The 121,896-nt window shown below is 36.6% G+C and overlaps 3 protein-coding genes across 4 annotated transcripts; 2 read left to right on the top strand and 1 right to left on the bottom strand.

Moving 5' to 3' along the window:
- Positions 1–1,035: 1,035 nt before the first annotated feature.
- LOC137399375 (RNA polymerase-associated protein LEO1-like) lies at positions 1,036–20,954 on the bottom strand. Of its 2 annotated transcripts, XM_068085454.1 has the most exons (12): positions 20,882–20,954; positions 17,865–17,995; positions 17,629–17,709; positions 15,547–16,125; positions 14,369–14,553; positions 13,277–13,506; positions 12,495–12,595; positions 11,782–11,917; positions 9,681–9,778; positions 4,521–4,702; positions 3,551–3,703; positions 1,036–1,636 (listed from the first exon to the last, which is right to left on the bottom strand). In XM_068085454.1, exons 2-12 carry the CDS (start codon positions 17,908–17,910, stop codon positions 1,574–1,576), a joined length of 1,854 nt encoding a protein of 617 aa, XP_067941555.1. In that variant the 5' UTR covers positions 17,911–17,995; positions 20,882–20,954; the 3' UTR covers positions 1,036–1,573. The 2 variants fall into 2 exon arrangements, with proteins under 2 accessions (XP_067941555.1, XP_067941556.1); XM_068085455.1 differs by lacking the exon at positions 20,882–20,954 and having other exon boundaries at positions 17,865–18,034.
- Positions 20,955–21,202: 248 nt separating this feature from the next.
- LOC137400792 (telomerase reverse transcriptase-like) lies at positions 21,203–84,928 on the top strand. The gene is made up of 21 exons (XM_068087130.1): positions 21,203–21,302; positions 34,206–34,333; positions 35,601–35,710; positions 37,042–37,130; positions 39,097–39,396; positions 40,257–40,368; positions 41,746–41,842; positions 43,238–43,420; positions 45,408–45,515; positions 47,415–47,624; positions 68,193–68,337; positions 72,177–72,271; positions 73,277–73,385; positions 74,237–74,322; positions 75,035–75,245; positions 75,479–75,658; positions 79,602–79,682; positions 80,035–80,147; positions 80,508–80,637; positions 81,745–81,844; positions 84,791–84,928. The coding sequence occupies exons 1-21, from the start codon at positions 21,278–21,280 to the stop codon at positions 84,897–84,899; spliced, it is 2,721 nt and encodes a 906-aa protein (XP_067943231.1). The 5' UTR covers positions 21,203–21,277; the 3' UTR covers positions 84,900–84,928.
- Positions 84,929–87,969: 3,041 nt separating this feature from the next.
- Positions 87,970–107,253, top strand: LOC137400338 (uncharacterized). The gene is made up of 11 exons (XM_068086669.1): positions 87,970–88,063; positions 88,498–88,606; positions 91,365–91,453; positions 92,235–92,317; positions 93,516–93,676; positions 95,893–96,016; positions 101,949–102,065; positions 103,183–103,371; positions 103,456–103,599; positions 103,910–104,070; positions 106,968–107,253. The coding sequence occupies exons 1-11, from the start codon at positions 87,987–87,989 to the stop codon at positions 107,187–107,189; spliced, it is 1,476 nt and encodes a 491-aa protein (XP_067942770.1). The 5' UTR covers positions 87,970–87,986; the 3' UTR covers positions 107,190–107,253.
- The last annotated feature ends 14,643 nt before the right edge of the window (positions 107,254–121,896 follow it).

The following is a 121,896-nucleotide window of genomic DNA, read 5'->3' as shown; positions in this document are numbered from 1 at the left end:
AGAACCTAGCCTAAATATTAGTTTAACTTTTTAACCTTAGCTCGAAGGAGCGCATATCATCCTCTGATAAACACGAGGAGCCTGTTGGTCACCTGTGATAGTCAAAAAAAGCTGCAAAAATTGTTTGGGCCATTTGGCAGGAAGAATGGGTCACATGATTAGACCAAGCTGAAACGAAACCGTAAAGTAGCGAGCATCTATATTTACGGGCTTTCCGAGAGAACCTGAAAGGTTTGTCATAAACTAGTGCTGCGAGACGTTTTATATTGAATTCTATTGGCCTTTTACTTCACGTGATAACTTCATGCGTCAAAACAATATTCCCGTCAAGTTGAGTATATCATCGAAATAAATGGATTCTAATCTATGGCGGTTTCGTGATGGCTGCGATTAACTGTTCGTTTTTGAGCTTTTAAGAGCGCGTAATTACATTTCCACATATTTTGCACCTACAACACAGCAGAGTAAGACATGGTGAACTTTTTGATACCAAATAACTGTAGTGTGAATTTTGTTGCAAATCCACCTTTAAGGGAGTTATTTACACATCATTTGCGAGATTCCCGTAAATGGTAGTACATACTGTAACACAGATGAGAATATAAGTGGTAGCAGTACTAAACATTTACCGGAAGACCTGTCTTCTTTTACCATTAATTTGTGGAATACTCTATAAGGAACTATAGGCTGGAGTATGTTGAGAAGATTACGTTGAAAGATTGCATACTCGCCAGTAAAGTACACCTCAAGCAGTCCAACACCTCACACTAAAATGATTTACAGGCTACATCCTAATAAATTCCCTTTCTATTGAATGGTTGCCTAGCAACACCGACCAAGTTTTGAAAAATTCTTGGTTTCCATTCTTTGTGTTATTTAAAGTGTTGTTTTTCAAGTACAAACTCCAACAAAGGAGCACTCTTTTAAGATACCATAAAATAACTTTTAATCCAAAAATATACGAAATTGTAAAATTTAGGGGACAAATGAACTACAAATGATAACTTTAGTTACTATTTCATTTCTCAGCCATCTTAATTCCTGCTGTCAAACAACAACACATCTACGAAGCTGAACATACGAAATGTGATTTATTACTGTTATATATACAACATTTCATTGTTTGTATATAGCTTATGTACAGCGTATGTACAGCTTAGGTTAACAGCGAATGAGAGGCAGGGATAATTAGCTTTAAGGCTAAATGAGAACAAGCTGATTACTGTTTACGCTCATCTTTTTAACCCAAATCATAGAGGGAGACAAAGATGGGTGGGCTGGTACAACTGACAGCCTCACCTGGCTTTAATTAATAAAGGAATGCAATTGATTCCAAAAATTGGAGGCATCCTGTGGCCATGATTCATCCCCGACAGAGAGGATGTATTGTCAGCTACGTGATGTATAACCTGTAACCGCTGTATGTGACAAACTTTATACAATTGAAAGTAGAGATGAGTGAGTCCACTGGTTAGTCATGTCTTTGATTACATCCATTCGTGGGCTGACTGAGCAGGTTGTAAGACTTATGCACAGTTTAGAAACTGCAGAGTGAGACAGGTGATAGTTTTTTTCAGTCACTTTCGCTACCGGACATAACTTTGGATTTCTTTTTTACAGTTTCTCCATCAGACACCTAGCGTAAAATATAAACATTGCATGAGCTTGACAAAGTCAAATGCAGTAGGAGCTAAACTAAGGTTACTACAGTAAGGTTACTATGCTTGAACAAAATTATACCTAAGTAGGTAAAGGCCGACTAGTGAGTTGTAAAACATCTTCAGAGTAGACGACTAACTAAAACTTTGTTCCTACTAGATTAATACATAATGGAACTCAGCTAGCTTGAGAGACCAAAGGAGATCTGTAAAACAAAGGGCGGCCATAACATATAGCCGTTCCAGACATCCCTTTATTGCTAGATGATGATGAATACAGAATATCCATGTTACAGGCAATACAATTTATTCAGAAAATGTAACCATTAAAATGTTTGGCTTACCTCTTGACCTGAACACAAATGATGGCAACGGTATGCTGTCTTCTAATCTAGTCCATTTGAAAAAACTAATATAATTTACTAGCCAAAATATCAAATACATTAATTCATTTTAGCAGAAAGTAAGTTTTCAACTGTGAGTAATAAATTTAAGTAAGTTAAAGCTTTCATCTGATGCTAATTAAAATGAGTGATGTCATAAAGACACGAGTACCAACTATCAGATTAACCATCAACAACTGTTATTGGCAAATACAGATAGCTCAAATATAGTCACACATAGGCACTCACCAAGCACAGATGTTTAGGCATTGAGAAAACGAAAATAGAAAAGACAACTCAGAGCAAAATCTAAAGGAAAGACAACTCTTTGCATAAACATCTCACAATAGGTAACAACTCTCTTAAACAGTAGGTTTATCACAGATACAAATTACAACTGTCAAGCAAGGTGCTAAAGACATTATTGGCAGACAGCATGGTAGAGTTCATTCTTATTGTAGAGTAATTGCCCCAGTCTTGGCTGGGGCAATTCAATATATATTGAATTATTTCAATATTCAAAATTGAAATAATAATCGTATTCAAAGTTTTGATGGATAGATTCTGCTGGAACAGTAAACCTTTTTATACACACACACTTCTATGCAAGAATTGTTATTATTAATTCAACATATTCAGTATTTTTATTCTGTTTTCTCAGTTCGTATTAATTGTATCATTACCATATCATCTTTTATTGCAAAACCGACTTAATTTAGCTATTACTTGCTAGCTATTTCACATTTACATTTAAACCCTTTTACAGTTGTTTAACATTTCCCTCATAACATGAAGTTTGGAAGTTACAGTTGTTTAACAAAGTTTGAAAACCTTTACAGTTGTTTTATTTTTTCTCTTAATTTATTTAAACTTCACAAAACACTTTTCTCATGATATGAAGTTTGAAAGTTAGAATGGTAACTGTTGTAATATGTTAAATAAGAATAAGTCTTTTGTCCAAAGACTTTTATTATCCGGGCAACACCGGGCATTCAGCTAGTACCGTATATAACGATTTCGCAAAACCTGATAACTGAATTTTTTAGTTGTCCTATTGAATAAAGCTAAATAATTTCTAATAATATCACACTTTCAAGGAGTTTGTAGTCTCCTAAAAGTAAAGAATTCTAGCTATGTGTGGGCAGAGTGTTTCGTTCAAGGTCAAATCTAGCATTAGTTTTGCTAAACATTGTCAGTGTCTACACACATGTTCTGCGAAAATATTCTACCCATTATGTGAGCAAAATATTTTTACTTCAGAAATAGATTGTGATAGCTTTAATCATTTAAAAACTCAGGCTCGCATTTTATAACCAATGACAGGAAATTCTTTATATACATCCTCAAATGATTGGTCAAGACCATTGTTGTGTTTTTACCCAAGGGCTAATATGCAAGCACATTTTAGCTAATACCCTAAACTGATGCTTCAAATGAAAGCATTTGAAGTGAAACGGGAGACAAAACTACCAAAAACTGCCACAAATTCCTCACAGAAGCACAGCTTACCTCATTATTGTCATCACTGTTGTCATCCGAGTCATCAAGCCTCTTCGCCTTTTGCAGCCTATTATGTCGAACGTCATCCTCTCCATCTGTCTCATACTCCTCATCAGCAGAGTCAGACAGCTCCTCATTTCTTGATTTAGCCCCAGTCCTCTTCTGCAAATGAGTAACTCTAGTACTAGGTTTGTCACACAATCATGAATAGAATACTAGAAAGTAAGAACTCAACACTTCCAAGACTTGTAAGTTAAAACTGTGACTGACAATTCTAATCTTTTATGTGTAGATGATTTTTACTAGGTCTTAATTGTTGATTAATTCATCTAATACAATGATCCAATTATTAAACCTTACTTCATCTACTTCATCTATCTGTTACAGTGATTCCTCCTTGTTTGACGAATTTCCCAAAAAAGTGAAAATCCGTGAAATAGAAAGTAATTTTGAAGTCACTAATTCGTTAATCGTAAGCATTTTCTTCTTTTTCTTAGGTTCATTAGATGATTTTGAGGGTCGTGGGAGTTTAAGAGGCATAATAAAGGGTGTCACAGGCACTTTGCGCTTTCACATTTCACAAAACCTCTGGAGATGCATGATGACTCTCGCAATGATGCTCACGGAGGGATTTCCCTTGGCCAGAGTATGAGAGAGATTTAAGTATTTTAGTTCAATGTTATTTATTTTCTTTAATTTTTATTACTTAATAAATATTTTTATTTCGCTAAGAACTGAACCCGTGAAAGCTGAACCTTTAAGTAGCAAAAGATTACTATATATGGAATCTCTAACTAGATGTATTACAGTGAAGTTCCCAAAAAATATTTTTTTACAATGATATCAACCTATTGCTTGATTTGTGCTTACTGATCAACATTTTATTTCTTAACACAAAAAGAAAAGAAATAGCATAAATATAAAAAAAATGTAACTGTACGCAAGCCTATTTGACAGGTAGCAGCTGGTGCTCTCTCACCTTGTAGGAACTCTTAATTGCGTTTATGCTGACTCCATCATCAAGCATAGACGCGTCTAGGCGCCCTCGTCCATAGCCCCTCTCCCTTGTTCTCCTTTGCTGATTTTCTCGTCTTACAGAAGCCCTCAATCGCTCTTCCTCTTTTTTGATGTTGTCAGTCTTTGACAGCTCTGGGTCCACTCCTGAAAAGATGATATGGTTGCGATGGTATATCAAAGCAGAAAAGAAAGATGTCACTTCTTTAAGTAACGGCAATCCTAGTGACTCGATGTAAACCAATCAAACAAATTTTTAATTTTCTCGCAGCTGTATTTTATACCGTAAGGTAGTAGGCATTCAAACTTCTTTCTAACTTCTCTATGTATTTTACACAGAATCTTGTGAGACATCAAAATTGTGACAAAACCAGAGAAGCTTTCATAACATTTCGGGTTAAAAAGACTCAATTCCAGTTTTGACATGAAAATTAAGTTTGAAAAATTAATATGTACATGACTAAAATGGTATTTACATTTTATAATCCAAATTTTTAAAGAATATTATTTTGTCACTTGTAGCGTAGAGCCCTCTCTGAAGAGCCTCAAGTTCAATTTCCAGTGCCACTGCTTATACACTATTCATTGCAGCTAGCATATCTAAGATATCTCGCAACAAAGCTTCAATCGACGCAATTGTGCCAATTACTATACTGGGACTGCCACAAAAAATAGTTACACGTATCTCTCTCTTTATACCCGACACAAGCATTTTAGTAGCAGTCACATGACATAGGCCAGCAGCAACACAATGCATGTAAGAGAAATGATTGTGACGCTTGGAAATTGAACTAATAGCCTTCTGCCTGCCTCAAAGCTGATATACTCCAACCTTGATTTATGATAAACTTTATGTACAAAATATCTGACAAGCTACATAAAATTTCAGCAGACTTTTGTCTCAACATATGAAGCAATTTTAAACTGGTGATACCAAAGAATTCTCGAAACATGACAGTTTTGTAAGCAAAAGTAAAAAAATTGGTAGAATTCTTTACTATAATAAGAGCTATGTCTGACTGTCTAAAGCCACGGTGAGAAGAATTTCCACATCGTATCATATTTGAACTCGGCGACATTCGGTTTACTAGCCAGACACTCTACCATCTTCGCTAACTTTTCACATCTCATTATTTTCAAATAGTGGTACATATATTGCCACACACGGAACTGCCACGGTACTACCTTCAAATAGTGGTACATATATTGCCACACACGGAACTGCCACGGTACTACCTTCAAATAGTGGTACATATATTGCCACACACGGAACTGCCACGGTACTACCTTCAAATAGTGGTACATATATTGCCACACACGGAACTGCCACGGTACTACCTTCAAATAGTGGTACATATATTGCCACACACGGAACTGCCACGGTACTACCTTCAAATAGTGGTACATATATTGCCACACACGGAACTGCCACGGTACTACCTTCAAATAGTGGTACATATATTGCCACACACGGAACTGCCACGGTACTACCTTCAAATAGTGGTACATATATTGCCACACACGGAACTGCCACGGTACTACCTTCAAATAGTGGTACATATATTGCCACACACGGAACTGCCACGGTACTACCTTCAAATAGTGGTACATATATTGCCACACACGGAACTGCCACGGTACTACCTTCAAATAGTGGTACATATATTGCCACACACGGAACTGCCACGGTACTACCTTCAAATAGTGGTACATATATTGCCACACACGGAACTGCCACGGTACTACCTTCAAATAGTGGTACATATATTGCCACACACGGAACTGCCACGGTACTAGCTAATAATAATATTTGAACGTAATAAAGTATATAAATTAAGTTTTATTAGAAGTTGAAGTTACCATTTATTTTCATTACTTACTATAGCATCAAACTTATGCATTGGTGAGCTTACTTACACTTCTAAATCAAGGCGGCAATAACAGCCTCCTTTTACTGATTTCATTATTGAACTACTAATTTAAATTGATTTTTACATTTAGTTTAAGCTTCTGCATTTAATCTTTTACATTTAGTTTAAGCTTCTGCATTTAATATTTTACAACGGTTTGTACAATGCATTTGTTTTAAGGTATATATGATTACTAGAAGTATTTATCTTTGTTTTAAGACTGTGGAATGTGTAAAGCAAAGTGCGATGTAGGCTTATAAAAATGTTTGCTGCAGCTTAAAACTATTTTGACATGCAAAGTAAATATTGGAACGAATTAACTTCGTTTATTCAACTTTGACTGCACTTGACTTCTGACCTAATGTCTTATCCAAAATCTATACCTGCACACATAATTCCGCTAGCACAGTGATAGTTTCCTAGTTTTTCCATACTGTCAGATACCTATATACTCTTAGCTCAGATGAATGTCTCCACGCATTGAGTCATACATAAACTAACAACAAGATGACGATGCCAGCCGATAGCGTTTGTCTAAACAGCAATCCAATGACATCATCAACAATGTATGGAGCTCTCCGAACATGCGATGTAAACGGATGGCAGCCATTTATTTCCATAGTAAAAGACATATGTGCCAGCACGTCCTGTATGTAATAATAACTGTCTCTTCACCTTATTACCACACAGACAGCCCGAGAGCATTTAACAAAACCATATTAAAAGAATAATTTCATTTTAGAACTAAAGAACAAGAAGTCAGTAAACATTTTATGCACTTCTACGGAGAATAAGTGAATCAATGTAAAAAATTTAATTACATAATTATTACTTACATAATTTTTTACATAATTTAAAATATAAAAAACTAGAAAAATGCTACTTGTAAAAATAATCTGGAACCAGCAATAAAATACTTGACAGATGGCTGCAATTATTAAAAACCTATTATGCTCAGGATGCACCCGTCATCCGCAGGACACACCCACCATGCTCAGGACGCACCCGTCATTCGCAGGACACACTCATCATGCGCAGGACACACCCATCATGCTCAGGACACACCCATCATGCACAGGACACACCCATCATTGGCAGGACACACCCATCATGCTCAGAACACACCCATCATGCACAGGACACACCCACCATGAGCAGGACATGCCCATCATACACAGGACACACCTATCGTGTGCATATCACATCTATCATGCATAGGACACACCCATCACGCTTAGGAGATGTCAATCATGCATAGGAAACACCAATCATACATAAGACACATCGATCAAGCACAATATGCACTCATCAGGTAGAGGACCCCTTTATAAGGCACACAAACTATGAACTGATCTGACATTTGAGAATTATCTGAATAAATTCATGATCTGTAGAGACTCACACTGATTGCAAAGACAAAACTAATAGTAACTAAACAAGCATGCTGGACTGCTGGACACAAGTACAGTATACGCCACTAAAATGTAACTATCTGTTACAGGGATGTTTATGTTATAGACATTTTACAAGGCACCAAGCCTAAAATACGTCTACATAGACTAATCGTTCCAAGATCTTTTTAAACTCACCTCTTTAGCCCTTCAGGAAAAAAATTAAAACGCTGCGAGACCCCGGCGATAATCTGGCGCAGCAAAACACTTGTAGCACTAGGCTGGAAAGATTATCTATCTTTATTTATATACCCTATAGGTAGCACAGGATGAAATTATTCGCGGCTGAACACATTCCCGAATAAATTAATCTGAAAGAAGCTAGCAATAGAGTAAAACCTTCGCGTGTGTACACCACGTGTTTAGGTTTCTATTTAGCTAAGAAATTTATGTCGATCATGCTAAACTATAAGTGTTTGACTGAATCCAGAAGTTTTCTTGAATATTTATTGATATGGAGGCCTTTGGAAAACCAACAAATTGTGGTAAGTTATGTGTTTTTTCAACGTAAAGAACTGCAAGAGGGATTTTTGTGATGATGACACCATGCCGAATTCTAAATAACTTGTCACAATCTTGAATAATTTTGTAACGAAGTGTGATGCATTGGCAATGGGTTTAACTCAAAGCCCCGATGATGATTCTAAAAAAGTTTGGAATTCAGCTACGTTTAATAACTCTGCCTAGCAGTAAGTTTTTAATTTGAGGTAGTAGTTTTCTTCCTTGTGTTGAAAAGTAAAGCTAATTATTCGCGGATTTTAATAATTCGCGAAATTGTCAGTACGCGAATTCGCGAATTACTAAATCCATTTCCAAATCCTAATTTCATCCTGTAGGGTATATATTTCTCAAAGTTTGTCTGTGAATCTGTCTGTGTATGTCCAGCTATAGCTATTAAAATCTTGGAATCTAAAAGTCCGCATTATGATGGCTTTGAACTAATGGAGATTGCGACCACAGTTTTTAAATCACCGCACTCTACCTCTCAGCTATTCAAGGTGTAGGGATCACAGGCACTATCATATACCGTATAGCATATGCACACGCTAAATGACGTATTATTTGAAACTCTATGCGTTCTATTAACTCTATGAAACACAATGATTTTTCGTGTTTTCTTGAACTTCTATTTTATATTTTTTATAAGGTTCAATTGCTATATCCGCAATCAAGGCCAATTATTTTGACCCAGAAAATTGTATTATTTCCGTAGGAAGAGCCTCGACATCTTGTCACCGATCGGTCAGACAAAGACAGTACGATATCTCATTTTTACAGTTGTACAACTATCGAGAGGTACCAGTATCGTCGTATTCAATGTTTTGATGAATAGCCACTGGTGGAACAGTAACCTTTTTTATACACACCCACTTCTATGCGAGAACTATTATTACTAATTCAACATATTCAGGATTGTTATGTTGTTTTCTCAGTTCGTATTAATTGTATCATTACCGAAACATCTTTTATTGTAATCGTAGCAAAACAGACTTAATTTAGCTATTACTTGCTAATTATTCCATATTCATCAACTTGTTTCTTAATTTATTTGATCGGCACACAACAACATTTTCTTCATGATATGACGTTTGAAAGTTAGAATAGTTACTGTTGTTATATGTAAAACAAAAATAGATATTTTGTGCAAAGACTTTTATTACCCGCCCAACGCCGGGTAGTACAGCTACATGTAGTATATATATATATGATATAAATGATATATGATGCTGTGAAGGACTTCAACTAACTACAAGATGCACCTACCAGCAATGGGCAGCACCTTTATCTTCACAGTTTTTGATGATCTGTCAGCTAAAGACATGGTCATCTTTCTATGGGTGAAAGAGTCAGTAGAATGAGGCCTACAACAGCACTCAAGTGATAAACGAAGCGCATACACCTATTATAGTACCATAGCATATAAAAGCGTATGTTATAACGATCGCGTGAGCAAGCATGGTATTTGCCTTCCCTAAATTGATTGATCTGCTTCTTTGTTTTGTGTTAACAGATTATTTACAATGCTTGTGATGAGGATTGCTTTTAGCAAATAAAGCAATGCTGGGCAAATGAAATGACTAGGTGAATGATATGACTAGGTAAATGATACGACTAGGTGAATGATATAACTAGGTAAATGATATAACTAAGTAAATGATATGACTAGGTAAATGATATGACTAAGTAAATGATATGACTAAGTAAACGATATGACTAGGTAAATGATATGACTAGGTAAATGATATGACTAGGTAAATGATACGACTAGGTGAATGATATAACTAGGTAAATGATATGACTAGGTGAATGATATGACTAGGTAAATGATACGACTGGGTAAATAATATGATTAGGTAAATCATACGACTAGGTAAATGATATGACTAGGTAAATGATATGACTAGGTAAATGATATGACTAGGTAAATGATACGACTGGGTAAATAATACGACTAGGTAAATAATATGATTAAGTAAATCATACGACTAGGTAAATGATATGACTAGGTAAATGATATGACTAGGTAAATGATATGACTAGGTAAATGATACGACTGGGTAAATAATACGACTAGGTAAATAATATGATTAGGTAAATCATACGACTAGGTAAATGATATGACTAAGTAAATAATATGATTAGGTAAATCATACGACTAGGTAAATGATATGACTAAGTAAATGATATGACTAAGTAAATAATATGACTAGGTAAATGATATGACTAGGTAAATGATACGACTGGGTAAATGATACGACTAGGTAAATGATATGACTAAGTAAATGATATGACTAGGTAAATGATATGACTAGGTAAATGATACGACTGGGTAAATGATACGACTATGTAAATGATATGACTAGGTAAATGATATGACTAGGTAAATGATATGACTAGGTAAATGATATGACTAGGTAAATGATATGACTAGGTGAATGATATAACTAGGTGAATGATATGACTAGGTAAATGATATTTCTAGGTAAATGATATGACTAGGTAAATGATATGACTAGGTAAATGATATGACTAGGTAAATGATACGACTAGGTGAATTATATGGCTAGGAGAATGATATGACTAGGTATATGATATGACTAGGTAAATGATATGACTAGGTAAATGATATGACTAGGTGCATTATATGGCTAGGTAAATGATATGGCTAGGTAAATGATATGACTAGGTAAATGATATGACTAGGATCGCTGAATCTCTAATTAATAGAAAATAACAGGTGAGAATGAGTTTAAGACTGGCATAATCAGAATCACACCTACCTGAGCAACAACGCTTGTGCATACACGCACACACGTATGCATACGCATACAAATATACGCATGCACACACATACAAGACCACATGCACACAAAAGCACACACACATACATACACGCATATGCAAGAGCATATGTGCGCACACATACATACATGTGCACACACAAACACCCATGTATATAAACACGCACGTTTATCCATGTATGTATGAACGTACACTCATGTATATACACACACATGTATGGCCATATATATACATACGCATGTACACATGAATACACAAGAAACAACACTTGTGCATACATGCACACACCTACACACATACAAATACATGCACACATACAAAAAACATGCACACAAAGTCACACATGCATACAAACACATATGCAAGAGCATATGTACGCACACATATACATACATGAGCACATACATGAGCACATACAAACACCCATGTATATACGCACACACGTTCATCCATGTATATACGCCCATGTATATACATTCGCACATACACGGGAATGCGCGCGCACACCGGCCGTACCACAACCCCACATAGTAACCTAAGGTCTATTGAAAATTTTTTTTACCGAAAGGAGAGTTTGTTCTTGAACATGGCCTGGCCCTGGAGACCAGTACCCTGACGAATATAAAGGTGGTTGTGGTCTTGCATAGGCATAGAGAAAACATCGAATATCTCTGTACCGAGATGTAGAGACATGCTTCCTGTAGAGAGAAAAGAAATGGGTCAACATGGCGTGGCTATAATGTCACAACAACCAACATCGGTGAATTTTACATGCTGCAATATGCAAATGAAAAAAATTCTTTTAATATTTTACGATTCTGTCCAAAACTTGTCATGATGAGCTCTACGTTTGCAGAATTGCAGAGCTTAAATGAGATCAAAAAAGCTTTTTTAAAAAACTTTAAAAACCGCATTAAATTATAAAACCTAAGCACAGTTTGCGAATGGATTGCGTAGTTATAAAGTGGCCAGAAAAACTAAATGAATAATGCAAATCTAGTGACCAACTACAAAATGCACCAAATAGTGAAACAATTCACTAATTACAAATTGATAATTTCTTTATATAAAACTTTGTGTCTGCTGCTTTCAACAAGACAAAGCATAGACTTTGTCCCATCCTGCATTTATTTTATAACTCTTTGAAGCGCATCAAACAATCTCTTAGCAAACATTAGATCTCATCTCCACAGATACACCGATAAACTCACCAATTGCTAGATTAGGTGACATAATTGTGAAAAAGAATGTTGAAGATATAGCCGAATAACTAACCATCAGACCACTTGACTACTTTAGAGTTGCTTTCCCTAATCTTATCTCCAAACTCATCGCTCATTGACTCTCCAGTGGTTGGATCTTTCACATACCTCCACCTAACCACACCAAAACACAACAAAATTTTGAAATTCTGATAGATGAGTGATGAATGATGTAACTAGATTGAAATGCTCACGAAATTTTGACCACAATTTAAAAAAGTGGTGTATTCGAAACCAATAGCTGTTCATCTGTGAGCTAGCAGTGATGTTGCGTCAATGGACCTGAGTGCAAAACCAACAATCATGACTTCTAAGGAAATGTCAGTCACAGAAACTGCATAACATCAGTTTGTGCTGCCAAATAGCATCCTCAAAATCGGAGACAAGCTTCAGCGCAATTTAAGAATTATTACAAACTATAGGTTTTGGAGTGAACGCGTTTTTCTCTGTTTGGTAATAATTTGTAAAATAAGACTAGTTTGGATAATTTCCTTTTAGTAATAGAGCAACTAATCAGCCTGCCAACACTTGTATAAATTAATCTTTGTATAAGTGGAGTATTTCTTGAGCATTCAAGTTCCACATCATGACATCCTACCTCATAAAAAGATGGAGTCATCCTACCTCATAAAAAGATGGAGTCATCCTACCTCATAAAAAGATGGAGTCATCCTACCTCATAAAAAGATGGAGTCATCCTACCTCATTACAAAAATGGAGTCATGCTATCAGATTCATTCTCAAAATGGAGTCCTAGTACTTCATACTAAATATGGAAACATGGATTCATCCTACCTTATGGTATTCTCAACTTTGAGTTTAAGCCTTGCTCGACCTTCCTCATCCATCACTTCGTCTTCGTCTATCTCATCCTCGTATGTCGAAGGGTCAAAAGGGCGAGTCTCAACCGATAGAAAGTTTGGCAACTTAGCGAAACTAAGACGGTCTCCCAAATCAGCGATCACACGAGGAATTTCAACTTCAATACGGGTCTCTGGGATAACCTCCTCTTTTTCCTCAGGTTCCTGGATGAGCAGAGGAACTCTAGATTACATACTTGCATATAACATAAAACTACTTATTGCGTATTGGAAATGCTTTCGACCAGTAGTGAATGACAGCGCACACACGTTTATGTTAGGAATACTATTGCGTGTCTATTAGAAGCCTTGCGATTATCTTTGAAAAACAATTTTTGCTAAAAATTAATGTGATGGCATTATTGTTTAAAAATGTTTTTGTTTATCACATTGAGTGAACACTGAGGAATCAAAGCAAGAACTTTGACATTCCTAATCTGTTACGACAGAGCCCATGCACTAAACAAACAACCATTTATCAGTAATAAAAGCGACAGATAAAAATTATCGCAATCATTTACTAGACGCAAACAAACAATAAATTTATCAATAATTCAAGAGGTGTTCACCGTTAACTGGTCAGCAGCCACACTATTTGCTCATGATATTACAGCCTCTTACTCAAAACTGACATCAGCCTGTCTTATAAGATAAAAACAGTAGCTCAGGCGCAATCGACACACTGATTTTCAATTGTTGTCTATAAAAACTAAACTTTGCATAGTAGATAGCTCTATAGATAACATAGTAGATAGCTCTATAGATAACATAAAAAGATAGCTCTATAATACATGTAGATAACATAGTAGATAGCTCTACAATAGATAACATAGTAGATAGTTCTATAGATAACATAGTAAATAGCGCTATAGATAACATAGTATATAGCTCTATTGTATTGCAGCAATTTTGAAAAGAGGCAATGACACTATAGCAGCATTCCACCCACTGATGTAACCTCTCAAAAGATACTGTATATGTATTACTGCTATAAAAACAAAGAGACGATGTTATACAGTGAGTGTACCTTATCCTTTTCTTCATCAGATATATCATCAGCTTCGCCAAATATGTCTTCGGCGGTTGCACGAACTGCTTCTGGGTCGCTGCCGCTATCGCTAGGCAGCCGCTGACGACGCTTAGCCTCCGCATCACTTCCTTGATCGCTGTCATCTGAAATTCGAGCTCTGCCTTTTCTAGGTATGTCACTATCTAGAAATAAAACATAACAGAGTGTATAAAGGCTCAATAGATAAATGTTATTATGGCTGTCGAACTCAGCTTTTGGAAAGGTAAAACAACTCGCAAGACCTCTTAGCTAAACCAGGACAGATGTTGATATTTCTATATAGCATGTGAAGGCTGACAACACTGGGCTCGTCAACAGCTTGAAAAATTGGGAAGTAGAATTTCACTAAACAGTTTCAACAACAGTAAAATGCAGGAGTGATACTAACGGATGTCGAGCTCATGACTTAACTTGAGTGATGCTAGAGCAAGCCTAATTAGGGGAGTACCGATGAATGGGTCATATCCGCAACTTGTTGATAATAATATAAATTCCATATATCCTCGTGTATAAGCCGAGATAGAAACGTAAATTTTTAAAAGTAATTTCAGTAAAGGGGTCGGCTTATATTTGCATAACTCTGATCGCACTTAAATAAAATGACAATATTCAAACTTAATTCTAACAACTACAGCTCGAACCCTACTAATCATGCAGCCTGTTACTTTCTTTTTGGCCTCTTGGCTACACTGTGGGTGATGAGTTAAAAGCATTCAGAGTCAGATGATTCATCACTATTACTCTAGCTTGCTGCATTATTATTACTATTAAAAATAAATAATCACCATCACTATTACTATCGCCCAACAAATAATCATCAAGAGCCCATTGATCAACAATCAGTGTTGTCTCCGTATAAATAGCGTTATAAATGTATCATATGTAAGCGTAAATGTACAAACCTGTAAGACTTGGGAAAAATGTTACTGGGGACTGATGCATACCTCTCAATATGCAAACTGCTGTTTTAAAAATAAAACATGGTTGTAAGTCTGATAATATCCTAGTGAAAGAAAGTGCCATCTACATGTACAATAGTTGAAGTTAGTTAAATATTTTCAGCTAAGCTTGTATAGGCTGACCAGTACCTCGCCACAAGCCTTAACTTCCTTTAAACCTCGGAGTAAAATCAATACCTGAACCAGAATCTTCTTGCTGGCGTGTAGGTGATGGCTGGGAGGCATATGATTGGTTAGGAGAATTCTGAGCGCTATCTGAATGCTTAGGAGAGTGCTTGGAACCCTCTGATTGGTTAGGAGACTTGTGGTCATCATCTGATTGGCTAGGGAATCCAGCTGGAGATTTTGACGCTGACCTAGCATGAGAAGGAGATCGGGACCTTGAAGCAGACCTCGAGTGAGCAGGCGATGCTGGCGCTGAGTCGGACGGAGCGGGTGAACCAATAGGAGTAATGGATTTGGCAGGCGAAGCGGGTGACCCTGAACGACTTGAGCCAGCATTAGATGCAGACTCTGAGCCAGAATCTGACTGTGCAGGAGAAGCTGGAGAAGAATCCTTGCCTGATGCAGGAGAAGCTGGAGAAGAATCCTTGCCTGATGCAGGGGAAGCTGGAGCAGAATCCCTGCCTGATGCAGGGGAAGCTGGAGCAGAATCCCTGCCTGATGCAGGGGAAGCTGGAGCAGAATCCCTGCCTGATGCAGAAGAGGCAGCAGAGTGCCGACTGCCAGCTGGAGATGCTGAACCAGCTGCACTGCCTGGAACACATGCATTTCATAACTTTAGTAGAAGTCTTCCAGACAATTACCAGCCAATCTATAGGTAGGATTAAACCTTGAAATACTAAACTAACCCGTAATACTTGCTTTTGTTGTATGTTATAGTTAATATACATATATATTTCTCAAAGTATGTCTGTCGTATGTGTGTAGGTTTTCCGGCTATAGCTATTATTAGAACAGCCGAGCTGGACAACAATGCAGACGCAAAGTCATGGCTTACCATCATTGGAAGCCTGACCTTATTAACTAGCTTAGTGGAATTTTCCATTGGCAATATGCCAGGCTACTAGCTTGAAAGATACAGTTGCTTGACAAAGTTTCAAAACCTTTACAATTATTTTTATTTTTCTCTTAATTTATTTCAACTACCGACACACTTCTCTCATGATATGTAGTTTGAAAGTTAGAATGGGAGATGTTGTTATATGTTAAATACAAATCAATTTTCTGTCCAAAGACTCTTCTATGACACGGGCAACGCCGGGTTGCACAGCTAGTTTTCTCATGAAAACACTTTGCATTTTGTTAAATCTCAGTTAGAGTAAAAAACACAAATACTTCAAATAAATAGCATTAAATAGTAGCATTAAAATAAGTGCATCAAATAAAACTACAAAACAAACTAGAAGTAACAACTTAAACTAAAAACGTTCAAAAAGTAAAAGCAGGCTTTTATTATTAGGTTACTTTATTGACACATCAAAGTTTAGACTCGGGTTAGGTGATAGTGATAGAAACATGCAACACAACTTACAAACTTACTTCAACTTATAGTTAAATAACCTAATGTATGTTTTTACATTTTGCCCTTAATTTAAACTAACTCTTTTACAGCAGTCTATTGTTATGAGTAATTTCTGACACTGTATGTTAGAAATTATTTTATATGTCTGCAACAACTATTTGCTCTGATTATATCATATGTCAAGAAATTGGTAGGCACAGGTGATCATGCGTCGAGGTTTGACTGTATTTCATTGTTTCTCAAAAAGCAAATGAACACGTTTATACCAAAGCATATAAGTCACACTGTATTTTTACAATAATACACTATTTTTAATGTGGATAGTGTATGAGCATACAACAGTCAATGCTCCCAAATAAATAAATGTGAAGTTACCATCAGTTCATATTGAGCAAAGCAATTGAAACATCTCTATATAATATTGATATCTCAGCAATATTAGTGTCCAATTTCAAATGATAATTATAAAGTACGTATGTATATCGGCAATATAAGTAATATATACTGAATACCAAATATTTTAAAGGTGGTTAATCATTATTAAGATGACTTGGTGGCAATTCCTAACACTGCCCTATTAGCCAACTCATTCTCATAAATCGAAGGCTAACTCTTACAACAGTCATGTTTGTTCGTAGTTTCCCAACATACTTATCGAACTACTATTGTTGTGGTTTTAAAGGTAAAAAGCTTTTACGGATAAAATGCAACAACGTGTAAACTTAACTGCTTACCACTACCACTACTGGATGAGCCACTGTCGGAACTCGCAGATGGAGATTCACTACCACTCCTACCTCTGTCTTTGCTCGGTCCTGATAATCAGGAATATGCATGCAAAATGGAACCACGACTGTATAAGAATAGCGACAGTTACATTTTTCGATATGGTTAGTTAGCAAATTAAGTTCACAGATAATGTGAATATGGGGTCGAGCAAGAGAACTTTTCAACACAACTTCCCACTTACCTTCATCTTCTGAATCACTACCAAAGAGTTGCTCCATATCACTCATCTCGCTACTACTTGAAGTAATCTAGTACAGCCTTGAAGAATAGCTAAATGAGTTGTTGGCTTTTACGAGAAGTTGAATTTCTAACCTGCTTTAAAAATGAATCATGTGAAACTTTCCCTAAGATCCTATGTTAGCCAGTTGTCTACTCTGCTTTAAACAATGAACCACTAGTCAACTCACCATTGGCAATCTGTCCAAGTGTACCTCATGAATATTTATTTTGAGTCAATCGAATTGACAGAAACATTGAGGTTAAAATGAGTGAGCTCTTCAGAGACTCATTCTACTCACAGTGAGCCGAGCCTTATTTTTGTAATAAATAATAAACGATAGCTTAAAAACTTGTGAGAGTTTTGAAAGTCAATTTACAGAAGTAAAACTTCCAAGAAATTACACGATTGGCTTCTCTATGTTCCTCTGTTAGTCTTTTGCATTGCCACAATTCTGTAATCAGTAGGGGAGGTTAATGAGAGCAATGATATACAGTCCCCCAAGGATAGGCGACGGCTATCATATGTGCGGGGTTTAATGAACGTGCTCTGTTAGGATTGTGCTAGCCTAGGTTTCGGAGCTAACACAATTCTCGCGGGGCAGTCGCGTTGCCTTGTTAGGTTTTGGAAAACACGACTCGCTGTTGTGTCAATAGCTCATTTAGTCAATAGGCCCCGCAATTCACAACAGCAAATCTTGAATTTCTACAATGTAGGGGTAACACCTAACTAAAAAAATGGATCCATAGAAAATAAAACATTTCAAATTATCTACATTTACTAATTTTGAAATTGGTAAGTGTCGTAGTACACGCTTAAAGTTAAATATACTTTACCAAAAATCACCCAAACAACGGCCTTTTTTTCTAAATTTTTATTAATATTTTGCCACCCCTAATATAAAATGACAAAGTCTTTCATCCTTGTCACACTGTTTTACCTGGCCAATAAGATGGGAGGGACAGCAGGCAAAGCTGTGGAGTGTAGTTTTCATACTCAAAATCTAAATATAAAACCGAATTTGGGCTATTTTATGATTGCGACTATTAATATCGTGAATGCTTGTAAATGGCAACTGACTGATCATAACGGTGACAATATTGGGCAACTATATTTATTTGACAACAAAATGAAACCAACAGGTCAGTAAAATAACCACTATTGTTCATGTTTGAAAATTTACAAGGGGCTTCATTCAGCATATTTGTTTGTTCGGGTGCCGTGTTCTGGTTCATCCCAACAGAGCTCAATCATTAAGCCCCGCCCACATGATGCCCGTCGCCTATCCTTCTGGGGCTGTATATCATTGGTGAGAGTTGGGTCAGTGGTGGAGTTGGGTAGTATTAGTTTATAGGCGACAAGCAAGTATAATTGGAGAGTTGATGAGGCCGACAGTCGAAAGACATGATGATATCCCTTCTTGCTGGTTTCAATAACTCAATCAGAAAAGATGGGTGAACTATGAACAAAATCTTCGAAAAAGATGATTTTTCCAAACTTTTTAAGAATAAACACATTTTGCAGAAGATTTTTGATTTTCAGGCCCATATGCCATACATAGTGCCTTTTACAAATAGATTTAACAACTTGAGATTGAATTGAGATGAATATGAAGGGAGTACAATCTTGTTTGTTTTTTAGTCCGTATGAGGAGACAGTGGGATTATTGGGCATTGTGAGAGTTAGGTTACTGACTGGACTCTCACACTTTTAAAAGTCAGCTGACAGAAAATGTCTATAAACCTAAAATATTAATTTTAAATTAGACATAGGAAAAAAATATCAAAAAGAAGTAGGCTACAAGTACAGTACAGCCAAGCAAGTAGAAAGAGGGAAGTGTTCCATTATATATAATGTGCCAGCTTCACTCTACAATGATATATGAAATGTGCAATAGACCAAAATGACTTTGGGTACTTTAATTATAGACCAGTTAACATAGTTTTTTCCAGCTGAGGTGAAGGAAATGTTAGAATATGATGTAAAGATTTAGACAACAGTTGCCATGATTATTTAAAAATGTGGCCTAAGCATTTTTGTGGCCCTACTTTTTCATATAATGACCCAACTCTCTCTCATCATGAAACAACTCTCACCGCATTAAGGGAGGGTTGAATCAAAATCAGTTTTATTGTTAAATTTATAAATGAAATATCGCAAAAAAATTTGTTGCAGCACTACATGTTTTACGCGATGTAGGTTAAAATTCGTCGTAGCATAATTCCTCCACACTGGCCATCTAAAAACAAAACGCATGAAAACAGCACAGGAGTAATGTTAACTAACCAACACTTGCTAACCTCCCCTTATTAGCAAATCGTAAGCTATTGGCAGCAATTAGTGAATATTAAACCCTTTCGCTTAAAAAAATACATTCTGAGCATGCATTAGACAAAGTTTCATATAGATCACAAAATAAACAGTAGTTCATTAAGTAAACTTTAACGTGCAAAGCGGTGTAGTAAAACTAACAGAATCTTAGAACACTTGATTTAGCAGCAAGTACACGCTCTGACATCTGTGCTTCAAACCCTCTATAATAATATCTGGCACCTATGCAGTTATATTTTACCACTTAAACTCTTGACAGCCTCAATACAAATTATCATTCAAGAATGAAAACATAAACAAGATTACTACAAAAACCGTACTTACAGGAATGCATTAACACTCATTGACGGCAAAATATTTGACTACCAAAACTGATATACTTCAATGATAGGCGAAAACGGCTAATAGTGAAGTACTAAACTAAAACTGTTTTACAAATGAACTGAACAAGATAAATAAAAATGTAAATTAGTATATTAAAACACATTTCCACATTTTATCTATCCAAATTATTGTCACGCCAGTAAACATACGCACAAATGCCTTCCTGATAGAAACTAAAATCTATGAAAAACATAACCGCTAAAGAGCTAACGTCTGTGAAAGTATACATATAAGTTGAACAAGTTAGTTAACAAAACGTTCATTACTTCATCGATGCATAGCCGCGCTGTCAAACAACGGCAAACTAGTTATTTTAATCAATGTGAATTTTTCATTATTGCCGATTACACTGACATTACGAAAAGCACAAAACTTGCCTCGCGATAGTTTTCAAGGGTTTACACTTTTCCTACTAAGCATATAAACTAAACCTCGCACCTTGTCCCAACCTTATACATGTACATGTATTACGTAAGACGTACATGTATTGCAGCTGCAGCCAGTTCGTCCAATTCCTTCGAAAGTCGGAAGCCTAACCTTATGGAACGTTAGGTTTTTATGAACTCCAGCAATGGGTTTCTTGCGCGAAAACTGAAAATACATCGCACTGGTGGAAAACTGTTAATGTTTAAAATCATTCAAAACGTGACAACTTTCAAAGTATGGATATTCTCATCAAAAATTTAGGTTAGTTGAATGTCAAATAAAATTTAAGAGATTCAACAGCAACTAAAATACGAGACGCTAACTAAGCGTGGACGAAATAAATCAAACATTTAGCAGTCACATACGTGATACAAGTTAATTGTTCACACTTTTGCTTCAGCTCTATTGTTAGATAAATTTTGTCAGCCCTTTCTTTTGTTTAATAATTTTAGATGTAAAAGCCACTTAAGGTAATGATTGCAAAGGAACGATCGTTGACAATACTGTTGTTATGTGTGTTTAGTGAGAAATAAGGCATGTTATGCTGTCATGAGTGGTTATGGAGGATTATGTTGTTGTGTAGAAATACTGCGAAAACAATATACCAATAGGGAATGTGTTGTGTATTCACTCACCACAAGTTCACTCTCGTGTAGCAAGAGGAAGAACAATGCCTCTTATACACCCTTCTCCGTATCTAGTCAGCCATTCCTTAGCTTTATCAATACACTGAGAAAGCTACATAATCCTGCAAGCCTGTGTGAGAGGCTTTGTCTCTCAAAACCTATCTGGCTTTTTTAGCCCAAGTTCCTGTAACATAGTCAGACGCACAAGAGACATCTGCATATACGACATGCCCTTTTTTTCTTTGAAGCCTGAACATAGCACCTGTAACTGATGGGGTTCAAACATAGGTTTAACCACCAATCATGTTGGGAGGCAACAAGCTTTATGTCTGACATGCATGTATACTATCCTCTGGTACTCTAATAGAGCCTGCATCATCATGAGCTCGCCAATGTGTTACACGGGAGCTTAGCAATTGTACATGAGTATGAGAGTGGCCTGTGAACCAGATGTTAACCAATACTAAATCAAAAGTGGCCTTACCTGTATGGGTGGAGTCCATCCTCTCCCATACTTACTCCCCGAGCCATAGTGGCTCTTGCAAGTCTAACCTATCACCTTCAGCTCTAACCTGCAAGTCCTGAGCACATACCTGTTCCTGTTTTCACCTGCTCCCATGTCGTGACTAGGTATCGGGGTCACCTTCTTTAACTGACATCATCGGGTCATCTGAATCACATATAGGGTATTTCCCAAACTCCTCTTCAGTGGCTGACATACCCTCCATCAGGGCCTCTGCCTCATCGACCGCTTTAACCCCAGAAGACTTTCCCTGGGTTACCATGCCCCCTGTTTTGGCATGGCTAGCCTCTTGGCTGGTACAGGTTACTGTCGAGACAGGAACTTCTACACCTCCCCGTTTCGAGGTGTGGGGAGCCAAGTGGGCCTCCCCGCTGACAGACAGCTAGTTGCCTGTAGGTGGTTTTGACTGAGCCTTAATAGCCTTTTGGCTAGAACTGGTTACTGACAAAGCAGTCCCTTCTGCACCTCCCTGATGGGAAGTGTGGGGAGCCAAGTGGGCCTTCCCCCCACAGACAGCTGGTTGTCTGTAGGTGGCTTTACCTTAGCCTGGGAAGCAGACAGTCTAGCGTCCTTCAGAACCTCGTCTTTCAGGGTAGCCAAGTTTTTCAAGGCAGCCTTGGACTCCTGTTCATTCTCGATTTCCGGCTGGAACTGGTGATCGTCAACTTCTACGGCCGCAATAGCCGTCCTGTACTCCTCCTCTATCCTGGACTTGCGCTCAGCAAGGGCATGTTTATGCTGTAGGATAACCTCACGCGACATAAAACCAGACTGAACTTCATGAAGGAAGCTGCTCACCTGATTCAGGGAAGGTTGCAGCTTACTCTGAGCTGTCTCTGCATAGCTGGTGCTACGACCATGCACCTTTGTTTGGGGAACAGCTTTTTCTGAGCTGGTACCATCCCTCATGGATAACTTTCCTGGTTGACCTTGCTTCTTGTCTTTCCCGTCTCTGGGACCTTTATATTTTCTATCAGACCTATTTGTAAAGTTTGGCAACTTGCCATCATCTGAAAGATGCCAACGTGCACCAGCAGTAACCGGTCTAGGAGGCAACTGTGTAACTGGCTTAAAACCTTTTGTACACAATGCATTTACAACAGCTAATAATTTCAGCTGCTATATATATATATATATATATATATATATATATATATATAGCTTCACAGTTTATCTTCAAATCAGACTAGTTGGAATTGTCGTAAAAAGAAGAACAGGTTAGTGAATTACACCTTATGTTTCTGTCAATTTTGAAGAATGAACTATTTGTTTTATTACTGCTTTGTTTTTTTGCTTGTTATATAACTATTCAAATATGGATTATGTCACAAAGTGGTGATGCAATGTGACAGGTTCGAGATATATATCTGGTGTTGTGATTGTATCCTGATGTCTGCACAAGGCTAAGAGTTAAGACGTCCGGGTGTAATACTGCGGCTAACTATGTATAAGTAATATAGTGTCTATATAATAATATGCCGAGGATTGCTGTGAGAGTATAAAATAATCCTGTATTGCTGACTTGTAGACATGTATAATGTGAACTGAATTTTTTTTGAACTGCTGCAGTCAGGCTATTTATACCTCCTTACAATTATTCTAGAAACTTCCAGAAAATCCATTCAGGAAAAATCTAGTAATAGAACAATGCTTCTAAATTTATGATCATGACTCATCAGCGTATTGCGCAATAGCTATTGTCATGCTATAACTTTGTTTATGATACTATATACAGCACTCAGAATCTGTGACAGATTATATCTAATTAGTACTATGCAATTGCAGGCTTCACGGTACTAGATAATGCCTTACTTATTGCTAATAAATCAGTTATGAGGCAACCTTCCAGATCAGTAAAGTCTCCTTAATTACGCAATTCCAAATAACAACCCGAGTTTTCGGTTTTTTTTACAAAACCCTACAATGAACCTGAGTGACCATAGATCTGTGTCTACTTTTCAACTGAACATCTGCTTTGCCTACTACCTTTAACTTGGAACCATCTACTGCAGTCAAAACAGTTGATGGCGCTTTTAACTTTAAGCCTAACCTGTTGGCTGCTTTTTCGGTGACTGTTGAAACCTCGGCCTTTGTATCAAGCACAAAATCAACCTCCATATCATTTACCTTTAAAGTTCTGACTATCTTATCATCTAGCCATTTAGGACTAGAGGAAGAAAACCTCACTCATACTAAGATGATGGGAACGTGTGTAGTCCCTGTCTCTACCTGAACCTCTGTCCATATTCCTGTCACTTTCACTACTGCTACTCCTATCATAGCGATACCTGTTAAAATCCTGTTTCTGAGAGTCTTCAGAACCATTCCTAGCACATTCAATACTAGTATGGCCTTTCCTATTGCAAGTAAAGCACTTAGCATCTGGACAACTGCGAAGCCGGTGCTGCCGACTACGACAGTTGTAACATTTATCACTTTTAGGTGAAAGTTCACTCTCACACCTAGTGCGCCAATTATGTCTATCAGCACTAAAATACTTAGAAAATCTAATAGAGTTTCTATGTTGGCTTCTACATTCATTTCTAATAGACTCATGACCTGAAGTTCCACATCCAGCCTTTGAGTACCTGTTTTTAGACCTATTATCATAATAGTCCTCACACTCCTTCCGAGAAGTTCTATGAACTTCTGCACCTTCACTATAGTAACGACTAGTGCTTCTAGTTTTATTTTTAGATTGCCTAGAAACAATGGCCACTACTTCTGAAACCTCTCTACCTCTAGCTTTAGCCTTAGCATCTTTTAGTACTGCTTCTGAATCACGAGCAAGTTGCCTAGCTCTGAGAATTTCACATAACTTTGCCCAATCTAAATTCTTTTCCTGCATCAATTGCCTATGTAGCATTGACTCTCTGAGTTCATTAACAGCTATTGCAAGAGCAAAATCTTTCCTGTTATCATCAACATCAAAGTTTAAATTCTTGCTGAGTTTCTCAACCCTTAACATATAATCCCTTTCATTTTCATCACATGTTTGAGAACAAGTAACGAATTCCATAACCTTAACATATATTGTTTCCTCTCCACCATAAATTTTATTTAGGTGATCCATGGCCTGCTCATAAGTAGAATCATGAGACTCTAAACTAAATCCTACAGACTGTAAAGCTCTACAGCCATCCTTACCTATAGCACTCAATATCGCAAGCAGTTTAATGCGACCGCTAAAGGTAACGTGACCTCCTTCAGCCTTACCCATTTGTAAAGTGGTAACTTCTACACATAAATTAAATTCTGACAGCCAAGACTTGTAAGAATTAGCTGCATCACTAGAGCTAATAACTAACCTGGGATAGTCATTGACATTAAACCTGAGTGCGGCCATCGTTAAAAATAATGAAGGCCGCTATCTCGATTACTTCATAAAAGTAATCAAAACACTTACCCTCGCTCTTCCTGAAGCGAATAGGTAATTAATCCTGTAGCAAAATCACTGAACACTATCACTTCTTCTTACACCATTGTCAAATGTCCCCGTGACGATTCGAGCACTGAACACATAACACTGTATCCTTCTCCTTACACCACACGACAATTTGAGTACTAAACACTGACAACACTATCACTGTCCTCCGCAAACTAAGTTTGCCTACGATGCCATGTTGTGTATTCACTCACCACAAGTTCACTCTTGTGTAGCAAGAGGAAGAACAATGCCTCTTATACACCCTTCTCTGTATCTAGTCAGCTATTCCTTAGCTTTATCAATGCACTGAAAAAGCTACATAATCCTGCAAGCCTGTGTGAGAGGCTTTGTCTCTCAAAACCGATCTGGCTTTCTTAGCCCAAGTTCCTGTAACATAGTCAGACGCACAAGAGACATCTGCATATACAACAGAATGCAGCCAGCCCATAGGATAAGCAGATAATGCGTACAAGCAGCAAGACGCATAAAAGATGTCAAAAGATACAATAATTAAAAATGTCAAAAGAAAATTGGAAACTTCCGAATTAGAAGAAATCAGTCATGGAAACTGCATCAGCACCGCTTGTGGAAACTGCCAAAGGGAAGTGGAAGCAATTAAACCTATCAATCACCATCACCAGAAAACCATCAGAGAAACATTAGAGACGAATCAAATGAGTACACACATATAGATCTGCCACCCCTGTCAAGCATGACCTAGATACCAGGAGTAAGTTACGAGCTCCACCCTACACGCCGACATCACGTGCACCAGCTGAAGACTTACGCAAATAAAATATCTTCATACGCCTGACAGAAAGCACTGAACCTTAACACTCAACCTACACCCACAGGCTAACCATCCCACAAGCCAGACATCTATAAAAGAGAACAGCTCCAATGACTCAGCATCTCTATCCCCATCTCTAACTCCATCTTTCTCTTTTTCCTGAGGACTTCCTTGGACACTCTCCCCTCTGCCTGCTGAGGAGCCTCTCTCTTCTCTACCGATGGAGCCTCCTTCATCAGCTGAGCCTTTTCTACACCACTATCTCAACTGCTGACACTCTCTACATATGGCCTCTCACAACTCTCGTTTGACTGTCGAAACTCACAGCTGTACAGGACTGATCAACAAGCATAGACGACCGTTCGAGTAAGGGTGTAATTTTTATTAGCTCTTCTAATTGTTTGTCATTAATATTATATTATTGTTTTAGAATTTTGTTAGTTCTGTATTTCATTGTTTGTCTTATAGAATAAAGAAGTAACGTTGACTGGTAAATATTAGTATTGCTTACAATAGCTCAAACACCTTCACTTGTGCCTGAACCAGTAATAATCAAATTAGTTCCCACAAGCTAGGCAAAAGTGCTCAAACTAAACATGGTCAAAATAGAATAATAAGACAAGCAAATTCAACACTGATGTTGTGTGTGGATTCGGATTAGTTATGCATAACATAATTTCTCCACAACCACTCATAACAATGTTGTACATAACTAATCCGAAGCCACACAACATCAGTGCTGAATTTGCCTTGTCATCATTTTTTTATTTTGACTGTGTTCAGTTTGAGCACTTTTGCTTAGCTATCGAGAAATTTATTGATTATTACTGGTTCAGGTACTAGGGAAAGTGTTAAGCAATACTGATATTACCAGTAAAAGTTACTTCTTTATTCTGTTACTCAACCAATTAGATTACACAACTAACAAAGTTTTGAACAATAATATTAATGACAAAAGGTTAAAATAGCTAATAAAAGTTACAACCTTACTCGAACGGTAGTCTATGTTCGTTGCTCTGTCCAGTACAGCTCCGAGTCTGGACAGTCAAACGAGAGTCATGTCAGTTCATAGATATAAAAACTTAGCGGTTGAAATAGTTCCGGAGAATAGGCCCAGCTGATGATGGAGGAAAAGGCTCCGAATGCAGGGGAAAGAGGCTCTGCAGGCACAAGGGGAAAAGAGGTCAGTAGGTGGTGGGGAAGAGCCTTCAGAAGCAGGGAAAAGAGAGAGGCTCCACAGGCAGAGAAAAAGGCCTTAGCAAGCAGAGGGGAAAGAGAGATTGAGACATTGGAGCTGCTCTCTTTAAATTAGAGCTGCACAACGATTATAAAAATTAATCGCGATTAATAACTGGTCTGAACCAGTTAATCTTCGATTAATCTTAGAATTAATCTAGCAAAAACCTGCATATTCAAAAACAAATAATACAGCTACATATAGATTAATTATATTTTAGACAATTGTTAGCAGTAGTACATGTTATGTACAATGTACATAAGTTACAATGTAATAATTATTATGAGTATGAAAACTGTCTATGAAAGTCTATAATTAAGCCAGCCAAGAGTTGAGGCAGCACAGTTTATTGACATTATCTGAATAGAGAGATGCCCTCTTCCTACATACAATATTGCCAGCTTTAGAGAATAGCCGCTCACAGGGACAGTAGTGCCGGTAGTCAGTAGTATTAGTTGTTGTCTGCGACAGCTGGTGATGATTTCTGCACGGTAGGAGGAGAATCAGTTAAAATATATCCTAATGATGATGTGCTGTGGTGGTAAGCAAATTCTTTCTGGCATATACTGCACTTCGCTTTCTTGTTTACGCTTCCAACAACTTATAGAAATGCGCTACCTAGGGTGGAAGACATTTTTCTGCTTTCGTGTTCCAATAAAGTGTCAATCTTATATTACTAATATTCTGAAGCTGAAATATGGTTGTGATTTTTTTGAAAAATGAAAAACATGTATAATTTACTTTTAAGAAAGTTTTTAGAAATAAACAAAAATAAACCTTAAGATACGTATTAAATAATACTGAAATCACTTTTGTTGCTATTACATAGAAACATGTTCAAACAACTAACAACATGGCTGCTTACAGCTAGATCGACACGGCGCTTGTGCATTGTATTGTATAAACAAGTTTAATGTTAGCGACTCAATGTGTTTTCATAGTTGAGCGCAAAATAGTTGTGGTTTAATTTATTGGTAAGAAAGGGTTGTTTGTCATAATATTTATTGGTTAGTAAATTAAATGCTAGTAACCTGCTACATTAACGGTATGGTACTAAATAGTACAAAGGAAAGGAACCACATCAAGATCATCATCGCGGTTGCATTTTAATTGAAGATTAATTGGCCCAACTCAGTTTATCGTTTATTTGTATAGACCGCGTTAATCGTTTATTTAACGCGATCATTGTGCAGCTCTACTTTAAATAAATATCTCTATTAGCCTGTGAGGTGCTTAGCGCTCTGTTCTATATGTTCAGAAGATTAGTAATTGACTGAACTTGTCTCAAGTATCTCATGGGAGTTTACTGATTGGAAATCATGACTAACTCCAATGGTTTTGGTCATGTTTGGTAGAGTTCAACTTTCTTTTAATGGTTTTCTGGCAGTAATTGACGTTTCTTTTTTCATGGTTACCTCCACTGGAAGTTTCTAATCTGGCTGCTGATGTATATGATGTATGTTTGACTGTCTTTCCTGATGGTACCCTGATGTACTAGATGTTTTTTGTTCATTGTAATATTGCGGGTCTTTCCGACATTTCTTCATTATGCTATCGGCTTTTGCTAATACAACAATGTCTTGTAAAATCGCTATTACTAAAACTAAGAGATGTATAAGGAACCTGATTTGGTAATATTAAACAAACTAGCCTTGTTTTAACAGACTTGTAGCATTATAAAACACATCAAGCATTTACCAGCCAAACTGCATTGCTTACAGAGCACTGCCTTTCAAATAGAGCTCTGATTTTACAATATAAGAACTACCATTCAGAGTGACTATATATAATTTTTTTAGACAAGTTAAAGGTAATTCAGGTATTATCATAGATATAGTAAACCCTAGATTGGCGAATAGCTATCATTACAACGGAGCAAAAGTGAGACCTATAATTGGCTGTTGTTCTCACGACGTTACATCGCAGTGATGTGCATCACGGCAACAGAACCTTCAGCTGAGCAATGAGTTTAGTAGTGAAAGCATGCTTGTCCTACTAGTTTGTAAGTCATAAACGTTACAATAAGACCAAATTCTTGGTGAAATGTCATCAGAGGAGACTACAACACCCCAGGTATGTGAACCCACAATAAAAATTTTAAATACTTGGTAAACCTAACCTTTGCACGTGTACTATACCATTGGTTCACATTGTAAGAAACTACTGGAAACTAACTACCAACTCAACTGAACTTGTCTTATCATGGTCTCATAACAACGAACATACCTTTCTATGATTATTCTGAATTGAAAGTGAAGTAAATGAATGCTTGGGACTATCAAAAGAAAGAGTGTCTAGACTGATTACAATAACACATATTACACACTTGTCTCTCAGCTGATAGGGTTGTAATCTAGCTTAGCATGATTGATCAAATACCTTTTTTGTCTCATTCCAAGTAATGTAATGATATTCATTCTACTACATGTATGTATTGTTAATGTTTAGGCTAAGAAAAAGTCAAGCCGCAGCTGGTGCTGTGCCTAAGGATGTTCAAGCAATCATGAGAAATGTCCAAATCTGGCGTTTCACTGCTTTCCAAATGAGAAACGAGCTGTAACCGATAATGCTTGGGTAAAAGTGGTGCCAAGACAGGATTGGACTCAAGGATCAAGCTCTGTTTTATGCAGTGGACAATTTAAGGAAGATTGCTACAAGGTTCCATCAGGTATTGGAAAAAAACCAATGCTACAATCTGGCGCAACGCCTACATTATTTACAGCTTATCCAACCTACCGTCAGCCAAAAGTTGTGAAAAGACGGACACCAACCATAAGAACAGAAAGCCTGCCGAAACATGGAAGAACATCTCAGACAGCAGCCAGCACCATAATACCTGACCCTGAAAATACTACACCTGGTGATACTACTATCCATGATGATGAGCAATCTGCAGGTTCTGACAATCAGGACACACCTACAGCCTCGACAACAAGCTGCCGCCGTGGTACTGTTGAGATACATGTAACAGCCTGCTGTCACACGTATCTCAATATTAAAAAGAAGAATCAAAACTCTACAGCAGAGAGTTATTAGTTTAATTTCTATTTGGTCACTCTTTGTATTATCAATGATATAGAAGCTTCTAAATCATTGGTATTATCCATTACCATGTGTCTAAGATTCTTGCCTTACTCATCCAAAGTCAGTTTTATATATTATCAATAAAATATGCAGTTTCACATGCACAAACTATGGAAAAATTGAGCAGTTTTTAGTGTTAAGTCAATAGGAGTTCATTGATCAGCTGATTTACTTTACACATCACCATGACGTTGCGTCATGCTAATTATAGGCCTCACTTGTTTTGATTATTCGCATATCTAGGGTTTACTATATCTATGGGTATTATAGATACACTTTAACCCATAGTGTTGTGAATGTGTTACACAAAATCTTTTAGCAATTCTTTGACCAGTTCAATAAGCTGGTCAACATATCAGATCTAGATAAAAAGGGTTGAAATCTGATGGCACAGAGACCAGCTGCTCCTGCTTAGATGACCCTTCTAACATGAATGATTTCATATTGATGACATTTTGTTATTGCTGATCATAGTGTTTTAGGATCTCACAGTTTCACTGACATGCAAGCTTTGGTAAGCGGAATCATGATTGCTGCATGATAATTCAGTGTCATAATCAATACTAAAAACACAGAGTGCATTTGTTCGCTGTAGAAGTTTCTAAAATGTGTCTCTAAATCATGTACAATCACCAGTAATGGAAGCCAATAAAATCAAGACCTATATATCTCGGAAGTACTATAACTGGCAGTGCTAAGGTGGACCATGAAGCCCTCCTAAAGATGTGAAATGCTAGTGCAGCATTTTGAAATCTGAGGACTAGGTTCTGAAGCAATTATCTTGTTCAAAGTGAGGTGCCAGGTATATCGTTTATGGTGCCGGCAGCATCACTTGACTGGCTACAGTATGCAAACTGACCGACTGCAAGCATATGTCATGTGACATCTACGATCAATCATGGTTATCTCTTAGAGGGATTAGATTGATACTGCAGTATTCCAAAGAGCAAAAACACCATCTATCAAAGCCAAATTTATCTAATGAATTTGAAATGGTTTGAACATTTTGAAAGGATAGATCACCATCATGTCTCAATAACTGTCATAGACCCATTGAAATAAGCAAAGTGCAAGCTGGATAGCCCTCAATTGAGATTTAAAACCTATGCAAAGAGAAGTATGAAGAAAATAATGAGAGGTCATGACAAATAGTAAAGGATGACAAGAAATAGAGTAGGTTCTAGATGTTGGATGAGATAAAGTTATAAACAGTCATTATTACATCCAATAGATTAGTGCGCTTTTGAAGTCCTGTTCTTCACTTTCTGCTGTTGTTGCTTTTTTCAACTAGTGTTGCTGTTAGTTCCCTTTACTGCCTTTCCAAATGTCTGCTATGAATTTTATTTGCAGAGTGCACTTCTGCGTAGCCAAGCTTACACTTCCTTGGTTGCTTTTTTATTAGTCTATTTGTAGCATCTTGTTTCACATGTTTCTATAACGTATTTGTGTTACTCCTATGTGAAACTACCTGCAGTGTTTTTAAAGAAATGATCCTAGATTTATGGTGTGTGTAATGAATTGAACAAATTGAGGTGTATTCAGCTCAACATATTAAGGTTTTAGCATACTATCGAAGACCGGTGCGCCATTTGCGATTTGCCAGTGGATAAGTTATAATCTTTCTTTTCCTTCTGAAGTGCCTGTAACAGCCTATTCATTTATTTCTTTCTAATTCTTCTTTAGACATTCTCATCAATCAATCTGAATCGATTTAAATTTCTATCATTCTCTTACTCTCTATTACTCTGAAATATACTTACATCTGTCCATAAACTCCCTCGAGTTCATCATCATAATCCATGTATTAACTCCTGTGTCCATGTCCTGTGTTTATGGACAGATGTAAGTATATTTCAGAGTAATAATGAGTAAGAGAATGATAGAAATTTAAGTTGATTCAGATTGATAAAAATGTCTAGAAAACAATTATAAAGAAATGAATGAATAGGCACTTCAGAAGGAAAATAAAGAATATAACTTTTATACTGGCAAATCGCAAATGGCGTACCCATCTCTGATAGCATACCAAGCATAAACTAAAGTTGTTTGTAGAGGTCTAGCTGTATTCTCCTTCCCAAGTTTTCTACTTGGGTGCATGTGTGTCAGTGAATGCCTGCGAACAATCCCTCGAAGATCGAATATGATGTCTGCTTAGCTTACTGCAAGGAAAGGCTGTGTGTGTTTTAGGAGCCTTGTTTTAGGAGTCATTGTTGTACAAACAATGACTCTCCGTTCTTGGTTGGAAATGTCCGAGTCTAGTGGTAAGGAAATCTCGGCTGCAGACATGGCCAGTTGCAGAGAGCAATTTAAGGTTGAATGTTATTCCTGTCACCACCAGCGACCTTCTTCGGGAATTGAACCCCAAATTGTTGTTTGCAGGTCAGCAGTTCTAGACCACGAGGCTACAGCTGCTCTCAAAGTTTTCTATTTAGACAAATTTATAACAAGAAAAGATTAACAAGTGTTGACTAAATGTTGGTTTGGTTCGATGGACTAGATGTTAACCGTCTGCCTTCAACAAATGTTGGCAGACTGAGTGCCCTAACACAAGCTCAACTTCAAAGATACTGAAGCAGCAAACTCAAGGTTAAATCAAATCAATCAATAAATGAAGTCTCTCTCTCAAAATCTTGCAAGTAATTTAATTACTTACTTTAATGATAAACGTACACAATTTCTTTGCAGAATTTATCAGAAAATTTCGGTATTTTCTATCGTTTGTGATTATTTTGATGTTTGAGGAGGTCTGACTGCCAGGATGTTTCAAGATTAAAGTTGATAAAACTTGATCACGGTTAAACACTCAGCAGAAAAGTATGTGCGAAATGATGTCACTAGTTGTTACCATTGCAGCAGTTGATATCAGCTGTTGCGTTGAAGTTGCGGCGTTACTCATCTCTATTCTGTCAGTCTCTTTCTGGCTATAAATATTGTAATTACACTTTCGGTTGATCTGAGCGTTTTAACCGTGATCAAGTGTTATCAATTTTAATCTTGAAACATCCCAGCAGTCAGACCTCCTCAAACATCAAAAATAATCGCAAATGATAGAAACATATCGATGCTTTGTGATAAAATAAACTAAAATTTTAGTTTACATCATATTAATTAATTACATCATAATCGCACTTACGATTGCTCTAAGCGTTTTAATGCGATTAAGTTTTATTGATTTTAATCTTAGAACATCTTGGCAACCAGATCACCTTAAACATCCAAAACAATTGCAAATGATAGAAAAATACAGGCAATTTCTGGTAAGATAAAATATACATAAATGTTGTGTAAGTCTAATTGAATTGTTCACATTGTTTCAACTTGTACTCTAAAATGAATCATGCTTGTACCTGTTCCCTCTTTTATCTTAAATCACCAGTATACATGTATATCCTATTCTAACCGTTTAAAACCTACATGTAAAGCTTTTTCTGAAAAAAGTTTTACATGTAGGTTCTCGAAAAAAAATGTTTTTTTCAGGTTTACCGATTTGGTTTCTTGATGAACACGAAGTAGTCGTAGTCTGCAGTGTAGAGGGTAAGAATGTGACACTACCAGAAACTGTCGTCTCTCCTATTAAATCTTCATCATACTCTGAATATTTAGAGGTATGTAACGGCAGACTGTAAAGTTAGGCACTTAGATCTGTATAATTATTTGTGGTTCTGAAGTGTGTTCATTTGACGTTTCTGTGAATACAGTTTTAAAACTGTTGCAAACCTTGTAGGTGATTAGTTCGATGTCTCTTAAAGGCATTGAATATCTTTAGGAGATATTAATCTTAGATATATTATTTTAAAGATATTAAAATGTCTAAAATATCTCTAATTCTTCTGCAATAAAGTCTTAGTTTCATAACAGCCACACGGCACTTTGTAGAAAATTTAATGCTCAAATTATGTTGTTTTGATATATTTTTGATGTTGACGTGTTATTGGCTGATAGTAAGCTATTTATAGAGCTTCGTCTGCTATTGTCACAATTTTTTCATACAAAAGTTAATAAAAACATCAATTTTAGTTTCTGTGATAATTATTCGACTATATGTCATATGGATCACCATACTCACTCAATGCTTGCAAGCAAGTTTAAGCAGGGAATGGCAGTATCTGAATGAAGTTGATCATAATGAATAAGTCCATAAATACTTATAATGCTTGCTTTAACCTGGCAGAAGCCCTTCGGCTCTCATGGCCCTCATGTAAGATAACTCCAATTTTAGTCAAATTATACAATCTACTATCACAAATACTGTGTCCGATGCTGTGATTGGATGTTGAAAAAAGATTCCATCGCACAGGATTAGAATGCAGATATTAAGCTTTACTGCCAGGAATTCTACCACATTGCTACATCTTGGAATAATTGTGCAGATAATTACTACAAGTTATTACTGATAATATAATTATATACAGATGATTATGATCTCTCGCGGTGAACTGGACTGCTAGGGTACTAGTTCTCATAAAAGCTTTACACCTTTTAAAATTGAAGCCATGAGTTATCCGAATAGGAGAATTGTCGTGGATCAACTCCTTGTGTTATTTGAATAAGGTTATCCAGATCATAAACCATATGGTAGTTGAATCACACTAATCATATTTCATTCAAAATCCTATTTATTCAAGCATTTATTATGTTGGTAATCTAGTGATAAGTTTTAATTCTTTCGTTACTAACTTGAAATGGAGAGATCATAATAAGTATCGTTATATGATAGGTGATATACCGATATAATCTAGTGATAGGTTTTAATTCTTATGTCACTCGAAATGACCTAAAACAAAAGTATGTAGTTTTCTCCTTCAAGGAATAAATAGAACTAGCGCACTGTAGCTTTATGTCTCAACTCTGAAAGGTTTTTGATATCTACAGGTGCTAAATCACCGAGTCATTGAGCCATATATTAATCACCAGCAGACCTCTCGGCGAGTCCTCGCTTATGGACTTCTCAGATCACTCACCTGGGCCAACCTATACAGACGGTATCTTATTTTATTCACCGAAGCTGTAACGCTTCGGAACCTATCAGATTAGTCCTCTGTGTCAAATGTATTGTTGATGTGATGTATTGCTGATGCAGGGATGAACCATTCGTAAGGTCTTAAGGTTGGCACACGCTGGACCCACGATGTTAAATTCATTTACTGAGTTTCCATACAATGATTGCTTAGTGACACATTCCCATATGGGGCTGCTATGTCGTCATGTCGTCATGGAAACAGTTGTGTCACTCTCATTTTGTCAGGATTCAGTGTCCCTGTTGGGAAGCGAAATACTCAGGTAATGTGCCATATTTGGGCAATGGAAACAGCCTTTTCGATCAACGGCGTCACACTTCTGCGTGCGCATACGAGTAGGTCTTGCTTTCAGAAAGAAGCACGACCTATGCGCACGCAGTAGTGTGATGCTATTTTTAGGTCAACCTAAAAATGGCGTCACACTTGTGGTTTGTCAAACTTTTCAGGTTTGTGACCTTATGAAGTGAGCCATGTTTATTACTACTGAATTTTGCGTTTATAAAAGTTTTATCACAAAACAGCACACAAAACAGCACATGCAAGGTCTGCCATGGTTGCTGCTTTAGAAATAGGTTTTTTGCTATATACGCTTCTATGAGGTATATCATAGGCAGCAGTACAAATGCCTAGTTGGCAGCATTTAAACATATCGTCACACTAGTCCATTTGGTTTGTACAACTTCAAAAAGAAAAGAGTTATTTCTTTATTAAGTTTATGAAATTCACGTGCCATACTTCTTTTTAGCCTGTGGGTGTGGTTAATAAGTGCAGGCCCTTTTTTACTGCCAGTTGAAATTTGTTATAAAGTGAGGATGCTAGGCTAAAGATGATATTTAGTAGCATTGCTTATTATGGCTACTCATAACGTTCGTTCCTGTTCGGTGATGTATTGGTTAACACTTGGGAATATCTAGCGGCAGGACAGTGGTTTGAGCCCTGCCACAGGATGTCAGGAAAAGCATCTAGTCATAAATTGTTTCCGCGCACAGGGCGACAACCCTGTCAGAAAAGCTGAGGTAGGCAACAGGAAACTCATGAAATGTATAAATCAATTAAGAAAGATCATGAGAGAGTTGCTTATAGCAGGCTACTCTTACCTAATGTTTCTAAAAGGAGAATAGCATATATTTCATATAGTTGTCGTAGTTTATGCTCTGTACGCTCAATCTGCGGAAACGATAATAATTTCAATAATTTTGTCAGAACTTTAACTCAGTTTGGCAGGACTCTTTTGACGGATAACCCCAACTGTGAAAAGAAATACGTAAATGATGATCGATATTTTAATGCTTTAGGTATGGAGGTTACCTGTTCAAGCTACTGACTGGTGAATATCAGATATTCGAGAAGCTTCTTGACACCACTAGCTACATACAAGTATCAGGTGAGTTAAAATGTGTCTGGAATTTACTTCATAGCTGATATGTATGAAGGGGTGGCTTTCATAGCTAATATGTCTGAAAGGGTGGCCTCAGGGCAAATCAAACTAAGTGTCCGATGGGCTATCATAAACCTCAATGTATGATCCCATTTATGTCCGACTTACATTGCTATACAGAACAAAAATTTAGCAAATATTTATTTTAACCTACGGAATAATTTCTAACATGCTGTGCTCAAAATCTAACAAAATTTCACAGCTTTTCAAGTCTTAAACTTGAAAAGCTGTGAAATTTTGTACTTACACTAGATACAGCTACTATAACATACACTAGATACAGTGACTATAACTTATGATAGATACAGTTACTATAACTTACACTAGATACAGCTACTATAACTTACACTAGATACAGCTACTATAACTTACACTAGATACAGCTACTATAACTTACACTAGATACAGCTACTATAACTTACACTAGATACAGTTACTATAACTTACACTAGATACAGTTACCTTACTATAACTTGGAGTAACTTGATCCCTGTTTGTTTTCATTTTCTATTAAATTTTTAACAAGTCTTAAACTTGTTAAAAATTTAATAGAAAATGAAAACAAACAGGGATCAAGTTACTCCAAGTTATAGTAAGGTAACTTGATCCCTGTTTGTTTTCATTTTCTATTAAATTTTTAACAAGTCTTAAACTTGTTAAAAATTTAATAGAAAATGAAAACAAACAGGGATCAAGTTACTCCAAGTTATAGTAAGGTAACTGTATCTAGTGTAAGTTATAGTAACTGTATCTAGTGTAAGTTATAGTAGCTGTATCTAGTGTAAGTTACAGTAGCTGTATCTAGTGTAAGTTATAGTAGCTGTATCTAGTGTAAGTTATAGTAGCTGTATCTAGTGTAAGTTATAGTAACTGTATCTATCATAAGTTATAGTCACTGTATCTAGTGTATGTTATAGTAGCTGTATCTAGTGTAAGTTGTAGTAACTGTATCTAATGTAAGTTATAGTAACTGTATCTGGTGTAAGTTATAGTAACTGCATCTAGTGTAAGTTATAGTAACTGTATCTAGTGTAAGTTATAGTAACTGTATCTAGTGTAAGTTATAGTAGCTGTATCTAGTGTATGTTATAGTAGCTGTATCTAGTGTAAGTTATAGTAACTGTATCTAATGTAAGTTATAGTAACTGTATCTGGTGTAAGTTATAGTAACTGTATCTGGTGTAAGTTATAATAACTGTATATAGTGTAAGTTATAGTAACTGTATTTAGTGTAAGTTATAGTAGCTGTATATAGTGTAAGTTATAGTAACTGTATCTAGTGTAAGTTATAGCAACTGTATCTAGTGTAAGTTATAGTAGCTGTATCTAGTGTAAGTTATGGTAACTGTATCTAGTGTAAGTTATAGTAACTGTATCTAGTGTAAGTTATGGTAACTATATCTAGTGTAAGTTACAGTAACTGTATCTAGTGTAAGTTATAGTAGCTGTATCTAGTCTAAGTTATAGTAGCTGTATCTAGTGTAAGTTATAGTAACCGTATCTAATGTAAGTTATAGTAACTGTATCTGGTGTAATTTATAGTAACTGTATCTAGTGTAAGTTATAGCAGCTGTATCTAGTGTAAGTTATAGTAACTGTATATAGGGTGAGTTATAGTAAGTTGCAGTAAATGTTTATCACTCCCCTTTTAAATCCAAAGTTGTTGTAGAAGCTTTGTGAGTCATATTATAACTTGAAAAGACAAGTTTGTACTGTTGATATAATCTTGGATACTTCTTCATCAAAATAAAGTAGGATATGAAAAAGGGATTTTACGAGTGAAAAAATATTTTCGCTCACATCTTCTTTAACACTTGAATAGGGCTTCAAGCTAAAAGTTGAGGCCTTTTTCTAATAGTTTTTAAACATACTGGCTCCGGCATTCCTTAACCTTTTACCATTCATTTTTCAGGACCATCTCTTGCCTCCTATGTTCTTTATGGAGGTCCAAACCATTGCATCCCTTCCAGAGCTTCATCTACTCAACATAATGGTACACAGGCTACCACCCAACCTCAATTGCCTCCTCTTCTCGCTGGTAGTCAGGCTACACCAAGGTCTGCGCCTACTAGGCATGCTAAGCAATCACGTGTCGCTCAACTGTCACGTCGTCAGCTTCAGTTCTCTGTTGGAAGAGGTAATAAAGACCTGATGAAAGTAGAAGTTGGTTCTCATATGCTGGCTTGTCAGCCGTGTCCTAAAATATCTCCAGGTAAGTCTACGGTTTTTTGTTTCCATATATTTTGGTTATTCTCTGATTTTACTGTTTATCACTTTGCAGCTTCCACTAAGGTGGGTTTATACTAGACAATTGTGACATGTAATTTTGCGGTCATATCTTTTGAGAAACATGGAGAAAGGCATATGATTTGCCAATTGACATTAGCGATGTTTATCAGTGATTTGTTTACTTTTGGTATCGCTTAATAATATTTGATAATGAACAGGCGATATTATTACTGAATTAATGGTAGACTTCCATGATCTTTTAAAAATGGATTATGATGAAATCAAAATACGCACATACGAAATACTCTTTTACAAAATGGTCAGTTTTGAAATGGTTCCTTTTGAAATGATTATTTATGAAATGTTCAATCATAAAATGGTCACTTATAAAATTTTTACTTACAAAATGGTTACTTATAAAATACTCACTTGCAAAGTGATTACTTATCAATTATTTGTTTATGAAATGGTCATATAAAAATGGTCACATATACAATGACAACTTATAAAATACTCAAGTTTAAAATGACTACTTATAAAATAGTCACGCATGCAGCAAAATTAAAATGTGTATTCATATTTGTATAAAAATTTGCCTGACATGACGAATTTGATATACAATGCTTATACAGGAACAGAATAACGTTGTATGTCGAGGGTTGACTGTTTGACATTTTTACTGCTACATGTATATATTTTAGAAACATAGTACCTCAATTTTCCCATGGTTTGTGTTAAAGACCTGGTGAAACATGAAAGTCGAATATGTTTATGAATGTTGTTATTGTACATGAATATTGTTTTCAGTCACATATTGTAGTCAATTATCCAGCATTCTTTTAGATAGATTATTTGGTGGAATGTCATATGCCAGGTGGTACCATGGCATATTTGGCTGTAGGCCAACACCTGCTGACACCTGTCATCCTCTGAAGCTTGTTCATCGCAACTTAAGGTGAGGCTATTTATGGTCAAGGAAGAATCTGTCAACTTTGCATCATCCTTGCTAGTTACCTCTGGATTAGCTACATCCTGCAACCGAAATTAGGTCATTTTTCTTAATTATCAATTATTCCTTTGATATTGCAAAATGATAAATATGTATGGTTTTCTTTTGTTTGTCTGTTTTCTACTTTTGTGATTTATGAAAGCATTTTATTACCTGGAGTTTCTGATCCCCGCATTTCTTGCTCTTGCACTATTTACACGTAGATTGATTATTCATGGCCTACTTTCTGTGATGAGCAATATTTTTTCGATAGAGTTGATCTTTACATTTGTATCACTACAATTGTATCAGCCTTATTTCATCAATGTTAGCAGGTGTATATACGTCTATCGCCATGGTTTTGCCGATCTTCTAACGTATTGATCTTTTATTAATCAAATATATGTCATAGACAGCGGCTCATTTAGGAAGGCTGTCAGCAGAGGGATTTATGTGAACACCCTTGATCAAGAAGCCCTGTCATAGGTGGCAAACTTTACTGTTTATGTAGAAGGTCGTATTAAGTATGGTTATACCTTTATTTATAAAATCATTTCATAACATGAAAGTTATGTGAGTAGAAACTGTGATTACAATATATATATATATATATATATATATACCCTAATCGGTTCCGAGCCCGCTTTAAATCGGACTTTTATGCATGACAAAAATGATTGACAACATGTAACAAATGCATCCATGGTAGAATTAAATTACTGCACGTTAAGCATAAAAATGAGAGTTGTACCTAATGTAGGTGATAAGGCATTTTGTTTATTGTTTCGTAGATTTATTACTCCACTATCGGGGCATTTTTGGACTTCAATTATCTCTTGCATTGTTTATATGGATAAAAAAAATTCTTTCTTTTTCACCACTTTTTTTCACCACTTCCTTGGGATCCATAGAATAGAAGTTAATAGACCACGAATGGAGTTGCAATAAACACTAACTAAAGCTGAAAAAAACTGCTCTAATATGTTGGGCTTTCAAAAATTTCACTCCCATGAGACTAAGGCTTCCCGATCGTCATGAGCCTCATTGGAAAAATGGAGAGGATTTGGGATTAGCAGTGAATGTTTTAGAAATTTCGCCTTTCTCATCTTTGTTAACAATTTCTTTCATAATAAGAGCCATTATTTCTTTGAAAAATTGTTTCAAATCAAAAAAATCTTTATGCAGAGGCTTTCATAAGTAATAGGGCTTTTCATAAGCCTTTCTTAATACAATTTCTTTCGTACAGTAGGTGGAAGTAGCACTGTAGTGTTGAGAACAGGAAGCCCACAAGCATCTGTTATCACACATGTATGGCGGTAACTGCTACATACATGTGTGTTGCAGGGACCTGGCCTTCAACCCACTCATTGAAGCCTATACAACTGTTCGACCCGATTCTGATGAAGATAATATATTTGCTCATGCTGTTCCACATTGGAAGGTACTTTCCTGCTCTTTGCTGTCTTGCTAATATGCTGGATATTCTGTCTCTATATGTTAGTTTCGCTCAAACTTAACTCTTCCTGGCTTATAAAGCATTGCAGTAGTAGGGTCTAAATGTTTTATGAAACTCATTATGGGCACAAGTTTGTATTTGTTTTTACTAGATTTGAAGTGATTTTTACTCGTAAAACTCAAGTTGATAATTATTTTTTTCAACCTTTAAAACAGGTTTTAATTCTTCAAATCAAATTGTAAAAGACACCGTAGGTGTCTGCCCGTAGATGTCTGCCCGTAGATGTCACCGCCCGTTACTTTACTCTCCACAAGACAGTCAAACAATAAACACACCGAGTGTTAGGCACTAGTATATATACCGTAAAACCTCTAATTGAGCGCCATAGCGTTAGATTTTCAACCCTTACTCTATAGTGGCGGTCAAATAGAGGTGGTGTTCAAATAGAGGCTGGCGGTGTATTTTTCAAATGACTCATCCAAATTTTTAGAAGATAAATTTAGCTCTTTTACGGGCGAAGTGAATATCGTCATCTTTTTTTGTTTTGGTGGAGTGACATTAACCATTTTGAACGCAATAAATCTGCTAACTTACTTCCAACTTGTCAAAAATATTTTAATAAATATTAGAGTTGCCCCGATTTTGGAATCGGTATCAGTGCCGATATGGGTGTCAAGTATCTGAATCGGTATCGGCCGATCTTTTCTTAAAAATCTGAAACTTGCGATACTTTTTACAGACCAACTATTTAGCAGAAAACCGTATTTTAGCCTGCTACACTAATAAAAAATCATTAACTGTAAGCTCCTTACTTTCACCTAATGAATTTCGGGCCTGCCACACAATTTATTTCATGTCTATAGCCTGATCAACACAGCGGAGGAAACTTTTTGCTTTAGCTAGGACGTAATCACAAAGTGTGGTATTTCCCAATTACAGCGATAGGATTTATTGCAGTCAATCACGAACAAGATAACAAAGATGGTAGACAAGAATGCAGTGTAATATTTCTATTTACTAGCATTACGAAAGTTAGTTAAACAGTCGAAACTAGAAGTCGAAGATGAAGATGGGAGGGCCGAAAAGCGCCGTTTCCATGATTCGCAAGCACGATGGATTCGATAAAGTTTTACGAATTGCAAACTTCGCTTAGCTTACGGATTCATGCCGTTTCCATGATGCGGATAGCTCGCGGATTGACTAAAATTTGCGAATTATGCGCGTCATGGAAACACAGTGATTGCTAATCAGCACCAAAATACTGTACCATAGAGACTGCATTCCAAACACAACGATAACTTATGACAGGTATATTTGGGGTGGATGTATATATTTCCCTCTTTCACCACTAGATGTTGTTGAAAGTCTTTTGTCCAGCAGGTATGCCAGTTGATGAAGAGGATTTTAAGCAAACTTCAGGTATCAAATCTGATGTTTGGACATCAGATTAGATCAGACATCAGAAAAACAGACTGGCATCACCTGTCCCAGCGTGTCATTGCTTCCCTGACCTCTAACCTTTATACCTCATTCACACTCAGCCAACTTACACGAGACATCAAGGTGAGAGCAGGAAGAGTACCTGCGGCGCCCTGCCTTCATGAAAAGCTGCCATCGCTGGCCCATTTTTGGTGTTTATGTTTATGTGGATTTTAATGAATTTTGCATTTTTGGTGACATTTTGATTTTTATAGAAATGGCAAATCAGCAGAAGTGTTCAACATGCATATATTTGTGAGACTAAGCCACATATGTCTAATTAGTCCTCGTATCCAGTTTACGTAAAAATTACCATGTAAAATCCGATATATAAATAAAAAATTTGACCCCTAAATTTCGTGCTTAAAAATCCATCCCTGACTCACATGTATACGGCGGTAACATTTTTCATGACACGAATTCTAGTAAAATTCTACTTCAACAAACCATCGCAAATCAAAATTACATGATATGGCATATAAGGATTTATTTATAACATAGTAAAATACTATTAATCCTGCTCAACATGAAATGAATCAAACACAAAGTCCCATTCTTCACCTTTCAAATTGTCATCGCTTAAATTCTCTTCTAGAATAACGTGTTTTCTTCTAATTTAATGCTTTTTGTAGTATCTGCTCCCAAGCTCACACTTGGGTAACCCATTTGACACATTAACTATCATCTTCCTATCCATCCTTTTTCTTGTACACGAATCACGATTTTTAACAGAAATCCGTCTTGAGGATTGGCTTCTCTGTTAAAAGCATTTGCATTATCAAAGGCAGCAGTTTCTTTCTATTGGCAAGTTGGGCCAGTTCGATTATGAACTATTGTTTTTTATTCCTTGTGGTCTTCAATAAAGCTATCATCTCTCGTTCTTTTGTTAAATGTTATACATATTGCCGACGGGACAAAAAAGAACAGAAGTTTTTGGTCATGGCGCTTTTGAATGTCAGTTCCTCGGTTACGCATCGTCCGCCTCTGATGCCTACTGAACTATTCGCGAACAAACGATTTGAACTACAAAAAGGGGTCGACTTACACGGCAGGTACAGTCCAGGGTCAAATTCAGGATTTTAAAACCAAACTTTAGACCTCCGCTTATATGCCGGGTCGACTTGAACGGGATTTTACGGTACTGTATTTCACGCACAAATGTGAGAGGAACGTAATTAGAACCCGAGCACCTCATGTGTATTTCAATCGTGTGCACTCCATGCATGGGAATTCAAGAGCATCCTCATTACCGTATATAAAGCGATTTTAAAATTCAAATTCTTTTGCTGTTATGATTTGCAGAGGTGTCTGATATGCGAGATCAGCTCATTTGCAAGAATATACAGTACATATATGTTTTAGCGTTTTGTAGTCAAGAGAGTACATTTCAGGCCATAATGTGCTTCTTTGTAGTTATAACTATGCTATATTTGGCATTAGTTGAAATCACTAACCTTTTCTACTAGTGTTTACTCCTGTTAGGTCTACGATGTGACCTTTATGTGACCTTATTGAAAACTCTGAATAGCCTTTGCCGTTATGTCTTAGCATGGTTCAAGTACTTGCATCCAAAACTTCATTTATTAGTCATAGAGAGTAGCCTAGTTTAGTGTTAGCCTGATGTACAGGGGTTGGCTCCGCCCATCCTATAAGCGATGTACAGGGGTTGACTCCGCCCATCCTATAAGTAATGTACAGGGGTTGGCTTCGCCCATCCTATAAGTAATGTATAGGGGTTGGCTTCGTCCATCCTAAAGGTGATGTACAGGGGTTGGCTCCGCCCATCCTATAAGCGATGTACAGGGGTTGACTCCGCCCATCCTATAAGCAATGTACAGGGGTTGGCTCCGCCCATCTTATAAGCAATGTACAGGGCTTGGCTCCACCCATCCTATAGATGGGATGTACAGGGGTTGGCTTCACCCATCCTTTAGGTGATGTACAGAGATGTGGCGCAGTCTTAGGTAAACTTGTAAGTCTTGTGAATCAGCTGTGTATAAGTACACAGTTGGGATGTTCTGCTGCAATACCCTCCGTGGCTATCTTCTATCCATCTTTTACCTTATTTTAGCTCTCAGGATGTGATTGGCTAAAGAGTGTTGCCAATGGTGGCAACCGGCAACGCACAATGGCTGCATTTATCTTTTGGCTGGTCAAAATGCTTTCCTACATTCTAAAGGTAAATTTTTTGACTTTCTGTGTTCACACTCTGAGTACAAAACCTGGTACCAGGTTGTCATCTGAACCGAATATCTGTGTCGAAACCATATGTTGGAGTATGTGTATGTGTCGAAACCATAATATGTTGGAGCATTAATGTTGGAGGGAATCTTCACAGCAGTATGAGCTGTGTCTATTCAAAGTCACATTTGGAGGTGGAGAAAAAATATGTCATCATACTGGGCTTGAACCCATGCACTTGGGGTCTGTGCCAACTATACGCGAGTTATTGCGCTTATAGTTATTCCTCGCGCTTATTGCCACACTTGATGATCCCTCATCGCGTGTCGGACTGCCGGGGTACTAGCATTACTATAAGAATACATTGTATTTTGTATAATGTGGGCAAAGGCTCAGATAACAATGGTGAATACACCAAATAACTACATATTGTGTTTTAAAACATGTTGTATGTAATTATGTAAAAAATAAAGGTAAAAAATTAAATTATACATATTATACATATATGTAAAAAAACTAATAATGTAATATTTATTATAATTATCGTCCAAATCCACTGTTGGAGGTTGGAAAAAAGACCGACTCGTAAGGGACTCGTAAGGGACTTGTAAGGGACTCGTAAGGGACTCGTAAGAGACTCGTAAGGGACTCGTAAGGGACTCGTAAGAGACTCGTAAGGGACTCGTAAGAGACTCGTAAGAGACTCGTAAGAGACTCGTAAGGGACTCGTAAGGGACTTGTAAGGTACTCGTAAGGTACTCTTAAGGGACTCGTAAGGGACTCGTAAGGGACTCGTAAGAGACTCCCAAGAGACTCGTAAGGGACTCGTAAGAGACTCGTAAGGGACTCGTAAGGTACTCGTAAGGGACTCGTAAGGGACTCGGAACTCATGAATTTTAATTTGGTAGTCTGCCACACTGAGACATGCTAATGGAAGAGCAATGTAGACTCAAAGGTTGAATGAGTGACAGAAATATGGGGCATAATTTACTCTAAGTTACACTTGGTATAATTTATATTAATTTTCTTTTTATTATTCTGCATGTTACGCTTAATCTATACCAGCTTTTTTTAAATTTACGAAACTGCTGCGTGATGAGAAATATTCAGCACCATTTACTCAACCTACACTAGATATATTTTATATTAAGTTAATTTGTATATTTGTTAATTTAACATGATACTTTCAATTTACTTGCACAACCAAGTTAAAAATAAGTTTGTACATAGAAACAAACATTCACCCAAATTTTAATTCGTTTGTTGAAAATTCATGTGTAGAGTTTTGTGCTATTGTAACATATTTTATGATATGGTAACATTAGCAGTATTTATTCTATTATATGATATTGTAACATTAGCAGTATTTATTCTATTATATGATATTGTAACATTAGCAGTATTTATTCTATTATATGATATTGTAACAGCAGTATTTATTCTATTATATGATATTGTAACATTAGCTGTATTTATTCTATTATATGATATTGTAACATTAGTTGTATTTATTCTATTATATAAGATTGTAACATTAGCTGTATTTATTCTATTATATGATATTGTAACATTAGCTGTGTTTATTCTATTATGTTCTATTATTTGAGTATCTCAAACTAATCATGGTAATGACTATTACCAACTATGAAGACACGTTACTTACATGAAAAGCATCTCTTCCAGCAGAAGGTGAAAACACAGAGTTTAAAGAACTCATGTTTACCAGAAAGCTCACAGAACAAGTGTTCTGGTGATATTAAGCAATATATGATTGTCTGCTCACACAGTTTCCATTTTCCATAGTCTAAACCTAGTCATTAATAGGATTTTACTTGTGGCCTAGACACGTCCTTCCTCATTTTTCTATAGAGAACCTTAAGCTAACATTGTATTGCAGTATTGCTTCTACGTAACGGAGTCGAGAGAGTTAAAGAAACGCCCTCTTTTCTTCCTAAGACATTATTGGAATAGCAAAGTGCAGGATACTTTCCAGGGCTATCTCAAGTCGAATATGTTTGTTCCTGCATTAATCATCCAACCCACAACTCATCGATTGCGTTTTCTCGCTGGATGCAACAAGCTCCGTCCCATTATTTCCAGAATTAAAGTAGGTGTTCTATTTATTTGTGAATTGTATATAGGTGTTGATTATATACAGGATTTGATTAATGTGCTTCAGTTTACACTGACATTCGTTTCTTCTTAAGGTTGATTTTCACCCATTCATCTTCTGGCTGGTTTTCACCCATTCATCTTCGGCCTCTGTCTCTGCTTTTTGCCTTGCTTGAAGATAACGCTGGGTAAACATTGTCACATGAAACAGAGCAAAAGCTAAGGTGTAGGTAGAGCTCACAAGCCCGGTTGGAGGTTTTTAGTACCATATTTTACACACCGCTGTACCATAGGGCGCAACCTCAAATCCGTGGTCTATTTTTGTGTATCTAGATATATTAGTATATATATATAATAGAAAAAAATATTAAGAAGAAAGTAAATTTTATTCTTAATATTATTTTCGCTTATTTTATACTCTACTAATTATCTTTTAGGTTATTAGTGTAAAGTTCTATTTTTATATGCTTTTGCACCCGCTTTTAGTTACTACATATGTACATATCCGTTCCAGCGTTCCTGGAACGGATTATTTACATTGTAGGAATGTCTTCTGTATATATACTGTATATGTACATATACATAGTTATGTACATGTGTACATATACCGGCTATAGATCTTAAAATCTTGATATTAAATTTCCGCGTTGAACTCGCGACTAATACCACCAATGCATCAACAAATTTCTTTTTCCGGACACTTTTCCACTGAGCTAGAACGGCGTAGCGATCAAAGATGTTCTCATATACCTCATGGGCATGCTAATTATTTCAGCACTTCGCCCATGCGTTACGATGCGTCTGTTTAGAAATATTTTGGGACCTAAGTTAATGCAACATGATGCTTCTTTGGTTTTTCCTTAGGGCTAATAATGTATCTCGAACTTATAATTTGGCAGTTTTTATACTGTTTATATACGTTACTAAAAGATATACATTGCATCAACATTTCGTAGTTTACAAACTTGTTATTTATTTTACATCTACATTTAGTTCGCTACTAATTTATTCCAATTGCTCAGAAGACTTTTTCCCAGCTACATTATATTTTTTGGATGCCGATTTAAGAGCCTTGCATCCCACAATCATTAAATACGAACAAAATCTTTGTTACGTTAAAAAAATTTAAAAAGATTTTTACATTATTTCTTTTAGTTCAAGTTAAAACATATTGGTTTGTATGAATATTTTTCATTTTGTTATGTATCATTTATTTTAATAGCGACTAGAAGTATATTAACAAGTGCTATTTTCTCAACAGACGAATGTTTCATTCGTTGAACGCGTGTTTCAAAAAAGTTTCTATCAGGGGTCGCTTTGTGTATTAGCTTACACACCTTTCCTTCTAAACCTAACCAATTAGTAATTCGTAATTATTTTCACATTTTACAACAATCATTTGTAAGATAATCTGTAAGATTTACTGTAAGATTTATTGTTGGTATCGGCTATTCCTCACTCCCTTATATTTACATACATTTACATAGTTTGAGAAATATATATATATATATATACTAGCTGTGCTACCCGGCGTTGCCCGGGTAATAAAAAAGTCTTCGGACAGAAAATTGATTTGTATTTAATATATAACAACATTTGCCATTCTAACTTTCAAACTACAGGTAATGAAAGAAGTGTTTTGTGTAGTTGAAATAAATTGGAAGAGAAAATAAAAACAACTGTAAAGGCGTTCAAAATTGTCAAACAACTAACTTCCAAACTTCATACCATGAGGAAAAAGTTTTGAGCAAGAAAACTAAATTGAAAAAAATAAAACAACTGCTAAGGTTTTCAAACAACTGTAAATTTAAAATTTCATAACTTGAAAGAAGTTTTTGGAAGAAATAAATTAGAAAGAAAATTAAAAATGTAAAGGTGTTTAAATGTAAATGTGGAATCATTAGCAAGTAATGGCTAAATATAGTCTATTTTGCTACAATTACAATCCAAAATTATTTGGTATACAATTATATGATTTCAGTTCATTTAAGTGTTGGCATGCAAAAAGGTGGCATGTAGGCTGATATCGTAGGCTATAGGTACTAATCATCATCATTAAAATTAGTGCCAAAATACTATGTTAACCTTAGTAACTATAGGTACATACAATGACTAGTGAATTTTGTGGTTATGATCTCCGTGCCCAAGATAATATAACATTACAATGTACTACTTGAAGAGTTTTTACGTTTGCGACAAACGTATAACATAAACGCTGAATCTAACTTAATTGAATTTAGTTGACTAAACACATACTTGAAAGAAGTTTTAGTATGTATTTCAGTAAGTTTTGAACTTTTAACATTAGTTTTATCATTGCGAAATGTTTTTATTTTAACGGATACCGGATATACCGTATAACGGATGCAGATAACTCCGCTGTAAGTTCTAAATCTTGGTCTACTAATCTTACTAAATGCCTCTCAACTTCAGCTCTGTTGTGATACTCTCCTTTATTGGTCAAGCATACTGACTCCAAGTCAATTCACTGACTCCAGCAACACAGTGCCCCTAGCATAACTCATCAACAGCAAAAACAGCTACGAAAACCACAGCATAATTGCTTTATAATAACATACCATAACATACCTTAAGTAAGACTAATTAATGACGAAAACATATCATGATTACTTTAACAAATGATTGAGTGTGAGTCAGCGCTAAAACAATTGTAAATGACATACCTAATGACAGACCTAATCCTACTACGCATATGATAGGTATTCCAATTCACAGTCTCCCCTGATCTCTAGATCATATAAATGTACCTGCAACGTCAGTAAAGAATAAAATCATTCAAGTATGGAGGTAACCTTCTGTCTCTCCCTAGAGGTAAAGTATCGTTCTCACGTAAATCACTGTCACCATTGCTCTCGCTATTGTCAGTATCATTGCTGGGCTCACTAACATCAAAATCACTGGTTTGGTCATCACTATCATCTACGCAATATTCTACAGTTCCATTGGTCACCAGGCGGTCACAACTCTGTGATATTTACAAGTCAGCTATAACAGATCTTACATCGGCCACGTGTCTATTCATACCATCCACTTCAACTACATGATCTGCTACCACTCTTGTCACTTTAGCTTGTTTCCATGTCGTATCAGTTTGCATGTTCCTCAGTTTCACATAAACCACATCGCCCGCTTGATAGGGATTGACTTTTGTATCCTGCAATTCTCCTGGTAGCCCAATAGCCTTAGGCGCTCCTAATAACCGGGCCTCATACTGATACACATTAGCTGCAGGAACTATGTTGTCAGAGTTGGGTGAGTTGTACCAGTAGACCATGTCTTCCACTCGACCACCAGTTCGGGCCAACATTCTTTTAATTGTACGGTAGTTGCACTCTATTATGCCGTTCGCTGAATGTTTATATGCACAACAGAACACCTGTATTATCTCCCACTCCATGACAAATTGAGTCATCTCAGAGCTTCTGAAGCATGGCCCATTGTCACATAGCACCTCGTCTGGAGCTCCTCGTTCCAAAAATATTCTATGCAACTCCTTGGCTACTGTGGAAGCAGTTTCATTTGGCAGTCTTCTCCACATAGCAAAGTGACTTGGTCCGCAGTCAATCAGGGTCAGGAAAGCTCTTTTATTAACATACGCAATGTCCATTGCCATCCTCTGCCATACTTTGTCAACCGACAGCCGTCCGTGATTCCATTTAATTGAGACGAGGTCCACTCGCCGACACTGATTGCAAGAATCTACCACCTACTTCATGACCTTCTCATCCACATCTTGTCCACACACCCTCTTGGCCAAATACAGGGTCTTCTTGACTCCCAAATGATGCTTACCATGAAGCTTTGTTATTTCCCTGGTTTTATTATCTTAATGTCACTACAGCTAGGCACGGGCTGTGGGACCGCTTTACAGCCACTTCTGTGGGACCCTGGTTAGCACATCTGCCTTGTTAGGTGTTGAAGGCACCAACTGAATAGTCATTTTGATGGGATACTCCATTACCAATTGGGAAATGATCCCAAGTCTTCTCTTGATCACCATCTCACTCAGGCCACTGACCTTAGGTCTTTTACTATCCACTAATATTGACCGCACCCAGCCATATACACTAGCAGAATTAGTTACCATTTTCAGTTTAGCAATCTCCCAGCGCAGGGCAATATTCAGCCCTTTTATCACTGCTTCCAACTCAGCGACATTGATATGTGACCCATAAACTTTCCTGAGCCATGTAGCATCTTCTACGATACTTCCATCTATCTTCAAACAGCAACCAACTGCCAAACTGCTTGCATCACACCGCACAACACCTTCTGAAACGTTGCTCACACTCCAACACCCAGTGACTGGATCATGCTGCGAGATTCTCTTCATGACTTCTTTGGCAAACGCTCTGACAGGAACTGGAATCTCTTCATCCCATCCTATCTCATTAGTTTGTTGTTTCAAGTAACTGCAGGCAGGTCTCAGCCACCTTGTCATTGAGTAATGACCAATCAACTTCCATAACACAGAGAATAACTCACGGTTTGTTGGAATATTTTGTAATATGAAAACTACACCATCTCTGTACCATTTGTACTGGTTATCTGGGTCTTTGATTACTCTCAGGCCTAGCACACGGGAGTTGGTCAACGGCACAGGCTCTTTTGTCTCCAAGCCATACTTTGACAAGAGCCGTCTGACTTCTTCAGCTGTAACGACACTTTCGTCCACCCAAATGTCATCTATATAGTGATCAGTTCCCTCTGATATGTGGCTGTCTTGGGCGAGAACCTTTGCAATTATCCTTGACATTACTTTAGGGGCAACACTCAAGCCAAAACCCATTCTTTTCATAACATATATTTGTCCTTTGAACTTCACAAGTTGAAATCTTTGCAATTGTTCTGTCACGTGTATTTGTAGGTATGCTTTCCTCATGTCCAAAATTGAAGCCTGATTGTCTCTTTTACGCCATGCCCGTAGTTTTTCTTGGCACACTGCCACATCAATTCCAGGGTTACTCTTTATAAAAGTGTTGAGCTGTCGATAATCCATGACCGCTCTGACCTTTTTTAGCTTGTTTGGCTGCCGTGCAGCCATTAACGGTATAACACCATCTGATTTGCCATGAACACGAGGATTAAACTTTTCAAGCCATTCATTGCTTATCTATTGACTTACTTCATCATGAAAGATCTCTCTACAATCGTTGGGCACTGCATATTCACTGAACTTATTTACCACTGTAGGTTCACCATTTTCCCATTTCCACTCCATCGTCCACTTTACACCATCAGACACAGCTGTGAATTCACTTTCATCAATCTTCAATTGCTCTGAATCATTTTCCATCACCTCACCTGCTGCACAGTGCTGTCCTCCAAACCGCACATCATTATTACTTCCAGCATACACTCCTCCCAGCATGGTTATAATATCTATTCCAATAATCATCTGGGCAACACACACAAGCTGTGGGGCTACTAGGCATCTAGCTATTACATTTGTATTATTCGCCAACAAATGTACTAATGCTTCACCACAGCATCTTGTACTTTCACCATTTAGCATTTTTACTACCTTTTGTGGTCCACGTTTTGACAAACCCAACTCTTGACAAAGCCGACTTAGAAGCACAGATTGTTGACATCCAGTGTCCACTAGAGTTTTTATCATGCAATCTTGTATTTTGATGGTGATAAATGGCAGCACCTGACTGATTACTGACGTTGCGAAGGAACATCCGGTGGTGACGCTCTCCCTGACCATTTTCCTGTTGCGCAGTCTCCCTGCCAACTGCACAATGCTTTGCCAGATGGCCTAGCTCACCACAAGTGTAACATACCCGGGACTTTCTTATCTGTTGCCTGAAAGAAGTTTTAGTATGTATTTTAGTAAATCTTGAACTTTTAACATCAGTTTTATCATTGTGAAACGTTTTTTTTTTAACGGATACCAGATATACCGTATAACGGATATAAATAACTCGCTGTAAGTTCTGAATTTTGGTCTACTAATCTTACTGAATGCCTCTCAACTTCAGCTATGTTGTGATACTTTCCTTTATTGGTCAAGCATATGTAGCTCACTGACTCCAGCAACACAGTGCCCCTAGCATAACTCATCAACAGCAAAAAAAGCTACGAAAACCACAGCATAGTTGCTTTATAATAACATACCATAACATACCTTCAGTAAGACTAATTAACGACGAAAACATATCATGATTACTTTAACAAATGATTGAGTGAGTCAGCGCTAAAACAATTGTAAATGACATACCTAATGACAGACCTAATCCTACTACGCATATGATAGGTATTCCAATTCACACTCGCCATGGAAAGTTCAGCGACGTATATTTTTTAATAACGTATGTAATCAGTACACAAATTGTAGCTGACTGCCCTTTGTGTTAAATTAATTAGTCCAGTGCAGTATGTCACCTGAAGTCTAGTGGGCTATTTTGGGCTGATTCATGCTTCCGAATCTGGCCGGTTCCGTCTGGATTGATGCTTTCAGCCCTCTTTGCTTTGGGTGCCATCAATGCATCAGCAATTATATTGGTGCAATTTCTGGAGCTCGGCTTAGCGACTCTTCAATTTGGGTGGGTTTATGTCTCATTTTATTGCCTCTGTCTTGATGTTGCTTGTGGGAATTGGTGCACCAAATGTTCAGCTCATGACAGTAGGCTATTTAGACCCTTAGGCCATTTTTTACAACTTTTTACATGCCTGGTACATCTTGTAAATACACGTCAGCGACTCACCCAGATCAGTCTCTACTACCCACTAAGACGGCAACGTTACCAAGTTCACTCTTGAAAACTTTATTTATCAATTTATGAACATGATACTTTTATCATAGTAGACTTTTCGATACACAAGCAATTATACCTGTTGGATAAATATTTTAAATACCTTCAAGTACTAGCAAGGCTCCCATGAGAGGAGAATAGAGGTACGTTAATTTTTATTTTGCATGACATATACATCTGATTTTATTTACCTCTAGTAGTATCCGCATATTCTATTTGCATATTTTATTCATACATTTTATCCACTGCTGACATCATCATAATCATATTTTACTCTTTATAATTTCTAGTTTTTACGAGATCTACTGGTCAATAAACCAATTATCTCTGTCCAAAAAGCAATCTCCAAAAAACTCAATATGGGCCTCAGCTACAGTAAAAACTACTCCGGAGAGGTTGATGTAAAGATGCGTCGAAGCTAACGAATTGGGTATATGCCCGGCTAAAAGTGACGTCATCTCCGAAGCAGCCTCCACAGCACCAGAAACTCTAATATCACAAACTCTAACTAACATTAACATTCAAGGATATCCTCATCTACACTATACGACAACAAGAGCATCGGAACTCGTGGCCAGTGGTGAGCGATTTTAACTATTCCAGGCATTTTAACTTTTTCAATTTTTAATAATTGTAAGGTTTAGGTGTTCCTTTTAAGCTGAACTTGAGTGCAACAGTCCCTGTAGTTTTTGCCTTTGTAGTGGAGTGATCGGATATTTATCCGCTTTGCTCACGGTGCCGTTGTTGTTGGGCTTGGGTCATTGCCCTTTGTGCTTGTTTGGTTTATTTGTGGTGCGAGAGGCGCTGTGTGTTTGGGAGGGTTTTCCTTTGACTGGCTGGGTCTGTTTTGTGGGGTGGTCAGCGTGGAATAAATCATGGCTTCAGGTGATAATACTGACGCTATTAGTGAACTGCGTAGATGGGATAGAATTAGAAGTAAATCTGAAAAGGCTCTGCAGTCCAAGCTGCTTGAATCTGTAGGAAAATTAACTCTTGTGTAGTTAAATTTAACAAGCTCGCTGCAGGCCGTGATGCAAACAACTCTGTCATCATTCCCCAGATCCAAAATGTCGTGTTATAAGCTCAATCTGAATTACATGTTCTTATGAAGCTCCCCACTCTTGATCAAAATGATGAAATTCGAAGTCTGGTTAAAGAATAGAGAAAGCATAATATTATTATGATTTATTAGTTATCTTGAGGTGTTGACTGATGTTCTGAAAAAAGAATCAAGGAGATTGACCCCCTAGAAGCTGAGATATAGACAGCCAAACACAGGTCTACCTAATAAAGAATCAGAGGAAAACCCTTCGAAAATCCCGAAAACTATGACGTATAAAATCGACTTAATGGTCATGTGCCGGAGTTGCGCACCCTTACCGCCGTTACTTATAATGATTGTTTTGGCTACGAGATGTGAAACGCTTCTCGCGATAGTAAATAATTTACATACTAGCTCTGGTTTCTCAGGAAAATCATCCAAACATTGTGTGGTAAAGGCATTTGCCCACAACCCCTCGTCATGATTTTTTAAAGCAGAAGAGCAGATTTTGACTATTGTGCTTCAAATTTTAACTCGATCTCCACGGATATGCTCCGAAGATCATCTGTTCAACGAACGGCGCGTGTATAGTCTATATGCGATATCCGCGATTGCAGTTTTTTTAGAATACGAAATAGGAATGGGACTTTTTGTTCCTTCATCATTTTTCTACTGTGTATCTACTGCAGCATTCAGTTGATTTTCATGATTATCGTCACTATTAACAGACTGGAAGTTCACTACAGCCATAATCTTAAAAAGACTAACTTGACCGTGCTGCTCTTGCTATAAGAAAAGAAAACGATAACTTTTGCTTTGATTTTTCTATTGATCTATTATCTTATCTATGATTATTTTTTATGATTTATATAATATTCATAATGCATATTATACAAAATAATAATATAACTGCGTATAGAATAAATGATGTAACTAATAAAATTTGTAGAAAATTCCAAATGATAACCGAGATTGATTTAATTGATTCTATTTATTAGCTATAGTTAAAAAATCTGAACAACGCTAAAGATGAGTCTGAATAGGGAAGCTAAGTAGGAGAACAACAAAACTGAGCTGAACTAGCAAGATAGCGAAATGTTGCGAAATAATAGATGCGTGTAATTATTTTATGCTAAAACTAATCTACACGTCAGAGGGACTGGTTCGGAATTCTAGGAGCGATGATTGTTAGGCCCAATTTGATTGTTCTATACTTCCAGGGATTAAACCAATTAAAACGCCGTGATTGTTATAGGAGAGCGCATTAGTTGGCTTAATTGACCAATGACACACAAGTCGATTTCATACGTCATATATTGATGATTACCAAAACACTTTTGTTTTTTTGGTAGACCTGTGTTTGGCTGGCTATATCTCAGCTTCTGGTTGGTCAATCTCCTTGATTCTTTTTTTAGAACATCAGTCAACACCTCAAGATGAATAATAAAGCATAATAATATTATGCTTTCTCTATTCTTGCAAGTTTCATTGATGTCAGATTATATAACAGCGGAACAGGCTATAAATAGTGACAGCATTAACTATCTCAGTGCAACCTCAAAATCATCAGGTCTGAAAAGGCAATTAGCTTATCTAACGCTTCGTCTAAAGGTTCTATTCGTGCAGTTAGAAACAAAATTGACGCTGCTAACATTGAAATTGAATTGCAAACATTGCTTCAGCAGGCCGAACTCAAGGCCCAAATGGATAAAATCCAACTCGAGCTTCAGGCTAGTCAACTGGTAGCTAAATAAAAGCGGCTTAGGGCTAGGGCAGACATTCTAGAGCAATATGATCCAGAGGAGCGAGAGGAAATAGAAAGCGCGCTTGAAACTAGGTCCCAGCATGGCGATACTGTCATTACTCCTATCCAGTCGGTGGTAATACCTCAATCTGTTCAACCTAGTGTGGTCTCAATTGGCTCCAGCAGAGCTTCTAATGCTAGTAATATAGCCCAAACTATTAGTCATGTTAGTGATACTTCAGTTATTGCAGATCAAATAGCTAAGGCCATGCATTCTAATCTACTACCGGTCCCTGAACCGTCTGTTTTCAGAGGAAATCCTTTGGAGTATGTGGATTGGGAAATTTCTTTTTGCACTTTTATTGAGGATTCTGGTATTCCTGCATCAGACAGAATCCATTACCTTAAAAAGTATGTTGGTGGTGAAGCCAAAAAAGCTATAAGCGGTTTTTTCCTGCTTAGTGACAGTAATGCATATCTCAAGGCTAAGAAAATGATCAAAGAAAGATTTGGTTCAAGTTTCGCTGTAACTGAATCATTTCGTGCTAGGCTAAATAACTGGCCCAAAATTAAATCTCAAGACAATGCAGGCATTCAAGACTTTTCGGATTTCTTGTCTCAATGCCAAGCTGCAATGGGGTCTCTTGATGAGCTGCAAATTTTAAACAACTCACACCAAAACCATGCAATGTTTGAAAAATTACCCGAATGGCTGGCCAATAAATGGAAGCGTAAAGTTTTTCAATATCGCAAAACTTTGTGTGGCTACCCTAACTTTTCAGCATTTGTTAGTTTTGTTAGAGATGAGTCTGAAATTGCTAATGACCCTATCACTGGCAGTACTCCAATCGTGAGTCCTACCTATCAATCAAACAGCGCAAGTAAACGACCAGCTAGGTCATCAAATTGTCATTCACATGCAACATCAGCTAATTCCAATGCGGCTGACAAGTCCTGCGGCTACTGTGATATGAGTAATCATAAAATTTCTGACTGTTTTAAATTTGCTAAGCTCTCTCGCTCTGAAAAAAGTCAGTACATTTCTGCTAAAAAACTGCTACCATTGCTTACTTGATTCTCATGCTAGAAAGGACTGCCTAAAGCAGTTTAAGTGTCAAAAGTGTCATGGTCTGCATTGCACTAGCATGCCCTTCAATAATCCCTCACCCAGGGTAAATCAGCTACGGCAGACGACCAAATCGGAATCTGGACCCGAACCTAGTCATCAGTCTAAATCTACAGTAAACAATGCTATTGCCGAAGTCAATGCACCTAGATCTGAGGAGTCAAACCCTCAACATGCTAGTGCAGAGCAACCACAGCCATCACCTAGCCAAACTAACAAAAAGAGTGAGAACACCTCTTCTAACTGTAAGGCCACAAACACCAAATCTGGTCTGAACTCTACGGTTGTACCTGTCTGGCTGTGTGACTCAAAGACTCCTGAACATGAAATTCTTGTCTATGCCATGTTAGATACATTGTGAGATACTACTTTTTTAACCAGCCATGCCGCTAGGGACCTCAACATAATTGGCAAATCCACTTCTCTAAATTTGTCAACCATGAATAGTGTTGACAGCGTGAAACAATGTGAAGTTGATGGTTGTCTCATGGTTACGGGAGATGATAGCAGCAATAGAATAGCTATCCCTAATGCATACTCTGTTGGCAGCATTCCCCTTAATCGGTCTCACATACCTACACCTGATGTAGCAAATGCTTGGCCCATCTCCAGCATCTAGCTAGTGAATTCCCTAGGCTTGAAAATTGCCATGTGGCCCTGCTAATTGACTAGGATGTATCCAGAGCCCTCCTCCCACTAAAATCTGTAGCTGGTCCTAATGATTCAGACCCTTTTGCAGTTCGGACACCCCTCGGTTGGTGCATAGTTGGTGATACTAACACATGTCACAAGATGTCACATTCAAAAACAATCTAGCAATTGACAGTGAACTTAAAGCAGTAACATTTAAATGCAAAGCTAACGCTCCCATTTCTGCTCTACCCCAAGATATTGTCAAACTGCTACAGCAAGATTTTGTTGATCAAACGTCTGCTCAGGGCCCATCTATGTCTCATGAAGATAAGCTGTTCATATCTAAACTCAGTGCTCAAATCGCACAAGATGCTACCAGTCACTACACCATGCCACTCCCATTCAAATGCACACCTGATCTACTTAACAATCGCTTGATGACCCTAAAACGCTTAGATTCTCTCAAAGTAAAACTGACGAAAAATCCGCAGCTAAAGGCTGACTATCTCAAATTCATGAACGAAATTGTAGAGGCAGGTGATGCTGAAAAGGTGCCAAATATTAGTAATCAAAACGAGGCAAATTCTAATGTGTGGTATATACCACATTTCGGTTTTTGTCACCCAAAGAAACCTGGTAAAATCCTTGTCGTATTTTACTGTAGTGCTAAGTACGCTGGTAAATTGCTCAATGACTATCTGATTCAAGGCCCCGATCTTATGAATCGCTTGGTAGGCGTGCTACATCGCTTTAGAAAGGGTCAAATAGGACTTATGTGTGACATACAAAAAATGTTCCATATTTTCAAGGTAAATAAATGTGATAAGAAATTTTTTCAGATTTCTATGGTATACTAACGAAACTCTCACTCAGGTCGCGGAATACCGCATGTCAGTTCTTTTGTTCGGTGCCACCTCCTGACCAGGCTGTGCTACCTTTGGTCTTCGCCACCTAGCGGAAACGCACTATGACCCTAACACAGCACACAGTGTAATGGCCAAAGATTTCATTATGAATGATTTCTATGTTGACGATGGGTTGCTCAGTCTAAACTCGGTATCAGTAGCAGTTATTTCACAAGCAGTTGAAATTTGTAAGCAGGGCAATGTTCGTCTCCACAAAATCACAAGCAATAACAAGCAAGCGCTAGAAGCCGTCCCTAGTTCAGAAAAAACAGAAGCTATCAAGGACCTAGACCTGCAATCAGCTAACAACACATTGCCTACTGAATGTGCTCTAGGTATAAAGTGGTGTACTGAATCTGACACTTTCAGATTTTTTGCAATACAAGATAAAAATCAACCAACTATAAAGCGTGGTATTCTGTCAACCGTAGTGTCAGTTTTTGACCCTTTAGGTTTTCTCTCCCCCTTCATTCTACATGGTAAACAAATCTTACAAAACATGTGTAAAGGCAGCTCTGATTGGGATGAACCTCTCGAACAAAACACTGTAAAACAATGGTTTTCTTGGAAATCTGACTTGAACTCGCTAGAAAAAATCTCAATTACTTATTGCATACACCCAGCCGATTTTGGTGAAATAGTGCAAATAGAATTACATCACTTTTCAGACGCCAGTACTCTTGGCTATGGCCAATGCTCCTACCTTAGGCTTGTGAATAGCTCTGGTCAAGTCCATGTAACGCTCTTAGGAGCTAAATTCAAAGTTATTCCCTTAAATAAGGCAATTACAATCCCTCGTGCGGAACTCCAAGCAGCTGTTCTATCCCCTAAGATGGCAGCAGCACTCAAATCTGATCTCAAACTTCCAAACATTACACAAGAGTTCTTTTGGACAGATTCAAAAGTAGCTTTAGGCCACAATTCAGATAATAAAATGGGCACAGCAAGATGTCTTTTCGGATGACTATAAACAAATAAATTCAGGAAAGATTCTGTCAAACAGCAGTTTATCCAAACTTGATCTGTTAATTGATTCTGACTATCTAATACGAGTAGGTGGTAGGCTTCAGAACTCCAACCTTTCTTACGATAACACGCACCCGATATTACTTCCAAAGAAATCCGCCGTTACTAATCTAGTGATCGATCATTGTCACAAGAAAGTTATGCACCAAGGTAGAGGCATGACCATGGCCGAAATCAGAAGTTCTGGGTATTGGGTCTTAGGATGTAATTCCATTGTCGCATCGTTTATACACCAATGCGTAACATGTCGAAAAATACGGCGTCCAACTGCTAATCAAAAAATGGCTAATCTTCCAATCTCTCGTACTGAGCAAACTCCTCCTTCACTTACGTCGAGAGTGATTGTTTTGGACCCTTTCACGTAAAAGAGAACCGAAAAGAGTTGAAAAAATATGGTGTTATTTTTACTTGCATGGCCTCAAGCGCCATTCATATCGAACTCGTAGATGATCTATCTACTGATGCCTTCATAAATGCTCTACGCTGTTTTATCGCAATCCGTGGTCCTATCAGGCAGTTCCATTCTGATCAAGGTACTAATTATATAGGTGCTGCTAACGAATTCTCCAAGGCTCTCAAAGAGAGTACAAATACAGTATCTCGCTTCGCCACAACCAACAGTTTCGAGTGGGTCACTAATAGCCCTTACTCAAGTCATATGGGTGGTACATGGGAAAGACATATCAGAACAATCAGGTCCATTCTAAATTCAATGCTCACAGTACTAGACTTGATAGTGCCGCTCTCCGCACATTTCTATATGACATCATGGCTATCATAAATTGCAGACCTTTAACCACAGCTTCAGATGATTTTAACTCTCTGCCACTTAGTCCTAATCAAATTCTCACAATGAAAACTAAAATGGTTCTCTCACTACCTGGGAAATTCAATGACCATGATGTTAATTCGCGAAAACGCTGGCGAGTCGTTCAGTGTTTAGCTAATCAGTTCGGGACCAAATGGCGCAATCATTATCTACATGACATACAAGCCAGGCAAAAATGGCGAAAAATCACTGACAACATTGCAGTCGGTGACTTCGTGTTAGTTTCGCAAGATGACAAAATACGTCGCGAATGGCCACTAGCTAGAGTTGATACAGTGCACGGATGGTTTAGTTAGAAGAGTTAGAGTACGAATTAGTAATGCAGCAAACATAACCAGCAAAGGTAAAAGAGTCAGCAGTAAAACTTGCTTAGATCACCCGATTCATAAACTTGTGTTCCTGCACAGACCAGCTGACTCATAAACATTGATTGTTTGTCTGTTTTGTGTATAGTTGTAGTTCGAGCTCATTTTAATCTCATATTTTTAATCAATATTCTAATAGCGGCATAATATTTTATTTGGAGTTGCCTTCTATTTCTTTCTATAATATACCCTACAGGATGAAAATATTCGTTGGTTATAAAAATTCGCGATTTCGCAAACAGTCAATTCCGCGAATTATTAAATTCCGTGAATAATTAGTTCTATTTTTAATCACAAGGGAGAATAACTACTGCATCAAATTAAAAACTATCTGCTAGGCTAGTTTTTAATATAAATACTAAACGTAGTTGAGTTCCAAAACATTTTTAAAATCATTGCCTGGGCTTTGAGCTAACACCATTGCCAATGCATCACATTTCTTTACAAAATTGTTCAAGGTTGTCACAAGATATGCAGAATGGCGTCATCGCAAAAATAGCCGCTAGGCAGAAGTACTAAACGTAGCCGAGTTCCAAAACATCTTTAAAATCATCGCTGGGCTTCGAGTTTTATTGCCATTGCATCAAACTTTACAAAATTATTTAAGGTTTTCACAAGTTATTCGGCATGGCTTCGTCATCGCAAAAAATCTCTCCTAGTCTTTTTACATTGAAATCAACTCCATCAATCTCTAATACTGAAGTTGAGGACGATCATGATTCTGATCTGGACATTATGGTATGTATTTGATTTGCAGTGCAGATACGTTTTTCCATAATTAACTGCATTATAGTTAATTCTTTTGTTTAAAAACTGATCACTCTCATTAAATACTTCAGCTATTGTTTTTGTACTTAACATTTATTAATATTTTTTTTTGTGTTTACTGCAGATTGTGAATGAAACAACCTACTCCGATTACGAAAACTAGAGACAAGTAGTAATATTCATCAAGGCAGGAATATTGGCAGAGAAGCAACCAGTCAACCTAGACCCCTTCATCGACAACAACTCCTTGATATCGCTGCAGCAAACATGATTAAATTATATATTTCATTTCATGTATTGATATATTATAATTTATTACAAACTTGAGTGTACAAATAAATTATTTCAAATACAAATAAAATTTTACAAACAATGAATGGAGTAAATATAAACAGTTTAGTCTATATGGCGGTTGTCTAGAGCAATAAAACTAAACAGATACTCTTGATAAATGAATACTAGCGTGTAATTGTGCTCTCTGACTAGTTATTTTGGTAATAGCAGCTCTATATCGCTGTCACTGTTTTGGGTAGATGTTAAAGGCAATTCTCTCGCTACTACATGGCTGGTAAGGAAATTATCATCAGAACTCTCCTCGTGGCTTCCTATTGCAAAGTTCTGCTGGTTGGCCAAAGATTTGTGCTCGTAAAGGCGTTTTTGTTCCTTTTTTAAAACAGATATATTCTCCCCGTAAGTAGCTGCCGTCACTTCTACCTCAATTTCCAGACCTCCCTGAATGATTGGTGATCTTCTAAGAATGACATATACCACCCTTGCAGTCATTGTGCTTGCGCGTATGATGAAAAATCTCTCTTTCACACTAAAACAAATAATGAAGCGGTAGGAATGAAAAAAATAAATACTGCGTTTTACCGAAGAACCAAAGTAAAATTCAACTAATTTAGTAAATGTGAAAAACTCATTACTTACCACAAATTGTTGGTTCATCAAAAGCTTCCAAATCTATGAATATTCGTGAAAACCTCTGAACGCAGCAAAGAATTTATAGCTTAGATCGACTCATAGTTGTAAGCTAAATAGAAAACGAAACTCCGCAAATAAATTCATCCTGTAGGGTAGTTACCTTGTTTCTTAATTTGTACTTTCGTCGTCAAATTAATGGAGGGGGGAGTGTAGCTGACTGCCCTTTGTATTAAATTCATTAGTCCAGTGCAGTATGTCACCTGAAGTCTAGTGGGCTATTTTGGGCTGATTCATGCTTCCGAATCTGGCCGGTTCCGTCTGGATTGATGCTTTCAGCACTCTTTGCTTTGGGTGCCATCAATGCATCAGCAATTATATTGGTGCAATTTCTGGAGCTCGGCTTAGCGACTCTTGAAATTGGGTGGGTTTATGTCCCATTTTATTGCCTCAGCCTTGGCGTTGCCTGCGGGAATCGGTGCACCAGATGTTCAGCTCATGACAGTAACCCTTAGACCATTTTTTATAACTTTTTACATGCATGGTACATCATATAAATACACGTCAGCGACTCACCCAGATCAGTCTCTACTACTCACCAAAATGACAACGTTACAAAGTTCGCTCTTGAAAACTTTATTTATCAATTTATGAACGTGATACTTTTATTATAGTAGAGACATTTCGATATACAAGCAAATTATACCTGTGGGATAAATATTTTAAATACCTTCAAGTACTAGCAAGGCTCCAATGAGAGGAGAATAGAGGTACGTTAATTTTTATTTTTTATGACATATACATCTAATCTTATTTACCTCTAGTAATATCCGCATATTCTATTTGCATATTTTATTCATACATTTTATCCACTGCTGACATCATCATAATCATATTTTACTCTTTATAATTTCTAGTTTTTCGGGATTTACTGGTCAATAAACCAATTATCTCTGTCCAAAAAGCAATCTCCAAAAACTCAATACCGGCCTCAGCTACACAAATCGCCAAATTTTAAGTTCGTGATAAGTTATTGTCGATATCGTGGGGCCGAATAAATTAGCCCTAGCTAAAAAAGACGAATAAGCATTGCGTTGCATATACTTGGGCCCAAAACATTTCTGAACAGAAGCATCGTAACTCGTCGACGTTAAAGGCTAAAATAATTAGCACACACATTGTGTATCCGATATATTAAAACGTCTCCGACCTCTATGGCGTTCTAGCTCAGTGGTAAAGCATCCAGATTAGAAACTTGTCGATGAATTCATCGTGAGTCCAAATTCATCAACATGCAGAATTTAAATATCAAGATTTTAAGATCTTTAGCCACAATGCAGACAGAAGATATTTGAGATATACTTTGAGATATATATATATATATATATATGTATACACCTCAAAGTATGCATATATATGCATCTCAAAGTATATATATATTTTTTCATTCTTTTATTACATTTATAAACTTCTTATTACTTTTTAAGTTTATAATATAAGTTTTTAAAGTTGATTGCATTATCGTTTTTATTTCAACTTGCAGTTTTAAACATAAGTTGAGTATAATATTTGTTTGAAGTTTAAACATTATTCATTTTCCTATCACTATTATTATTACTTAGTTAGTTTCCAATCTTTTTTATTATTATTAGTTTTTCATTCAACCATTTTTGGCAGACATTGTTCTAATAAAATTTCAACTACAAAATACTACCATATCCTGTCACATCTTTTTTATTAATCTCTTAAATGCATGTATTCTCAGAAGTTACACTTGGTCTAATGCCTCCAAAGAAAAGAACCTGTTCTGCATAAAATCATTTCCTCGTGATATAAAGTTTGAAAGTTACAATTGTTTGGCAAAGTTTGAAAACCTCTACAGTTGTTTTTATTTTCTCTCTTAGTTTATTTTAACTACACAAAACACTTTTCTCATGATATGTAGTTTGAAAGTTAGAATGGCAAATGTTGTTATAATATGTTGTAAATATGCTGTTAAATACAAATCAATTTTCTGTCCAAAGACTTTTACTACCCGTGCAACGCCGGGTTCTTAAATTCAAATAGAATTTAAGAACTTGCACTGACTTGAAACTTTAAATTATATGTGGAATTTTTATACGCAGTACGAAGCAAAGCATAAACTTTACATAAATTCTTTACGTTATGTGTAATTTACGTTATGGGAGGTCTACGTTATAAGAGCGTCTACTGTATATATGTGTATATGTATATTTCTGTAATATATATATGCACTATATTATAAAAAATATTTTAAAACATATGTAGAGGAGCAACAACAAAGGCAAAACAGTAAGCTCAATCAATTCTATTGGATAAAATATTCACTCTCTTCATCCACAAAACCCACAAAATTTTCATATTCAGGGTCTGCATTAAACAGCCAAGTTATTTTAATGTCCAAAATTCTCTGGTTACTTCTTATCATTGTCTGAGTCAGACTCGCCATCCAGCTGCTGGTCAACATTGATGCCGGCTTTCTAGAAATCTCTAGCAATAGAGGCTGGCTTTACCTTAGCTCATGCACTCCACCCTCATGTGGTGGCGTAACTTGCCCGCCACTGCCTGCAGTTTAAACTGAGACTCACAAGCATGTCACTTTATCGATACCATTTTACGGGGTTTCCTAAAATAACAATTAGTAGCGCACACTTTTGCTGTATAGTGCACTTAGCAGGAGTTTTCATTGTTTTACCGGGAACCTACCAAAGGCACGCAACAAATTTTAGAACTCAGTTCATACACAAAACAGAGCATACTGTATTAAAGGGCATGCAATTGATCTTTTGGAAAATTTCAGGCTTTCAAGTGCTCCTTATATGGGAAAAATACGGTACTCTTACAAACCTCGTCTCAGCGTAAGTTTTTTAGGAAACTGTGATGGATTCTAGGACGGCGTGAACCGGGCAAAGAAAAGCAAAGTACTCTCATGAAACAAGTTTTAGCAAGACCTTGACACAGGGGAATTATGTCCTCAAATATAGTTGGATTTGTAAAGTGAGACGTATTTGTGCAAAATCAGTGTTTTAGGAGGTGACAGATGCAAAAACAAAGCCGAGACCTTGTGAAAATCTTAGCGCTGATTATAGGCTAAAGAGGCATTGGTGTAAGCCTGCCTTTAGTCACAGCTACTATTTGATTGCTAAAACAAATCTTCACCCAAACGTAATATTTTATCTAATTCACAAACATTTTCAGTTACTCTGGTTCAGTTTCAGGTACACAGGCTAACTTGGCTTAATTTTTTTTATTTTCACAGTTCATTACAATTTTTACCAGATTTGGTAATTTTACTTATTAAACTGCGATGTTTTAAAGGTTGACTTGCAACAAAATTCACATTACCGTTATTTGATATGAAAAGATTCACCATGTCTTACTCTGTTGTGTTGTAGGTGCAAAATATGTGGAAAGGTGATTACAAGCTCTTAAAAGCTCAAAAACGAACAGAAAATCGCAGCCACACGAGACCGCCGTAGTTTGGATTCTCTTTTCAAAACGGTTCAAATGCGATGTAGTTGTGAAAGATGGTTTCTGTTTACACTTTCTTGCAACCGTATTCGTCGAAATATTTTCACAAATATACTTCACGCATTTAATAAAACTATGTCTATTGTTCTTACGCGTCTGTTTTATCGTCATCGTAATGCTGTCACTTTTAGCAGTGATATCTTATAACTTACCGTAAAAATTCGTTTAATTTTTTAGCCTTAGCTTGAAGGAGTACATATCATTGTCTGATAATCATGACGAGCCTGTTGGTCACTTGTGACAATCGAAAAGTGCTGCAGAAATTATTTGCGAAGTATTAGGTCACATGATCAGATTACGACTAGACGATTAGACCAAGCCGAAACAAAACTGTAAAGTAGCGAGCATCTATATTTGATACGGGGTCTTCGGTAAAACCCGAGGTGTTTGTCATAAACTAGTACTACGATAAGTTTTATATTGAGCTTTGTATTGGCCTTTCAATTCACATGAGAACATACTTGACAAAACGATAACCAAATTTTGTGGCTACGTCATCGAAATGAAGAGATTCCAATGTATGGCGGCTTTTCGTTTTCAAGCTTTTAAGAGCTTGTAATCACATTTCCACATATTTGGCACTTACAACACAACAGAGTAAGACATGGTGAATCTTTTGATACCAAATAACTGTGATGTGAATTTTGTTGCAAGTCAACCTTTAATAAATTTCTCATGTCATATTTTGGAAATTAATTTATAATACGAGATCTATGTTTGCTCAAATTTTATGTCAAATGGCAACAAAAATGATACATATATTTTGTTGCTGCTAAGACAAATGAAGGCTAAGGTAGGTTTTATTTGGACTATTTGGCAAATTATTTTGGACTATAACTTGTCACACAAGTTGTTTACTTGTGTGGTCAGAAAGGATTCTCCTGCACCCAGCGGTACCTGCTCATGGATGTCTTGGCTTGCCTCAAGCATATAAGATCACATCCTCGCACAGGATTGGCTGCTTGCACTGACATTATAAAGCACCTGCGCAGATTTGTCACATGCCAGTCTTCTGCTGAAAATAACCCAAGGTACAGTACTCTCATGTTAGCACAACAGCCTTGATATTGTGAAGGAACAATTGAATATTTCAGCTGTTTCTTTGCAATAAAAATAGCCTTCATGGTTTACTGCAGGATGTTGCTAAGGTTCTTGGGTTATGAATAGTTAATACTCTCAAAGTTAAAACAGAGCGAAACGCTTTGAATTAGAACTCATAAGCCGCAAGCCAGGTTGAAGATTTTACTACACTTAGTGACCGCTGTCTGTATAAGTTTTCTAGAAACTGCGAAGGATTCTGGGACAGTAGGAGTTACGCAAAGAAAAGCAAAATTATCTCATGATAGAAGTTCTGGCAAGACCTTGACACATGGAATTTTGTCCTCAAATATGGTTGGAATTGTACTGTGAGACACATCGGTGTTCAATGAGTATTTAGGAAATTGAAAACATGTTTTGCATAGAAAGTGCCAGAGATGAAGACACAAGTTTCTGAGGTGTTTGGTAAATTCATCGCGGGTAAACTTGCCACAAAATTAATTGACAACGGAACACTTTTTGCTGGGCTGTTTTGTCCTACTTTTCCCATCCTTTTAATGAAAGTAAGGCTCCAGAGAAAATAGTTAGGGAGGGAGAAAAAGGGTGGAAAGTTTAAAACGACTTACGGCGTCTACTTTAAAAGGTAAATGTAGGCTAAAGTTAAAATAACCATAAAAGATGTGTAGAACTTAATAGTAGATGGACTAAAGATGTGATAATATCGAAGTGTGACAGTATTCCATGGTCTGCTACAATTAGCCACCTGCAATTTACCATAGACCGATTTCTTGCTAGTCTAAAAACATGGCAAATATATTTTCAAGCTCAATCATGTATCGGATATAGAATGCTTTTCTTAGAGATTCTCAGTGAACAATAGCTATAGGTGTCTATTTTATTGTTTGGTATTATAATGTAATTAATTATAAGTTATTTTTATATGTTATATTTGTGTATTGTTTATGCTTTCTTACTCTTTCCTTGTTTGTTGGAAAACTGGTTTGCGCTTTTCTCATTTTATGCTTTGTTGGAAAGCTTAAAAGATGATGCCATGTTGACAAACTGTCCCTTACTATTATGAATGAGAATAAAGGGGTTGTACAGGTCTAGAGGTGTCTAACAATAACGTATAATTACAGGTACCTATTTTTAGGTAATAGAAAATTTAGAGCTTTCGATAATTTATCGTCAATAAAAAGTTAAGTTGTAGAATTGGTTAAAAAAATAATATCGTCTGTAAATATGTTACATATATTACAGCCGATATGTAATACATTATTAATATATTAATTTTATACTAGTTCTCCATTCTTAGCTTGCTCTTTATTAATAGTAAAATTTTTGCACTCTTTGCAAGTAAACATGTAGCAGGTGCTTTATGATATACATATGTACTACATGACAGCTATAAGTGAAGCTGCATAACAGGTGCTTTATGATGTATACTATATGACAGCTATAGGTGAAACTGCATAACAGGTGCTTTATGATGTATACTATATGACAGTTATAGGTGAAACTGCATAACGGGTGCTTTATGATGTATGTACTATATGACAGCTATAGGTGAAACTGCGTAACAGGTGCTTTATGATGCATGTACTATATGGCAGCTATAGGTGAAGCTGCATAACAGGTGCTTTATGATGCGTGTATTATATGACAGCTATAGGTGAAGCTGCATAACAGGTGCTTTATGATGCGTGTATTATATGACAGCTATAGGTGAAGCTGCATAACAGGTGCTTTATGATGTATACTATATGACAGCTATAGGTGAAACTGCATAACAGGTGCTTTATGATGTATACTATATGACAGTTATAGGTGAAACTGCATAACGGGTGCTTTATGATGTATGTACTATATGACAGCTATAGGTGAAACTGCATAACAGGTGCATTATGATGCATGTACTATATGGCAGCTATAGGTGAAGCTGCATAACAGGTGCTTTATGATGTGTATACTATATGACAGCTATAGGTGAAGCTGCATAACAGGCGCTTTATGATGTGTATACTATATGACAGCTATAGGTGAAGCTGCATAACAGGTGCTTTATGATGTGTGTACTATATGACAGCTATAGGTGAAGCTGCATAATAACAATTTCATCCACAATACTGATGAGATTGAAGGCAAAACTGTTGACCTCGTGTTTACAAATGAAGGTATCACGACCAGAATCATTGCTAAAGATGTTTCCTTATGTTTTAGAAAAGTGGTTCTTAACTTTCTTGGATAGGCTGAATCCTGCTAGTACCATCTGTAGTATCATTGAGTCATTCATAGTTGGAAATATATATGCTATCAACGGCGATGTGCGGAATAAGCTGGACCCATGTGTTGGAAAACTAAAATACTCATTTACAACGTTGTTACTCATCGTGAATATAGTCAATAGCCATGAATTATATATTTGGTTAATCCTTATTTTATTCTTATTTCAAATATTTAAACTAAACAGCTGTAAAATGATGTTTTTGAACTATCACAGTGCATACATTTTGATTTGCTTATTTCAAGTCATCCACATGTATAGAACTTGAAATAAGCAGATGAAATTGTATGTGATGTGATCATATCTGTACAGATGATTGTCTTCATCCATTCAAAATGACATTTTGAGATTTGAGCTTACCTAATCACTCAAAACAACTTTTAGCTGTTTGGTTTACATATTTGAAATCAGGACAAAATGAGGATTAATTTAGTATGTAATTCACTATGAGTAACATAGTGAATTACATGTTAGACTTTGTTACAAATTCTCATGTTGTACATCCTTGGAATTTTAATTTTTCAACAAAGTGGTCCAGTTTATTTCACACACAATTGTAAGGGGTCGAAATATATATATGTTTGCTTGTTGAACCTCTGAACCTGGCACATTGAACCATTGGGATTATACTGAACATGGCACATTGAACCATTGGGATTATACTGAACATGGCACATTGAACCATTATACTGAACCTGGCACATTGAACCATTATACTGAACCTGGCACATTGAACCATTATACTGAACCTGGCACATTGAACCATTATACTGAACCTGGCACATTGAACCATTATACTGAACCTGGCACATTGAACCATTATACTGAACCTGGCACATTGAACCATTATACTGAACCTGGCACATTGAACCATTATACTGAACCTGGCACATTGAACCATTATAATGAACCTGGCACATTGAACCATTATACTGAACCTGGCACATTGAACCATTATACTGAACCTGGCACATTGAACCATTATACTGAACCTGGCACATTGAACCATTATACTGAACCTGGCACATTGAACCATTATACTGAACCTGGCACATTGAACCATTGGGATTATACTGAACCTGGCACATTGAACCATTATACTGAACCTGGCACATTGAACCATTATACTGAACCTGGCACATTGAACCATTATACTGAACCTGGCACATTGAACCATTGGGATTATACTGAGCCTGGCACATTGAACCATTATACTGAACCTGGCACATTGAACCATTATACTGAACCTGGCACATTGAACCATTGGGATTATACTGAACCTGGCACATTGAACCATTATACTGAATTACTGGGATTATACTGAACCTGGCACATTGAACCATTATACTGAATTACTGGGATTATACTGAACATGAGTTGAGTTAGATTTTACTTCTTGTATTCTACAATGCATTATGGGTCAAATTTAGAGTTGTAAACCATGAGGAGCGCAGGCTGCGCAATACCATGCCAAATCAATTCATAAAAAAGAGTCTTGACTAGGTTATTTTGTCCTAAATTACTTAACTTTTGCAGATATTACTTTGTGAAGGCCGACATTACAAGGTGCTACGATTCAATCGACAGGAAACAGCTTCTGGACATTCTACGATCTCGTATAGATGAGGTAATCACATTGCTCAGCTTACAACTTTATCACATACAGTGGAACATTGGTGCTCAACCATAATCTATTCGGATTTAGTGGTAAAAACTGGTTTGTACGAAAACTGAAACCCATTTTCCTATAACAAACAATGGAAACCTAAGAAAAATGCCTAAAATAATGAGGCTCATGATTTAGGTCTAAAGCTACATAAAAAGGCAAAAAACCGGCAACAAATACTTGAATGAACAGTGTATGTCTGCTAATGATCTGAGTTGAATATACTCCAAATGGTCGAGAAGGGTCAAGGAGTGCCTTCAGCTCAACTTGGCTCTTTTTGTTCTTACTGGGCGTTTTCCAACTCAATCCGGCTAATTCATTCATTGCGTTTTCTTCTCAAATTTTTTGGTTGGATACCGAATAGTTCGAGTAAGGAGGTTGAGCTCCTAGGTTTAGCTATATTCATGTTTCTTGCAGTGAGACTAGGGCATGACTGTCTGGGTTCATTAAATATCATGGATTCCGTTACATCATAGTATGGTAAATTTATTTGTTAGTCCTGTTATATTTTATTAACCTGATAATAAATATGGTTAGATGGATGTTTAGCTGTACAAGGCTAGGGATAGGTTGGTTTTTGTGATATCAAATTGGGTCATATTTAATATCTGAATGTCTTTCCGACAGGCAAACAGTCAGGAAGACTGCATACTTGATTTCAGGATTTCAATCAGGATTTGCATATTAGTTATTAAGTGAACATATTGCATCCCAATCGCCACACAGTATGACTTGTCACTGCTTGTTTCTACGGCCCCAGGTAGAGAATGAGTTAGAACAGTGCTCTGTAAGCTTGTAGTTGTCCGCTCTCGGATATAGCATTTATTTATCAGCTGTACCTATCAGCAGATATTAGGAAAAGTATTGGAACTCAAATTTGTACTTTGTAAATATTCATTGAATAAATCTCATGGCCAGACATGAACATTATAAAATTATTGTTAGAAATTAATGGGTTCCTTGTAGATGGATGTTGAGAGGTTTGTGTGCTGGAGGTTAGGTGTGATGGTGTCAGGCCACGAACTGCCTACTCTTACTTATATTGATCACGTAGATACAGACTTCCATTCCCAGAGTGAGTAATCACTGCATTGTTCATAGCCTTCAATCGGTCTGAGAGACCCGACTAAATGTCAGACTGTTTATTAGGGATTCCTTATGACGGAGCGTCATTACATTATGACGGAGCGTCATTACATTATGACGGAGCGTCATTACATTATGACGGAGCGTCATTACATTATGACGGAGCGTCATTACATTATGACGGAGCGTCATTACATTATGACGGAGCGTCATTACATTATGACGGAGCGTCATTACATTATGACGGAGCGTCATTACATTATGACGGAGCGTCATTACATTATGACGGAGCGTCATTACATTATGACGGAGCGTCATTACATTATGACGGAGCGTCATTACATTATGACGGAGCGTCATTACGTTATTAAAGATGGAGTTCAAAGTTTTAGTAGATGTTAGTGATTATGACGTTTATAGTTGCTAAGAGACCGACAGAATAGAGACCCGTAACGCTGTAGCTTGAACGCAATGGCCGATATCAACTATAACAATGATAGCAACTAAGCGTTTGAACTGCGATCGAGTTTTGCCGATTTTTATCTTGAAACATCCTGGCAGTCAAATCACCTCAAATATCAAAAACAATCACAAATAATAAAGAATGCTGATAGTTTTCTAATAAAATCTACTAGAATTTTGTGTAAGTTCTATTTTAATATGCACCAACAAGCAAGCAGAACCCATCTAACGATTGGAATGGTGATTTGATGTGAATTAAGCTGAATTTGGGAGAACTCGTTGTTGTCATTCTCTCTGTAGGTTCGATTGCTGTCATTCTCTTTGCAGTTTTCAATATCTGTTTTTTTTTAGTTGTAATTTCTTCCCTTCTCTCTGCAGGTTCCAGTACTGCATCTTTGGTGCCAAATGCTTGCAAGGATTATCTTAGACAAAAAGGCATCAGCTCTGCTTTATTTGTCACCCAGGTAATGTTTCACCTTCACTCTTCCATCTCAGCAATGTGTGACCGACATGTTTGTACACGTCTGGGGTCAGCTATGGTTTGCTGCCTTTGTTGAGTTGTGGTAAACCAGTTTATTTCTCTGACGTAGTCAATACATTTGGTTAATGTTTTGACACATGATGTTCTCACATGAATTGAAAGGCCAATAAAAGGCTCAATATAAAACTTGTCTTGCTGTAGCACTAGTTTATGACAAATACTTAAGGTGTTACTGAAGAGCCTGTATCAAATATAGATGCTCGCTACTTCAAAGTTTTGTTTCCGCTTAGTCTAATTGTCCTGTAATCTAAGCCGAAATAAAACTGTGTCATTTTGTAGAGTCAGAGTTTGAGTCGGTTCAGCATAAATTCTTCACAAAAACGTAGAAAGATTAGAAGTTTTTCCAACTCTCTCGGTGGAAACACAACTTCAACAAATCGCCTTAGTGTAAACCTACATTTATTCTTGCAAAACATGATACTTGTGGTCAGACTTCTGTCAATAGGTCAATAATAAATTTTTTTCATTTTATACTCTACTTCTCTGTCCTTCTTTCTCTTTGAGTCTCTCTCTTTGCTCGCATTTTCTATCTTCTCACTCAGTGAATAAATTGAATTCAAATTTCCCTGTTATTAAAATAAAGTAGTTTTGGCCATACACTATTTAGATGATTATCATCTGATACTTGTTGCTAGGCGAAACAGGAACTGACACCACAACACATATTGGAGGTTGTTGAGGAGCATCTAGATAGCCTGCTGATCGATGTAGAACTACAAGGTGTGACGAGTCGCTATAAGATGGCCCGAGGGATTCCGCAGGGCTCCATATTGTCGTCAGTCTTGTGTGATATTTACTATGGAGCTATGGAATGGGCATATCTGAGCCCTGAGCTTCAAGGAGATGGTAAAGTCAGCATAATGCTGTCTGACAACTCAGGGGCTGGACATGTAGCTGATTGCTTATCTATTTGTGACAGTTTACACTTACACTATCCTGATATAAGCTATCGCTGTATCCTGATATAAGCTATCACTGTATCCTGATATAAGCTATCATTGTATTCTGATATAAGCTATCACTGTATTCTGATATAAGCTATCATTCCATGGACTATTATTGCTGTCTCTTTAATACAGACAGTCTTCTCCTTCGCCATGTTGACGATTATCTTCTCCTGACGCGCTCTGAACCCAGTGCTCAACAGTTCCTCACAACTCTTCTGTCTCGTGAGGTACAGCAAGACTTTTCCTGTCTGGTTAAGAAGGAGAAAACATGCACCAATCTCAGGCACTCAATAGATGGAGTCCAATGTTGGTGTAGGTTTTTCTACATTGCCTAAGACATTGTTAGAAGGATAGGTAAATCATCAATTGCCAAGCATTGCCCGCTTGGAGGTGCAGCAAGGACAGAAATTTTGGCATTTTGCAAATAGTTGCGTAATTGGCTCTAAAATTTAATAAAATTTTTTGGAGTTAGTGGTTTCTATTTGTGCTTCAGTTTATGTACAGTTATGGTGCGGTCTGGGTTGACATGCTGCCCAAACTGGGTGTCTAATCCTTATAGGATTTCAGCTATCATGTTTTACCTGGAAAGGTTTCAACTTCAAATTTGAGCTTTGAAGTAATACATGCCAATGCTATACCAGTCAGCCAACTTTATGATACTTGGTTGTCAGAAGTGAGGTTAATTTCTTTAAATTTATCTTGGTTTTCATATTGCTGGGGTGTTTCTTTAAACCAGTGGTTTTTAACCTGGGTCCTATTGAACCGTATAGGTTCAGTGAGTTTGTTTGAGGTCTCAGGGTTTGTTAGAGGTCTCTCAAAGGCAACAGCAAAAGTCACACTGATTTGCAAGGTCATGTCTTTATGGAAAGATATGTAATTTGTTGTGAGTTCGTGCATTGTATTAGTTTTGTTCTTCGAACACAGTAATGTTAATACGCAGTTTATTTTGTGCCCCAGTAAAACAAAGAATCCGTAAAGCAGAAGACTTGATCTTAAAACCTGTCGTTCACCAGTCTATCTTACTAACTAAACTACACAGGCTTGATTTGCTAGGCAATATCTATTAACATATATTTCTCAATATAGGCGATGTATTTCTCGTAGGTGTGTCATTCCAGCTATAGCTATTAAAATCTTGGAATTATAATTCCATGTTCTATTGGTTTGGAACTCGCAATGAATGCATCTGCGAGTTGTTTATCCGGGTGCTCTACCACTGAGCTACAACGGCATACTGGTCAAAGATGTTATCATATCCCGTATAGCGTATGACCCCCTAATTATTTTAGCATTGCGCCCACGCGTTACTATGCCCCTGTTAAGAAATATTTTTCGTATGCCTGGAGTCGAGGCCAATTCTTCTCACGCGGACAATTATATTATCTCCACGAGAAGAGCCCCGACAGTCTCTCACCGTTCGGTCAAACAAAGACAGTACGGCATCTCATTTTTATTTATGTACCAGTGTCGAAAGGTGCCAGTATTGTCGTATTCAAAGTTTTGATGGATAGCTTCTGCTGGAACAGTAACCTTTTTTATACATACACACTTCTATGTACTCTTTGTTATTATTAATTCAACCTATTCAGGTTTTTTATTTTATTTTTTCAGTTCGTATTAATCGTATCATTACCGAATCATCTTTTATTGTAGTAGTAGCGAAACCAACTTAATTTAGCTATTACTTGCTAATTATTTCACATTTACACCCAAACCCTTTTATGGTTGTTTTATTTTTTTTAATTTATTTGACCTGCACAAAACATTTTCCTCATGATATGAAGTTTGAAAGTTACAGCTGTTTGACAAAGTTTGAAAACCTTTACAGTTGTTTTTAATTTCACTTAAACTATTTCAGCTACACAAAACACTTTTCTCATTATATGTAGTTTGAAAGTTAGAATGGGAAATGTTGTTATATGTTAAATACAAATCAATTTTCTGTCCAACGACTTTTTTATTACCCAGGAAACGCTGGGTAGTAAAGCTATTATGCTAGTATGGGTGCAAATAGGCTACCGCTTTCAATCATGACGCAAATTGACGGTGTAATGTCATGAGAAATGGTAGCTCTTATTAATAAGCTTACTCAAATTATCCATTGGCAATGTGGCAGGCTAATAGCAAGTAGCAGGAAAATACATTACTCCTCATTGTTTATAAGCTGATTTTAATACCCGGACAACGCCGGGTAGCACAGCTAGTTTTTTAAGAAAGAAGGGTTCGGTGAAAGTTTATATGAAACTGGTCGGGTTCAGTATGGCCAACAACGTTAAGAACTATCGATTTAAATCAATATTTGACTAACATAACTAACTCACTTTAACATCCCCCTGGTAAAAATCATCAAAATTTTATATATGTACTCTACATATTAAAAATTAGCAACAAAATAGTATGTTAACCTTACTATTTACAGCTACCTACAGTAACTTTAGTGTATTGAGTGGATATGATCTGCAATAAAATGTAACATTACAGTGTACAACATGTATGTGCAGTAGCGGCAGTATGTACCGTAAGGAGTTTTTACTTTCGAGGCAGACGTATAACATAAATTATGAATTTAACCTAAATGAATTTAGCTTACTAAACACACACTCAAAGCTAAGTTCTAGTATGTATTTTCAACTATTTTACTGAATGTCAACATTTTCATCGCTAAAATTTTATCACCTATCGATTTCCTGTTTTGTTTTTACTATAACTTTTAGCCGACTTCATTAAATTTTTTTTCAACTCTTTTGACCATTCAATGGCCATCAAAAAACAAATTAAATTTTATTACTGTACCTTGGGAGTTACGTGACTTGAGGTGGTACATGTAGTGGGTAGAACAAAGAGTGCACAACAAACGTATCAATGCTAATTATGTTAGTATACATTTGAAAATAAATTTAAATACGTAATAAAGTGAATTTTTGTTAGCAAGCTGAGGGAAGTTGTCTGATCCCTGACCTTCTGTTCGAAGCGACGGCAACTTCAACTTTGCTACTGGTTTTAAAGGATAAATATTGCCACTTTTCACACGAGAAATGCCAAACTGAAAGAAATCGTATCTCTTTCAGGTGTTATGAGAAGATGTTTGGCAAACAGCTTATTTGCATTTTTGTTATTTCGACATAATAAGCACACCGACTGCGAAATTTGAAATGCTCGTGAAATTTTTGTTGAATTTGTTTGGCGAAATAGGAATTCATATGGCGAGGACGAAAAACCATTGTATTTGAGGTTGTAAAGTGAAAAATTCGTATTACATGGACATGGTCACCCGAGGGGGCGCACTGTATTTTTAAAAACAACCAAGTCAGTCATTTTTCCATCTTTCTCAGTAGATACTAGTTACCTGTATATAACTAACAATCTCTTTTCAATAGGCTATTTATTTCATCATAGGGAGCTATGTTTTAACTGATTCACAGTATCAAACATGTAAAACTTCATTGAAAACTCACCTTAAATAGCTATTCCATTTGGGATATTTTTACTGATATAACGTGTCAATAAATAGTAAAACAATTTACCAAACAACTTCCAGAATATTCGAACAACTTTCTGACATAATGCTCTCCGCCAAACTTGGAGGAAAATGTTATTCATTTTTGTAATGTCAGAACCTAAGTTCAGCTGCCACAGGATCAGGAAATACATAAAATTTAACAGGTTTCTTCATCATTGGCATCCAAAAAACATCAGATGAGAGTGAAAAAGCAATCAACAATCTTATAAATACTATGCGCTGTTACCATTGATCTTCAAGGTCTTTTAAATGTAAGGGCTGTCGGTATCGTGAGGGAGTCAACAACTGCTGACTATAATGCTAAGGGGATTGTCAGTGTTAATGACAGCCTAACTTATCATCGGAAATCTCAACGGGTGGTGCTTTGCGCAGCCCTTCTAATCCTCAAGTATTTTATTGTTACTAAGACTCCCGGAAAGAACTCCATTAATAATATTCAAAAACTTCAGCAGCATTTGAAGAGATGTTTTTTCCTTTGTAATACATATCAACTTCTTTACTATCTTATTTTTTTAATTAGTTACCAACTGAACTACCTGAAGATAATCATATTTGTATTCAATGCCAAAACTAGCTATATTTATGGAAATAAGTGGGAAGAGTTTTGGTTGGTGGAGCCTGTGGTTTTATGATGCTGCAATCGTGATACCGATGTCTGTTACACTTTTTTACTGTCCACCTAATTTGAATAGCTCTGCTGCCATTTAATAGTGATGGTAGTTGGTTGTCTTTTAGATGAGAGGAATATCCAGTGGTGCCAGTACGTGATAGACCTGCATCGATGCTGTGTAACTCTACCACAATATTCTATCAAGGGTACGCTCAATTCATCCTCCATCTATTGTTTTAGAAGTTAGGAGGAAAGGCTACCTTGGTTGCTCTACATTGTAAATATTTGTTATATCTTTAAAATAGCTTGGCTAGTATGTACATATGTACGTACATATGTATGTATGCATGTACATATAACGTTTTGTTCGCATTAGTGTTCATCAACAAAATGATTTTTTTCGTTACATGCCAAAACAAAAATGGGAAGACAGTAATCAAGAATCTCTATTCTTATCCATGAAAAGCTGTTAAGGAGCTTTCGTGTCACTCATTCAACCAGCTAGGCTGGTGCTTACTCGGAAGAGTACCTGCACATACCTGTCATGCCTCGTTACAGATATAAGAAACGGCATCTCATTCAAAGGATCAGCCAAGCCTGTTGCCCACATTCAGGCACTTCTGCTTAAACATGTCTCTGTCTTTGCCAATCCCATCTACCTTGACTATGTGGTGCGTTTCATTTAAGAAATAGACATACTAGTGAGTCATTATGCATTTTCAAGGCCGATATCATGAATCGCTTTGAGAAAATGTTTCTTTATTGTTTTGCTAGTCACGCACATTGAAATAGGTCAGTGACTGCGAGATTGGTTAGCATTGGAAGTAGGTCAATCCACCTTACCGGCCATTTGCCTCACGTGTGTTTACCATGATCGTTTCTCACTAAACTTGGTCAATACTCCCTCTAATAAAAACCCTAGCAAAGCGTTGATAGAGTTCTTATACCAAGTACTCAAGCTCAATATACGTAAGTTGTAGTTATCACTTCTCATTGTTCAGGTATAGATCATTCTCTTCTTTCCCTTTTAGATAAATGATTCCGACACTGTATTAGCCAATATTTCACAAATATTTCACTCTTGCGCTGTCAAATTTTGCTACCTCCAGTCTCATTTGCTGTCTGGATGGGGTGTCACGAGGAATCTCAAACTTTGGCTCGGTGAGTGTGAAACTATGCCATAGATTGGAATCCCTTTTCAAAACGGCTCAAATGGGACGTAGTTGAACACAATGTGCTTCTGTTTACACTTTCATGCAACCTCATTCGTCAAAAGATTTTCACAAATATGCTTCACTCATTCAATAAAACCATGTCTAGTGTCCTTACGCATCTATTTCATCATCATCGTAATGCTGTCACTTTGAGCACTGATATCTCAAAACCTGCCATAAAAGTTCGTTTAATTTTTTAACATTTGCTCGAAGGATTGCATATATCATTCTCTGATAAACATGAAGAGCCTATTGGTCTTGATAGTCGAAAAATGCTGCAGAACTTTTTTGCACCATTTGGCAGGAAGTATGGGTCACATGATCAGATTATGACAAGATGATTAGACCAGGCTGAAACAAAGCTGTAAAGTAGCGAGCATCCATATTTGCTATATAAACTATTGCTACGAGACGTTTTATATTGAGATGCTGCAATTAACTGTTCGTTCTTTAGCTTTTAAGAGCTTGTAATCACATTTCCACATATTTTGCACCTACAGCACAGCAGAGTAAGACATGATAAAACTTTTGATACAAAATAATTGTAATGTAAACTTTGTTGCAAGTAAACCTTTAATGCTATATTTAGTTGTTTTTCCAGTTTTTGAATGAATTAAACAAAATGAAATGAATCTATAAGACTTTTAGCTTCAATTATTATAAAAAAATACTTGCTGTTGGCAACATTCAATGATTTCAAATGTTAAGTAAATATAACAGGTTAACTTTGTGTGTCAAAGGTTTTCTGAATAATCTCTGATCTATATTTTTAAAATTTATTTCAATTTTTTAATAATCTCTGATTCTTACAATTTTGTGCCAAGTTGGTCTTTACCTTAGCTACAAGGCCAATAATAGTAAGATTGGATGGCTATTGCAATAGTCCCTGATAGATTTGTTCATTCGCCCTCAGGCTTTCTTTCAAGTACATGAGTGCTTGTTATTACCTGTTCTGTATACTGCTCCTGACTCTCATACAGTTATTAAAAAGATGCATTGGCTATCGTAGAGCAGACAACTCTCAACACTACTTTGTGAGCTCTCCTTTTTGTAGACATTATTTATAAGATAAGCAGAAAGCTTTACAAGATTGTGTGCAATCACTCCAAGAGAGCTGGAGATGTCCTAAGGCTAAGGCAGCATACAGTTCATAGGTGAGTGTAATAATAAGCGATGTCCTAAGGCTAAGGCAGCATACAGTTCATAGGTGAGTGTAATAACAGAAGATGTCCTGAGCCTAAGGCAGCATACAGTTCATAGGTGAGTGTAATGACAGGCGATGTCCTGAGGCTAAAGCAGCATACAGTTCATAGATGAATGTAATAACAGGCGATGTCCTGAGGCTAAGGCAGCACACATGTCATAGATTATTGTAATAACAGGCTGTCCTGAGGCTAAGGCAGCATACAGTTCATAGATGAATGTAATAACAGGCGATGTCCTGAACCTAAGGCAGCATGCAGTTCATAGGTGAGTGTAATAACAGGAGATATCCTGAGGCTAGGACCGCATACAGTTCATAGGTGAGTGTAATAACAGGCGATGTCCTGAGGCTAAGGCAGCATACAGTTCATAGGTGAGTGTAATAACAGGCAATGCCCTGAGGCTAAGACAGCACACAGCTCATAGGTGAGTGTAGTAACAGGCGATGTCCAGAGAATAAGGCAGCATGCAGTTCATAGGTGAGTGTAATAACAGGAGATATCCTGAGGCTAGGGTCGCATACAGTTCATAGATGAGTATAATAACAGTCAATGTTGTGAGGCTAAGGTAGCACACAGTTCATAGATGAGTGTAATAACAGGCAATGTCCTGAGGCTAAAGCAGCATACAGTTCAGTGAGTGAGTATAGTTACTGGAGATGGTATTTCTTGTTGGCGATTTAAACATTACGCTTTCAGTTTCAAGCACTGAGCATTTTACTAACTTTGTCATTCTGAAAACCTTTTTGACAAACTAAAAACAATAATTGATCAAGGCATCTGTTCAACTTTCAATTATGTAATCGCTTTAAATGTACAGATGAAAATTATTTTTTAATTTGCTACTTTCACTATTATACTTCACTCTCTGCTAGAAACTCATGATTCTAAAAAACAGAAAGAGGGGAACACAAACAGAGTTATCTTTATGCATGGAATGCCTTCAAATGTTTACATACCGCACTTTTGAATGAATTGATTTTATCATCAGAATGAACATATAATAACAAAGAGTTTAACACATTGTATCTTAAAGCATCATAATGATATAGCTGTAGGTGTCTATTACGAAATATATAACAGTGATGACATTTATTGAAACCTTCATCAGTACAAGGAGGAACCAAAAGGTGCAAAAAAATTGACCTGATGCACAGAAACCGATGTGAAACAGCGTACAAGCTCTGTAAGAGTGAGAATTTGTGATGTCTTTTAGGGTAGTTTCTGTTCGAATTCAATAAACTTGAACATACCGTAAAACCTTTAATTGAACGCCACTTCGATTTGAAGGCCACCTCTAATTGACCGTCATCCTGAGGGAAGGGTTGAAAAATAAAGCGCCACTCTCCAAATTAACGCCACCTCTATTTGACCGCCACTGACATTACATGATCTTTACGAGCCCATAATGCTAACCGACCAGTAGAAAAGTGTTCACAAAATCGTATTAATAATGAATCATTTATATCAATAACAATTGATTATTTCGTTGTCCAATTCCAAAGATTGTCGTTTTTTATGTTAAAACTTTGAAAGCAACACCATAGCAATGATCAATAACGACCTCAGGCTAGTAGTAGTTCTCTGTTTAGCGCGGAAAAACTGTTTAACGTTTAAAAAATGGCATAAATTTACAGCGGTAGATGAACTTTCAAAGCAATGCTATAGAACTAATTACTCTCTCAGGCTAATAGTGGTTTCTTGTTTAACGCCATCCAGAAACTTCGACAGACATGTACATCTATGAAAAACGGCTAAACTTACAACGGTAGATGGGATTTTGAAAGCGATGCCACAGAAATAACTACTAACTGTCTCAGACTTATAGTAGTTCCTTGTTTAACGCAGTTCTAATACTTCAAAGGATATGCGTATAAAAACCGGTTAGCAAGTTTTGGATCAAAGGTTACATTTACTGAGCTTACTTTTATTTATGCAGCAGCTAAAAAATTTTGCTTTGCCAAAAATTGTTTGAACGCTAATATCGACTAGTTCAGCAGTGCGGAAAAAGAGTTTAGGTCAGAATATATTGTGAAAGGTATTGGACAATTAGAAGATGTTCCTCCCATCAAAAGCAACAATCAGAATGCAGCTATCCGAGCAAACAATGGAAATATGTTGGCTTTCAAAAAACGTTAATTTTTGTTTCTGCATGTACTATAAGTATGATTCGTTTATGTCACTTGTTCATGAATATATATTTGTATCATTTGATAGATTATTATTGTGCAGACTTATATATAGACTTAAGACTTACAAATATGCAGATTTATAGCATCCTTACGGCTATCTTATCGCGGCTTACAATGGATCGATGCTCATAGCTCCACTTCTATTGCACATAAAAAGCTAGTTTTTGCTGCAAACTGTAGCAAACATATTAATGAGTGCAATGAGCTTTATGGAACATTGTTAAATATAGATATAAAATAAAAATGTGTTTTCAAATTTAGAATGAAATAAAAATTGGGACTGCCAACAAATTGCAAAGGACACAGGCTATAATATCATCGCAGATCAATTACAAGCAATAGATATCAACTGGTGGAGAAATTTCTCGGTTTCTTGATGCACATTTATTAAGAGATCTATGACAAGTTAGAGGTAAGTTAAAAGATTTGCTGCATCCAAAAGGTTTAATATCACTCCACCGGAAAATAAGAGCAAAAACAGGCGGCATTCACTTTACCCTTATTAGGGCTAAATTTATTTTCCTAAAATTCTGACAGCCATTTGAAAAATAAACCGCCAGCCTCCAATTGACCGCCACTATAGAGGAGAGGTTGAAAAATAGAGCGCCATGGCAATCAATTAGAGATTGTACGGCATTTGCTTTGCTCAACATAAATGTTTGAAGGTTCCCAGCTGAGAATATGAGTCGTATATTTCGCTTTGTAGGCTGTGCCTCGAGCAGTTTGCCCTCCAGTGTGGCAGTTGGATAAATCTCAGGGCCCTGACAAAGCTGATGATGTGTCATGTTTGCTCGCTGCAGAAGAACGCTGACTGACTGAATGCCCTCCTATCTTTGTATTTCGTTGCAGTTTTTGGATTTTAAGATATTATTTTTATCATAAATATAACCTATTTCGACCAATATTGTGTCCTACATTGTGACCTATATTGAACTTACTATGGTTGAAGGCAGTGCTTTAAAACAGCAGGTGTACTCTGTCTACAATCTAGACATCCATATATCGCTGTCACTCATACAGTAGTCCGATAGATTTAATTTGGTATCGATCGGAAGATAAAAAATCTTACTATTTTGCTCTGGGACTAAGTCTCACAAGTATAAACAAAATGTTGCTTGTTGTAAGTCAGTTGTTAGCTGGCAACCGAAATAGGTATGTACTTTGTAATGGGCTGGAATCAACTTCCCATCTCTGCTATCCATAAAAAATAAATATCGGAGCGTCAACAATCCTAAAAATAAACCATGTCTCAATCAGATAGCAAAAAAGACAGGAAAACAGTCACAAAGATCATAAGAGTGTTTCTTTTTAGATGCTCAACCTATAAAAGGCTTTCCAATAAGGGGTGTGAGCAACATTTCTGCACCCCTTATGAATGCAAGATGTTGTTCGTGGTATGCAGGAATCACCTGTCTATCACTTCTATGTATCAGAAATAAATATCATATCATCATCAATCATAAAAATGAACCATGTCTCAATCAGAGTAGCAAAAAAGAGGCAGGAAAACAGTCAGGGATCATATAAAGTTAGTTGTTTTTATAGGTTGCTGCTGTATGAAAATGTTAAATTACTCCGAGAAGGACCTTCCAACAACATATTCTTTTCATATATTCTGAATATGTCTGCTTTTTATGATGCTTGGAGCCTGTTTGTTTCATTCAAAACAGGGTGTGCGAGATTACCTCATCAATTATATGTGGTTCGGCAATGAAAATGAATACGGAAGCCCTGATATATAATAAAAGCACTATTAGCAAATGCCAGAGTATATATTGCGCAACACTGAACTTTACCTGTCAAATAAGATGTAGTTAGTCATCGCTCTGCCAATTATCATCTGCAGAGAAAAGTGATTAACAATATACACTCAGTTACTAACCGCGTATCACTCTACTACTAAAAGTAGCTTCCTGAATGGATACTATTTTATGAGGAGCGGAATTCCTTGCTCAGGGAACCTCGCATTGCAAAGGAAGGCTTGAAAACATTTATGGTTCTAGATAAAGGGATGGCGCCAACATTGCAGGTACCTTGTGTGAAAGACGAAGATTGAGAGTTCAAATTTTTGGTCACATATTTTATCATCTTTTGTAATCTCGCTGACGTTTGCTCAGCCTAGTCTAGCAGCAACTAGAAAGCAAACTGTTCCAAGACATACTATTTGGTTCAACTGCAACCCAAAACAACTCCAAGTCAGCGGAGAAAACATAAACATAATCAATTCTACTAAAGTTTTAGGTTTAACCCGAGACACTAAGTTAGCATTCAACACACAAAGAGAAGAATCAAAAGCGATATTGGCCAAAAAATGGAGACTACTTCTCGCATTCATCAATGCAGGGTTAAAGCCATACTATTCTAAAAAGATACTAGAATCAACTATAATACCAAAAGTGCTTTACAACATTTTTATATGGGATCAAAAAGCTGACATCTCTCTCCATAGTTGTTCGAAAGACATACTAGGAGCGAAGACTAATCCCTCAACGGAAGCACTGCACCATATCACATACATACCTACAGCTGAGTCTTTATGCTCCAGAGACATATACACATACTGTAGAATGGCAATAGGACAAAGTTATTTCGCAAAAGCTTTGTTATCTACAAAAAGCAAACTTCAAAAGAAAATACATTCTCACATTGTAAGCCAGAATGGTAGAAACACAACTATAGCAGATATGTCAGCAAGTCATTTTAGAAGATCCACTATTCGAAAGCAACTAATTAATGATTGGCAACGCCGATGGAAAACTTATCTGATAACAGGACACCGTACCACTGGTTTATTGAAGGACCTAGAAACAGATCATCCGGAGAAAAACCCTATTCCACTTGTATTACCAAGGAGACAAATATCAATTTTAACTGGGCTCTTCACAGGCCACACAACCTTACAATATCACTTATACAAACTCAATTTAACATTTACACCAACATGCACATGCCTGGATGAGGACGAAACAGTAGACCATCACCTATAAAAATGCAGCAATTACACCAATCTAAGAAATAAAATACTCCCTAACCCTCACAACTATCAACATCTGCTAGACTTTGTACATGAAAGCAGTGATTCAATTGAAAACATGATTAACCTACTGCAGATAAACCATAGAAGTAAACATCGATGATACTTACACAAACAGATGATACAGACCATATTATAGTCATTCAATTATTAATTAACTATCGATCTTGCCACATTCAATACTCGTAGAGAATCTATTCTTCAGACCTGAACCTCTGTATAAACAGTTGTATCACTCAATTTATTTTTGTATAAGTTATCCTGCATTACTTATTTGAAGTCATCCTCTCATGTAAATTTTTGTTTAATTTGTACACAAATAATCCCAAACTAACCATGAATTGTTCACTACTATCGTGCATTCAGGATACTTTTGCAGTTTCAATTTTAATCGATAATGTGCCTGCAAACACAGGCTTTTTGCTATTTTGTTGTCAGCAAAATAAAAGATTACTAACTAGCAGCAACCGCTAACATTCCATTTGAAGAAGTTTTTTATTGGCTAGCGTGTGTAGTAGATTTGAAAAGCGCAATGATAAGATTCTAGAGACAAACTGCTCTGCACCCGTTACCCTTTTGATGGTTATGTCAACATTTCTTATTACTACATAAGTCAGCATAAAATCTCTGGCAGCATATTGTATACGCTTGCAATTAATTAATACATATACACACACATACTATATTAACTATATTATGTGCATGCATATCCTCACAGCAGTTTTATTGCAGGAGCTCTGCCTTACATTAGCTCATCCCTTATCCTTTCACCCGCTCTCACCTGTTCCCACTTTGAGATTCCATGCATGAAGATCTTTGAAGGCATTGCCAGTCTAACCTTGCTACCTCACATTTCATACTAGCACACATGGAACTATCTGTTTTTCTCCTATGTATCCTGCTGTCTGCTGGAGTTCTAGCCTCAGGTCCTGATTCTATTGGAAAGTGAGTGCTGCATTATTCATATAAATGTTTTATTAAAATATTGCTTTTATTAAAACCATGGCTTTGTTAGAAAAACTGTTTTGTTGCTTGTCTCGTTTTGCTGCAGGTCTCATTTTTACCAATGCTGTTTTATTAGGATTATTGCTTGTCTGAAAGTACTGCTGTTACAAATGTTGCTTCATTGAAATTATTCATGTATTGAACGTATCAATTATTGGACATAATGTTTTATTGAAAATATTGTTACACAGGAAGTATTGCTTTTTAATTGCATCAGAACATGATTGCAGATCTTATGGCTGCCACAACAAAATCAAAGTTGGTTTTAGTATTCATTGCTTTGGAAGACATTCCTTTACCAGCCACTAGATTTAGTTTCCAATATCCTAACTTTCAACAGGTAAAGTATTGATTGCTAATGTATTTCCTTGCAGGGAGTTCCTATACTCACTGTCAGCCGGTACAACTGGAACCATTAATCTCATTGTGGCAGATGTTTCAGAGACCTTATGTGCAGTTACATCTGGTACTAATACGACACATGTGAGTTTCAGATATTTAAATACTGCCTGCGACAATATCAACAAATACCAGAGCTGTACATGATTATAACACCAATAGAAGGAAACAACAGAGTGAATTTCTCTGTTCATGTACTAATAAATGTATTAATTTCAAGCTACTACATGTATATTTTACAGTTTTTTGTATTGTTTGTTTCTCTTTAAAACTTGAAAAAACATTCTCTGTACAGAGTTAAAAAAAAACAGACGATTCTGCACAGGGAAAGTTTTTCAAGTTTGTGTGAAAAACAATGACAGCAAACTGTAAAATGTAGTAGTTTGAAATTAATTAATACATAAACAGAGAAATTTAATGTTTTGTGTTTCATTTCATTGGCGTTATAGCACCTTGTAATGAGCTTCCAACATCCCATTAGACCATGGTAACACAAAAGAACAGACTTGTTACCGTGTTATAATAAGAAAAAATGGAGTCATGATACTGTAACCTCTTTTTTAAACTTTTTTTTCAAGCACTCAGTCTTATTTGTTAGCATCTGATTTTAGAACTAGATCACATGATCAATGATCCCATGATCACATTACCAATTGTCATCTCTTACTCCTCCACTTGTTTTTAAAATACTAACAGTTTTCTAATTTAAGTAAAATTAATTTCATAAGTACATGTATGTTGTCAACAGCATTGTGTGATGGGTGGATGATATAAGCTCGAGTCTATCTTTAGGACAGAAACTGTTTAACACATTGAAGTCTGGGCCAGAGATAGTTTGGAGAATTGTTCTACCACCTGAACCTACGCCCGAGTAAATGTGGCTACATAGTCACTTTCTCTTCCCACCCATCAAGTTTACATAAGATTACGAAAATAATTTGGCCTCTCTGTTCCCAGTCTTTGTTCCCAGTCTCTCTGTTCCCAGTCTCTCTGTTCCCAGTCTCTCTGTTCCCAGTCTCTCTGTTCCCAGTTTCTCTGTTCCCAGTCTCTCTGTTCCCAGTCTCTCTGCTCCCAGTTTCTCTGTTCCCAGTCTCTCTGTTCCCAGTCTCTCTGTACCCAGTCTCTCTTTTCCCAGTCTCTCTGTTCCCAGTCTCTCTGTTCCCAGTCTCTCTGTTCCCAGTCTCTCTGTTCCCAGTCTCTGTTCCCAGTCTCTCTGTTCCCAGTCTCTCTGTTCCCAGTCTCTCTGTTCCCAGTCTCTCTGTTCCCAGTCTCTCTGTTCTCAGTCTCTCTGTTCCCAGTCTCTCTGTTCCCAGTCTCTCTGTTCCCAGTCTCTCTGTTCCCAGTCTTTCTGTTCCCAGTATCTCTGTTCCCAGTCTCTCTGTTCCCAGTCTCTCTGTTCCCAGTCTCTCTGTTCCCAGTCTCTCTGTTCTCAGTCTCTGTTCCCAGTCTCTCTGTTCCCAGTATCCCTGTTTCCAGTCTCTCTGTTTCCAGTTTCTCTGTTCCCAGTCTCTCTGTTCCCAGTCTTTCTGTTCCCAGTCTCTCTGTTCCCAGTCTCTCTGTTCCCAGTCTCTCTGTTCCCAGTCTCTCTGTTCCCAGTCTCTCTGTTCCCCATCTGTTTTCAGTATAATTCCAAAGTTTAAAATTCCTTGGGCTATTAGTTCTTGGGATATCGTTGAAATACGGAGAGCATTTTTAACCAACCGGAAACTGAAAAATGGCGGCTGACAGAACATAAGTTTCCAATCACACGCTGATTGAAATTCTTAGTAGTGTAGGATCTAAAATAGACAAAGTTAGAAAGTCTCTCCTCAGCAACAAGAGCTTTACAATAAAACTAGTTGTTTGTCTATTTATAACTAATATATACACTCTATCAGACTCAGTATTTATAACAAATATAGACACTCTATCAGACTTTGTGTACTGCAGTCATTATGTTTCTTCAGTTACCTCTAAAACATCATGTTTGAAAGAGTCTGATAGAATTACTCTCTTTGATTTCTGTTTTTTTCATCAAGTTCTACAAGCTTGGATCTTTAATATTTATCTGCTCAAAAGGAATTGATCTATTCTCATAGCCAATGAAAAGTTGTTGATATGGATAAGGGAACCTGCTTATATACACACATTAAGTGTTAAAAGTGCTAAAAAATTCATCAATTCTGTGACAACAGATGGTCAACTATTTAAATTGTCAGCTTTCTTTAGTTTGCGTTTAAGAATATATGTATATATATAGGCCTACGTATGAAAAAGTGAGTGAGTAATTCTAGAGAGGTGAGGTTATAAACTCATTACCACTGGTTCAGCTGAGGTTGTACTCAATTCCTGCACGCTATACTACATATCTCTATAACTCATTATTGCATGACGAACAACATGTGCCCTTTTGAGCTGTTACATCACAAATGTCGAAGACTATTGCATTTGATTAAGGTCAATCACTTGAGCCATGATAGTTGCTGATGATATCAGTGCAACTCACCCGTTGCTCTCATGTTTGACTACAGTAATGGAGTTATTAGTACACGTGCTCAAAGAACTACTTAGTATAAACCTCCTTACATCTTATTCTGAGTAAGAAAGTTTTTCAACTTCATACACCTACACAAATATTAAAAATGTGCATGTGAAATGATAATTTTGCAAGGCTGTAACAGTTATGGAACTTTGGTTGTTTTCTGCTTTTATGTAAAACTACTGATGTAACGAAACCTGGTTAGCCACGGAGTTTATAGTCGATGTTTTGGCATTTTAAGACCACAACAGAACTGCTATTTCTGTTTGTAACAATGCTAATTGTGTTACCAAGAAATAGGTGGTAGTTTTTTATCATTCTCAGGTCAGCATAAAAAGAGGAAAACAAAGACAACTTGGAGTATCGGGAAGTTTTCAAATCTCTTGTGATGATGCAATCATTGCAACTCTAAGGTAAATCTGTCATCTACTGATCAGGTGTCATATACTGAGAGGGAAACATAAGAAACTTATTTTTAGTAGTCAAATGATATGTAATTGTTTTTAGATTTGTTTGTACTATCGATTTATTATCTTTTTTATCACCTGAAGGTGGTGGCCAGGATCGTTACTATGATTGTTATAATTTTATTATTACCTTGAAAAGTGAGTTTGATAAGTTTAGTGACTTAAATCTCCATTTTTCATATTTAAATTTGTATGTATTAAGAGTGTATAAAGCCATAGGCCTTGTGTCAACCTTGATATGTCACATGGCTAAAAAATTTACCTCGTTTTCATTTGCGACTGTTTTGTTATTCTTTTATTCATATTTTATGATTAAATGATAAAAACTAAAGCACTCTTTTGTTTTCATCATAAATCATGTTGAGAGGGTAACTCCAATGTTTTTGCCTTTACTTACTCCAATTACTTTGACTCAATAATATATCGCTCAACCAAACAAGAAGACAACTCCTCATTTATAATTGTTACTGGCTACAGTACATGTATACCAGGATAAAAGTAAGAAAATAAAAATATTTGATGTAGAATAGGAAAGAGATTTTGCAACCATATTTTATAAGAACGCTAAATAAGTTTAAAATTTGGTTGTAACATTATAATATCACAAAGGATTCATTATCTTATCTAAAACATTCAAGTCTGAGAGTATATGGACACACATAAGTACTGAACATTTTACAAGCAAGAAAATTACAAGCATATCTTTTACAAGCATATCTTGTTGTAGTGTGGGACGTGCGCTATCCAACCTATTACCTGTGGATGTACTTGGTACTGAATATACAGCCATTGCAGCTGACAATGATTGTGGTAGGTATCTGAGTGGGGCTGGACGCCGCATTCTTGTACATGGGCTTGTTATAAATTTATTATCAAGTTGAATTCAAAGTTTCTGTTACGCAGCTTCAAAAAAGTTTAGTGTGCTGAACGCGTTGCCGTCGAGTCTCTCAGACTGCCATTAGCCATCGCGTCTGTCTCGAAGGTAAAAACTTACAGCAGTGTTCATAGTAATGTTACGTTTTATTGCATATTCCAACAACTAAATATGTATTTGTTACTTTTTCAGCGTATTCACTGTATTACAACAGATAAAACACATCACTGTGTTACAACAGTTTTTATGTTTATTTGTCATGGTATAGTAACAAAGTAATTTGTATTTAGATATTTTATCTAGGAAATAATGCCTTGAGACACAAGTAGATTGACATACGAGCTCAGGGTCAGAATGCATTAAGTCGTATGTCAAGGTGTGACTGAACATACATATATCAGTATAAATTTTTCTTTTAGTAGCATTTTTCTTCTAGTAAATTAGTTCATGCGTGAACCGTAGGTATTTTAACCAATCAGCATTAAAGATTGGCAAGTGTAATAACTATGTATACAATTATTATATTGCATCGCAAGTAAGCCATGTGGCTTAGTGGATAGATTGTTCCACTGGAACATGTCCCAGAATGGCTTAGTGGATAGAATGTTCTGCTGGAACATGTCCCCAGAATGGCTTAGTGGATAGAATGTCTGCCTACAAACCTGAAGGTTGAAAGTTCAAATTCGTTCTGAAGCAGAATTTTTGTACCTAAAGCGCTATTGCGATAACTAGACACACAAACGACTGACAGGCAAACCCTGAGATTTATATACATGTACATGTATATAGGCTATAGGTACTTCAACTGAAAAAACAAAGAGTGGGCAACTCCTTTCGGGAAAGGCTTATAATTATTATTGTATGAAGGATTTTCTAAATCAATGTTTTAAATTGGCTTGGTGACTGGGCTATAAATACCCTTAGTAATGAATATCTGCTGTCGGCCGTGTTACAAGATAGCCTCACCTTCTTTTGGACTGGTAATCCAAATACATGTACATGTAGAAACTAAAGGACAAACACAGTGTGAGCATAATCTTATGTGGAATAGGTTGGTTTCTGTAGCAACCATTTTGTAGTGCTCCCTCCTATTCACAGTGATCAAGTTTTATCAAAAAACTGCTTTTTGTTTAGTTGCCACAGCGATGGAGGATGACACAGAGCTGACAATAAAACCAAAAGCAGAAGGAAGAATTTCAGTCGATAGGATAGACTATGATCCATCTGGAGCTGTTAAACTTAACAAGGGGGAGTCTCGTGTAGTGACACACTCAAATCAGCTAGCTGGGACTAAGGTAGTCTCCACAATTTTTCTTATTAACTGTTTTAAGTGACTATGAACAAATGAAAAGAGGAAATGTCAAAGAAAATTAGAACTTTGGAGTAAGCTTGTATGCCCCAATTTGAACAGTGTTCTATTATCAAAAGATACCATCAATACATTTTGCAATATCTCAAATGTCAGACAATACTGAACATGATATGCTTCAACGCTGTATTACACGTAGCTGTCTACAAACACAGTATGAAAACAATGCTCAAAATGTCTGTCAGTGATTGCAACTCTGCACCAAGTGATTGAGTGGTCTATAAAATGTTTATTTTGCTTTTTAAAATGCTAGTTCACTCTGTCGCTGAATGTCAGGGTTGTCCTCTCAACGATTATTTGTCAACTATAAGCATCATAAACCATTGTTATTGCCAAGGCAACACGGATATGTCGAGAGATATTACAGCTGTCAACTTTTCTAGATAGTGTGGCGCTCTTTATAACGTAAAATTACTCCTAAAATAAAAAATTTATTTAAAGTTTTGTTTCGTACTATGTAAAGAATTCTATACAACTTAAAGTGTCAAGTCGATGACAATTCTCAAATTCGATTTGAAGAATGAGAATCTTGTAGTTAGCCTAAGAATATCATAAGAATATCTTCCTCTCTTGCCTCGCTCGAGAGAAAAATGACATAAAGGACTTTTTATTATAGATACTAGTACCCTGGCAATCTAATTCGCCTTGAAAGATTGTCAGGTGTGTCGATAAAACAGACAAAATAAGTAGCAGCGCAATAATTATGTGACATTTCAAGGTGATCTATTGATGCGGGGGTTGAAGTGTTGATATAACAAGCTGAGTGTCATGAGTTTTAGTCCCGATGAAAGCGGTCTTTTATTCTAACCTCGAAACTAACGACGGATAGATGGACGGTCAGACAGACACCGCTATTAATAAATATAGTAGCGACTTTTTTTAATTTTTTCTAGATATATAAATTATTTTGCAATATTTTTCTTTTGTATAATAGACCTTGCTGTCTAAAAAAAATGAAAAGAATTAATACAAATTGACATTGAAAGGTGTGCGCCTCCCTTCACTTGTTGTAAAATTATTGTAATTATGAACCATAAATTGAGTGAAATTGATACAGTGAAATACAGCGAAATAGTATACAGTAAAACTTAATGAAACAAACCAACAATACTACAGTTACTGTACAGTTTTTCAATTGAAAAGGTTACTTCTAGTTTTTTCTTTTTGTTTGGCCGAAAGATTGAGTTTGGGAAGATCTTAGAACGGATTAGGCTACAAGTATTTTACTGTTCGTATAACATAAAATCCCTATAATGTAAACGTTCAGTGAGTTTAAAGTTTGAGATGATCTTGGAATGGATTAGGAAATTTACATGTATTATACTGTTCCTATAACATCAAATCCTTATAACTTAAATTTTCTGTTTGTATAACATAAAATCTCTATAATGTAAACGTTTCTGCAACAAAGTATTTACTTTCTAGGAGCGTTTACTGTATTTCACCATGCACCAACAGCAACCTGCAATGTGCACTACTTTGGTGATGGTGATTAGTTGTTAAGGAGTGCTTGATATACAGCTTATGACAGTTGCTGCGGACCTAGTATTTCATTGTTTTTGCGACCGCATTGTGTAATGAGAAGGATATGCCGCGCACTATTTGCCGATGTGGGTTTGCGATAGTTTGAACAATATTATCACAGACGATCACTGATGCATTGTGGGATTAATGCTGACGTACAACGATGTAGAGTAAACCAGCCTCTGAGCTAGCCCTTGTAATTCAAAGGTACTGACAACTGTTAGACGTACTGAACTTCACTAGTTTTAGACGAGCTTTCACCAAAGTCTTTATTGAAAAATAAAATGTTTTTTTTACATTTAAGATATGTGTATATGTTTTACTGGTGCACAGAATGAACTGCATATTCAACTTACTACATTCAAAGAACAAACCAACGCAATGCATGAACCCTCAAAAAATTAAATATCTCTTCATAATGGCATGACCTTGCAAATCAGTGCGACCTTCTGTTACCTTTGAACATTGAACCCTGAGACAGGCTCTCTGAAATCTCAGGATTCCATTGAACTCGGGTTAAGAACCACTGTATTAATGTATTTGGTTATTGCTTGTTTTTACTTTCATGGAGGTCTTTAGTGTTGCACACAATGGCACCTGGTGTTCTCTTTATTGCAGATAAAATCCAACAAGCCAATCTCTGTACTAAATGGTGATGTTTCCTTACCCCCACAGAACACTTGGGGTAATGAATATCTCCTCACAGCCAGCAATAGCACACCTTATCAGTACAAGGTCATTGGTAGGTCATCTACATAGTCATCATTGCAGTCCAATGTGAACACTCATTTGATAAAAATTCATCGATATGAGTCACTCATAGCTGATTTATAGTTTATCGTGCGTACTTCTTAACTACTGGTTTATTGTGCGAACAGTTTAGCCATCAACTAGTCTGGCAGTAATAAGACTAGTTATTTCCTAAATGGTTAATTGTCTCCTCTTGCACCATTGTTGAAGGAAAACAGTCACTTACTTAGGTTAAACAGTGTCACATATTATATCAATTGTTTTGAGTCATGATGGCTAGACTAGCTGAAGTTCTGGTGATTTGGCTGATGCAGCAAATAGTCCCACGACCAAACAAGAGTGAAACGATTGATTGGGAGAATTATGATAAATGCACATGTGCACACAACTCCCGAAAAATTATCCGTTAACGGCCGTCACCAAACCCTTGCAACGAAATACTATCAACAAATTTAACTATTTTTCAGTAAAGTCGTTTAAATATAATAATGATACAAAACGCATATAAACCTATTTAAATATGTTACCAAGCCTTTGAAAGGTTGACGCAAATACCTAAAACTAACCCATCTGATCGGATTATACATAAATAGACAGATTTATTAGGACGAAAATCGTCACAAAACGCTTGAAAAGCTTCGTTTAATTAAAGTTAAGACCGGAAATTGAAACGCCGAGCGACAGAGAATAGAACGATAAAGTCTTGCCACAAATCGCCACAAAACGCTTGAACAGCTTGGTTTATTAATAGTTTCGACCGACCTACGAAACGCCAAAAAAGCCGTGCGACAGATAGTAGAACTGTTTACTGTGTACTGTTTGTCTACTGTTAGAGGCGTAGACCGATTTACAGGTACGAAAATGGGGTACACAGTTTATCAGCCTACGGTTTTGTCCAATTACCGAAGGTTTTTCAAATTATCTAGAACATCAGCCAGATTTCTTTACATCTTATCTAAAAGGTAGGGCGTTACTACAACGCCCTTTTATGACAAAAATATTTCGTTATTTCACTCCAGTTTGCATAAAACTTCCAGACGCGTAAATGCCAACGCTTGCTCTCTGTTACATATCGCTGTCAAAACCATTCTACATTCATCACAACACAACCAACTTTCAAACTGTATATTACACATCAGTTTGCCGTTTAACGTTTAATATTGCATTTAGATTTACATTTGCAGAGATATAATAAACATATTTCTTTATTGTTGGCATTGTTGTTGTTAGTTAAATTACGTACAGTAGGTTAGGTCTACGGCTTGAATTAATGTTTATTTTATTATTGTAAAACATAAGTTTGAGATAGTTAAATATTTATTTTATTAATATTTATTTCTGTTACATATCGCTGTCAAAACCGTTCTACATTCAACACAACCAACTTTCAAACTGTATATTACAATATATTTTACTTTTAACATTGCATTTCAGATATGTAATAAACATATTTGATTATTGCTGTTGTTAGTTTAATTACCTACAGTAATTTAGGTCTACATCTTGAATTAATATTTATTTTAACCAACAAACAACTTTCAAATTGTATATTACACGGCAGCTTGCCATTTACTTTTAATATTGCATTTCAATATAATAAGAGATATAATAAACATATTTCATTATTGCTGTTGTTATTTAAACTAGAAATTCCACTGTCATACAGCCCACGACCAAAGTAGTAATGGAAAAAAGAAAGGGTACTGTTGGTTGTCGAAAAAGTAGTTCTCAGCAGGAATTGACAGAGTATAATGTAAATGAGACTTGTTTGAGATGATATAAAATAAATTTGAGGGAGCACGACTCTAAAAAGGAGCAACAGAAATAACAGAAATGTAACAGAAATAATTATTAATAAAATAAATAATTAACTATCTCAAACTTATGTTTTACAATAATAAAATAAATATTAATTCAAGCTGTAGACCTAAACTACTGTACGTAATTTAAATAACAACAGCAATAATGATATATGTTTATTATATCTCTTATTATATTGAAATGCAATATTAAAAGTAAAATGGCAAGCTGCCGTGTAATACACAAATTGAAAGTCGGTTGTTGGTTAAAATAAATATTAATTCAAGCTGTAGACCTAAACTACTGTACGTAATTTAACTAACAACAGCAATAATGAAATATGTTTATTATAGCTCTGAAATGCAATATTACAAGTAAAATATATTGTAATATACAGTTTGAAAGTTGGTTGTGTTGAATGCAGAACAGTTTTGACAACGATATGTAACAGAAATAAATATTAATAAAATAAATATTTAACTATCTCAAACTTATGTTTTACAATAATAAAATAAATATTAATTCAAGCTGTAGACCTAACCTACTGTACGTAATTTAACTAACAACAACAATGACAACACTAAATAAATATGTTTATTATATCTCTGAAATGCAATATTAAACGTTAAACGGCAAACTGATGTGTAATATACAGTTTGAAAGTTGGTTGTGTTGTTATGAATGTAGAATGGTTTTGACAGCGATATGTAACAGAGAGCAAGCGTTAGCATTTGCGCGTCTGGAAGTTTTATGCAAACTGGAGTGAAATAAAGAAATATTCTTGTCATAAAAGGGCGTTGTAGTAACGCCCTACCATGTAGATAAGATGTAAAGCAATCTGGCTGATGTTCTAGATAATTTAAAAACCTTCGGTAATTGGACAAAAACGTAGGCTGATAAACTGTGTACCACATTTTCGTACCTGTAAATCGGTCTACGCCTCAAACAGTACACAGTAAACAGTTCTCCTATCTGTCGCACGGCTTTATTGGCGTTTCGTAGGTCGGTCGAAACTATTAATAAACCAAGCTGTTCAAGCGTTTTGTGGCGATTTGTGGCAAGACTTTATCGTTCTATTCTCTGTCGCTCGGCGTTTCAATTTCCGGTCTTAACTTTTATTAAACGAAGCTTTTCAGGCGTTTTGTGACGATTTTCGTCCTAATAAATCTGTCTATTTATGTATAATCCGATCAGATGGGTTAGTTTTAGGTATTTGCGTCAACCTTTCAAAGGCTTGGTAACATATTTAAATAAGTTTATATGCGTTTTGTATCTTTATTATACTTAAACGACTTTACTGAAAAATAGTTAAATTTGTTGATAGGATTTCGTTGCAAGGGTTTGGTGACGGCCGTTAACGGATAATTTTTCGGGAGTTGTGTGCACATGTGCATTTATCATAATTCTCCCAATCAATCGTTTCACTCTTGTTTGGTCGTGGGATTACGTACAGTAGTTTAGGTCTACAGCTTGAATTAATATTTATTTTATTATTGTAAAACATAAGTTTGAGATAGTTAATTATTTATTTTATTAATATTTATTTCTGTTACATTTCTGTTATTTTTGTTGCGCCTTTTTAGAGTCGTGCTCCCTCAAATTTATTTTATATCATCTCAAACAAGTCTCATTTACATTATACTCTGTCAATTCCTGCTGAGAACTACATGTACTTTTTCAACAACCAACAGTACCCTTTCTTTTTTCCATTATTACTTTGGTCGTGGGCTGTATGACAGTGGAATTTCTAGTTTAAAATATATGTGCAATTTATTTGAGAAGCTTTAGATTAAACCATAATTGCCACGTACAACTTTTATCATATTTACTAGATAAATCAGACACGCTGATTCCGATTTTGTACTCAAAATAAAAATTGGTCCACTAACTTTCAGAGTAATGAAGGCTTTTTTACAACGTTTTAATATCGGTCTCGAAAACAACACGATCGGCACAACAAGCTCCGCCCATAAATATGTGACGTAGCCTAGCTTTTTAGGAACGGAAGTTAGGAATGTTTAGTCCGATGTAGAATGAGAGAGATGGGTCTCTCAAAACCCACAATTATCTAAATTCAGCCTTCAAAATAATCTCAGTATTTTCTGAAAGGTAGATAAGCTATTTAACATTGCATATTTAAAATTGAGCTCAAAAAGGTGTGATAACAATGCCAGCTTGTGATAAAATCACCCTTTTTTGAGCTAATTTTTTTCACGCTCAGCCTATTAAACATCATGTAACAAGCTACAAACAATTTTCAATAGTTTATCTACCTTTCATAAGAGACTGAGATTATTTCACAGCCTGAATTTAGATTAATAATGTGTTTTATAAATGGGTCCAGTTAGTTTTAGTCCTAGCAAGCTAGGACTAAAACTAACTGGACATGATGCGAAAAGACACCAGTTAAGGCCTTTTGTATAGACAATATCTGTTTAAAAAACAATGTGATAGTGTACTAGCATACCTGGCATGCATCTATCTGTTTCAGTTTTATGTAGTTGATATAGTAATCTGTGGCAATGTGAGATGATCTTAATGCAATGCTCTGGAATACATAATTTGTTTATGTTCTCTTTTTGTATGTGTTGATGAACATACATTTGTGATTAGACGCATACTCCGCAGACCATAATTGAGGTATTCGTTTAAAATGCAGACATGAGTCACTTTGAGTTATTTTTATCAAAATGTATTTATGATTATTGAGTGAGTTCTATCACAGCAAATCGTCTTTTTTATTTTTAGTTAACAGATATTTCTGTTTTTTTTCTAAAACTGGCAATATCTGTTGAAAAGGGGGCAATATGTTAATGTTTCGCAATTGCATCCAAAAGTAATACAGTTAGAGCCAATGAATGATCACTTATACGAGTAGGTAATCCCATTGACTTTAAATCTTTCACTACCCAATTAACTTTTTTATTGACTTGAATATTTGATAAAACCTAATATTTGACAAGGTCTATAAAAAGGATGTTTATACTAGATTAATCGACATAAAATTTAACATCTGCTGATGTCATGAAAAAGCTACAAATATGTTGCAAAATAAGCTCGGGCACTCTTTCGGTCATTTGCGAAAAGACTGTGCGCATGTCTGAGTCGGACGATTTATCGCTGTTACTATAGGTTACAGCATTATTATACTGCTAAAAATTAATAATTACCATCACTAGTACTAGTTCTCAAAAGATAATCATCAGAAGTCAATTGATCTACAATTAGCGACACCTCCGTAGTTGGGAATGGGTCTGACATGGCTGGTGACACCTCCGTAGTTGGGAATGGGTCTGACATGACTGGTGACACCTCCGTAGCTGTGATGCGTCTGACATGGCTGGTGACACCTCCGTAGCTGTGATGCGTCTGACATGTCTGGTGACACCTCCGTAGTTGTGATGGATCTGGCATGGCTGGTGACACCTCCGTAGTTGTGATGCATCTGACATGGTTGGCGACACCTCCGTAGTTGTGATGCGTCTGACATGGCTGGTGACATCTCAGTAGCTGTGATAGGTCTGACATGGCTGGTGACACCTCCATAGCTGTGATAGGTCTGACATGGCTGGTCATTGCAAAAAAGAAACTGTAACCAAGAGTAACATTTTGCAAAGCGAAACTAAACTAAGTGTGGCTGTAAACATGTCTTTCATTGGCTCAACACGTGCAGATAATTGTTTCCTTTTGCTTAAATACATATGGAATAGACTAATTATCTACTCACTAATCACAAACATTACGTGCAAAGCCCACTAACGCCGCACCACGTGGCTCTTTGTGCATAATTAGCCAAACTTCAAAAAACCATCTTCGAAGCTCACTACTTTGGATCAAGGTTAGCATCTTCCCACTATAATAGACAACTTGAAATTGATGTAATCTGCTGACAATTTAATGATTTAATTTAACAGCTGTCACCAAAAGGTTACAATATAACAACTGCAATCAGGTGATAGTAGAGTACAAAGGTAGACGGAAAATTCATCCACATTCATGCAGTCATGAAAACTGCATCTTCTGAATCCTTCTTTATACTTGATCTGCAACTAACGGTGAATTGACTATGCGCAAACTTCAGAATTGTCCTCTCTCATCTCAAAGAACTTGTAATTGTTATGTAGGAGACACAATCTGCCAAGTAAACGGAAAGAGGATACAATTCCCTGCTAGAAATCTGAGTCTCACCATGTCTGGTGTAATCAAATGTAATTCAGCTGTATTGGTTGGCTTGTTCATCAGTAAGTATATGTTAAGATGGCTGACAAATAGTGTAAGTTGATGACCGTCTTTAGGGGATATGAGAGGTAAGCAAAACTGTTTGATATGTAGTAGTAAATGCATGAGTAAGGTGTTGCAGTTTTAAGAAATAGAAAGTAAATTTGAAGGTCTTGACAATGCAGCACAGAATACACGACTTCATGGCTACACTACCACTTCCCTATTCACATTCTTCGCTGAATTTTAAATCTTTTTATTGGATTTTTTTGCCATATTTAGAGTGATGCATTTGCACCATGTGCACCACAGTAGATTCGCCCCTGCTTGCTTAGTTATATTCATCGCTGAACCCCCTACGACTGATGAAGTAATATCGAATCCCTTGTTTTGAATACACAATATAAGGTTCAAAACATCATTAAAAACAGACATATTTGGAATATATGAAAACAATATACGTATCATTGGAAGGTCATTCTAAGGAGTCTAATGTTTGCACACAGTACTAACATATAAAAAACAACTCTCTTTATGATCTTTGACAGTTTCCTGTCCCTTGCCTGCTATCGTTGATCAAAACGTAGCTCCTTGTGGCTGAATGAAATGTGCAGATCATTTTTAGGATTGATGGTGTTATGATATTTATTTTTGATGTATGGAAGAGATAAAAAATTGGATTTACATCCGCAAGTTGTTGCTATGACAAATACACTTTCTTCATTTTTACGATTGTTTCTGCACTCCTGTAAACAACACCCTTTCGAGGTGCGAGCACTCCCAATGGGGAAGCCTTGAACTACACTGCCGGTACCAACTTAATAGGTCACCACGAGGATACACCCCGCTGTTTGGTACATTACGGCAAGGGTGACACAGAAACTGTTGTTCTAAAAATTTGCAGATTCGTAAATTCTGCTTTTAATAATTCACAGAAGTATTTTACAGTCCATACCATAATATTTGCAAAGGAACACTAATGTTAAACAGCGTCTGTAATGCTCTATGAATGAAATTTTAAAATTGTTGAAGTACATTCACTAGTTTAGTAGAATACAACTATAATAATAATTGCTTATGTGAACATATCCAGAATGAGTATCTCTCTCAGCTCCGTTGTATCTGGTTTCTTTGTTTTAGATGAAACTTTGGTGACTATTTTACCTTCGACTGGTCAGTTTCCAAATATCTTCAATATGCTTGTTGCTGATAGTAACTCCGCCCACCACCTGTATATACAAGTCAGCAGATCATTAGCAGATGAAATACTTATAAATAATGTGGCAGCCAACAAGTTTCCTTCTCAAAAGGCCTCCATGGAGATTTATAGTAGGTGATTATATATTCATGGATTTGTGTTCTCTTTTATCTCGTAAAAGACAATTCCAGTTTATTTAATGTTTATTTTTGCAGAGGATTTTATACAGCTTCATTATGAGGTGTTTAATGGCACATATGAAATATACAGCAAAAGGCCGACTACAGTAGTCTATGGTTACATCACAGATGAAACTGGCAATATCAAAGCTATTTCTCCAGTTCGGATGGCCAATACAGGTTAGCAATGCTGGATTTCCTATAAGGAATGTTCCGTACAAAAGTGACACTTACTGTAACTATTTTGTCTACTATATCATGCTGGCAGGTGTTTACTGTAATTTTAGTTATTAATTTATTTTTAGTTATTAGTTTACTGTATTGTCGAAAGGGGTTTACTGTATTGTTATTACATACCTACTGTATTTTTGGCAGGCATTTTTGAAGGGTTAGTTTTGAAGGGTGTTCATTGTCTTATTAGAGGGTGTTAGCTGTACTAGTGAAGGACTCTTACTGTACTATTAGCAGGTGTGTACTGTACTATTGGCAGGTGTCTACTGTAATCCTAACAAAAATGTGGAGAATAATGATGGCCTTGATAATGACTGTGACAATAAAGTTGATGAGGAATTGGAGAACAGCAAAGATGATGATGGGGATGGCCTGGTAGATGAAGACATTGCAAGCAATAAGTTCTACGGTGACTTACGGGTAAGTCTGTTAAACATTCATAATTAAAAACTTGCTAATAGAGGATTAGTGATTAATGAAATAGTGATTTCTTTAAAATTCTGCGGGTGAAACTAAAATGTCATAAGTTGTAAAGTTTTTCGAACAAGTAGCAACACATATCAGCATTGTAAAATGTCAGAGCCGTATGTTTGCCTTCAGTTAAACAAAATTATTTTTGCTGGAAAAAATCGCAAACTATTTCTTTTCAGCTTTAATTGATAGTTAATATTTAAGGTTATAAAATATTTTTTATAAGAAACCATTTTATTTTAATTACAACTCGCAGTCAGCCTGTTTTTTGTATAGGAAAACAAATAAGTGTTATTCTGCTCTGCTTTTCCGGAAGCTTCTGCTTCAGGTTCCAATAAGGGTTTTCTTCGTTTTTTTGTTTTTTGACAAAGTTTAGTAGCTGAATTATAGTAAAAGCTGAAATACAGATACATTATTTTACTGTTCTACCAAGTACTTTGAAGTTAAGGTGTATAACTCACACAGTTACCTAATTTACACAGTTATCACATCCCACAGTTACCTACTTTACACAGCTATCACTTGACACAGTTACCTAATTTACACAGCTATCACTTCACATAGTTACCTAATTTACACAGTTATCACATCACATAGTTACCTAATTTACACAGCTATCACTTCACACAGTCACCTAATTTACACAGTTATCACATCACATAGTTACCTAATTTACACAGCTATCACTTCACATAGTTACCTAATTTACACAGTTATCCCATCACACAGTCGCCTAATTTACACAGTTATCACATCACACAGTTACCTTATTTACACAGCTATCACATCACATAGTTACCTAATTTGACACAGCTATCACTTCACACAGTTACCTAATTTACACAGTTATCACATCACACAGTTACCTAATTTACACAGCTATCACATCACATAGTTACCTAATTTGCACAGCTATCACATCACACAGTTACCTAATTTACACAGCTATCACTTCACACAGTCACCTAATTTACACAGTTATCACATCACATAGTTACTTAATTTACACAGCTATCACTTCACATAGTTACCTAATTTACACAGTTATCACATCACATAGTTACCTAATTTACACAGCTATCACTTCACACAGTCACCTAATTTACACAGTTATCACATCACATAGTTACCTAATTTACACAGCTATCACTTCACACAGTCACCTAATTTACACAGCTATCACATCACATAGTTACCTAATTTACACAGCTATCACTTCACACAGTTACCTAATTTACACAGTTATCACATCACACAGTTACCTAATTTACACAGCTATCACATCACATTGTTACCTTATTTACACAGTTATCACTTCACACAGTTACCTAATTTACACAGTTATCACTTCACACAGTTACCTAATTTACACAGTTATCACTTCACACAGTTACCTAATTTGGTTTACTATAACTTAAGGTGCATTTACATCAAGATGATTTATTGGCGTTGCTTTCACATCCAACAAAATCTGGTATAAAATGAAAAATAGTTGCTAAAAACGGTTTTGTTCTAGTTGACGACACAAAATCGGTGAAATGCTACACACTATGCTTGTCCATTTGTGGCAGCTACCCTTGATAGAGAACAACATGGAATTGACCAATCATATCTCGTAATGCTAATAGTGTCAAAAATACAAGCAAATGGAGTGAATATCAATACTGTATTTCATTAGTTAAAAAGCTAACTCATTTTGTGGAGTTGGAGTAGGTTTGGTGTGAAGTCTTTGCAAAAACGTATTTCAAATCATAAACAGGCTAGAGCCATTCCAACTCTCTCAGTGGAGACACAACTCCAACAAATTGTTCTGGTATAAACTCACACAACTTTAGACTAGGTGAAATTTTAACTGACATAGTAAACACTGTTCGTTTCGTTGCTTTGCATGTTTTACGCTTTTTATTTGTCAGTATTTTGTTATTCTTGTTATTTTTTACTTGATGACAATTAGTTATTTAATTTGTCAACACTTTCCTTTTTAATTCCTACTAGCCTTTTTGTTCTTTTCACAGAACAGAACTGCCTTGAAAGACTATAAATGTTAGAAACTACTATGGGTGTTGAAACAGATTTATTATTACCTTACCACATTTAGTAATGTGGTAAGGTAATAACAAGTGGAAGTTTTGCTGTAACAATTTACAAACCAATAAAAATGATATTTGAAAATCTGGGGGGCAAAAGGTCGTTTATGACAGTTATCTTCACAAACCGTATTCTGAATGTAGTCGTTATTCTTGGCTGACATGATGCATGAATATGGGAAACCAACTATTATGAATAGGTGTGAACTGTCACAAATCAATGTTGTTCCACTCCCGAGTTCCTTTACTCATGTCCTCCTGTGCTGAATAAATGAAACTTTAATAGCTTATGTTGACTTATATCACATTTATTGGTTAATGTAAGTCATTCAAACAAAGTCAAAAACCGAACTAGGCTCTTTATAATCTTGTATCCAAAAAGAGAGATTTCTAGAACATCGTGAGTCATAAACCAAATATAATTATTAAATTTCTAGCTATTTATGCATGGTGATTATGAAAAAAGCGAGCTGATTGCGTAATGCAGCCGTCTACTTACTGCTTGTGTAATTCTAGGCCAGTAACGAAGCGGAACAAACAAGATAAGATACCATATTATATAATGTCATCATGCAAATGTTTAACAGAGCAACAAAGATTTCTTTAACATGATGTATTTCATACAATTTAACCCAAAAATTGTTTACGCTCGCATACCTTAATAAGAATAATTTATGACATATTATGTAAATAGTGCTCATCTACAAATATGGCATTGTTTTTGATAATAAGTTACTTATGAAGTTGTCTCTCTTGTAGAAGCCATGGCCATTGAGTTACACCGTGCTGCTGATAGTTCTATTGTTAGTGCTGTTCAGCATCTTTGTGGCTATTTGTCACTGGCAGTGTGGAATGTGCAACCCCGCAATCGAAGAGGAAGATACAAACATAATGGTTACTAGCGTGGATTCTACCTCTGCCGCCCCACCTAGATATACATTTAGTGGATCCCGAGCTGGGTTTACAATCAGCAGAAGGTGACAGAAGACAGTTTTTAAATATGTCGAGTCATGCAGTTGAATGCCCGCAAGTGTTGAGAGCTTTATCATAGATTGTTCCTTGTTTTATCTATCTCAGTTTTTCTCCATGAATTACTTTAAAAAATATTCTGAGTCTTTTTCAAGCTGCTTGCAAAGTTGTGCTTGACTTATATGTAATAACTAGCGAATGCCCAGCGTTGCCCGGATATTAAAAATCAGCCTATAAACAATGAGGGATAATGTAGTTACCTGCCACTTGCTATTAGCCTAGCACATTACCAGTGGATAATTTGAGTAAGCTTACTAATAAGTGCTAGCTACTTGCTCTCACGATTGAGCACGCATTAAGTTACTCTACCACCCTCCATGACGTTGCGCCATCATGTTGCGCCGTAACGGAGAGCGGTAGCGTATTTGCACCCATATAATGACATATATCGCCTGACGAATTCGTCAAACTTGTGTGGTTTAATTAGTAAGGCAAACGGGAAAGTCCGAGATCAAATCTGCCATGATACAGATTCTTTATTCTAAGATTATAACAGTTATAGCTGGACATACACAATGACAGAAACACTCACAAACTTTGAGAAATATATAGATATAACAGCTAGTGTATATAGAGTTATAACAAAATATATCAGCCCATCTGCATTAATATACAAGCCGTGACTAAATGCATATGGTTAGTATAGTACGTGTGATTATACATATTGTAATTTGGTGATCTACACTATATCAATGCTTTACTGAACATACCATAAATTCTGGCGAACAAGTCGAAAATGTGACACCAAATTTTAAGCTTAAAAATCTATCTTTGACTTATACAGTGGTTACGTTTTTCATGACACGAATTCTAATAAAATTCAACTTCAAAAAACCATCGCAAATCAAAATTACATAATATGACATATAGGAATTTATTTATAAAATAGTAAAATACTAGTAATCCTACTCAGCCTGAAATGAATCAAACACCAAGTGCCATTCTTAACCATTCGAACTGTCATCGCTAGGATTCTCTTCTGGAGCAACATGTTTTTTCGAGTTTAATGCTTTTTTTGTAGTATCTACTTACAAGCCAACGCTTCAGTATTCTATTTGATACATCCACTAACGTCCATTTATTCATCTTTTTTCTTGTACATAATCATGATTCCTGACAGAAATCTGTCTTGTGGCATGGCTTTCTACTAAAAATGCACATATGATCAAAGGTGGCTGTTTCGTTCTGTTGGCGAGGCGCGGCAATATGAAGGTGAAGTATTATTTTTCATGCCTGGTGGTCTTCACTAGAACTGTCATCTCTTGTTCCTTTGTTAATTATTCCACGTATTGCCGATGGCACAAAAAACATGGGCGGTTGTGCTGATGGTGCTTTTGAATGCCATTTCTTTAACTACACATCGCCTGCCTTTGATGCCGACTGAACTATTAGTGATCAAACGATTTGAGCGAGAAAAAGGAGTCGATTTATATGGCAGATACGTCAAAACCAGGATTTTAAAACCAAATGTTAGGCCTCGACTTGTACGCCGGGATTTACGTTACTTACATCACCCAATCAAAATTCTAGAAGCGCAGCAAGTTGATATTGACAGTTTAATATCCATACAAATACTAACACAGAGTATTTTCTCACTTACTACAAATACTCATGCAAAGTATATTTTCATGTACTGCAAATACTCACACAGAGCATGGTTTCATACACTACAAACACTACCGCAGAGTTCGAATCTCGCAAGACGCAATATTTGATTCCCAATTATCAACCCTAATCTTCAACCAAGGCTTCGTATGGATACGGCTCTTGTTATAGTAAAGATTACCGACAATAACGATCAGAGTAACAATAATAATAATTATAATAGATGATATCCTCTGTAGGATGTATGACAATCTAAATGAGAAGTTCTCTGTTTAGTGACTCCCATCATTGCCTCCAGGTTACTATCCTTTGCTTAAATCCAAAACTCCCCGACATGATAGGAAAGACCTTGCTGACGTTTTCCTCAACCCAGTCAGCTCTAATGTCTTGTATTACCCTAATTTATCTGATCTCTTCTCTCTACCCGGAATTTCTCCGAGAAAGCAATATTGTTGACTACTGAGTTCAACTCAACTACAATAATGTCAGGTTTCCTAGCCTTAGCAGTTTTCTCTTTAAAAAATATCAAAGCGCTCTAATTATTAATATCATCAATGCAAGAGCAAACGGGATATAAAGATATTTGTTATCTCCTCAGCATTTAGTCTGCTAAAGTAGATTTTGTTTGGAGTTTCCTAGCATCATTAGAGCCTGTATAATTATGTTCTACCAAATAGCTTTAAGTTTGCTAAAGATACTTGATCTGATGTTACTGATTTCCCAATGCTAATATCCCAAGAAACAATGTAGTTTGCATCGTATTATGTAATGTATTATGTAACACCCTCTTTGTCATGTAGCTAGAACTAATCCCTCAAACCAGCATTGATGAAAATACATGCATAGTGTCAAGGTGTACATTTTGTGATTGCTCTAATCAACCACAAGCTATTTCGGCTCTAAACTACACTAGAAATGTCAGTGAAGGTATCCGAGCTTATCAAGACATATGAGGATGTTAAAAGCGGTGATTTCAGTGTCTGGGTGGACAAGCTAGAGTTAGTGGCCAAGCTTCAAAAAGTGGACGATCTCACAACCTTCTTACCACTATTCTTGTCAGGAGCAGCATTTGCCGTGTATAAACATTTAGAAGATGATATCAAGGAAGAATACCCTAAACTAAAGGCAGTTTTGTTGACAGCTTTTAGTGTAGACAGGTTCAGTGCTTATATTCAGCTGCAAAACCGAGCTTTAAGAGATGGTGAAGCTGTAGATGTATATCTGGCAGATCTCAAATGTTTAACAACTTTGATGGGACAATCAGAACCTAACCCATTGCTTAAATGTGCATTCATGGCAGGATTACCTACAGAAGTGGCTACACAACTAAAATCTATTGCTTCTGTAGAAGACATGGGTCTTTCGGAGTTAGTGAACAGGGCCCGCATGATGATAACTGCAGGAAATGGCGAAACGACCTCATGTGCTGCTGGGAAAAGGAGGCAGCATTGGCAGCGCCGTGAGGTCAGGTGCTACCGGTGTAATAAACTTGGTCACATCCAGAAAAACTGTTTTCAGATGCAGGGAAATGCCAGTGGGAAAGTGTATGCACCGGCTCTTCCCCCAATGTAAAAAACTCGGTGCTACCATTTGTTTATGTATGGGTACAAGGCACAAAGATAAAAGCATTGGTGGATAGCGGTTGTGAGCAATCGATTATACAACAACAGTGGGCACAGCAGTTAGGATTGCTACTGAAAGGTCCTCAGCGACAAATAATGATGTTAAATGGACATATCACTACATGCAAGGGTGAGACAACTCTTGACATAGAACTGGATCACTCTTGTAAAGTTACAGTTCAGTGTATGATTGCTCTGAAGCTAGTAAGTGGTTGCCTGATGATACTGGGAATAGATGGCATTGCAAAACTAGGCGGGGTATCTATAGATAAAAATAGAGGTGTACTCTTTGGAGCAAGACAGTTAAGAACAGTTGGCGTGATGCTACGTAACAAAGCTAGTCCTGTCAGTCATAATGATGACCAGCAGCCGCCGATAGTTATAGATGATAGAGACTTTAAAGCACAATTTGATGGTCACAAGTGGACAGTTGCTTGGAAGTGGTTAAGTAGAGAGCCTATACTGTCCAATACATGTAGAGAATACGCTATAAATGATGCCGTCAGAGAAGAATATGAAAAACAGGTTATGCAATGGATAGAAAACGGATGGCTGCAGCCACACCGAGAAGCGCTTCATGGACCTGTAACTGGCATTATTCCATTGTTGGCAGCTACACAACCTAATAAAGAGACAAAGGTACGACCTGTAATGGATTATAGCAGAGAACTGAATGGGTACGTCAGCAGTCATCCTGGTCTGGACACCGCAGTATGCCAAGACAAACTCCGCAAGTGGCGTAAGTTAGGCAGTGATGCTTGCATGTTAGACTTAATGAAAGCATATTTACAACTGCATGTTGATGGTAGTTTGCAGAGATTTCAAGCTGTTATGTTCCATGGAACATTGTATGTCATGACTAGACTAGGTTTTGGTCTCAATGCAGCGCCTAAGATTATGTCAAAAATATTGTCAACAGTGTTGTCACTTGATCCTACGGTTGCTGCTGGTACTGATCTTTATATTGATGATATTTTAGTAAATAAGTCAGTAGTGCCAGTCGAAGTTGTGCGCAGCCACTTGTTAAAGTTTGGTCTAGTCACAAAAGAGCCTGTCGATTTACGTGAAGCGCGTGTTCTAGGGCTTCGCGTGACAATCAGTAAAAAAGGTATATGTACATGGCAACGTGACTCAGCTGTGCCAACAGTAGAAAGCATTCGTACAAAAAGAGATTTGTTTTCTATGTGTGGTAAACTGATTGGTCACTACCCAGTAGCTGGCTTGCTACGAGTCGCATGCAGCTACATGAAGCGGTGTGCTGCTGATGGCAAGTGGGATGATGCAATAGCAAAAGAAGTGCTGCAGATGTTAGATGAAACACTAAATAGGGTAACAAGACATGACCCAGTGCAAGGCAAATGGTCTGTGAATAGAGATGAGTGTTGCAAGGTCTGGTGTGATGCGAGCTCTATAGCTATTGGTGCGTGCATAGAAATGGAAGGTAGCATTGTAGAAGATGCATCATGGCTAAAGAAAATTGATGACAGTATGCATATAAATGTAGCTGAACTTGAAGCCGTGCTTAAAGGATTAAATCTTGCAATAAAGTGGGGAGTAAAACAAGCTACGATTGTCACTGACTCATTATCAGTGAATAACTGGGTTAATTCCATTATCACAGAAAGCCATCGCCCCAAAGTCAGTGGATTTTCAGAAATGATAGTCAAAAGGCGGCTTGGGGTTATTGCGCAATTGGTAGAAGAATATGGCATCACTCTACAAATGTCCTTGGTCAAGTCAGCGGACAATCGTGCTGATGTTTTAACGAGGGTGAACAAAAAGTGGCTGAAACCACTAGTATCATGTGTGGGCGTAGCAGCGGAGGAAGTTTCAAGTATTGATGAAGAAATATATAACATGCATCAAGTTCACCATTTAGGAGTTGACAAGATGAGTTGCTTAGCTAATCAGAGGTTTGGTGACAGAGCCTCAAAAGATGTGATTGAAAGGGCTGTGAAAGTGTGTCAAATCTGCAAACAAATTGATCCTTCACCTGTGAGATGGGAGAGAGGAAATTTGGAAGTCGAAAAGGTGTGGCATAGACTTGCTGTTGACATCACACATGTGGGCCAAATACCTTATTTGACCATCTTGGATTGCGGCCCTAGCAGATTTGCAATATGGTTAAAACTGAGAGATGAGACAGCCAACTCTGTAATAGCACAGTTGGTACGCATATTTGAGGAGCGGGGTCCCCCACAAGAGTTGCTTTCTGACAACGGTCCATGCTTCAAAAGCGCGCAGTTGTCTAGCATCCTAAAAACATGGAACGTAAATCATTTGTTAAGTTGCGCTTACAGGCCATCTGGTAATGGCATTCTCGAACGTAACCGTAGGACAATTAAAATAATGGCTGCGCGTTCAGGAAACGAGGTTAACAGAATGGTGTTTTGGTACAACAATACCCCAAACAGGCGAGGTATTGTACCTTCGCAAATGCTATACTTCTACACAGTAAGAAATCCTGACGTTGTTGCAGAGCCACAAAGATTTTCACGTGGAGCGTTAAGAAACCCGTACAAAATTGGTGACACAGTATATGTTAAGCCAGTGCATGCTAAATGTACTACTGTATGGGCAAAAGGAACACTAACTGCGTTGGTATCTGATGTAGTCTTAGAGGTTGATGGCACAAACGGGCACATTTCAGAAATACGGTTAGCTGATTGTAATGGCGAGGATACGGGCAGTGATAGAGTGTCAAGTGACAATGCTGTCGAAGTTGAATTTGATTTTGATAATCTCAACATCTGTAAAAATGACAATAGTTCCGTAGACTCAGATACTGAGAGTGACAGTGATCATGACAACGAAAATACTGCAGTGGGCAATACCAGACCAATTAGAGACAGGCGACCTCCAGAAAGATAGGGAGAATTTTATGAACACTAGAGCCATGTTTGGGTTGTGACGATTTGTATTGTCAGTTCAGATATACGTGTATGTTATGCTAGTATGTAATCTATTAATATTTTCTGATTACCCTGGTTGTGATTTATAAATCAAGGGGTGATGTAGTTTGCATCGTATTATGTAATGTATTATGTAACACCCTCTTTGTCATGTAGCTAGAACTAATCCCTCAAGCCAGCATTGATAAAAATACATGCACAGTGTCAAGGTGTACATTTTGTGATTGCTCTAATAAACCACAGGATCAGCACAAGTTCCTTTTACAAGGCCGTAGTTAAGAAATGTTATCAGTAAACACAAAGAGTGCACAGATAGGATTCCAAAGCCACTATTTCTAAGCACTACTGCGGAACAAGCAGCATAAATCTGCAGTTTACCAGAGAGTTGTGCGGAAACTTTTCAACAATAAAGTTGTCGTAGCCCTTTCAGTGTCGTGATTGTTTTTGGTGTTACGTGAGGCAAACGTCATCAAGCTCTTTAGCGCTTATCGACCTTTCACAATATGCAAAATCACTGATCATAGATGCATCAAACTGTGAAATATGCTAGGAGTTGAAACACCCTGTAGCTATAAGACATTCTCCTGTATAGAGTGGAGAACTGGCCTTACCTAACTAGTAGTGCCAGGTAACTCAGAACTGGTTTTTATAAAAGCTCTTTTGTATGAGAGTCTTCTGATATGTACATGTACCAAGTTAATTTTGTAGATCTTTCGTGCTATTATTTCGAATATTAAAATTGGAGTTGTCTTATTGCTGTTGAACAATTACATAATTGCAAGCTACTTCTGTGCTAGACAGGGCGCTGATAGAGGGCTTACGGATGTGCTACACTTTCTGAATTATTTCCGTTGTACTGTTTTTACAAAAGTGGGTACACAGATCCTGGAGTGAATGGTAGACAAGGAAGCTAGATGGTGTAAGCGTATTACACCATCAGAGAGTTGTAGAGAAGCCGCATTGCATACTAATAACTGATTGTATATGATCATATATCCAGGCTTCAGAACTATCAGCTAAATTCTAAAAAATTCTCCTCGATGCTGATACAGAAGCATGCTAAAAGTGATGGACCCATACAAAACTTTTACACAATCTTTTGCAGTTCTCCAAGCCATATGTTCTCAGAATGTCAGGTATGTAGCGCCATAAAGTTATCTCTCCCTAGAGTGATAACAACACGAGTGTTTCTGGTGCCAACAAGGAGCGTTTAGGCCACGCCCCTTTTTTGTGCTAGTCAATCGTAGTGATTGTCTAGATCAATAACATCAGCCATGAGAATGGTTGAACAAGGATCATGAATTTCCAGTTAAGATAGTAATTAATGCTCATATGAAAGAAATGATGATTATAGTTTATTACTCTAATATATGCTTACTATTTAAAGCAATTCAATACCTACCAGGGATCGCTAAACATATTATGGAAATGTCTACTTTTCCATCTCCATAAACATAAATATTTCCATAATTTTATGGAAATGGATATAGAAATTTTATTTTAGAAATATGGAAATGGTATAGAAATGGAAATAATATAGATATGAATTATGGAAATGTTAGGGAAATGGAAATAATATGAAAATGAAATAGGGAAATGTTATGGAAATGGAAATAATATGGAAATTAATTATGGAAATGCTATGGAAATGGAAATAATATGGAGATTAATTATGGAAATGGAAATGAATTAAGGAAATGGAAATGATATGGAAATGAAGTAAAGAAATGTTATGGAAATACTATGGAAATGAATGATGGAAATGTTATGGAAATGGAAATAATATGGAAGTGAAGTAGGGAAACGTTATGGAAATAATATGAAAATGAATTATGGAAATGTTATGGAAATGGAAATAATATGGAAATGAATTATGGAAATGTTATGGAAATGGAAATAATATGGAAATGAATTATGGAAATGAATTATGGAAATGTTATGGAAATGGAAATAATATGGAAATGAATTATGGAAATGTTATGGAAATGGAAATAATATGGAAATGAAGTAGGGAAATGTTATGGAAATAGAAATAATATGGAAATGTTATGGAAATGGAAATATTATGAAAATGAAGTAAGGAGATGTTATGGAAATGAAAATAATACAGAAATGAATTATGGAAATGTTATGGAAATGGAAATAATATGGAAATAAATTATTGAAATGTTATGGAAATGGAAATAATATGGAAATGAATTATGGAAATGAATTATGGAAATGGAAATAATATGGAAATAATATAGAAATGAATTATGGAAATGTTATGAAAATGGAAATAATATGGAAATTAATTATGGAAATGTTATGGAAATGGAAATAATATAGAAATGAAGTAGGGAAATGTTATGAAAATGGAAATAATATGGAAATGTTATGGAAATGGAAATAATATGGAAATGAATTATGGAAATGTTATGGAAATGGAAATAATATAGAAATGAAGTAGGGAAATGTTATGGAAATGGAAATAATATGGAAATGTTATGGAAATGGAAATAATATGGAAATGAAGTAAGGTGATGTTATGGAAATGGAAATAATATGGAAATGAATTATGGAAATGTTATGGAAATGGAAATAATATGGAAATAAAATAGGTAAATGTTACGGAAATGGAAATTGTGACATACACGTAATCCCTGATACCTACGTGACTTGCACAGGCACTGAATAGATAGTGTTAAGTAAGTGAGTTAATGCAATCAATTACTCATAGATAAGATAGATAGTCATACTGGGGTTGTATTACATTAGTGTGATAGGAACCTAATCGACTGCCATCAACTATGAGCTGTACTACCCGAGTTGCCCGAGTAATAAAAAAGGCTTTGGACAGAGAATTTGTTTTTATATAACATTTACCATTCTAACTTTTAAACTTCATATCATGAGAAAATATTTTTTAAGCAGTTCAAATGAATTAAGAGAAAAAAGAAAACAACTGTAAAGGTTTTCAAGCTTTTACAAACAACTACAACTTTTAAATTTCATATCATGAAAAAGGTTTTTTGTTGAACTAAATTAGGAAGAAAAATGAAACTGCAAATGTGTTTAAATGTAAATGTGAAATAATTAGCAAGTAATGGCTAAATATAATCTGTTTAGCTATGATTACAATAAAAAATGATTTAATAAATAAAGTAATAAAAAAGTCTATTTGATTTTTAAATAATTATAATGTAGTATAATTAAGTGTAATTTATTTTTATTTAACATATAACAACATTTGCCATTCTAACTTTCTAACTTTTTGTTTGCTTACATCAAGCAAAGATGTCCACTAACTAGTGGACATCTTTGCTTCAAGCTAGTCTATGTATTTGATTGATATGTATTGAAATCTAATATTACATGCAAGGGCTGTTTGCGGACTGTGGTGTCAATGAATCACCCTATCACCATACAATGTCAATACTTTCAGTTGATGGCAGTCGATTAGCTTCCCATCACACCAATGTAATACAACCCCAGTATGACTATCTATCTTATTTATGAGTAACTGATTGCATTAACTCACTTAATCAACACTATCTATTCAGTGCCTTTGCAAGTCATGTAGATATTGAATTGCTTTAAATGATAAGCATATATTAGAGTAATAAACTATAATTATCAATTATTTAATATGAGCAATAATTACTATCTTAACTGTGAAAATTCATGATCATTCTCATCGCTGATGTTATTGTTCTGTCAATCACTACGATTGTCTAGCACAAAAAAGGGGCGTGGCCTAAACGCTCCTTGTTGGCTCCGGAAACGCTCGTGTTGTTGAAGGCACAGTTATCACGTTAGGCGGGAGATAAGTCTATGTGTAGCGCAGTTGACCAACCCAGACATCTTTGATTTTTTCATCCTGAACTATATTCATTCAGAGAAACTGGTGGGGCTGCCCCATGTCTCGCGTGTCAAAGTATTTACTCAGCTGATTCTTGATTGCCCTTTTTCAGCGACTCCTCTGCTGCTATAACCAGGTCATCAACATAATCAGCCGAGTACATAATTCCTTTTCATCTGATTCTATATTACTACAAAGATCAGCACTTGTTTGACTGAATTCCATGCTGACAAGCTTCTTATCTAGAGCAGAATTCTAACATCTGGGGCGATTGCTTTAGACAATATAAACTGGGCTTCAGTTTGCACATCAGATGTTCCTCTCCTTTGTTCCTCAATCATTGGGGTGCTTGACTCGTTCACTATACTAAACGATACTATACAATACTATACGTTCACAACACTTGATTGCTGATATACAGACTACCTCTGCACCTGTACACTTGTTCATCTAGCGCCGTATGTCACTAACCACCAGCTAGGTATTTATTAGAGCGGTATTTATACACCAACCAGCTTCTCCCGCCAAAATGCCTCTAGAATACTAAAACAACTGCATCCTCTCACTTATTCATTTGGCATGACTTCCTAACCACCAGTAAGAACAAGTCATCGAATGCCGGGTAGTGAAGGAAATGTGTGTGGTAGTAAGGTTTTAGGTCTACACGCTGACCAACTACTGACTTTATTCAACTCACCAGCACAGCCGTAGACTCTGTGTGCACCCTTACCCAGATGTGCTCATCTAGCCGGTTGGTAAATTGGTAACGCAACTAAACAGAGAATAGCAAGTTTGTTGTTTTGTAAATCTTTAAAATGAACTTCCACAAAGTTTTAGTAGATTTTATCAGAAAGTATTGATAATTTTCTATTATTTGTGATTGTTTTTGATGTTTGAGATGATCTGTATGCCAGAATGTTTCAAGATTAAAATTGACAATTTTGATTGGAGTTAAAATGCTCAGAAGAAAAATACGCAATGAAATGACATAACTAGATCTGCAGCCTGTGGTCTTCCTCATTATTGTTATCGGCTATTTTGTTCAAGTTGTAGCGTTACCTACATGTCTCTATTTTGTCAATCTCTTTGCCAAAGTTCAACTGTAGTCTTCATAATCACACTTTCACTTGAATCTGAGCATGTCAACAGCCATCAAGTTTGGTTGATTTCAATCTTGAAACATCTTGGCAGTCAGATTACCTCAAACATCAAAAACAAATGCAAATGATAGAAAAATACCGATAGTGTCTGATAAATCTATTAAAATGTTGTGTAAGCTTATATTTAAGCCTGAGAGAGAACAAAGTGACTGACTTGGATATCTGAAGTACTTTCCTGATAGATGCACTTCCTGTTCCCTCTCAATTTTGTCTTTGTTTAAGTGTTGAGCCTGCCTCAGTGCAAGATAGAATCACACTGACGATTCCCGAGTCCTGCTATTCCGTAATGAAAAAACATAATTTTCTAAATTTAAATTTTTGTTACTGAATACAATAAATAGCACAGGTGTCCTTTAGCTGGGATATTGCCGAAGCCGAGACCGGGCCGTAGTCTACACACACAAAAAAACAACAAAGGTCCACGTAGTTATGAGCAAAAACAAAAGTATCCATCCAAATATCTCACCAATCCGATGAGCAGCACACACAAAAGCTAAACCAATCGACAGCGCCACCCATCATGTCAAAATATTCCAAGTTTCAAGTCGTGTCTTGCACAACTCACCTTATGGTTTGTAAAAACTTGTCCCAAAATCCCTATTAATTTGAGACTGTCCAATAACCATTTTAGAAATGGTCGCCGCTAGCCTAGCCTAACGCCCTGATTCAACATCTTAGTAAATATCGGGGCATTGCTGAGTGCTCCCGATCTTTTTGAGTCCCTCTTAAGTTTTGTTTACAATAGTGTTAACCCGATTTTGATTGGTTCTTGCATGCTTAAGAGAGACTCAAAAAGATTGGTAGCACTCAGCAATGCCCTGATAGTTACTAAGATGTTGAATCAGGACGTTAGGCTAGGCTAGCAGCGACCATTTCTAAAACAGATATTGGACAGTCTCAAATTAATAGGGACTTTGGGACAAGTTTTGACAAACGATAAGGTGAGTTGTGCAAGAAATGACTTGAAACTTGGAATATTTTGACATGATGGGTGGCTCTGTCGATTGGTTTAGTTTTTGTGTGTGCTTCTCATCGGATTGGTGAGATGTTTGGGTGGATACTTTTGTTTTTGCTCATAACTACGTGGAACTTTGTTGTTTTTTTGTGTGTGTAGACTACGGCCCGGTCTTGGCTTCGGCAATATCGCCGCTAAAGGACAAATGTGATAAATAGTTTCTTGACTTGTTTTAAACAAGGTATGGGATTGTATGCTTGACATATTAGTTGTGCATTGACTGCACAACGCCTGTTCCAATCACATGGTTACTACTCCGTGGCTGGTAAACAAACAAAAAGCAATCAAGTGCATGACAAGCGGTCTCTATAACTCGAGGTATTTACAGGTTGTGTAGCCGTATCTATAGTTTATAGATTTGATTACATATTATCTATTAGATTATAGATCATTTATAGACTTATGCCCTTTTTCCAATTACCAAATTTGTCAAAACTTAACCAATAATCAGAGTCTTTACCAACACTGTCCATATTTTGGCTCCGCGCACCCAAGCTGATGTCAGGCTCTAGAGTGAGAACAATCTTTTTATACCTTTGCACAGCTATAAAAGCTCGGAAATCTCTCCCTACTCTGATCCACGTGAAGTAGCCTTGTACACAGATTGCACCATCAGATTGTAATGCACCAGCATTAGTCTATATGATTGTGCACCAGTCAGCTTCTGCATGCATCGGCTGTCTGTTTAGACATTCCTGATTGCACCATCACAGAGACATTGGTTACTGTTGTATTATTGTTAATTAGACACACACATGGAGAAACTGGTTAAAAAACCCAATGTTACCTGGCAATTATAAACCTAGACAATCGGCTCATGCGCAACAAGAAGAAGGCGGGTGAAGACGACTACCACTAAAGAACATTCTTCTAAACTTCATAGTTACATGTAGTTTAGGGCTGGCCAGCCATTTTAACTTTTTAAGTGGACTTCTCAAATGCTGAAAAACTACAACACAACTGGTAATTATCAAAATATAACAGTTACACCCTCTTGTTTTTTCTGCTATCGTCTAACTGGGCCTTGCCTTGACCGATTCGCCATTGCATATAGGCCTCATCATCACTTCCTTTGTGTTGTTATATTTATTGTTCATTATTAGAAATTAATTATACACTCTTATGTTGACAACCATGTGATGTGTTTATTACTTCAATTTTTTGTTCTATTTTCCTATTGATGAAATAAACAAACAAACACCTTACTACCTCGCCAGCTGCCATTGTTTATTGTCAAGGGAGATATTTTGAATGATTATTTTTTGCATTGTTTTTGTATTGATCAGCTCTTTTTAACTATAACTATTAATTGTTAATGTAATGATGTAGGTTTTGGTTACTAAAACTTAATTACAAACCAATCAGGAGCCAAGATTTTGCTGCCATAGGTAAACCTGTTTGGGAACTTTTTTTTCGCTGCCCTGCTGCTTTCTCGTTGATTTTGCCGCTCTTTAATACTTGTCCTTCAGTCATTGCCAACTGCATTGGTTGGTTGAGTTTTATTTTGCAGATCTTGTATCATTCTTTGTGTGATATCTATTTTATGATTCCTGTAACATTCCTCACTGATGTTGGAATCCCAAGATAATACGCGAAAAATATTAGGCCTATAAGGTTGGTAACAAATTGTACAAAACTGGCAATAACTAAAAGAATATAAGTAGTAGCATTGTGAAATTAATTTTGCAGTAATCCTCCTTTCATACAGAAATGTAATTGGTTCTTTACGGAGTCAGTCACAGTTGGTCCATTTTTTACAAAGGTCAAGGCAATATCTGCTATAATTTCTTTTCTTGCCGTGCATTCATGGCTTGAGCTTTGATATGGCTTGTGTAGCCCACATAAATGATTCTCAAGAAATTAATTTGATAAACATTGACTAAGTACGCAAGTCAAACACTTAGTCACTGTCTAGAAAGCTGGTAAAACACTTTTTAAAGCACAGGTGTCCTTTAGCGGGGATATTGCCGAAGCTGAGGCTGGGCCGTAGTCTACACACACATAAAAACAACAAAAGTCCACGTAGTTATGAGCAAAAACAAAAGTATCCATCCAAATATCTCACCAGTCCGATAAGCAGCACACACAAAAACTAAACCAATCAACAGAGCCACCCATCATGTCAAAATATTACAAGTTTCAAGTCATGTATTGTACAACTCACCTTATGGTTTATCAAAACTTGTCCCAAAATCCCTATTAATTTGAGACTGTCCAATTGCTGTTTTAGAAATGGTTGCCGCTAGCCTAACCTAACGTCCTGATTCAACATCTCACTTAACTATCGGGGCATTGCTAAGAGAGGGAATCAAAAAGTTCGGAGCACTCAGCAATGCCCCGATAGTTACTGAGATGTTGAAATAAGACATTAGGTTAGGCTAGCAGCGGCCATTTCTAAAACAGCAATTGGACAGTCTCAAATTAATAGGGACTTAGGGACAAGTTTTGATAAACCATAAGGAGAGTTGTGCAAGGCATGACTTGAAACTTGGAATATTTTGACA

The sequence above is a fragment of the Watersipora subatra genome, chromosome 7 (genome assembly GCF_963576615.1).
Source record: "Watersipora subatra chromosome 7, tzWatSuba1.1, whole genome shotgun sequence".
Classification (NCBI taxonomy): Eukaryota; Metazoa; Bryozoa; class Gymnolaemata; order Cheilostomatida; family Watersiporidae; genus Watersipora; species Watersipora subatra.
This window is presented reverse-complemented; position numbering and strand designations above follow the sequence as displayed.

Excerpts from the sequence above, each read along its gene's own strand:
- LOC137399375 (XM_068085454.1), bottom strand. The coding sequence starts at position 17,910 with ATGAGTGATATGGAGCAACTCTTTGGTAGTGATTCAGAAGATGAAG. Across the intron at positions 16,126-17,628 it reads CTCATCCAGTAGTGGTAGTG|GCAGTGCAGCTGGTTCAGCA; the intron begins GTAAGCAGTTAA and ends CATGTGTTCCAG. Across the intron at positions 12,596-13,276 it reads AAAGTTGAGAATACCATAAG|GTGGAGGTATGTGAAAGATC; the intron begins GTAGGATGAATC and ends TGGTGTGGTTAG.
- LOC137400792 (XM_068087130.1), top strand. The coding sequence starts at position 21,278 with ATGGATATTCTCATCAAAAATTTAG. Across the intron at positions 73,386-74,236 it reads TACAGACTTCCATTCCCAGA|GTTCCAGTACTGCATCTTTG; the intron begins GTGAGTAATCAC and ends TTCTCTCTGCAG. Across the intron at positions 81,845-84,790 it reads AGGCAGCATACAGTTCATAG|GCTGTGCCTCGAGCAGTTTG; the intron begins GTGAGTGTAATA and ends TTCGCTTTGTAG.
- LOC137400338 (XM_068086669.1), top strand. The coding sequence starts at position 87,987 with ATGGAACTATCTGTTTTTCTCCTATGTATCCTGCTGTCTGCTGGAGTT. Across the intron at positions 103,600-103,909 it reads AGTTCGGATGGCCAATACAG|GTGTCTACTGTAATCCTAAC; the intron begins GTTAGCAATGCT and ends TACTATTGGCAG. Across the intron at positions 104,071-106,967 it reads AGTTCTACGGTGACTTACGG|AAGCCATGGCCATTGAGTTA; the intron begins GTAAGTCTGTTA and ends TCTCTCTTGTAG.